The sequence below is a fragment of the Protopterus annectens genome, chromosome 7.part1 (genome assembly GCF_019279795.1).
Source record: "Protopterus annectens isolate FY-2018-M chromosome 7.part1, PAN1.0, whole genome shotgun sequence".
NCBI classification, from domain to species: Eukaryota; Metazoa; Chordata; order Ceratodontiformes; family Protopteridae; genus Protopterus; species Protopterus annectens.
This window is the reverse complement of record NC_056740.1, coordinates 262593172-262737350: the sequence shown is the minus strand read 5'-3', so window position 1 is coordinate 262737350 and position 144179 is coordinate 262593172.

Genomic DNA, 144179 nt, shown 5'->3' with positions numbered 1-144179 from the left:
CACAGGTCCATTTTCAGGGGAGGCCCGGGGAGAAAAGCTCCAAGTTACATTACATAAGTAAAATTAAACAAAATAAAAAATTCATATACAATAAAATAAACAAATTAAAACATAATGAAGGTAACAATAAAAAGTTCAGTACAGTAGAGGCAAAAATCAAACATAATTTTAGGATAACAACATACATTGGCAATTGCTACTGACCACAGATAGTGTTTGTTGATTATCTGATAAATAGGTCCTTGGCCTATATTAAAATAACTACAATGATGACAAATTTTAAGGAATGATCTAAATAGCAGTTTTACCAGAGAGCTGGAATCAGTTACCAGTACTCTCATTTTTATCTTTTTATACATTATGTCTTATCCTGGAGAGTAACAGGAGCATAACCAGTTGTTAGAATAGTGGGTTTTCAAGAGCTTTTTAAACTGTATAGTAGAGTTATTAGAAGTTATCTGGCTAGGTAGCGAATTCCATGCTCTTGCAATAGTGCAACCAAAGAGAGACTTACCGTCATAATTCTTATATTTGATGGCATTTATGAGGTTCTGGTTAGTAGATCTTGGTCTCATTAGACCATAACACATTTTTCCACATGCTTTTGGGAGACTTGATGTATTGCTTTTCAGAATTTAGCAAGGCCTGGATGTTGTTCTGTGTGAGAAAAGGCATCCATCTTCCAACCCTACCCCATAGGCAAGACATATGGAGAATACGGGAGATTGCTGTCATATGTAGTGCACAACCAGTACTTGCCAGAGATTCCTGCAACTCTTTTAATGCTGCTGTAGGTCTCCTGGCAGCCTCGCTGACCAGTTTTGGTCTTGTCTTTTCATCAAACTTGGAGGGATGTCCACTTCTTTGCAATGTCACTGTTGTCCCATATTTTCTCCACTTTTTGATAGCTGTCATCACCATGTTCCATGGTATACGGAATGCCGTGGAAATGTTTTTGTACCTTTCTCCAGGCTGATACCTTTCAACAATTAGATCCCTTTGAAGCTTTGTAAGCTGCCTGTGAACCATGGCTATTGCTGCAGCAGGCAACTGAGTAAATCTCAGGAAAAACTTAGTAGGACAGCTGACCATTATTTGTTTTAATCAAAGAGTCTCTGTAATTGATGGCAGGTGTGTACCCAAGAAGACATAATGCTGTAATTAAATCAAAAGCTGCTTCAACAAAGTATTAGCTTCAGGCTGTGCACACTTATGCATCTAGCTTATTGTATGTTTTTTATTTTTCATACTTGTTCCCCTAACAGATTTGTTTGTTTTTTAATTGGATTGTACAGGTTATAGGTCAAATTAAAGGTGGGAAGAGTTGTGAAACGTTTTATTGTGGTCTCAGTTTTGTATATCACAAATACCTGGCATTTTAACAGGGGTGTGTACACTTTTTATATGCACTGTATAAGAGTACTTTTAACATATGTCCCTAGTTTTGGCCCATTGTCCCCCCATTTTGACAGCCTTTGCCCAGATGTCTTTAAAACACTGGACCCCACCCAGTCTGGGTTCGTGAAGGGCCGATCTTGTCTCCTGAACCTTATTGACTTCTTTGAATCAGTCTCCAGAGCCATGGACGAGGGTAAGGCAGTCCACACAGCCTATCTGGACCTCGCCAAGGCCTTTGACACCATCTCCCCCTCTGGAATCATAGATAAACTTACTAAGCTGGGCAATAATCCCTACATAGCTTGATGGGTTGCCAACTGGCTTACTGACAGAACCCACACTGTAAAAGTAGCTGACTCAAAATCCAGCTCCAGACAAGTGACAAGTGGAGTCCTCAGGGTTCAGTCCTGGGACCTCTCTTGTTTGGCATCTACTTCTCTGAAATACAGGCCAACACTAAGGGACTCTGGCTAACAAAGTTTGCAGATGACTGCAAACTGGGAGCCATTATTGAATCCCCAAATGATGTGGATACTCTACAAAAGGGCCTTACAATAACAGATGCTTGGTGCGAGAGCCATGGACTCAAGCTCAATGCCTAGAAATGTATAGTTATCCCCTTTGGGAAAAAACATGTACCCATGAATTATCATATAGGTGGCAGTACACTAAACACTGAAAGTATGATAAGAAACTTAGGGACACAGGTGGACAGTGGTCTCACCTTCAATAACCACATCACCACAACAGTCAGCAAATCTTTCTATGTGGCACACCTCATCACTAAGGGCTTTTCATCCAGAAAAAAGGAGGTCACTGTCCCACTGTACTCATCCCTCATTAGAGCCATTATACAATACAATGCCCCATTTGGTATGTACCTCTCAAGACATCTGCAACAACTGGAAAGGCCACAGAAATACCTCACTAAAAGAATCACAGGCCTAAAGCAGATGCCCTATGCTGACCACCTTAAAAAACTCTGTCGCATATCATCACCTCTGAGGCGATATCTGCTTAACATACAAGGCCATGTCAAACCCAGAGCTGTTGGACATGCTACACTTAAAAAAATCCCAATCCCTCAGAGCCACATGCTCCAGGGATCTAAATATTGTAATCACAATAAACAAATCATGCTGGAGGGATAGGTTCCTGACCCAGAGACTCCCCTGACTCTGGAATAGACTGCACATATATGTCAAGCAAAGCGCCTCTTTGGCCCTCTTCAAAAGGAACCTTGATGATTGGATGGGAGAAAGGAAATTCACCCCAGGTATCACGTCAGTCGCCCTGCTATACAGGGGTCCAGGGAAGTAAATAGTGTGGGAAGAAATAGCCAGGAACCTATAAGAGGTTGAGAGGTATGGTTCTGAGGTATGACTACACTACATGTTATACATATATACACACACACACACACACACACACACACACACATATATATATATATATATATATGTAGATATATATATATATATATATATATATATATATATATTTTTTTTTTTTCATATATATGTATCTCCATACCTATATATATGTCTGTATATATATATATATATATATATATATATATATATATATATATATATATAAAACACCTGGGTGATTCCACAGAGCTTTTTCCCTACTGTTGATTGACTCTTCTGCATAGTTAGGTTTGTGTAGTTGTAGTCTGTCTTTGTGTAGATGGGTTGAGACCTGTGTTGCATTGGCAGCAGCTAGCCTTTTGTACGTGGTGCTCATGAGCAGGTGATGGCCTGTGCAGCAACCAGTGTCTCCCACTTGCTACTTGCATCCAGAGAAGCTGTGTTGTCTTTCCATTTGCCAATTCCATAGCAGCACAGTGCTATAATTACGGCCTTCATGTGGGCCTTGCCCCTTTTCCTTGCCTGTGTGGAGGACATTATGGAGGTGTGAGGGCTACAGCTTCACAGACGGTAGGTGGGAATATCACTCAAGACAGGACATGTGGAGATAGCCCTACAACATGGGGGACAAAGCTCCAGAATTGGGTACAGATTGTAAGTCAGTAGTGCTGTTATACACATAGAAGGATGCTAGATTAACAGGGTTCATCTGGACATGCATTTTCTGTATGACTTGACGTCTGACAGTGTTATGTTTCTGACATACCTCTCAACTGTCCTGATGTCCCCAGACTGCCCAGAGGTTTGCCTGTTATGTTTGGTCTGTTCCTCAGACAACGTCTGTTTTTGTGGAATCAGTAGGATAATGTCAGGATTGTAGTTAGTAACTATTGACATCCATTGGTGTTTCAGACATCATATCCTTCAGGGATGTTATGTTACAATAAAGCCTGTGACACCAGCAATTGTTTCAGTTTGTAACACCATTATGTGAGATATGTCCCTCTTTCTGGCTCCCTGTCCCCCAAGTATGTCATGCTTTGTCCAGATGTCTTGCAGTAAGAGGGTCAGAGGTATGTGATATCATTATTTAGTGACTGTACTCCAGGTATCATCACATTAACTTAGCAGACTCCTGGAAGTGGTATGTGGCAGTGGCCATGATTATGGTCTCACACCCTGGACATTCTGAGGAAATCTGTACATATGAAAGTTATTTATGTCTGGCCATTGTGTACAGACTGCCAAGATTGTGTAGCAGTGTTGTGTGTAGATGTTTGTTGGGCTGAGTAGGGATAGTAGCAGATGTAACTGTCATAGATCCTTTTTCTATCTGACTATGCATGCTGCTATGGCTGCTGGTGGTCTACCAGGTGTGTATGTTTATAGGGGCAGACTGAGAAATGTCCTGTAACACCTCAGGATTCTCAGTACACTGTGAGTTGGGCCAGTATATGTCGGTGTAGTGTGTGACTGGGAATCAGGATATGTTTGTTCAAACAGTCATTCTACTCTAGAGTTCATTTAGGGTACTGGTATGTTGCTGTGACTGTGGTGCAAATGATTGTGGGTAGACATTTTTGCACAACTATCTGCTTTTTCCTACAGTTCCATCCCTGTAGTTCATGATATATTTGGATATACATGGGTAATTGGCCAGAGCTGATTTGGGGTAGTGTTGTGTTGGTCTTACTGTGGTTCAGAAGGTGCTGGGTGACATGGTTGGCAGCTGTTATGGGTTTTTCCATTCTGTTACATGACTGTGGTCATACCTCACCACTGTCCAGATGTCTAGACACTGTCCAGATGGGTGGCTCATATGTTTTGTCTGTTGCCCATAACAGTTGTGGGTTTCTAAGAAATCACTGGGATGATGTGAGCATTGACATCAGTAAATAATGACTTTCATTTGTGTTTCAGACCCTGAATCTATCTGAAATTATATGTTAAAGCAAGCCATGCCACTCTAGCAGACTTCTATGCGCATCACAGCCATATTTCAAAGATGTCACTATCATTTGCCCTTTATCTCCTCAGTATGTTGGATTTTTTGCAGATGTGTTGCAGTAAGAGGTTGGTTATTTATATATATATATATATATATATATATATATATATATATGTGTGTGTGTATATTGGTATCTATATATACATATGCATGTATATGAGAGTACTATGGATATATAATTTCCCCTTATGTTAAATGACTGTTGTGCATGATATGCTTGTAAAAACATTACAAATTCCTACGGTTCAGATGGTGTAGAGCTATGTTGCTGTGATTGTAGTGCACAGGGTCCTGGGTTCCAGACTTGGAAGTGAAGAATTTTTTTCATTAATGTTAAATGACCAGAATGCATGATATGTTTGTAAAAGCATTGCAGGCTCTCACAGCTCAGATGGTGTAGTGGTATGTTGCTGTGATTGTAGTGCACAGCATCCTGTGTTTGAGACTTGGTAGTGCTGTTTATTCTGTTGCTGGGCAGAACAAGGGCTGATGGAGACAGAGTGATTAAGGCACTTTTAAGCAGTTGTAAGTGGATTTGAGCAGAGCTAAGCTATGCTAACATACGGTTAAGCCCTGTTAGCTTCACTTAGCACCACTTACTCCCACTTACACCCGCACTAATTTTCATTAAAGAAAAGAAAAATGGGTGATAGCAAAGTGGTGAAATGAAGGCAAGCAGGGAGTAAAACAATAGGAAAAGCAGTTAGGGATGTGCAGGATGGGTGTAGGAAAGTACCATAGCTCTACATTTCTTCTGCAGCAACAGCTGTGAATAATGTCTAGAATTTGGAATTTATAGCCTCACATCCCACAGGTAAGGGTGTTGACAACAGACATTTGCAGAATAATCTGTGGGTTGATTAATTAGCTTCACTGTACAGGGGGGTGAAATTTAGAGCTATGTATGGGGCAATGTTTTTTTTGTGGGACAGATGCCACTTTTTTAAGGTGAGAGTGGTATGCTGGGGAAGAGCTGTAGGTATGTTTGGGGAGGTAGGCTGGGTGGGATAGGTTGCATTTGCAGACAGACAAGACAGCAAACAAGGGTGGTATATGACACATGAGGGGGTAAACACCTTGGAGGGGGAGTGGGCTGGGAATCCAAAGCCCATGAATCCCCAAACGGATACAGTAGGACTGAGGTCCCCACCCATGGGCAGTCACCATTGCTCCTTCATGGCCCCATAGGTGGCTGTGCTGAGGGCTGTACAGGAGGGGCATCCTGCCACTTGAGGTGCACTAGGTGGCCCTCAATCTGGTGCAGATGCCACCCAACTCTGCTTGGATGGTGCTGCACACCAAACCCCAGGACTGACTGCAGGCGACAAGCTCCTGTCCACGCCCACTCCTGGGGGGAATGGGTCCCATCTCCTGAAGCGGTTCCGCCCGAAGGTGGTGCAGGACCAACGAATGAGGAAGTCCCGGGTTGGGTTCCAGATGTTCTGGGGCCCAGTGCCATGGCCAGATGAGGCGAGACAGGTGGATCCACCAGGATCTGCTTTCCCAAACTTGCTACGGTTATGAGGTTTTACAAAATATGTTGGTTACTCATGAACAACACATTTCAAGATTAGTTATAACAGCATGCATGGGTTTTCCAATTAACCCCATAAAACATATTTGAAATGGTTGCATAGCAAACAGAACACATGCATAAATGGAACAACAGTATGCATCATAACGGCATGCCAGTAACATTGATGGCAACAGGCCACCAACAATGGTATTTGAACAAGATATGTTAACATGCAACCAATCAAATATATGAACAATAATAGAACACAAGTCCCAACATTAGTTTTGGAGAGCAACATACCTGTAGTATAGGAATAATAATTATTGATGTAGATGAGGGGTGGGAGGTCAGACAAAAAGTCAATTAACAGCTGTTTATGCTTCTATTTTCCACAACAGTACTGCTGAATACTCTATGGGTATGCCCTCACATTACATCTATCTATGGCCCATAGCTTCTGTAGCATAAACATACCTATTAAACTGTCAGCCTGGAATGGTATAGGGCAAACTGTGACAACTCTGGGTACATGGCTAGAGGGTACTCATACATGTCAGGGTTACATATCTAACACAGGAGGGTACCCTGAACTGCTATGTCAGTGTGCTACTGGCATGCTTCAACTGGTTTCCTATCTGTGCCCAGGGTTATTGGCATCAGGGACCACTAGCCGTGACAGCATGACACTTGAGAGATATGTATCAGGAAGTGTGCATGTTGTATGTACCTATCCTGTTGTCATTTGCAGGCATGTGGTGGGACAGTTGAACAGTTGTACACAGTTTATTAGTATACCCTTTATACAGCTGCTACCAACAATTCCTTACCTGAAAAACTTGTGGAGAAATTATCTGTTAACACTACCTGACTGTTTTTACATATAGTCCTGATTTCTTGTGTTTAGATATGCACACATCTTAGTACCAGACCGTAGATTCGAACTGTGTCTGGGTGTGCAAAATAGCAACTAAGCTATTTCTCACCATACTGGGCCTCTGGGGAACTGCTGTTTCTTGTTTCACCTTTTTCTGCCTATTAGTCTCTTGGTTAGACAGTCTGAACTTGTAATCCTGTGATGCATGCATGACAGACAGTTAGTGCACTGTGTATTAATCCTTTGAATTACTATAATCTGGAAAGCAAAGGTTAACACAGGGCATTTATATCGTGTTTTACAGCTCCATTCTAAGTCTACAACAACATTCCAGACTAAACACAACAGCTTCTGTTATAGATGTTTATTTCAGATCAATCTTAGTCGGACAAACTTTATTCAGTTAACACAGTAACAGTATACCTACTAGCTCTACACAATGTACTCCTTCTTAGTTATTTGCACAATATACTGCAAAATAGATTTTTACTCACCAGCCTGTCGGTGCAGCCTCAGCAGTCTGTCGGCATGGGCATCAATGTTACTAGCCTTCTCTGCTGCATATGTAGGGGAGAAAAACAAACATTATGCATAACTTTCTATCACATCCTCAGGCTAGAATTTGGTGCACCTATTTCTGTGATACTTTCAAACTGCTGGAGCATGGTTGTACCTGACAGGTCAGCTGGACCTGCTCACCAGTTCAGGGGATGCCAGTAGCACTGGTGAGATCACGGGTGAGATGGTCCCAGGCCTCTGCTTTATATTGTGAGTCCTGGTACTGGTCCTGCAGCAGTCTCTCATCATGGTTACTTACGAGGAGTCCAGCCATGACCCTGGACTCCATGATGCCCCAGCACTGTGCCCTAAAGCACAAACCCTCACCCACACCAGCCATGGTTCCTGCACAAGTTGAGCTATATAAGATACTGGATGTGTTTCTGCCTGTGCAGTTTAAATAAGACAATATTCCCACCCTTTGCCGTCATTGGTCGATTTTGAAAATGTTGAGCACAGCTTAGCAGTGCGCAAACCCACTAAGCTGATTTTAGCAATGTTTAAAGGGGAAATTGTTGAGCACTGCTTAACAGTTTGCAAATCCGCTTAGCTGAGCTGACTGTTGCTTAGCATTCATGTGTAGGCATTGTTTAACCGGCTAAGCATAGCTAAACACTGCTAACCATTGTTCGCTTTTAATTTTTAGATATATTAGAATAATGACTTAATTCAGTAAGTGTATATGATTTACTTTACATGACTTCCCTCTATATGTTTTCATTACATTACCAAGGGGTGTAACTTTACTGTATGGGACACCTGTGTATACATGGGTGGTTTCACATGTTATATGCTCTCACACTTCCATTTTAGACCAGCTACACTACCCTGGTTGACAAATATCACTTATTACATCATTAAAAAAAATTTTAACACTGCTTTCCTATGTAAAACTAAAGTGCCTGTCTTGGTACTTGAATCGTGAATGCCTGCATACAAAGCCGGGACTCTAACCACTACACTATCCTGGCATTAGGATTTTAGCTGTATATTTTTATTTATCTCCTCTGGTGTGTTTATGCAATGCTGGGCAGAGGGCCATAATGTCCACACCTGCTCAGCTACGCTTAAACATCCTTTAGTATGGAAAAACATTAGTTATGGCTTTGTACAGCTTTGTTACTCTAGGAAATTGAGGGGTATGTGAGGCAGGCATCTGGGCATTTTGTAGACACCTGTACAGTTGAGGGCTTTGGCTATAGGGCACTTTCAGATGACAGACATTTCTGTTTCAGTCTTCATACCATGCAGGAAGTCTGTGCTACTGCAAACCTTTTATTCTGTCAGCTTTCAAGTTTGTCAGTGCAATATTTAATACGTGTCCCTATTTTTGTGGCTTTGTCCCCCCATTACTTATGGCTTTGTACTGCTTTATTGTTCTAGGAAGTTGAGAAGTATGTGAGGCAGGCATCTGGGCATTCTGCAGACACCTGTACAGTTAACAGCTATGGCCGTATGGCGCTTTCAGATGACAGACATTTCTGTTTAAGTCTTCATACCCTGCAGGAAGTCCGTGCTACTACAAACCTTTTATTCTATCAGCTTACAGGTTTGTCAGAGCAATATTTAAAACATGTGCCTATTTTTGAAGCTTTGTATTGCTTTATTGCTCTGGGAGGGTGAGACATATATGAGGCAGGTATCTGGGCACTCTGCAGAGACCTGTACAGTTAATGGCTATGACAATATGACACTTTTACAATTCAGGGTGTGTGTGACAGGTTCTGTTAACACCCCCTGCATTGTTTTTTGCTCCCCTAACTATTTCAGTGTCTGCAAACACTGAAATACTCATTTTAGTTTAATTTCAGTGTCCACAGACACTGAAATACTGTTTGAAAGTGCCGTATGGCACTTTCTGAGTGCAGGGGGCATGTTCAATGTCCGCGCACTACTTAAACATGCCCCCTACACTCGTTCATTGTTCATGTCCATTTAGCCTTAACAGCAGCACGCCTTCATAAATATGCAAAATGCACTGCTGTTAATGCTAATGCTAAATGGACACGAACCACTCCATGCAGGAATAGCACTATTCCTGCATGGAGTTTATTGAATCCCGGGGTTTCTCTAATTTTTAATTTCATAGGCAACATTTTTTTCTGTCTCCAGTCTTTGTGTTACTTTCACTATCCATTCTATGTTCATCCTTTGTTACCTTATGCATCTAAGAAAGCCATTATGTTATTTTGAAGTAACTATGTTTCGTCTTGGCTCTTTGATTTTTTTTTTTGTTTTGACTGCCTGTCCCCATTGCTTCTGCTTTATTTAATTATTTCCACCATATTCTTCCTTTTTGAGTTTCCCTTTACTTTCTAAGTTGTATGAGTTTTCCCCTAGCCATAAATCTCAATTTGAAAACCAATGTTTCCTTTTGTTAAATTTATTTATTAATGTTTTGCACAGGCTGGGTATTTTGATTAGTGTTCTAATATATCTCCTGGTTTGCCCTCCTATTCGCCATGACTGTTTAACATTTCATGAGGTATTACCACACTTTAAGAAAGACTGCCCTACAAAACTCTAGAGCTGAAACTTTGCATTTACTTGTATCTATATTTAAGCTGACAGTGAAACAATGAAACACATTGATCACTTCTTCATAAGTAGCTGTCTATTTTCAGATCCTGCACTTTTTGAAACATGTATCACTGGTAAATCCTTGCCCTCTTCTCATTGAAGAATATGAGGTTAGAGACTGACATTTTAGGGCAGGGTTCAGTACTGTATATCTGAGTCCTGCCTCTTATGGGATATTGGATATGACCATAGCCTTTAGTGTGGTCGCAGTCAACGTGTTTGAATTTATGTCTGGTATGTTAAAATCCATCTCAGCAAACTCTGGCTTTTTTGTCATTTAAAGATAATTTATATCATTTTACAAAATATTTTACATTATAAGGGTTACCAGTACAGTCCCTTTGTTCTCTTTCCTGACATTTTCAATAATCAGTGTGATCCAAGGTGCCTCCTCTCCTCCATGTTTTTTGTATGTTATTCTGTTTTAATCATGCTGTCATAGAAAGGGTGTACTTTCACCTGTTTTTTCTACCATGATAACCTGATAAATACGCACTGCATGAAATAAACCAAGGACATAGAGTAAAGTTCATCAGCAGCTTACATACCCTTAATTCTCAGCATTAAATTGACAAAAAAAAGGCATATAACACAAACAGGCAAGCTAAGAATTCTCACTCAGAATCAACCATTTTTTGAGGTGTAAAAGAGAAACAAATCCAATCATCACCTTCATTTTTCCAATCTTTGCTCAAAAAAATGAATAGTCATAACGGGTGTTTTTATTCCTGGAAAACATTGTATTCTGCTGTGAATGTGTGCCGTTGTTAATGTTCTGCTTTCTAATAGAACCTCTTCTATTCTTGCTTAGGCCTTTTTTGACCACAATGATCCTATACCTATTTCTGTTGCCTGCACTGATATGAGAAAAATAAATGTTTTAAATTCTGATTAGGAATTTAAGCTGCATAAAGCTTTCTATGATTATAAAGTATCAGTATAAGGTTTAACAAAAAAAAATAGATATGCTGTTTCTGCCATGTGAAAATTATACTTCATATAGATGAGTGAGAATAGCTTTATTCAGAGAGTATTTGCAGACTAAGCTATCCATATGTAAAGGGGAACTTATTTTCTAATGAAGCAAACATATACATTGCATTTGTTCTTGCAATCATTACAGTAGTTGTAAATATAGTACATTGGCCCTAATTTTAATTGGACTAGTGTAATTCCTCATGGTTACTGAATGTTAAGCTTGCCTACTGTATAGGTATAGGGATATATTTTATTGCAATATTTCCATTATTGTTTTGAAATTGTGAGACCAACTTGTAAGATTATGCAGTTTTGCTGTGATGTAATCATCATGCAACCTGGCTCTATGCCATATTCACCAACAACAACATTTTCAACACTACTTAAACTCCACCAAATGAGTTTAAAGCAGAATTTTAATCATATTGACATATTGAGGCACCTCAATATACCCCTGATCCAGTGGACTTTTTACCTTGAAAATCCTCGCTAAATATACTCAGCTGTTATTTTGCTGTATCTCATGGAAAAGGGAATGTCTGTTGAAGCAACCTTATTCAAAAAAGATATCATTTTTACATTTGGCAACAGTTACAAAAGCATCCATCATACTTGGCATATACTGCCAAGAAACGTTATGAGATTGCCTTAGAGAATTTTTATTCATTCTAATACATTCTTGTTAGAAGAGCACAGTGCATTGCTTTAGCTCTGGTGCTAGTGAGTACCGTTGTGTGATCCAAGTACAATATCCTTACTGTCACTGTTTAGTTATTTTGTGAAGAAAGTGCAATGAAAGAATGAAAGTTTACCTCAAACCATGTGGGGTTAAACAGTGCCCAATGTGTGAGCTTTGTTAATGAAGTCTAATTTTAACTGGTGTTCTGTTTGAGGTAAGAGCAATCACAGCATAGAACACAATGAGAACTGCATACAAAAAATATCTGTTATAGTATTTAACTCCAAACTCAAAATGTAGTGCTGTTTGTCATTTTCCATGGAATGTTATTCCCATATGGCAGAGTGTTTAATCAATGTCACAGTTTAATTCCTTTTGGAAAATAAAGTAAATTATACTGCACTTAACAAAGACTACATTGCTTTCAAACTTTTTCACTTCAGGACTAAGGTTTCCTTCTCTAGCCCATGCTGGTTTATTTTTCATTTATATCTAAATAAATTTGGCCTTATTAATAACATAGGTTTGCTTACTAAACTTGATAAAATGTTTTCAAATCCTGAAGCAGTGTTTTGGGCAGGCAGATGAGTTTTTTTTGTGCACAGATTTCAGTATGTAATTGATAAGAAGGCCCAAGTTGCTCTGACTACTATCTTGAATGTAATTTCTTGAACAGAGATGCTAGTCACCTGAAGTAAAGGACTTTATAAAATCTACAAGCCATGTAGAGTAAAGCAAAAATATTGTTACAGGCTTGAACTTTAAAGACGTGTAGTTTTTAATAAATAATGGCTGAATCAAGTTTAACCTAGCCTCTTTAATTGCAAACTACATCTATTATTGAAGCCCAAAAGAAGAATACATAATTGTCAGCTGTGATTTCTCTCAAGCAAGTCTCACTGTTATTTGTTTACTGCATAATGCGTGACTGCGAGAGAGACTGCATTTTTATCCAAGAAGAGGAAGATGTCAGTCTTTCTAATGTTGATGATGATCTAAAGTGTGTAACCCAGCTGTAAACCACATCATTTAGTTATTTGTGCAGTAAGTGTTATTTTAACAATGGTTACTCTGTGAACTGTAAAAATGTATTTTCCAATGACGTGCAAATCTGATAAGAAACTGTAGCACACTACTACAAAGATTATGCCTTGTTTCAGGATTCCTTTGCAATTGTCTGAAATGTGGAACTAGACATTCTTTAGTGCTGTCGTTCACTTATAATTGTCCTTATATGATTAAAAAAAAAAGAAAGCACACATAAACACACATATACACACACACGCACACACATATATACACACACACACACACACACACACACACACACACACACACACACACACAAGAAAAAAATATTTCTTTGTTAGCTTTACCAGATTTCAGGGTTCAAATAATAGTTACCATTTTCCATACAGGGATTTTCAGAAAGCATGCATGGTATGTGGTGAAAAATCCAAAAGTGCAGATTGTTTTTATTTTGTAGTGTGCATCCTCAAATAATGAGCACATGGTAATTTTTATTTTGGCTATAGATAAATAGTCACTTTGCGATATACCTGTTCCAGGCTTTCTTTCATAGATTTAAAAAGAAATAGAAGAATAATGAATTTATTGATTGGCAAGTAAGCATTGCACTGCTATCAAATCCACATGTGCCTGATATTCCAAATAAATTAAAAGAACTTGTTTTAGTTTTAGTTTAAAACAAAGAAAACCAATGCATATCTAGTACTTAACTGTATATTAACTCCAGATGGGAATAATTGAAATTTATACTTAAAATCAACCTTTATAATACAAGCATTCATCCTTGTCTAAGCCCCATGAAGCTTCATTTTTCTGATTTTTTTCTTCAGCACTAGCTACTGGATCCCACAGAATGTAAGCACTTACACGAGTAATACAAGAATCATATGGCATCATATGATCTTCCTTAAACAAAAAATAGCCTGGCCATTCCAGCATCTGTATTGAATTTTTACTTATGCATAATTACTGTATACATATGCACTCACACACACAGACACAAACATACACACATGCAACATATATAAATACATATATATATATATATATATATATATATATATATATATATATATATATATATATATATATATATATGGTTCCACTTCATATCATCGAATTACCATTTCATCGAATTGCAAATCATCGAGACCAAATCGTCGAAAACTCATTTCATCGAAAGCGGAAAATAAAGTTGTGTTACGCTATTTCTGGTTTCACTCTGTTGCTGTTGCTGGTTTCGCATTTTAATGGTATCATAGACCCACATCTGCGAAAGTGAAGATGTTGAATTGCGACATTGTCAAAATACGTCTTGACGTCGACTTCGGAATGGGATTTAACATGGGTTGAGATAGGGGCAAGATTTCTACTTCAAAAATGTCAGGTTCGACATTGTCGCTGTTCAGCCTCCAGACTTCATCTAAAGTGGATTTCACCGAGTCCGCTTCGACATTTTCATAGTAAACCTATATATATATATATATATATATATATATATATATATATATATATATATATATATATATGCATCAATTCCCTCTTTTCATATTTTATACATAGGGTTGGATTGTCACATCAAAAATGACCATCACCTGGTGCCACTTTAGTGGCATACATGGATAAAGGTTCATGTCAATCCATCAAAGGAGATTTTAGTAAATGCAAAGAAACTGAAACCAGTTCTCCAAAACCACCTCTGGTGAAAGCAGAGATTGCCTTTTTCTCCACTGTTGTGCAACCTCAGAGTTGCCATTTATAATTTTGGGGGTTGTGAGGTGCATGGGGGCTTGTCCCCTGCAGAAAAAAAAATTTTCTATGTTTGCTGAAGACAGTTTCAATGAACCGGTTTTAGATTATTTGCATTCATCTAAATCACCTTTGATGGATTAACGTGAATTCCATGGATAAAGCCCTGACTATGGCCCTACTGACCCAGGTTCAATTAGTGTCTCAGGTGACTGATGAAGTCACAGGGAGGGATGGGCATTTCCATCCAGAAGGGAGGGAAGTCCAAAGGAAATTCCCATAGCAGTGATCCCTGGTTAAGACTAAGGACGTGGGAGGTGATGTGTAAAGAAGGATTTAGGGTGGGGACTTTGAGCTGTTGTGGAGGCAGAGAGATATGTCAGCACATCGTCATTGCACCCCTCCTCCCACAACAAGACCAAAGGGCCATGGAGAGGAAGAAATAAAGTTAGTGCACAAAAGAAAAATCCTGCCAGCAGATGGTGTGACAATCAAACTCACCAAGATGTCCTTAAGATATTCACTAGCCCAGGTCATACTGAGATGGTGTAAGGGGTACTAAAAGGCATTAGACAGTCCTGGTGATGGACATGGGACACTGTTGTAGGGTGCTGTAGGATGATGTAGGATGGAATAAAAAAAATAAAATAAAACAGTGACCATCAGCTAGAGCCGATGTTCCCATCACCAGGTTGGTAGCCCTATGCTATTATATGGATTTATGACAAATGGGCCAAACTTAAAGACATCAAACAACAACTGATCAAACACAATTTGTCAATCAGCAGCCAATCAAAATAGACAAAATAAATGAACAAATGTTGTTTTGCAGGAGGGCTTGCATCCCCACATTCACTGCTAATTATATATATATATATATATATATATATATATATATATATATATATATATATATATATATATATACATATATATATATATATATATATATATATATATATATATATATATATACAGTATACCAACTCTGAGCTGAGCTACAGTTAGGAAAGCATAAATTCCCCAATCCTCATTCTACCAGTGTCTTGCACAAAACAACAGCCAGCACTTACGATCAGCTGATTTTCAATCAGATGTGCAGGCAGTTTTCTGCCATTTGACAACTTGTTAGGAACATATATATGTATGTATATATATATATATATATATATATATATATATATATATATATATAGTCCAAAGCAAAAAAATTCCAGCACTCCAAGTGACAAAACTGATAAAGCCAATATCGGATAAAGTAATTCAGACCCAAAAGCACTTTAGATGTACAAAAGTACTTTTAGTATGAGACGGAACAAACATTCAGATAGCTCCATCATGCAGCCATTCGGCTCAACTGAAAAAAACAGATCGGTGACTAATTTTTCCCTCTGGCATCGTCAGTGTAAAATTACAAGCAAGCATCACACCAGCCCATCTTTTACAGTGAGAAAATTTCTAGCCTTGATAATTACATACATTGAAAAAATGAAATATATTAAACAGTGGATCAGAAAAAACAAATAAATATGTACATATATATAATTCAAATCACCATGTGTAATATGTTATCCTGCTTCTATTTTAAAGAAAAAAACTCTATTAAATATTAACTAAAATATACATAAATAAATACCAAGAAGTATATATTCTCATTTAACTACATATACACATTCATAGATATGACAAGATAGTTATTAAATATGAAGTAAAAAACTGTTGGGAAAGAGTGAAAACAGTAAAGAAGGAAAAAAGAATCAGTTACCAATGATCGTTAAGGCCAGTTTTATATAAAGCCCCCAGTTTAATCATCCACATTCTTTCTTTTTTATCCAGAATTTCATGTTTGGTTAAGTCAGATAATCTACTACCCCTAATGGCATCAATACCTACAGAGAGAAATAAAGCAGTGTTATGGTCAATGAATGTTTGTATAGAGCACTTCTTGAGCGTTTACAAATGATGTCACTCAAATGTAAAGCAATCCTGCTCTTCAAACTTCTAGAAGTCTGTCCGATGTAAAAAGCACCACATTGGCATACTGCCATATATATCACCCATTCTATGCAACAAGTAATGAGATGTTTAATATAAAAAACTTTAGAAGTATTAACTGAAGTAAAGGATTTGGTTCGTGACATCACCTTACAATATACACAATTACCACAGGCATGTGAACCTGTTGGTAAGTTTCTGAATATACCATCCTTAGGCCAATCAATCTGTTTAAACCATAACAAGGATTCCCCTAAGTTCTTACCCCATCTAAAACTAAAGGAACATCTAGAATCAAGACATTGATCAAAAAAAGGATCCAATTTAAGCACTTCCCAATGGTTATCTATAACAGTACGTATCTTGAAAAAATTTGTTTCATAATTAATCACAAATCTAACATTTTGATTGGACTAGGCTTATGTATGCTAGAGTTATCTGGATCTGAATTGAAATTAATTTGTTTCAAAAACTCATGCCTGGAATAGTTGAGAGCCATCGACTTTTGTATTTGGATGTTACATTTGTCATAACCTCTTCTAATAAATCTATCACTCATATTATTCAATTCCATCTTGCAATCTTCTTGTCCATTACATATACGTCTAAGTCTGCAAAACTGTGACTTTGGTATATTATGAGTGATATGTTTTGGATGTCAACTACTCGCCTCTAGTATAGCATTCTTAGTAAACTGTTTACGAAAAAGGCCAGTATTAATAGTACCATCTGTTGCTTTAGTTACCTGTACATCCAAAAAAATCTATTTTATTCACCTCTATCCTATCAGTAAAATTTAACCCAAAATCATTAGAGTTGAGATATTTTACAAAATCCTTCCAGGTTTCCAAATTTCCAGACCAGACACCCCAGCAATCATCCAAATAGCAAAGCCACATCACCAAGGGCTGGATTCACAAAGGCTTGCACGGAGTCTAAGAGTAGAGTAAGACTCCAGACAGCCAATATGTCTGCCGAGTGATCCAGGAACAGCCGGCAGGGGCGTGCATGAGAGCTCCTAAAACGACTCTTGCACGGACAGTGTTAGGTTATGCAAATTACCTCATTTGCTGTTGAAAGCTATGCAAATGAGGTAAATTTGCAATCCAGGAAACACTAACCTGTCCGAGTAAGAGTTGTGTTATTTGTAGAAATGTAGTCGGTTGGTAACTGAGTACTGTTCTGCAAATAGCAAAACGGAGCAATGACAGCTCCAAATAAAGGATGCATCCAGTTGGCAAAGCATGCCAATGGCCAAATATAAGGCCATTGGCATTTATATGTGTTGCAAAATAATAAAAAATATTTTTTCCCCCGATCTCTGATGTTTAAGCGTAGTGCAGCGCCGCGCAAACATACGGCGCTCTAAAAACCAGAAAAAAATAAAATAAAAGCCAAAAACAGGCATTTTATTAAAAATATCCATCTGCCATGCAAGTGAATGGCAGGCTGAAGACAACATGGCTACTGGGTAGTGGTTGCTAAGGGGGGAAGCTCAGTCTGAGAGATGTAACCAAGCATTAGTAGGCAATCCTATGCAAATGAGTATAAGGATAGTGAATCCCACTTTTCCCTGCCATGTGAACTATGTCCCTAGAGTGTAAGAGTAGGATTAGGGGAGTAACAGAGTTAAGATAGGTGACATCATGAGGGGGTATGTATCAAAGACTGTAAGCTTATTGGAGCAGAGTGGCATGTGTTTGCTGTGAGTTACTCAGGACTGGAAGAGGCGTGTCTACAGTTGTCTGAACTGAAACCCAGAAACTGAAGGTGTACGCCGTGGCTACCACCAAAGTTTCTTGCAAAGATGCTTACACTGTGTGCGTGCGTGTGCACACCTGTAAACCTGTCTAAGCCTGTGTGCGCGTATGTGCACTCGTGTAAGCCTGTGTAGGGCTGTCTAAGCCTGTGTGCGTGGATGTGCACCTGCCTAAGCCTGTGTAAGCCTGTGTAATGCTGTGTGCGTGTGTTTTCGCTTGTTTGCATGGCGCTGCCCCCTGTGGAAACAGAAAGGGAAAAGGAAGGAAAAGTAGTAGTAGGAAGTTAACCAAGGAGAACTAGTAGAGCTGCCAGGTGAAATCAATCAGAATCAGCCAATTACACAGGCAGGACACTAGCCCAGCCCAGCCCAGCACTTAAAACTCTGCAAACAACATTACCCCATGTTTTACTCAGAAACACTGCAACACTGCAGTATACAAAGAGAAGTGAAAACTTAAAAAGCTTAACTGAGACAAAAAAATGTTAGGGGCTGCCATTGCTATTATAAGGCAACATGTGAAAGATGCTGAGGGTGGTTCCATTGCGAATGTTGCTGAGCAACCCACAGTGAGGAGACGGAGAAGAGTGTACAGACCCAGGGTAACCTATCAGGGGCTACATGAGCTGGAGATAGTGGAGCGCTATAGAGTGGACAGAGAGCTCCTGCAGCAAATTGTTGAGCTGTTGCAGGCCACACCTCACACACAGAACCAACTGAGGAAAACCCATCCCAGTGGAAACCAAGGTATGTGTTGGCCTAAGAATACTAGCAACAGGTACCTTCCAGAGACCAACTGGTGATATGATGAGGATTTCACAGGCATCAGCATCCAGGGTACTGCACCAGTTCCTCAATGCCATGTCAGCACATGTCAGTGATCATGTATATTTCCCCAATTCCCATGAGGTATTGGCCAGCAATATGCATCTCTTCCAGCAAATAGCAGAATACCCTGAGGTAGTGGGTGCAATTGACTGCACGCACATACACATCAAAGCACCAGCCAGTGAGTGGGGTAGGGCCTACATCAACCGCAAGGGCTTCCACTCCATCAACTGCCAGGTCATGTGCGATGCCCAGGGCATAATACTGAATGTGTGTGCTGGCTGCCCTGGAAGCTACCACAATTCCCATATCTGGCATCTGACACAGCTGTACCAGACATTTGCCAATGGGGACATCCCTGATGGTCACCTAGTGGGGGATGCTGGATACGCACTGTAGCTGTGGCTGATGACACCCATCAGAAATGCACACACACCTGAACAAGAACTCCATAATGAGGCACACACACAAACATGAAATGTAATCGAGCATGTGTTAGGGATGCTCAAGTCATGGTTCCAGTGCCTGGATACATCTGGTGGAGCCTTGCAGTACTCACCAACTACATGTACCCAAATTGTCATGGTATGTGCCATGCTACACAATATGATCCTGCGAAAACAGCTGCAGCAGGAACAGCATGGGGCAGGGCCAAACAGCCCCCCACCATTGCCAAGGCCTGCACAGGCACAGCGTGACTCAGAGGAAGAACAACCTGAGCATGCCCCTTTAGGCAGAAGGAGGCATGCCCAGTATGCCTTGGCCTTGGCAAAGAGGAAACGCATAGCACATACACTGGCTCAGTAGGAACCCTGGAAATGATACCTCTCTCTGACTCACACATAAAATAAAAGGGATGCCTAACTTGACACTACCTGTTTCCAAATATGTATAGGGAGTGTAGTATGTGCATCCGACATAGGCAGCCCTGCAGCACCACCGGAGGCATGATTGCCATGTTTTAAGAAATTTAAAGCAGTGCTAAGCAGCATTTACCAATATTTAGTATATGTAAACAAAATTGCCCGTGCCAAGTAGCGCAATGTTGGGCAACGTTGAGCAAGGTTGGGCAAAGGCATGCAAAGTTGAGCAAAGACAGGTAAACATGCTCATATTAGCTTTACTGCCCCTTAAGCAGTCTGGTCTGCCCAGCATGAAAATAAAAAGCAGTGACAGGGCTCAAACCCAGGATACTGTGCACTATAGTCAGAGTACTGAACCACTATGCCATTATAGCATTTCAGTAGCACGGACACAGCAGGACAATTGTACAGTAATGCAAACACAAAGAAATGCTGTAACATGCCCCTAAAGATGCATATGGGTAACCTCCCCCACAGGCCTATGCAGACAGAGAACATCAGGCCAGGTGGTGTGATGTGGGTTGTGTAGGCTATGAAGTTGCAATCTAATATATGTGGCATTGGATGCTAAGAAGTGTAGTACAGTAGTATGCCTCAAGCCAGTACGATAGGCAACAGTACAGACTGAAATGGTGCACTGTACATAGCAGTGCAGGCATAGCAAATGTGTATAAGTGTCAGGTGAACCCCTCATCGTATGTACACCCACAGTAACAATCAAGGGTGCCCCTGGGTAGAAATGTACAAAGAATAGCTGTCTCCCCTGTATGTAGAAATGGTGATAAGTCTATGCAAAGTGTCTCATGGAAGCCCTGCAGGCACAGCATGATCCCTGTTGATCTATGACACAAAGGTGAGGCCTGCTGTAAAAATACAACTTGATTTTCCATACACATATAGTATAAATGTCTATACTGGGCGTGCTCACACACTCCAACAAATGTAGTGGATTTCATTCAGCATCACAATAAAAGGTCATACTGGGCATGCTCACACACTTAAAAATGAAGCAAATGTCAGGCAACAACATACTGAAAGGTCATACTGGGCATGCTCACACACTTATGCCAAATACGGAGGTGATAATAAGGGATCTAGGGACAAATGTGGATAGACATCTCTACTTCCAGAAACACATTCACAAAGTTGTCAGAAAATCATGCTATGTGTTCACACAAACTGCCAAGGTCTGTGCATGTAGGTCAAAGGAGGTTCCCAGTACTCATCAGTCATCAGACCCGTCAGAGAGTACCACAACACATTTGCGATGAATCTGACTAGGCACATTCAGCAGCCAGAAAGACCACTGAAGTACCCTAAAAAGAGGATTACTGGCCTCAAACAGTTGCCCCATGCAACAAGACTGAATGTAACCCAATCTGTACTCTGTTGCATACTGTCTACTCTGGAGATCTCTGCCCAACAGACAGGTCCATGTCATGGCTACACTCATATCTGTTCTGAGTTACAGCTCAATGGCACTAAATATACAGACCCAACTGATATTGACAACATCCTGGCAGATAGGATCAGTGTTAACTGTACCCCCCTCTCACCCATGAAAGAGCACATCTCTGTAATGGAAGACTGCAAAGTTGCTGTCATCACGGCTGCACAGGTAAAAAACACTCTCCAAAGCCAGTATCACAGCAGCCATGGGACCAGATAACTTCACAGGCTGTGATCCACACAAACCACAGAATGAACAGGCACCACACTGACGTACCATGTGCAGTCATAGCCTCACCTTATGCTTTGTGCCTGTTGAATGGTGCACAGTGACGGTTATCCCACTACACAAGGGTGGAGACACCACGGACCCCAGGAAGTAGCGCCCCATTAGCCTGACGAGCCCGGTCTTCAAAGCCATGGAATGTATCATCATACAACATATAAAAATTACATTTGTAATCCCCAAACCCTGGACCACAACCATGTTGGGTTTGTAAAATGCAGATCATGTCAGCTAAACCTGATAGATGACATTGAAGCAGTCAACAGAACTGTCGACAAGGGTAAGGTGGTTCGCACAGCCTATGTTGATCCTGCCACGGCTTACAACACCACCCCACACTCTGGAAATATAGATAAACCCACTAAACTAGGTATAAATTGCTATGTCACAAGATGTGCTGCCAACAGGCTTACTGACAGAACACACACTGTGAAAGTAGCAGACTCCAAGTATGACTTTGGACCAGTGATGAGTGCAGTACCACAAGGTCCAGTCCTGTGTCTTGTCCTGTTTAGTATCTACTTCCCTGAAGTAAACTTTAACATGGAAGGTCTGTGGCTACTGAAGTTTCCAGAGGACTGCAAACTAGGAGCCATAATTGTAAAGACTAAAGATGTGGATATCCTACAAAAGGGCCTCACTGAGACAGATGGCTGTTGTCAAAGCCATGGGCTCTAGCTCAATGCCAAAAGGTGCATTGCCATCCCCTTTGTTAAAAACTCTGTAGCCAAGAACTACAACATAGGCGGTAGTATACTTAACACTGAAAGTGTGACAAGAGACCTTGGGTCACAGGTGGGCACTGGACACAACTGTGATAATCACATCCCCACAGTAGTCAGGAAACCCTGCTATGTGGCACACCTCATCACAAAATGTGTCTCATGCAGAATAGAAGAGGACATTGTTCCCCACTACTCATCACTCACTAGAACTATAATAGAGTACAATGCCACTTTTGCTATGTACCTCACAAGACAACTACAACAACTGGAAAGCCTGCAGCAATACCTCACAAAGAGCATTAGTGGCCTGAAATACATGCCATACACAGACCATCTCAAAATGCTCCATCTGTACTCCCTTGTATATCGCCTATTCAGATGTGTTCACTGCCTAACATACAAAGCTCTGTCAAATGCAGAACTGTTGGACATGCTCCACGTAAAACACTCACAATCCCTCTGACCTTCGGACCCAAAACCATGAGTGAAATACAAAAGGAAGGGGTGTACCCATTCACCTTATGGATACCCACACCTTCAGGTTAGTGGCACAGCATGAGGCCTTGGAGACCATGCAAGTGCAACTAACATTGGGCAAAGCTGCTCATCAGATTGTAGCCTGCTACAGATCACCTACCTTGTCACAGGAACCTCACTCAGTATTCCTGAGAACAGTGGAAAATATAAAGGTCCTATCAAACACCATTATATGAGGTGATTACAACTACCCAAACATTGAGTGGGAGAATTACTTGTGTACAGCGCCCTTTGCCCAATGTTTCCTAGAGTTTAAAAGCTCTAACACCCTGGAACAGCTGGTCACCATGTCCACTAGAGGTGACACCATACTGGACATGATCATCACCAACATGGGGTACCAGTGTCCCACAACAGAGATAAAACCCTGGCTGGTAATATCAGATCATAAAGTAATCACACTGGACATCCACATCCCGCCCCCCCCCACCCAGTCAATGAAACCACCATGAAGACATTTTCAAAAGCAAACTGCACACGTCCCAAGACAAAAGTGGAAAGTTCCAAAGACCTCTTGCTATAGGATAATGGTATACAATCTGCCGAATCAATTACAAGTGCATCCTATGAGCATCTACAGGGATGCATGGATTGAGACATCACAAATAAAACCAAGATGCACTCCTCCAAAAATAAGAAAACAATCTGGTGGTCGTTGCCCATAAATAAGCTAGACAACAGAAAGAGGAAACTAACATCTGATAGAGCCAACTTCACTAAAGGAAAGGCATCACTGATCATTATTAGGAAGAAGCAATGATCGCTCATAAAATAATTCAAGGACACTTTCAAAAGACAAATTGCCAAGAACTGTAAGAATAATAACCACAAAGCCTGCAGTAGCTATACCAGACATGTAGGTGTCAACTTCCAAATATGCTGTCAGCTACTGACAAATGGCAAGGAATACACTGAACCAACTTTCATTGCCCACATCCTGGGGGACAAGTTCAGTGTAAACTTCCCCCCATCACCCCCAAAAGGGCCTGTGTCCATCACAGAAGGATGCAGAGCCCCAGACATCATGGACATGCAGGTAAAGACAGCCCTCTCCAAAGCCAAGAACACAGCATCAATGGGACTGGATGGTGTCCCAGGCTGCGTCTTACACTAGGCCCAAAAGGAACTACACCCTCACCTACATTCACTGCCCAGACTCAATCGTACCACAGGGTATGTACCCAAAGAATGGCATACACTAACAGTCATCCAGCTCCACAAAGGGGGTGCCAAAACAGAACCTGAAAACCATTGCCTTATATGTCTACTCAGCCTGGTCTACAAAGCTATTGAGCAAATTCTCATGGAACCCATAAACAGAGACATTGGGGACCTCCAGACGTTGGACTCTACACAACCTCGCCTTGTTAAAGGCAGATCCTGCCTCCTAAACATAGTTGACTTACTTCAAACAGTTACCAAGGACATAGATGGAGGTGAAATTAGTCCACAGAGCCCACCTGGACCTCACTAAGGACTTTTTACACCATTGCCCACTCTGTCATCATGGACACACTTACCAGCCTGAACATCAACAACTATGTCACAGGATGTGTGGCCAAGTGGCTCACAGATCAAAAACACATGTTCAGAGTTGCGGGTGCCACGTCCGACTCTAAGACAGTCACAAATGGCATCCCACAGGTCTTGGTCCTGGGACCCCACCTGTTCAGTAGACACTGCTCAGAGGTACAGGCAAGCACGGGAGGAGTATGGCTGAACAGGTTTTCAGATGACTGCTAACTGTGGTCCATAATCGACTCTATGGCTGACACACACATCCTCCAGAAGGGGCTTACAGAGACAGATACCTGATGTCAAAACAATGCCCCAAGAAGAATGCCAAAGAATGCATAGTCATCCCCTTTGGCTAAAACAAAGTGCAAACAAATTACCACATAGGTGGTACTCCAGTATGTATGGAGAAAGTCATGAAGGCCCTGGTGACACAGATAATAAACTTTCCTTTGATGATCACATGGCCAAAGTGTTTAGACATTCCTTCTATGTAGCCCACCCAATGTCACCTAATGTAACCCACTTTGTCTAGTCTGATGATGTCACCATCCTACAAATATACCTGTGGAAAGTGGAACTCACAGTAATGTGTATAGCGCGTTGTGTAAATGCGTACACCTGTAGTATCATAAATCAGTTAGATAGGGGCTTGAATCTTGCACTTGACAAGTTTGTGTCTGATCTCCTTGGAGAGGAGTAACCTTTTTGGAGAATACTCAAACACCTTAAAAGTGGTAAACTAATCTTTGTCAGGTCTGATGATGTCAACATCCTACAAATATACCTGTGGAAAAAAGAACTCCCAGTAATGCGTATAGCGCGTTGTGTGAATGTGTACTACTTGTAGTATCATAAACCAATTTGGTAGGGGTTTGAATCCTGCACTTGACAAGTGTGTGTCTGTTTGTGTGTGATCTCCTTGGAGAGGAGCGAACCTTTTGGAGAGTACTCACCTTAAAAGTAGTATACTAATCGTTGTCAGGTCTGATGATGTCACCATCCTACAAATATACCTGTGGAAAAGAGAACTCATAGTGATGTGTATAGCACGTTGTGTAAATGCATATTTCTGTAGTGTCATAAACCAGTTAGGTAGGGGTTTGAATCTGGCACTTGACAAGTGTGTGTTTGTGTGTCTGCCATTTCCTTGGAGAGAAGCAAACCTTTTGGAGAGTACTCAAACACCTTAAAAGTGGTATTCTAATCTTTGTCAGGTCTGATGATGTCACCATCCTACAAATATACCTGTGGAAAAGAGAGCTCACAGTAATGTGTATAGTGTGTTGTGTTAATGCATACTCCTCTAGTACCATGAAGTAGTTAGGTATGGGTTTGAATCCTGCACTTGATGAGTGTGTGTGTGCTCTATGTGTGTGACACTGCTGGTCAATGGGTTGTGGGTTTTGCTTTTACTACTGTATGACATATCAGTATGACACCAGTTTGTACATTGCACATGTGAGGTAGCTGTGTGGCAAATACATATACGTACACGTGACCTCAATTATTGCATTTGTGAGAACCCTGCTTTCTCCAAGAACACATCTGTCATCTTTTCAAGAGTGTGCTGCTGCTTTCCAGACCTTAGGTCACATCTGTATGCTTGTGACAAGGCCAGCCACTGCAGTGATGCCTGGCCTAGGTCATCTGTGTCACACACACTCATTACGGTTTCTATGGAATTGTGTGAGTGATGGTTTATGGCCGAGGTATATGTCAGACCTGTTCAAACGCAGCAGGGTCTATCAATGATGGCTATTCATTATAGGTGTACAACAACCTTTGTGGATATGCATGCAGACCCCTTATTGCTTATGTGATCCACCGAGGGATTTAAACATACCTTTGGAAATGTGATTATCAAAGGAGAGATGACGTACTACTTAGTTGCATGTGCACATCGGTACCTGTTCTTCATGTTGGTGGCTACTACCTATGTGGTACTGTGGGGATACTATATTCCGTAAAGGTGGATGACTATGCTTTGGTTGGCTTATAGCTTTAAAGCATGGGTTTGACAACAGGGATATGTCTGTGTGATACCCTTGTGGAGGATGTGTGTGTCATCTGGAGAATGCATTATAGGCCACAGTATGCATTACCACATGTGGACGGACATATCCCTACTGTGATTGCTTGTACCTAAGAGAGCTATATGCCAAACAGGAGTGGTCTCAGTAATGGGTGCAGGTGAATACCACTGGTTACTGGCATAGTATAGTACCTGAAGGATCCAAATGTTACTGTGTGTCCTACATCTATGTGTTAGTTGTCAAGACATCATCTAATGATTGGTTATGGTCAGGCTATTGAAGTTATGTATACTACCAGAATGCAAAACAATGACAGATAGTAACAGTATCACCCACAGCACAGTGTCAAACCATGTCATACACACATGTGTAGTCAAGTTCCGAAATGTGTACAGTACAATGCATACTGGCCACCAATCGAGACTATGGAGTGTTACTGTGTAATACAGGGCATGTCACCCTGCCCATGTGTCCACTAAGCACATACATGCAGACAGTGCACCTCCATCATGTTCACAAATGTACACCTGCAAATCTGTGCCACACACATCCCACACATACTGTCCACTGTCTAACACATGCTGCCAATACTACACACATTAGTCAAATGGCACGTGGGCAGACAATACACTATTGGAACTAACCCTGGTGTAAACATTACTACATTGACAATCATAGCTTACATGCATCATGCCTGCTCAGCTACATCTTCAAGCATATGATTACACTCTACTGCTGACAACATGCTAACATTGCTACACTGCTATAAAGTCACCCTGTGCATCAGCACCATGGTAGCCTGTTCCTGCATCGATGTTACAGATGACAGGAGGTGGCACAGGTTTCATCATATGCACAGGGTGTGTTGTTGGTTTGCCAGAGGCCTACAGTGAGCCATACAATTGACATGCATGTGTGTGTGTGTGTGTGTGTGTGTGTGTGTGTGTGTGTGTGTGTGTGTGTGTGTGTGTGTGTGTGTGTGTGTGTGTGTGTGTGTGTGAGGGCCAAGAGTACTACTATGGGCCAATGTTGATGTAATGTGTGTGTGTATGTGGTAGCCCTAGGTGTCTTGTTTATGTGTGTGAGTGTGTCTGCATGCACACAGTTCCACCATGTGGCTGTCATATATGGGTATTTGTGGGACAGCCACAGACTGTACCTGCCAGGCTTTACAGATCACCATCTCTGGCCATGCATATGGTACCTGTGCCTGGCAGGGGTGCTACTGACACTATCAGGTACTAAGCCTGACTGGGTACTATCCCCAGAGGTAGATGAATGTACACTGGACCCAGGTCCCTGCTGGGACTGTCCAGAGCCACGTGCACATGGTCTTCTAGGACGGTCTATGGACAGCCCACCCCCAACAATTCTGGGGCTGGTACTGGCACTACGGGAGCGGCTGTGACTTGAGGGACGTCCGTGGCGACTGTCAGCTGCTGATGTCACTGGCATACATCAACGTCGATGACTCAACCATCCCGCACTGTCCTGACACATGGACATGACATTGCAGAGGACATCTAATGTCTCACCCAAACGTCTATCAGTGACCTTAGTGTAATGACGGATGGCACCTGCTAGGTCACGGATAGTGTCAATTACGGCAGTGTTATGTCCTCTGTGCCCTTAGTTCCTGTCTGGTGTACCGTTCCATATGTGCCTGTGCCTCCATGACAGCCTGGAACATGCTTGAGGTTGTAAGACCTGTGGCACATCTGCCAGTGGCATGATGAGCAGCAGTGCTCTGATGAGAACCCCTGGACATCTGCCTATGTGGTACCATTCCAGACATCTGGGTATGGCTGCTGTGTTGGGATGCATGTGCCATAGATACCACACTGTCCTGGCCAACGTCAACTGTATGCTGTCCCTCAGCTAAGGGCATTGGTGATGGATGTATTGGCAGTATGACTGTGTGCATGGATGGGGTGGACACTTGTGTACTGTCGATTGTTGGCCCAACGACAGACCCTGGCAAACATGCCTGTGCCTCATCACACCTATCATCATTATCACTATCATGCTCAGTGACATCAGTTTCCCTGCTGCAGTGAACCAGCCCAAAATCAGCACCTGTGAGAGGGAGACAGGAAACACACTTTACGACCTGTACATGATGTCTGCACACATGCATACACTCACACATGCACACATGAACACATGCACACATGCACACATGAACACATGCACACATGAACACATGAACACATGAACACATGCACACATGCACACATGAACACATGCACACGTGAACACATGCACACATGCACACATGAACACATGCACACATGAACACATGCACACAAATACACTCCTCACTAAAACAGACACACACACACACACACACACACACACACACACACACACACACACACATACACACACCACCAGCAATCCAGAACATACTCAATAGCGTGTGATGGTGGGGTACAGTATCACAAGCCAAACATTTATATCAAACGTGACAGCATGCAGGATGTGTGTTGCTCAACAGCCTGCAGTGTGAGTGTAGACAGCCCTTGCTAATAACAGTATACATGGCTTTGATGCATGTGTGTTTTGTTCAGTGATTAGCCTCACCCTGGAACACAATGTGTACATGGACACAACATTGCTGTGCAAGTATTAAAAGCTCTGCAATGTCCTGTGCACCATCACTCACAGGTATACATACCATGGCTGGATGTGTATCAGTGTGTCACATAGATATCCATTTCTGATTAGAGCATCTGTGTCTTTAGCAGATAATTGTGGACACAGGTTTAGCACATGCATGCTATGTATACACACAGGATGAGTGGTGCATGTATACCTGATGGAATATCATTGCTCAACATAGCCATTGTACAGTGGTTATGGTGAGTGTAGGACATATTGTGGACATGTCATGACATGGCATGCTACCACACAACTGCAACATTAAACAACACACATACACAATGTGTGTCATGTGACCTATGCACTCAGTAGCATTACAAGACATGTGTGTCACTTTGTACAAATGGTGATTGCTATGCATATTGTGTATAGTTGCATATGTTTTCACACACACAACATTGAGGTGCATAGCAATTAATGATATGTGTAGTACTGTGGCCATTGTAACTGGATGGGGTGTAGTACTATGAGACATCATCATGCAGCATCATGTGGTCATTCAAGGCTGCTAATGTGTGCCAGACCGGCACATAGCATGCTATATCTGAACTGCAGTACCATGGCTACATTCACCATTTCACGGCCAGTTGTTACATGGGTTCATAAGGTGCCCAATAGGGGGCATTGCCTAATATGAATGTGTTATGTGTTGAAGAGTGTTGCTCAGCCACATGAGAGGCCTCTACCCCTCAGGTATATTATGTGTGCTGTTTGGATGACATTTGGGATACTGAAGTGTGACCTTACAGCAGGTGTCTGAATATGCCATGTGTAGCATGTTAACGTGTACTGCGTATGACACAGTTGTGTGTATTGTGTGCATGTGTATCGACTCTGCCTATCCAACATCCACTACAGTGTTGCCACAATTGTGTGGGATGCTCTGTATATTGCATGTGTTTGAGGCAGCTACTCACATTACTGAGATGTGCATAGTCTCACAGCAAACATGCACAGCATGCATTATGCGCTGTTGTGTGACGTGTACATGGCCTACACCTCACCTATGACATGCACATTTAATTAGCAATATTAAATGTAGAACACACTCACCAGCATGGGTCTGCTGCCTTGCTGTCACACCAGAGGCACCTACAAGGATATGAGACAGTTTGTCTGTGGCATTGCTACTGTGTGTTTGCAATCTTACAGTAGTATGACTGTTGACAGTCACATGCCTGCATATTATATTTCAAATTATTATTATTGCACAACACTAGTCACCACATCTTGTAACTACACAGTACACATCTCGCATAAGCATGATCTACCAATAGAGGTAACAGTAGTGTACAGCTATGCCATGTTACCTGCACGCTCCATGTCAACTTGCTGGGTGGCTCCAGCCTCCATGATGATGCATGTTAGTTGTTGTTGTTGTTGGCCAGGAGCCACCTGGCTCAGGAGCAGCTCCTCCACTCTGGTGAGGGGGGGTGGATGGCTACCTCACCACCTGTGGCAAGCTGTTGTCTACAGATATCAGACGCACACTGCAGGACATGACTAATTAAATCACTGCAGTGATGGCGTACCTGCTCATATGTCTGGTTATGCATGCCTATGTCATTTACCCTACGGACAAGATCTTGCCACAGTGCAGTCCGCTCATGCTGGTCCTGGCTGGTTCATGAGAACAGCAGGGCATAGTGCTAAACCATTATGGCCGTAATCACTTCTTCCTCTGCTGGGCTGTATGAGGGATTATGATGGTGGGCCATGACCCTGAAAGACAATGAAACAATATGTGTGAGCAAGTCAAGTGGCACACTTAACATTCTAAAGTACAGATATCATTTAACTGCCATATATATCAACCTATTGGCTGTCAAAGGATACACACTTTCAATACCACATATCAGTGCTCAACCCACAACTGCCTGACAGTGTCTGGCACACTCTATATATCAAACCATGTTTTGCACAGCAACAAAGATAAACCAGTATGTAAGACTATACAACAGTACATGACACACTGTATGCGACACAATGCACCACCTAGCCACAGGGGGTATATATCAAGCTAATGCATAATGTAACATGTAATCCATTGCAATGATTGTAAAGTCCAGTTACAGTATTACCAGTATACCACAGTAGTCATTGATGGCAAACCCCTGCCTAACATATGTGCTCATTCATCAATATAGGTGGCATACTGCTGTACTAAACTATACATGTTGCTAGATACGCACCTACATCCTGTAACACACATATGACCGAGGCCATGGTACAGGCATACACAGACACACATCAGACATACATACCAGACACAAAGGTAGGGCAACCTACATGACCTTTACCTGTGTACCATACAGTACTGTGTGTCAGTAGTTACAAGACCTTATGCCTGAGGTATGTCATCTGTGAGGACTATGGGGAACAAACAAAACAGTGGTTCCAAGACATGTGGACATACACCATACTGTGCTGTTTAGGCATACAGCTTCTGGTAGTACTACAGTTCATTCAGGGGTTGGATTCACCAGCAGTAACACTCAATAAGCATACATGTACTGCTGTAGCCTACAATGGGACACCCCAGTCGACACCAACAGACTACGTCTGACCATCTGGCATACTGCTTTTTCTGCCTAACAATAGCATACACATCTTTTGTTGGGATCACAGCTAGGACACATAATACCATGACAGAAACAGTTTCCCACTTAGCTATCACACATATACATAACTCTGACACATTCACCAACACATTCACCATCACACTCAGCCAACCTCACATAGCAATTATTGCAACAAGTACATGTGGATGTGTATCGGTTCATAGGAAGGTTATAGGCTATTGGCCCTAGGACCTATAGATGTCTAGCCATATGCTACCATGGCCTTTGACACACAGGTAATTTCATTTCATGTGGCCCTGTCAAGCAGAGCCACAGAGGTGATTCCCGGGGTGTATTTCCTATCTCCCATACAATCATCAGGTTTATTTATGATGACTGCTAATTAGGAGCTTTGTTTGCTATTGATAGGTGGTTTGGTTCCAGAGTATGGGATGCCTCTAAAATAAGGATCTATCCCTCCAGCATGTGCTGTTTATTGAGGTGACAAGGTTTAGGTCCCTAGACCATGTAGCTCATAGGGATTGTTATCTGTTTACATGGAGCATGTCCAACAGCTCTGGGTTTCACATAGCTTTGCATGTTAGGCAGAGGTCACCTCTGGGTAGACGGTATGCAACACAGTCTAGCTGTGGTTTTGTGAGACGGTCTGCATAGGGCATCTGTTTGAGGCAGGTATTACTCTTTGTGAGGTATGTCTGTGTCCTTTCCAGTTACTGTAGATGTCTTGTGAGGTACATACCACATGGAGCATTGTACTCTATCATGGGTTTTATGTGTGTGGCGTAGAGGAGAACACTGACCTATATTTCCCTGGATGACACACCTTTTGTGATGACGTGTGCCACGTAGACAGATTATATGACTAGTGTGGCACTGTGACTATCAAAGGGGAGACTACTGTCCACCTGTGTCCCATAGTCTCTTATCACACCTTCGGTGTTAAGTAGACTACCACCTATGTGGTACTTCATGGGTACTGAGTTTTTGCAAGGAGGGATGCCAATGCAGTGCCAACATTGAGCTTGAGTCCATGGCTTTGTCACCAGGCATCTGTTGCAGTAAATATGAACATGTCTCTCTCTCTCTCTCTCTCTCTTTATATATATATATATATATATATATATATATATATATATATACACACACACACACACACACACACACACACACACACACACACACACACACACACACACACACACACACACACATACATATAAACATCCATTGGTGTACATATAAATATACATACAGGCACATATACAGTCCACCTTTCATGGTGGGAATATCAAGTATGGGAAGGTTGTGAGGTATACAGTTATGTCATATTATTGCACAGTGTTGTGCGGAATGTATTGAAGGTGTTCTTAGCCCATGTAGCTTTAGCAGGCCTCAATGGCTGCAACACTGCAAACCTGACGAATCATACCCACAGCATTCAACCACCACATGTCATATACCAGCACTGTATGCTGTCTGGTTTGCCACACATACAACCTACATAGAAATATGCACATAACAACCTTCAACAACATATATATATCCACCTTTCACAAACAGTTGCAGTATGTCCCTTGCTCTATGCACATGTACAGATGCTAATATATCTGACACAGACAGATCTCACCGTATGTGTGTGCCATGCACACACAAGGACCACACTGTTGTAAGTCCATGTACCTCACGGCTGACCTGTTGGGCCTTGCTGCAACATCAACAGGTGTCACATGTGAGCACACAGTAATATTAGAGGATGTATATATAGCTGCAAATGCTAAATTACCAAACTAGCCTGGTACAGCTGTTGCCAATGCTAAGCTACACATTAATATGACTATCATACATTTGTTACTCTGTCACATCCATGTTTACATAACTGTATGCACTACTCCCCCAAACAGACATTGTACACACTACTGTACAGAACACAGATAACATGGATCAGATATTTGACATTTAATGCTGAACTACATATGTCACAGTCATATCCCACTGCACACAGCTACACACTGATTTCTCCATGGCAGTAGTTATGCAGGGCATTTGTGCACAGATACGTACTGCTGCCACATATGGATGATTCAAACTATGTAGAGTACTCTTCAAAAACATCTACTACATGCCAGTAAATACATATCTGTTACATACCTTCCTTTGTATGTGTTTGTAGTAGTCAGTTCTGTGTGTTTTGTACTTTGTTTTGTTTATATCTTATTTTTTTTCAATATATTTTTCTTTTCAGTATATTATATTTTTCAATATATTATATTTTTTCTATATATTTTTTTTCAATTAATATGTTTTCAATATATTTTTTTAATATATATTTTTTCAATATATTTTCTTTTTTTCAATATTTTTTTTATTTCAATATAGTTTCTTTTTTTCAATATATTTTTGTTTTCAATATATATTTTTTTCAATTTTTTTAATATATTTTTTCAATATATTTTTTTTCATATATATTTTCTTTTATATCTTTTTTGTTTCCTGTTGCTGTTGCTGTGGTCTGTGTCTCTCTGTGTCTCTCTGTGTCGCTCTATAATGCTCTCTCTCTCTCTCCCTCTCTCTCCGTTCTTGCAATGAAATGATTGCATGTGTGGACAGCTAGTACAGCCTGCTTTTATAGGTATCTGCACATGTGCATGTCATGGCATCTGTACCAATTGTTGGCCACCATTTGGAAATTGCATGCAGCCTGCTGTGTGGTACTTGCAGTACTCACTGTCATAGCAATCAAATGCTATGAATTGCTAGGTCAGGTAGGCGTAGCCCTTTCAGCTTTCCAAAGTGGGGACCATGCTTGTTTGCTGTGGACACCGTTGTGTAAGTCAGAAAGTTGGTGTACTTCTTGTATCTAATGCTAGGGGTGTAGCCAGTGATTTGAATGTTGTACTCAGACCTGAATGTTGCCACTTCCAGTACACAGTTGTCAGTGTAGAATTATACTCACCCCTACAAATGCTAACACAAGATACATGGGAGTATGTAGTTTCCTTTCTACTTATGCAATTAGCTGCCATACATACGTAGTTATTGAGATGTTTTCATTTGGTACATGAACTGTTTGTGAACTGCTATACTGTGGATATTAATGTACTCACTTCTGCACAGTTTGTGTTTTTTTTTTTGTTGACATTAGCACAGGATGCTCATGAAAACTGGACAATTCCAGTACTGAGTATGCCTACCTACATCCTTGCTGGACCTTGAACTCACAGGTATTTTGTACATTTGGGTGGGGATTGTCCTTCTATGATACTGTGTGGGGGTTGTAAAGTGCTGCTGTAACATTATTTACTGCTAAAATGGCTGGTTCTGTTATCACAGTCATGTAATGCTATTCCACAACAACTGCTGGTAAAGTTCCACAGAACAGGTTTTGTTTTATGGCATTCCTATGTTACCTTTACAGTCACTCATTCTGATACATGATATATATATTTCAGCAACAACCTGATGTATATCTACTGTGGCTTAGTGGTACTTCATGCAGTCTAGTGTGTCCCAGGTCTGGGGATCGAGACTGACAGTGGTGTTTTATTTTGCTGCTGAGCAGAACAAGGGCCCTCACATGCAGGGTGACTAAGGCACTTTTAAGCAGTTGTAAGCGGGTTTGCACGAGTTTGCGTGATGCTTAGCAATACTTAGCTAAGCACACACAAGCGCACACTCACGCAAACCCGCTAACTACTGCTTAATAGTGCTTACTCCCGCTACCCCCCACGCTCATTTCTTTGAAAAAAAAGAAAATGGGGAGATAGGAAAGTGGTGAAAAAGGGGTGCAAAGAGGGAAAGACAGTAGGGAAAACAGCTCGGGATGTGCAGGATGGGTGTAGGGAAGGTCCATAGCTGCCCATTTGTTTAACAGCAACAGCTGTGCATATACTAGTAATTTGGAGGGAAATTTGAAACTTTCCACCCCTGAGAGAGGGGTGAGGACAACAAAGTATGTTGTACTGCCAATTAAATTTCAGTTTATGTGTCCAGCGGACATGTGTGCAAAATGGGCAGCTATTTATGGGGCGTAATTTTTTTGTGGAAGCAGATTGCCCATTTTTTTTCTGGTGAGAGTGGAATGTAGGGTAGGGGAAGTAGGTATATTTTGGGAGGTAGGTTGGGGAGGTAAACAGACAAGACAAACAAGATGCATACAGGGGCGGAATATGACACATGAGGTGGGTGAACACCATTGACAGGGAAGGATGTTTGGAAATCGCAAGCCCATGAGCCCACAGATGGCAAAAGTGGAACTGAGATCCCCACCCATGGGCAGTCACCACTGCACCTTCACAGCCTGGAGGGTGGCTGTGCTGGGGGCTGCATAGGAGGGGCAGGCTCACCCGTGAGTCGCGCCACTCTTGCCTCGAGCTGGAGTAGAGGATCAGCGACTGAACGCTCAATCTCTCTATGCACCACAGCCCGGACCGTTCGGAGGGTGATAGGTGACCCTCCTCCGGCCACGCTTGCATGGGGGGATGAGCCCCATCCCCTGCAGTGCTTTCACCTGAAGGTGGCACAGGACCAATGGAGGAGGAGGTCCCGGGCTGGGCTCCGGACCTGCTGGTGCCAGGTGCCATCGCCAGCTGAGGTGGGACAGGTGGGTCCGCTGGGACCGGCCTTCCCATACGTTCTATGTTTTGGAGGCTTTAATGACAATATGGGTTAGTAATAGCCAACAGCATTCCAATTTAGTTGTAACAGCATACAGTAGTATTCCCATTAACCTAACACACCAGAGTTCCAACAGTTGAACAGCAAGCATAACACATGCATATATAGAACAACAGTGGACATTCCAACAGCATGCAGGATTGATTGGTGGCAGCAGGCCACCAAGACTGTGGTATGTAAACAGGGCACATGCATCAAAGTAAATGCAGATATTTATAAACCAATAGGACATGTGTCCCAACAAATGTTATGAGATTAGACATACCCATTGAGGTGTGGAATTGCATTGTTTATGCACATACAGTAGGGTGTAGAAAGGTACCTCCATTAACAACTTATATATACTTATAGTTTACACTACATTCCTATTGACTGCAGTTATATATCCCCTCCATGTATTATTACACTAGGCAATGTCCGTTAAATTGTGAAATGGGTTTTGCTAGTTCTTGACATAACTGATCTGTATCTGACATACAAACTGCCCTGGATGCAGATGTTACTGCTACATATTTATATATTTCATTTATATTTATATATCTACATATCTGGATGTGCTCAGGTGACATTATCAGGTATATGTTAACAGCCCCCTACATTTCTAGCAGCACACTGACATTTCTGGGGAACACAATAACAAGCTACTCATGTGCCAGATTAACCTGTACATGCCGGCCATGAACCGACAGTTGAGGACTGTATATATGCTTAACAGCTACTGGCACTCCCTTCATCCACTTTATATGGGCCTACCCATGTGTGGGTTGACTGCACTTAATACAACAGTACTATTTCTATAATGCAAGGGTACAACAACATATCGAAGAAAGTGACACGGACACACTCCAAGAATTATACCTTTATTAATTACATTACACACTTTTCTAGTGGCTGTCTCATTTATTTGATATATCAGTGCATGCAGAGGTCTTTTATTCAAGACATATTATACCTTTATTAATGGGTTACAACACCTTTTCACACTGTCTCACTTATTTTATATAACAGTACATGCAGAGAAGTTATTCAACACTTATTATACCTTTATTAATGGGTTACAATACTCTTTTTCAGGCTCTCTCACTTCTTTTATATGACAACACATGCAGAATAATTACTAACCTGCCTGGTGGCGCAGCCTTAGCAGCCTATCTGCATAGGCTTGCTGATTCGCAGCACAGACACCTGCAGCTGGGAAGTAAATGAAGGGATATTGAGACATACCTATCCATAATATAGACTACAGTAGCAATTCTTACATACTTCATTCCATGGCTACATACTCAGTAGTGGGGCATTTTCCATTTCACGGGCCTCCTGTATCCACTGGTTCAGTCGATCCTCCTTGCGTCTCTTCAGGTCTGAGTAGTGGTGTCTGACCTGCTCACCAGACCAAGGGATGCCTGTGGCACTGGTGAGATCATGTGCTAGATGGTTCCAGGCTTCCGCTTTGTACTCAGTGCCCTGAAACTAGCCCTGCAGGAGTCTTGCATCATGATGATGGATGAGGAGCCAAACCCTTACTTTTGACTCCTCAATGCCCCACCGTTGTGCTCAAAAATGAGAGCCCTCTCCAACACCAGCCATACTGTCTGCAGATGGGAGCTACAACCAGTTATGGCACTTATTCCCACTTATGGAGCTTAAATATGCCTCATTTCCCGCACTTATTTGTGATTGGCTGGTTTTGAAAAATCTCAGTTAAAAGCAAACCTGCTTAGCAATGGATAAACTTCCATTGATATATATGAGTGTGTTGGAAATGCATCCATATTTAAAGCTGTCATGGCTTAGTGGTTTAGTACTGTGATTATGGTGCACAGTATCCCAGGTTCGAGGCCTGTCATTGTTTTTTATTTTACTACTGGCCAGACCGGCTAGGAGGTGTGGCTGTGTTTAGCTGACTTTGCTCAACTTTGCCCAACGTTGCTCGTCATTGATCTACGTTGCTCTATGCTTCCCAATGTTGCCCAACGTTGCGCTAGTTGGCGCAATGCGCAGTTCTGCGCAAAACTATTGCGCTAGTTAAAGCAGTGTTAAGCTATGAGCAATTATACTTAACTGTGCTTAATACTAGTAAACTTTGCTTAGCAGTGCTTCACATTGCTTAAGATACGTTACTTATGCATTTATCAGTATGCATGACCATTCCACCTTCTTTTATATATATATATATATATATATATATATATATATATATATATATATATATATATAATATCGTTCACTACCACATAGGCCATTTCAATGCATTTTACTGTAATTTAAAAGGTAAATGTCAGGAATTCTTTTTATGCACACATTTCCTACAGAAAATGGGAAGGGGAGCGGTGGGACTCGAACAGGGAATGCCTCCTCTTTGTGCGAGGGCTCTACCACTACGCTATTGCTATTTGGCTTAATTTGCATATAAGTCATCTATTATCCTCTTCGATGTCTACACTGCTAACTGTAGCTAAGCAATGGGAAAACCGACACATACACGCCCAAATATGGGCAGCTATATCGGGAATAATAAAAAAAAATAGGAAAGTTTTACATTTTAAACTTGTACAGGGATTTAAAATGTGGGGGAGTGTAGTGTTGGGTATGTAGACATTTGAGCGGACTCGCTCATTTCAGTTGACATGTGCAGTGTAGGCACTTGCAGGGGTGTGGATATTTGGACTGCTCTGCAGTCTGACACGCCCCCTGCACTTGTGCATGCTCCGTGTTAGCCTTAGAGTTGAGTCAGCGCACCCTCATGAATGTGCATGATGTGCTGACATCATACTCTTAGGCTGCAGTTTCCATGTAAGACTTAGTTAGTCTTACACGGAGGATTAGTGAATCCCGGCCCAAATCTTTCTTAAAGATATTTTTATCTGGGTATATTAGTTGCCACTCAAGATACCCCATATAAAGGTCTGCATAGATGGGTGCGAATGTAGTACCCATGGCAGTTCTTCTCATTTGCAGGTAGCAATCACCACAAAAGTAGAAAACATTATATTCTAATACTATCTTAACCAAAGCAAACAAGAATTTAATGTGGCTATGGGTATATTTCCCATAAAAGGTAAGCCAATGTCTGAGAGCTAATATGCCACCATGATGCAGAATGTTTGCATATAATGATTGCACATCAAGTGTGCAAAGGAAACAATCAGGGTCAACTTGTAAATCATCCATGAGACACAAAAAGTCACTAAAGTCTTTAAGCCTGGCTCTAACAAGTCCTAACAAAGGTTTTAGTTGTTGTTCCAAATAAACAGACAAAGGTTCCATCAAAGACCCATGTCCTGAGATAATGGGTCTTCCGGGAGGGTTGTTTATGGTTTTGTGAATTTTGGGGAGAATGTAGAACCTCTGGGGTTTTGGATTGTCCACTGTCAGTTGTCAATGCAGGGAATCTGATATATCCCCATTTATTACTGCAGTATGCAAAAATTCATCAATCTTTTTCTTGAAACCCATGGTAGGATCCAAAGGTAACTTATAGTACAATCTAACATCACTCAACTGTTTATGAGCTTCAGTTAGATAATCTGTTCTAGCGCAGATAAGTACCGCTCCCCCTTTATCAGCTTTCACTATTATGTAAAATTGCCATAGCTCGCTCTCACCTTCTTTCAACCCTCCTGTATACATCCCCTCTACTCTCAAATTTAAACAAGACTGTCCTTAACAAACTCTCAATTTGTTACAACCACATTGCCAGGTTTGCCACTGGGCTGCCATTTAGGACACATCATTGCATCAGTCTAAATCAGCTTGGGTGGCTTGAACTACCCAGCCTAATCCAGTATAACCAACTGATTATGGCCTATAAAATCCTCTATAATCCGAACAATACTCCTGCACTTAAAAATATTATCACCCCCTATAACAATCCTAGACCGCTTCGATCCTCTAACAAACTAATAATTCAGACTAGCAAAATTAATAACACAGCCGGTGACTCTCTCTTTGCAAACTCTGTAAGTAGATCCTGGAACTCTCTTCCAGCTGATATTACCTTACTTTCCACCTTAGGTCAATTTAAAACTAGACTCAAACAACATTTGTCACTTAACTGGCTATGTCACTGTATCAAGCCTGGCTAACTCTCTCTAGAATGTGTAAAAATCTGTTAACCAGTTTACTGTGTAATTTAATTTAATCCTGACTTACACTCGGGATTAACTCTAACCTGTGGAACTTGTTTAACTTGCTTACTTATGTAATCTCTGTAAACAGTCTGTTTGTATTATGTAATTCTGGTATTATGTAATGCTGTATCTGCTTACCCTTGGAGCTTTTCTCCCCGGGCCTCCGCTGAAAATGGACATGCATCCAGTCGGACTATCCCAGTCAACAAATGTAAAATAAAAAATAAAAAATAAAATGTAATGATTGTTTTTGAGACGTGCTAGTGCCTGTCTTCCTTGTTTGGTTAGATTATCACCAAACACCCTAAATATAGATTAATAAGGTTGTGCAAGAACAAACAACTGATAAAATATAATCAGATCCTGCAGATAGACTAGTGGTGGACCGTAGCTGGGATAGCTACTAAAGTTCAAAAAAATGACACGGATATATGAAACTTGAATTATGTCACTGATAAAACAGAACGAAAAAAAGATGAAAAAACACTCCTTTTAAATCCACAGAAACCTCACTGCTTCGCCGAATTGGCAAGATGTTGAACTAAAGTGTAACAAAAGACTGTTACACACTGATGTTTAGCAGTTCAAAAGTAAAGTAGGACTAAATCTGTTTATATCCCAGGCATATACATTCCTATAACTCTTCCAAATGATGCAAAGTAACTTGAACACAACTCACAACAGTCTGTGTGGGGAGACCACAACAAGCATAAAAAGTACCTTAGAATGTTTGTAAAAGCTGATGAAATGTTGTAGAGCAAATGCCTGGTTGCTCAGGAAGTCCTGACTATCCGTATAGCTTATGGTAGAGAAAACCCAATCCAATACTTTGTAGTTAGAAAAACACAAGAAGCTTCTCTTTGCAAACTCAATAGTTCCAGACTTGCAGGAAGCAAATGAAGCACTAGCACAATTGCTATGTAAACAAACTCAGAAGTTCCAAACTCATACACTGTTATACACTGATGTTTAGAAGTTCAAAAGTAAAGTAGGACTAAATCTGTTTATATCCCAGGCATATACATTCCTGTAACTCTTCCAAATGATGCAAAGTAACTTGAACACAACTCACAACAGTCTGTGTGGGGAGACCACAACAACCATAAAAAAGTACCTTAGAATGTATGTAAAAGCTGATGAAATGTTGTAGAGCAAATGCCTGGTTGCTCAGGAAGTCCTGACTATCCGTTTAGCTTATGGTAGAGAAAACCCAATCCAATACTTTGTAGTTAGAAAAACACAAGAAGCTTCCCTTGGCAAACTCAATAGTTCCAGACTTGCAGGAAGCATATGAAGCACTAGCACAATTGCTATGTAAACAAACTCAGAAGTTCCAAACTCATAGGAAGCAAAAAAGGCGCTGTAGACTGAAAATAAATCCTTTATTACAACGATAGCATTCCTTAAGCACTAGTTGAGCGCTTTCATCTGCACCATCGCAGACTTCATCAGAACTAGTGCAAAACATTTAATTAACTCATTTAAAAACAGTTTTTGGCGCCAAAACTTTGTTACTCAATTTAAAGAAACAGTACTCCATTTGTAACATAACTAATATTGGACCTATATAAAAAACATATAGATCTTAGTGATTTATGTATATACATACCAAAAGTAAATACAAATGTATATATAATTATAAATATTGATTTTAAAAGTCACTAAAAATAATTATTCATATGATATTGTGATTGAAATACTAAAACATGAATTAAATTCACTATGTGTACTTACATTTCATCAAATATTGCAACCATAAAAATATTATATATCAAGAATTAAAAATGGTTTTATACTTATAAAATCGTTAATACCTGGATTCCTGGTGGAATCAGTTAAAATCTGCCACTTGCTTTCTTTACAGGCCAGTCTTGTTTTCCAATCCTCCAAAAGGAATTTCCTTCACCTCATCTATTATCATAAAGGAGAATGTGTGTCCCTCACCATATTCCTTGATGTGTCTGTATAGGCATTTTACTATCCATTTTCCTAATTTTATAATAATGCTCATAAATACGTTTCTTTAACTCTCTTTCTGTTTTGCCTATATAATAGGCTGGACATTTTTTGCACAGAGCTAAATATACTATGTGCTTGGTGCTGCAATTTCCACCTATACTCCTAATTTTACTGTGATTAATGTCATTCAAAACAATATCACTGTTGGTGTTTATATGTGTACATTGTTTGCATCTTCCGCACTTTCTGGTGAAAACCTTGTCTTTATTATTGTTTCTGCCTTTCCCTAACTTGGAATGTTCCAGTAATCTTTTTATGTTGGGACCAGTTTTGTATACTATCTTAGGTTCCTCACCCAGTATATTTTTGTTGACATCTGATACTGTGATAATGTCCCAATATTTCTTTATAATGTCCTTAATCTTGGTGCTGTGAGGGGTATAGGTCAGAACACACACTCTACCCATATTTGCTTTCTGCAAGTTAGCGTTAATCTCTTTATCAAGACCTAGCAGTGGTTTGTATTTTATTCCCCATTGGGATTTGACAAATTCAATGGTGTCACTAATCATGTTGCTGGGATATCCTCTCCTTTCAAATAAATCTGCTAACAGAACCATTTCTCCTTCCATGAATTCTCTAGTTGATGACATTCTAGCACATCTAATGCACTGTCCCTTCATAATATTTTTGAAAATGTGTGGTGGATGTTCACTTCCAAAAAATAGATAATCATTAGAGAATGTGCTTTTTCTATGTATCTTGGATGTAAAACCTTCCTCATTGGAACCTATGAATACATCCAAATATGAAATACCTGAGTTATTTGTTTCATAGGTAAATTTCAAAAAATTGGTAGTTTTGTTGATGTATTCAATAAATTGTGGTATTGTCTCGTTGGGTCCCTTCCACAGAATGAATATATCGTCCAGAAATCTTACATAGAAGGTGATATAGCTGGAGAATGCACAGTTGGTAATGAAGTCATTCTCCCAATCAGACATAACCAAGTTTGCAAATATGGGGGCACAAGATGCGCCCATAGCAACTCCCTTGCTTTGTCTGAAAAATTCACCCTCGAAAGTAAGATAATTGTGATCCAACACTAGGCCCATCATATCCATGATTAGATTTATTTTATCCCAGGTCAATGTAGAAAACTTTCTAAGACTCCTGGCAAATCTCTCTAGTCCCTCGTCCTTAGGAATACATGAAAATAAGTCACATACATCAATGGTGATGAATGTACATTGTTCTGTCCATTTGTCAGTTTGTTTACATAGCAATTGTGCTAGTGCTTCATATGCTTCCTGCAAGTCTGGAACTATTGAGTTTGCCAAGGGAAGTTTCTTGTGTTTTTCTAACTACAAAGTATTGGATTGGGTTTTCTCTACCATAAGCTAAACGGATAGTCAGGACTTCCTGAGCAACCAGGCATTTGCTCTACAACATTTCATCAGCTTTTACATACATTCTAAGGTACTTTTTTATGGTTGTTGTGGTCTCCCCACACAGACTGTTGTGAGTTGTGTTCAAGTTACTTTGCATCATTTGGAAGAGTTACAGGAATGTATATGCCTGGGATATAAACAGATTTAGTCCTATTTTACTTTTGAACTTCTAAACATCAGTGTATAACAGTGTATGAGTTTGGAACTTCTGAGTTTGTTTACATAGCAATTGTGCTAGTGCTTCATTTGCTTCCTGCAAGTCTGGAACTATTGAGTTTGCAAAGGGAAGCTTCTTGTGTTTTTCTAACTACAAAGTATTGGATTGGGTTTTCTCTACCACAAGCTATATGGATAGTCAGGACTTCCTGAGCAACCAGGCATTTGCTCTACAACATTTCATCAGCTTTTACAAACATTCTAAGGTACTTTTTTATGCTTGTTGTGGTCTCCCTACACAGACTGTTGTGAGTTGTGTTCAAGTTACTTTGCATCATTTGGAAGAGTTATAGGAATGTATATGCCTGGGATATAAACAGATTTAGTCCTACTTTACTTTTGAACTGCTAAACATCAGTGTGTAACAGACTTTTTGTTACACTTTAGTTCAACATCTTGCCAATTCGGCGAAGCAGTGAGGTTTCTGTGGATTTAAAAGGAGTGTTTTTTCATCTTTTTTTCGTTCTGTTTTATCAGTGACATAATTCAAGTTTCATATATCCGTGTCATTTTTTTGAACTTTAGTAGCTATCCCAGCTACGGTCCACCACTAGTCTATCTGCAGGATCTGATTATATTTTATCAGTTGTTTGTTCTTGCACAACCTTATTAGTTGCCTTACAGTGATGGCGGAAGCAGTGGTTGGGGCATCGGCTGTATTGGATGGTGAAGAAATTCTACTTTTAAGGGCTGAAGTAGCCAGATTACATCAAGATGTCAGCAAGCTCATGGAATTAGTCACTTCGATTGTTAAATCTACACATATTAACGGTAAACATGAACAAACATCTTCCCACAAGGACATACCCAGGATTCAGGATAACAGCGAGAATGACTTGATATTGACAGTGGATACCAATGTTGAAATACCCAATGGACAGGGGTGTTTAAATCAAACAGGGTCATCACACAGAACGGGCAATATAGATATGAACCCAAGGGGCGTTGATGACCTATCGATACCTGAAAAGGACTTTACCTTCGATTTCAGCTTTTTTCACAGTAGAGCTGAAATGGACTATAGAGGGGCCAAGCCGAAACATGCACCCCCCAAAAAAAACTATTCTGCTATGGCATGTATGCCAAATACTAAAACTCAATGTACTATACCTAGTAATTCTAACTTGTTACACAATGAAAATACTGTGAGAAACAAGAGAGTTACACAAGGAAAACATGTTGATAATTATTATTCCACGTTTAATAAGTTTCTCAAAAATGATTATGCTTTTGATCCATCACACTCTAATGAAATGTTTCAACATCATGATAATGTTATTAACAAAAAATATGGGAATGATGATCAAAATGAATCCATCAAAAGTAGTATATACAAAATGGGAAACATTTTAATACAAATACAGAATATTAAAGTTGATAAAGCTTATTTGAAGCAATGCATTAATTGAAGGTAGTTCCCAAAGGGATTAGGTTTTCAAACTACCTATGGGCCTAGAATACAATGAGAGTACAATTTCAGCTTTCAACAGTTTGTTTGATGATTTTGGCATTTGTTATATGAATTTGTTATTGAAGTGTTACGAGGATAAGTTAAATGTACTCATTGATGAAGTAGAGCATGTTAATGAATTTATTTTGCGTAACCCTGCATTTGAACAGTGGTATGATTTATACCACAAACAATTCCAAATGGCAGAAACCACAGCGGAAAATATTTTCCAAGGAAAACAAAAATTAGAGCGTGATATGGAGCTATATAGAACTTGTAAGGTATATGTTTGGCCACAAGATAGGAAAGAAAGATTAGATGAAGGATATACACATGTAAGAGGTAGAAGACAGGTGGACAGACAGGAAAATTTTCAGGGAGGAAGACACCATCAAAATTATGGAAAAACAAATTACCAGAGCAGCAGAAAATACAAGTAAAATCCAGAGTTTGTCAGTTTAAAACGACAGTTAGAGGTTTTACTGTCTCTCCTCCTGCCATTTTAGTTCCATCTAGAGAGATTGACGTGGTCCCATCTCCCTTCAACATCAACAATGAAAATTCAAATAATGGACATGATGAAACTGTGAAAATAGACATACAGGAGGTAGATACATCAGAATTAGAAAAATAAAAACCTAATATCACGCACTATAAATGCTTCAACGTGTACAACTACACAGATGTCCCCATTCATGAAGAATTATGTTCCCTTTTATGCAAAGGAACCAAATTCATCCCTACACAGAAATTCAATCTAGTAGATCATATCAAAGAAATCAAATTATATAGTCGCAGACTTAACCTGGCTCTACTATTTGAAAAAGGAAAGGATGATGAGGCCACATACATACCCACTGAATTAAAAAGAAAAAGTACATTTATACCTCAGTACAATTCACAAGTGAATGTATTTGAACAAATGATATGTAAAGAACTGTATCTACTCAACCATGAAATCACAAGAGAATATCGGAAAAACAGGAATTAACAAAGATAACATCTCCAAAGAAGAAAGAGCGGTACTGAATGAATATATGTATAAAAAAGACGTAAGAATAATGAAACCCGACAAGGGGGGAGGGGCAGTTATTTATCCCCAAAAGATTATATCACTGAGATACACCATATTTTATACCATTCTGGGAATTACCAACAGGTTTCAATCAATCAAATTAACCAAGGTTTTAGAAGAATTGACATAGCTTTGGAAGAATACTTTATTGATAACCGCATCACAGAAGAAGTATATAGGTTTCTAAAAGTGGATCATCCAGTGATGGCTTGCATAATAGGAATACCGAAAATTCATAAGTCTCTGACCAAACCACCCTTCAGACCCATCATCTCAGGTTCAAAGTCAAAACATATAACATAGGAGTAACGATCGATAGATGGATAAACATATTTATACACATGTACCATTCATCATCAAAGACTCATGGGATTTCTTGAGTAAACTCAGTCCTGACAAATGGACAGAACAATGTACATTCATCACCATTGATGTATGTGACTTATTTTCATGTATTCCTAAGGACGAGGGACTAGAGAGATTTGCCAGGAGTCTTAGAAAGTTTTCTACATTGACCTGGGATAAAATAAATCTAATCATGGATATGATGGGCCTAGTGTTGGATCACAATTATCTTACTTTCGAGGGTGAATTTTTCAGACAAAGCAAGGGAGTTGCTATGGGCGCATCTTGTGCCCCCATATTTGCAAACTTGGTTATGTCTGATTGGGAGAATGAATTCATTACCAACTGTGCATTCTCCAGCTATATCACCTTCTATGTAAGATTTCTGGACGATATATTCATTCTGTGGAAGGGACCCAACGAGACAATACCACAATTTATTGAATACATCAACGAAACTACCAATTTTTTGAAATTTACCTATGAAACAAATAACTCAGGCATTTCATATTTGGATGTATTCATAGGTTCCAATGAGGAAGGTTTTACATCCAAGATACATAGAAAAAGCACATTCTCTAATGATTATCTATTTTTTGGAAGTGAACATCCACCACACATTTTCAAAAATATTATGAAGGGACAGTGCATTAGATGTGCTAGAATGTCATCAACTAGAGAATTCATGGAAGGAGAAATGGTTCTGTTAGCAGATTTATTTGAAAGGAGAGGATATCCCAGCAACATGATTAGTGACACCATTGAATTTGTCAAATCCCAATGGGGAATAAAATACAAACCACTGCTAGGTCTTGATAAAGAGATTAACGCTAACTTGCAGAAAGCAAATATGGGTAGAGTGTGTGTTCTGACCTATACCCCTCACAGCACCAAGATTAAGGACATTATAAAGAAATATTGGGACATTATCACAGTATCAGATGTCAACAAAAATATACTGGGTGAGGAACCTAAGATAGTATACAAAACTGGTCCCAACATAAAAGATTACTGGAACATTCCAAGTTAGGAAAGGCAGAAACAATAATAAAGACAAGGTTTTCACCAGAAAGTGCGGAAGATGCAAACAATGTACACATATAAACACCAACAGTGATATTGTTTTGAATGACATTAATCACAGTAAAATTAGGAGTATAGGTGGAAATTGCAGCACCAAGCACATAGTATATTTAGCTCTGTGCAAAAAATGTCCAGCCTATTATATAGGCAAAACAGAAAGAGAGTTAAAGAAACGTATTTATGAGCATTATTATAAAATTAGGAAAATGGATAGTAAAAATGCCCTATACAGACACATCAAGGAATATGGTGAGGGACACACATTCTCCTTTATGATAATAGATGAGGTGAAGGAAATTCCTTTTGGAGGGGATTGGAAAACAAGACTGGCCTGTAAAGAAAGCAAGTGGCAGATTTTAACTGATTCCACCAGGAATCCAGGTATTAACGATTTTATAAGTATAAAACCATTTTTAATTCTTGATATATAATATTTTTATGGTTGCAATATTTGATGAAATGTAAGTACACATAGTGAATTTAATTCATGTTTTAGTATTTCAATCACAATATCATATGAATAATTATTTTTAGTGACTTTTAAAATCAATATTTATAATTATATATACATTTGTATTTACTTTTGGTATGTATATACATAAATCACTAAGATCTATATGTTTTTTATATAGGTCCAATATTAGTTATGTTACAAATGGAGTACTGTTTCTTTAAATTGAGTAACAAAGTTTTGGCGCCAAAACTGTATTTAAATGAGTTAATTAAATGTTTTGCACTAGTTCTGATGAAGTCTGCGATGGTGCAGATGAAAGCGCTCAACTAGTGCTTAAGGAATGCTATCGTTGTAATAAAGGATTTATTTTCAGTCTACAGCCTTTTTGCTTCCTATGAGTTTGGAACTTCTGAGTTTGTTTACATAGCAATTGTGCTAGTGCTTCATATGCTTCCTGCAAGTCTGGAACTATTGAGTTTGCCAAGGGAAGCTTCTTGTGTTTTTCTAACTACAAAGTATTGGATTGGGTTTTCTCTACCATAAGCTAAACGGATAGTCAGGACTTCCTGAGCAACCAGGCATTTGCTCTACAACATTTCATCAGCTTTTACATACATTCTAAGGTACTTTTTTATGGTTGTTGTGGTCTCCCCACACAGACTGTTGTGAGTTGTGTTTAAGTTACTTTGCATCATTTGGAAGAGTTACAGGAATGTATATGCCTGGGATATAAACAGATTTAGTCCTATTTTACTTTTGAACTTCTAAACATCAGTGTATAACAGTGTATGAGTTTGGAACTTCTGAGTTTGTTTACATAGCAATTGTGCTAGTGCTTCATTTGCTTCCTGCAAGTCTGGAACTATTGAGTTTGCAAAGGGAAGCTTCTTGTGTTTTTCTAACTACAAAGTATTGGATTGGGTTTTCTCTACCACAAGCTATATGGATAGTCAGGACTTCCTGAGCAACCAGGCATTTGCTCTACAACATTTCATCAGCTTTTACAAACATTCTAAGGTACTTTTTATGCTTGTTGTGGTCTCCCCACACAGACTGTTGTGAGTTGTGTTCAAGTTACTTTGCATCATTTGGAAGAGTTATAGGAATGTATATGCCTGGGATATAAACAGATTTAGTCCTACTTTACTTTTGAACTGCTAAACATCAGTGTGTAACAGTCTTTTTGTTACACTTTAGTTCAACATCTTGCCAATTCGGCGAAGCAGTGAGGTTTCTGTGGATTTAAAAGGAGTGTTTTTTCATCTTTTTTCGTTCTGTTTTATCAGTGACATAATTCAAGTTTCATATATCCGTGTCATTTTTTTGAACTTTAGTAGCTATCCCAGCTACGGTCCACCCTAAATATAGAGTTTTGTCCCATATGTAACTCATGTAAAACTAAATCTTCAAATAGCTTAACACGAGGATGGTATGGTGGTTGAAAAATAGATTTTCTGAAATGAAAAGGGTCAAGAAAATTAGCAGTGTTAGTAACATTTTCAGTATCAAATTTATTACTGAAAAAATATTTAAGATTTAAATTCCTGCAAAATTGTTTTAAATCAAGACATGCATCATATTCAGAAACAAAACAAGGAGGTACATAGCTAGATCCTTTATTAAGCACACTTTTTACAAAAGGTGTCAACACATATTCAGTTTAATTGACTATGAGATCATCCATGTCTACATGAACATTAAATTCTACATTTTGTTAAGGTCCCTGAATATTTGTTCCATGTTGCCCATTCTGCCCCTCGATCTCTTATGTAAAGGTGAAATTTGTTCCTCCAAACCTTCTGTCTCAGTATCAGTACTTGGGGTATTCGAAGAAACATCAGAAGTCAGTGGCAGCTGGTGACCTCAAATCAAAGGGGGGCTGCAGGAGACAGCTGAATGGGTGGGGTCAATGGGAAGGGGTGTGGCCAACTAGAAAGGGGAGGAGATATGCTCAAAACCACAAAAACTAACTTTAATTAAATACGCTACCCTGAGTGCCAAACCGTCATTATGAGAGTCCAATCAAGACAAAATGAAGTGTAGAAGAATAAAAATATTTCAATGCATTGGCTGCATGACAGCTTACTTAATATCTAGATGGAAACAAAAAGGTTGTGAGGCATGAAAAAATAAATTACTTTTTAAATACATTACTGGAATGCCAGTCAAAATCAAGTATAAGAAAAACAAGTAGCACTCAACTCAAATCACTTCTCCTTACACTGCAGTTCTAATTATAATTTATATTCATCTTTATTAAAGTGCCAAGTAACACGCTGAAAGTAGAAATCTCTGTGATACCCCCACTTGTAAAAATGTTTCTTATCCAAAAAAAGACCTGCTGCCTGACAACTATCTACTTGTTTCATGGGGAAAACATGATCAGAGTAAAAAATGAAAAGCAAACAAGAAACAAGCTCAAGATACATTGCTTAAATGTTTACTGTACAGGTTATGGACCACACATGATTGGCATTCTGTTTGGTTTACGGGTAAAGCCTGCAGAGATGACGGGAAGTCTCCAAAAAGTGTAATGAGCTTCTTAAAATAATGTAATCCTGTCCTTTATTACAAATACTGTCATATGCATTTCAATACCCAAGGCTTATACATTATCTAGTTAAGTATTCTCTGCATGGCAACAACAGAAAGGCTTTCAATGTTGGCAATTCTTTAACAGTATGCTTATTAAAGCTTACTTGCATCTTACGATCTCAGACAAGCTTACCTGATGGTCATTAAAGCATTGCTACTTAAACACAGAGCAACAGGCACTTTGAGTAATAAGCATAAATCAACAGTACAAAAATATGACAAACCAGACCATTCTGCAAAATCAAGGACAGATGAAAAGCTACTGTAATACTTGTGTCTACCTTGGATGGAGGGATACTCTGCACATTTACACTGCATAACTACTCCTTGCCTTGTTTGGACACATCCAGAGTCACTACCTGGGGGAGTGGGGTGCAACAAGTATGTCACAATTTGAAATGTCTCTGGCTGACTGTGATGGCCCTGACACATTTGTCATACCTCTCAACCTCAGAGCAAGAAATCCGGACAAAGCCATACATAGAAGTGGGACAAAGGCCCAAAAATAAGGACAATTTTTAAATATTGCTCTTATAAACTTAGAAATATAATAGAATAGGTCTTGCATTAGTATGAATTTTCTGAAGGGTATGAAATCTGAAACTCAAATGTCTGTCATTATTTTCTAACTTCAGTCTTTAATGATTTGTCACTAATTTGCCAAAAAAAAACACAATTTTATAAAAATGGACCAAAAATGTGATGCAAAAATATAAAATAGCCACATAATACAGCTGGGAACCTGTCAAAGAAGGGACACTTTAATATTAGTACTTCTAACTTGAGCAGCTGACAAAATAAAATAATCTACACACATTTCTGAAATAAAAGTAATCAATAACTCTGATTATTACAGTTATTTCTTAATTGTAAACCCTCCATGTTTTCTTCCAAAATTGCTATTTTGCGGAGGGATTATTAGGGGAAAGAGCAACATTTTGAGCCAAAATCGGGGACAGTTGAGAGGTTTGGCTATGTCTAATTCTATAAAGCAATTTATTTGCATGTACCTATCAACCTGTTAATGCAATAAATCTGGACAAGACCAAATATGTTGGGGGAACATATAAACAGTACTAAAAATTGCTCTTGTATAAAATGAGACAGTTGATAGAATAACAGGTCTTACTTTAGCATGCATTTTTCTGAAGGTTATGAAGTCTGAAACTCAGTGTGTCATTATCTAGTGACTTAATTCCTATTTGCATGTACCTCTCAACTTGTTAATGCAATAAATCTGGACAAGGCCAAATATATTGGGGGAACATATAAACAGTACTAAAAATTGCTCTTGTATAAACTGAGACAGTTGATAGAATAACAGGTCTTACTTTAGCATGCATTTTTCTGAAGGTTATGAAGTCTGAAACTCAGTGTGTCATTATTTAGTGACTTAATTCCTATTTGCATGTACCTCTCAACCTGTTAATGCAATAAATCTGGACAAGGTCAAATATATTGGGGGAACATATAAACAGTACTAAAAATCGCTCTTGTATAAACTGAGACAGTTGATAGAATAACAGGTCTTACTTTAGCATGCATTTTTCTGAAGGTTATGAAGTCTGAAACTCAGTATGTCATTATTTAGTGACGTAATTCCTAAATGATTTGCCAGAAAACCACAAATATTATGAGGATCAAACCAAAAATAAGAAGCAAAAATCTATTCATTCTTTGAAAATCTGGACAGTTGGGAGGTATAGTTCAGCTGGGGCTGTCTGAGTTTGCCGCCCTTCCCCCTCACAAAATCATGGTCGAATGGAGCCTCCCCCCTGCAGCCATTCCAATGATCCATTACTTGGCTATTTCACTCCATTTACCATAAACACTAATCTGCATACTGCTTTACTTCTATGATGATTTGGGCTTCATTTGAAAGTTTTATTTTGCATTTTACAGCACAAACACTAAGGCATCTGCTAAACAAAGCAATGCAGCCTCACAATGAAAACAGACTAGCATTAAAACTTCTCTGCCCTTGAAACTCACATTCAAAGAAAATACATTTTGCCAGTGGCAGATAAAGATTAATTCTGGGCTGTTTTCAAATCATAGACCCCTTGCATATGAAACATACATGTGCTCTTTGATACACCTTCCTGATTGTACCAAATTATATTCCTTGTACAATATAGTACAGTTGTTAGAGGGCGTTTTAAATTTATTAAACAATGAAACAAAATGCATGCACCAATAATGACAAAACTGCCCAATTCAGAACATTTTTCCAGTAAACAATGAAACAAAATGCATGCACCCATAATGACAAAACTGCCCAGTTCAGAACATTTCCATCATAAAAGTCTACTCAAACTTCTACAGTCCAGCATTATCAGTAAATATGCACAATTCTACAGTCCACCATTATCAGTAAATATGCACAATCTCTGAAGTAGTAAAAGTCATCTAAATAATTCCACATTAAAGAAATCTGTAACTAATGAAGAGATTGCTGCTAGCAAACAACTTTATATTTCATGGTTTCATCAAAAAATAAAGTGTCTGTTGCCCCTGAGGAATAAATTGCCTATATTACATTAAAAAAGGATAAGCTAGTAATATTGCAATAGGAAATGGATGGCAAACTGATAACAGGCTCATAATTAGTATCTTCCCCAAGGAAGACATTCTCAGTACGGCAGCATCCACCCCTTGTGGGAATAGAACCCACAGCCTTCTGCATCAAAAGCAAGTACACAGCCTGTTGTGCTATTAACAATGCAAGCAGACCTAGTATAAGCAGCACTAAACTTCTCTTCCCCTGCAGCTCTCAGCTCCTTGTAAAATCTACTCAATACTCAACTGCATCTCAACTTCGCAGCACAAGAAATCTGTAAAAAGCCAAAATTTATTGAGGGGTTCAAAAGCCCAAAAACCAGGGACACATTAAATATTGCTTGTATAATCTTGGAAAGTTGCTAGAATAAAATACTGTGTTACCACCATACATTTTACTGCCAAGGTCCCTGTGCAAAACAGTCAGAGCAACATACCACTATGCCAAATCAGCTGCTTTGTGAAAGAAAAATACTGTTACCACCATACATTTTATTGCCAAGTTCCCTGCACAAAACAGTCAGAGCAACATACCACTAAGCCAAATCAGCTGCTTTGTGAAAGAGAGGAAGACTGAAACTTAAATGGCTATCATTTAGTGAATTCAGTTATTACCATAGCTGTCAACCTCTTAGCACAAAACACCCAGACAAACCCAGCAATGAGGGAATACTGCCCTCACACATATTCAGTGAATTCAGTTCTTGCTATAGCTGTCAACCTTAACACAAAAAAAACCTGGACAAAGCCAATAATCGGGGAATACAGTCCCAAAACTAGGGACAAATTTCAAATATTCATCTTATAAACTTAGAAAATTGCTAGAATAAAAGGTTGTGTTACTATGTACTTTCTGAAGAATATGAAGTCTGAAATTGAAATGCCTGTCAATTTTACTTCTGATGGAACAAAAACAATTTCCAGCAGATGCCCAGGGAGAAATATTGCAGACATGTCTTTGTAAAATGGCAGGATACCAGAGCAAATCCACACAAATACAGGGGATGAGATGCAGACTCCACAGAGAAAGCACCCCAGCCAAGAATCAAACCAGAAAAACCTATAGCTATAAGGCAACAATACTACCAATGCACCATCAAATATGTAAGGGATCAAACATTCAGAAACCTGGAGTCTGAAATTCAAATGCCTGTCAATTTTATTTAACATTTTTTAACCAGGACAGTCTGACTTGCAACAAAAAAAAATTTCAGCAGAGGCCCAGGAAGAAATAATGCAGACATGTCTTTGTAACATGGGAGGACACAAAAGCAAACCCACATAAACACAGATGGAAGATGCAAACCCCACACAGAAGGCACCCCAACCAAGAATCAAATCTGAAAATCTGCAACTGTGAGGCAACAATGCGACCACTGCACCATCAAATATCAAGCATCTAAGCGTTTAGAAACCACAGATATTATGAGGAATAGAACAGATCAAATATGAGGCAAAAATCTGCAATTTTTTTTACAAATGGTAGTGGGTAGGGAATTCAGGCCCTTAACACCTGCATACAAGGTACAGGGTTCAAGCTTGAGGTATTCCCTACACACCACCATGAGTTTGCTCTAGCCACCAGTATATAGCAACTGGGGCATTACACACACACACCTGTTTAAATGTGTCCAGACCTAAGCAGCAGTACAATTCAAGTCCAAAATCCAAGCCACACACCTACCTGTTTAAATGTATCCATGTCCAGACCTGAATCCCTCCATGAAGCAGTAGCCCACTCGAAATCAAAGTCTTACGCCCGCGATGAATGTAATCCCCCGCAAGAGCTTAAAACTCACCTCACATCTCTCCTGATCGGTCCTGTCTGCTGATGAAGCAGTCCGGGGCTCCTCTGTTCTGTGCGGTCGTCTCCGCACAGATTCCTGGGCATCTGCGGGGCAGAAATGCGTTCCCTGTATCCGGACTGCTGACTCAGGCAGTCTGAGTTCGCACAGATTCCTGGGCATCTGCGGGGCAGTCTGAGTGCGAGTTCCGGGACTCGTGAAAAATAAATTTTTTTTTTCTTAATTTTATGTTTCACGGTTTGTTTTCCTTTTGTTTCTAGGTGGGAGGGCTGCAGTCCTGCAGTCCTATAGCATGAGCCGCCCCTGTCAGAAGTACTAGAATCACTGGTCAAATCAATGGCTCTGATAGGTTTAAGTATAGATCTATTTCTTTTACGCTTTTGTTTAAAATGTTTATTAGCAGGTTCAGAGAACCTGACAGATCTCTTCACTGATTTCCAAGAGTAAACGGTATTATTTTTAACATCACCCATGTCCCGATTAAATTTCTAAAGCTTTTTATTCTTTATTTCTTTCTCAAAGCCATTTACCTCAGTCAAATAAGTCTCGTACAATTTGTCATAGTCAGTTTGATTATCATGCTGTCGTATTGTATCAAGACAATCATCAAGTTTCCCCTTCATTCCCACAAGTACACATTCATAGCATTCAATAAGTAATTCAATAAACAGTTTAGATGCTGTATTTTGTATAGAATGCCATTTGTTCATAAAATCAGAATCATCCTTCCCAACACCTGGTTCCAAGTAAACACGTAAACCACACGGAGCTATCTCAGCCCCTTTATATGCTTTTAATAGTTTAATATGCCAAGTACCCCTTTATATGCTTTTAATAGTTAATATGCCAAGTAGTTGAACGATGCTTCTTGGTATGTAGTGTTAATTCTTTAAACAAATGCGACATACTAAAAGTCTCACTCACCCCTGAAAAATTATCATTGCTCGTGATGCCATTCTGACCCTCAAAGAAAGCCAAATCATCTGTATCTTGCAAAAAAGACATGCTTCTGGAGCGTTTCTCCCCGGGCCTCCGCTGAAAACAGGATCTGTAGAACCTAGTCGGACTTTCCCGGTCAACAAATGTTAAATAAATAAATAAATAAATAAAATAAAATTAAAAAAATAAGTTCATTACAAAAGCACGAAGGTTGCCTCCATTAGCCATGAATGTACAAAGTCTTATATATATATATATATATTTATATATATATATATATATATGGGTCTACTTCATTTGCCTGACAACTCAAATGACTGACACTCATTTGCCCGACAGCTCATTTGCTCGACAAAAAGTAATCAAGGCAAAAACCTGGGATTTGCCCCCCTCCCCACTGTTGTGCGACCGTGGAGTTGTTATATATAGTTGAAGGTGTGGGGCACAGCCCCACATCAGGGGTGGGGCGAAGGCCCCACCTAGAAAGTTTGTCGAGCAAATGAGCTGTCGGGCAAATGAGTGTCAGTCATTTGAGTTGTCAGGCAAATGAAGTAGACCCATATATATATATATATATATATATATATATATATATATATATATATAGATATACATATATATATATATATATATACATATATATATATATATATATATATATATATATATATATATATATATATTTGTATGTACCTGTATATATATATATATATATATATATATATATATATATATATATATATAGATAGACACATATATATATATATATATATATATATATATATGTGTGTGTGTGTGTGTATACAGTACATACAAGTATATATATATATATATATATATATATATATATATATATATATTTACATATATATGTTCCTAACAAGTTGTCAAATGACAGAAAACTGCCTGCACATCTGATTGAAAATCAGCTGATCGTAAGTGCTGGCTGTTGTTTTGTGCAAGACACTGGCAGAATGAGGATTGGGGAATTCATGCTTTCCTGACTGTAGTTCGACTCAGTATTGGTATACTGTATATATATATATATATATATATATATATATATATATATATATATATATAAATTAGCAGTGGATGTGGGGGTGCAGGCCCTCCTGCAAAACATTTGTTCTTTTATTTTGTCTATTTTGATTGGCTGCTGGTTGACAAATTGTGTTTGATCAGTTGCCGTATGATGTCTTTAAGTTTGGACCATTTGTCATAAATCCATATATAGCATAGGGCTACCAACCTGATGATGGGAACATCGGCTCTAGGTGATGGCCACTGTTTTATTTTATTTTTTTATTCCATCCTTCATCATCCTACAGCACCGTACCACAGTGTCCCATGTCCGTCAAATGCATATATATATATATATATATATATATATATATATATATATATATATATATATATATTCACTGCTTCCTATAATTTAGCCCTAGTTTAACACCTTTAGAGTAATGCCCTTTTCAACAAATATTCACACATTTGTGATTACCCTCCCTTTACAGGCTAAGCTTGCATTAATTTTCCATTCTGCAATATCCACATTGTTTTAGTATTCATTACTACAGGCAGCAGAGCTATCTTTATATTGTACCTTATTTTTTCAGTGCTATATTAACAATCAATCTTTAATTATTTCAAATATAGATATGTTAATAAATTATTTATAATTGATGATCGAGTACACTTTATCTGAGAGATCCCATTACAGTATGAAATTAGAGGCAAGCATCTCACATAAGAACAAATTGAATGTCAAACAGGTTGTCAGCACACACATCACTTCCCACACTAAATAAGGACATGACACATAAACCCACATATGCAGAGGTACTCACTAACAACCTACCAAAAGATCAGATGCATCCAAATGGAAACGACATACACACAACAATGCAAAAAAACAACCATAACACATAATAGCACATACACCAGTGTCTCAACAAACAAGCCCATAAGGCATAACACCACAAAACCTAATGTACTGGTCATAGGAGAGTCCATAGTGAGACACATGGATGTTCCCCTCACCAAGCTGGATAAGGAGTGGGTTACAGTTAGCTGCCTGTCGGGTGCCAGGATCCATCAGGTCACTCAAGCACTCAGGTCACTCAACCACAAGTACCAGTATGACTCCATCATAATCCATGTGGGGGTGAATAATTTGACACGTACCTCTCTAGACTATATGAAGAGAGACATGAATGAGCTCTTAGACTATGTGTCACAGGCAAGTGTAAGCCTAGCCAAAAGCAGCATTTTACATTGTCCAAGGATGATGGTACAATACAAATAAAAAATGATTGACTTTAACAATTGGCTTAGCTTCTGCTACACGTCTAAGGGAATCCAATACCTGTCAGCTTGGGAAGACATAGTCAACAGGCCACACTGTTTTGCCAGAGATGGCCTGCACCTGTCTCCTCTAAGCTAACGGTATTAGCCACCCTTATTGTGCCTTTTGCAAGCAGTGTCAAAATAACCAGCCTCCCAGCATAACAAAATCATCTTTACAAAAACTTGAGGTTTTGCTGCTTAATGCTAGGACTCTAAACATGAAACTGCACTCCCTGGAAGCAGTCTCACCTTGGAAGATACTGATGTCTGTGCAGTCACCAAGAGTACCCCAGCTGCACAGGGCTACAAAGCCTTCCATACATTCAGACCAAAACTGAGCAGGAAAAAAACAAAGGAAGAGGTGTATCCATCTTCACTAAGGATAAGTACACCTCAAGATTGATCAAACAGTACAACTATCTTAAGCTACTCCATGTCCAGTTAACTACTGACAAAATCCCCCTACCTCATAATTGTTAGCTATAGGTCCCCCACCATGACCCATGAAAAGCATACCACATACCCAGAGTTACTGGAGTCCCTTGACATACAGCAGAACACCTTACTTATTGGTGATTTTAATTATCCTACCATTGATTGGGAAACATAAATGACCACAAACATGCTGGATTAGAGGTTCGTGGACTTAGTCTATACAAATGGTCTGGAACAGCTAGTCAGCCCACCTACAAGGGACTCAAATACCTTAGACATTGTACTCACTAACATGGTAGAGCACTGCACCCCCCCCCCCCCCAACGTGTGCTGTCCTCCCTGGTAAGATCGGACCATAAATCTGTCTCATTTGATGTAACTATAAGGCCAGATACCCCATCAAGCTCAAAAATGCTTAAGAAATTTTCCAGGACAAATTACCTCTTACTAAGTGATGGTATACGAAGTTTTAAACCCCTCAAACACAGATAACATGGACTCCTATGCAGAGGTGTACATCAACACCCTGTATAACCACTTAAATAGTTGTACAGAATTGGCTATACCTGACCAGATTAAAACTAGGTCTTTCCAAAAAAAAAAACTTGTCACCCTGGTGGACTAGTAGTATAAACAGGCTATACAACAACAGAAATAAACTAATGTCCAAGACTAAGAGGGAACTGGTTCAGCAGAGGAAGACATCTGGCTCAGCAGAGGAAGAAATCCCTCTCTAGCTTAAATAAACAAATTAGAGATCTTGTCAAGTACTCCAAAGCTAATTACAAAGCAAAAATAGCCTCCCTAGCTAAGGATAATCACAAGGCATGCTTTAACAATGTCTGAAATCTAAAAGGGAATACCCAGCTATGTGCTGAAATGGTTGTGGATGGCACCATCCATACTCAACTGGAGATTATAGCAAACCTACTAGCTGACAGATTTGGAGCAAACTTCACCCTCCTGTTCCTACCTGTCATCACCCTAAGTATACCTGCCACCATTCCTCAGCCTATTATCTCGCGAGAACAGGTCATCTCTGTGTTCTCCAAGGCCAAAAACACAGCATCAATGGGACCAGACAACATTCCAGGTTGCCTTTTAAACAACATAAAATATGACCTAGCAGACCCCATGGATCGTTCTTTAACAACAGGCTGCGAACTGGCTATGTTCCAGCAGAATGGAGGACAGCAACAGTAATCCCTCTGCACAAAGGGGGACCATCAACTGACCCTAGGAATTATAGACCCATAACCTTGACTCCTTGACTAGCTTCATCTGCAAAGCCATGGAAAGAATCATATGGACCTTATCAACAAGGACATAGGTAATTTCCAAACTCTGGACCAAACCCAGTTTGGATTCGCTAATGGTAGATCATGTCTGTTAAACCTGGTTGACTTCTTTGAGAAAGTCATCAAGGCCCTGGACAAGGGAAAGACAGTGCATACCACCTACTTTGACTTAGCTAAGGCAATTGACACAACCCCCACTCAGGTATTATACAGAAACTCTCCCAATTGGGAATTAACCCCTATGTCACTGAATGGGCAGCCAGTAGGCTCACTGACAGAATACATACTGTCAAAGTGGGCAATTTCACTTCTAGCAAAAGGCCAGTCACTAGTGGTGTACCAAAGGGTTCTGTGCTGGGCTCATTACTGTTCAGGATTTATTTCTCAGAAGTCCAGGCAACGATGTTACTATACTGCAGAAAGAGTTAATGTAGACAAATGATTGGTACCAAAGTCACAGATTAAAGCTAAATGCAAGAACTGTATTATCATTCCCTTTGGGAAAGCTGACATGCCTACTAATTACATTATAGATAGCACCCCACCCAGGTGTAAACCTAGTGGTATGTGATCTGGGTACTCAGGTTGATAGAAATCTGAACTTTGACCACCACTCTCCTCTCTAGAATTAACTGGAATTTCCTTACTCAGCTCCCACTCAACAAAGCAGTAAATGCCTTCAACTCAACTTTCCTAAATATTTTAAATTCTCTAGCTCCACTGGGAAAAGTTTGATTAAAGGCAAACATTTCACCCTGGCTAACTAAAACCACCCATACCCTTATGAAATCCAGAGAGAGGACATGAAAAACATCGGTACAATATCTACAATATTTAATCTTCCCATTACTACCAATGTTATATTCAATATTTTCACTAACTTTCTACAAAGTACAACTATGCCACTATGCCAGAGCATAGTTCTTTTCCTGTGTTCCATATTGTATCTCCTCCCCAAAGTTTTTTGTTTGTAATCTTTCTTACTGTGTCAAAAATTTTACATTGTTTAATATTATTACAGCAACATCACTGTACTGCCCACAATCGCAGATGTCCCCTTTGTTTAGGATGCATATTCTTGTACTTATATTTTTAATACTATTTACATTTACTGAAATAACTCTACAATTGTCATTATCTCTATGTTGCAACTTACCAGAAGTTATGTAAATTTGAAGCATTTATCTCATTCGTATTAGCCATTTCCTTTATTTACTTTTTTTACATTTAGCCCTTTAAAATTAAAATTTTCTGTCTCTTACTCTTTTGCCTATAGAATTCTTTTTATCTTTCATTTTTTTCCAGTTTATATCTTCCTCATCACTTATCTTAGAACCTTCTTCAATATTATCTTCTCCTTCATTTTTCTCTTTATCCTTATCTTTACTGTTACCTCGATCTTGGTTCCCCACTTCCTCTTTATCATTTATTGGGACTGTTTCTTCTCTCTGCATATTGTCTTCACTTTTGTTTTCTTCTTCATCTTTTTTCTCAATATTACAAACTATCCATAAATGCCCAATTATTTTAAATTTAGAGCATTTCAATTCACATTTTTACAGCATGACCTGCTTACTCACAAATATACATTTCCTGCTATCACAGTTGCATATAAAATGATCATCTTTTCCAAAGAAAAAAAACATGTTTTAGGTTGTTCCCAATATTTTACAATACCCCTGTTAAATCTATCATGCTAAGGATAGGAACATTTTTCTTTTTCCATTGTCCCTACAGTTTCATTAACAGTCTCAGCATATTTCTTTTTCTGGCAATCTTTTTTTAAAATGGCTTCCAATTCTTCCAATTGGATTTTGCCCACAAATTCAGCCCATGAAACTTCATTTCCACTCTCTGGCTCAATCTGCAACAATAATTCACCAAAAATATCATCCAACAACCCTTACAACTGGAGGGTTGCAATAGCACATCCATCATTGTTTTGAATGTTTGCTTCTGATAAAACAAACACATTTTGTTGAAACATCTCTTCAGAATCTTGTAGAACCTCAAGCACTGCACTGGCATTTTCCTCTGTACTATCCACCATCTTGGGTCTCTTGAGTTCTATTCTCCCAGCGACCACTGTTCTAGGATCAGAACAAGCATTCTCTTAACAAGTAGGGGAAGTTCTCTGATGCCCTTGCCAAATTTCCCCTAGTAGTATTAACACTAACTCAGGTCTCTCCTGAAAATAAACTACTAACCTGATCAGCAAAGGATAAATAAATACAATTTCTTCCAGAATAAAAAAAATTACTTTCTTGAAGATGTTGTTTAAAAAAAAAACTGGACCATATTGAGAAAATGGATTGTAGTATTGTAGTATTACTTCATTAAAATACATTGTTGAAAGCATAGATGGAAGACTAATGAAAAAACAAAGAAAGTAAAGGACAAATAATTTACTACTATCTTATATACATTCAATTTTCTCTCATTGATCTACTGGAAGGATGTTACCAAATTAAAATTTACTTCATAGGTTCACAGGTTCAAAGGTACTTACTAGGCTACAGACCTGTGAGGATATTTGCATGTTCCCTTATCCATGAGCGACAAGGATGGTAAACAGGGGATGAATTTGTAGTTACCCATCAAGTTTATCTAAACTGCATTTGAATTTAGTAAGGGGGGTGCTTTCCTTATGTAGAATGGAAGACAATCCCATAGAAGTGAAATTCTATGTGATACAAACTTATCCTTCCTACATGTTCTGATTATTTTACAAAAGAGATTGAGTTTCCTTGAACAAGTGTTTATGATACCATTGGATTTGCAAACATGTAATAGGTCTGACAGAATAGGGTCTGTTGAAGCTTTATATGCAAGGCAGAGATCTCCTCTTAGTAACCCGTATTACACTGAGAAGAGGGACAAGGCTTTGAAACAGTCTGCATAATTTTTACGATTCAGGCCTGTGACACCCATGCACTAGCCCAGTAATCAAGGAGCCTCAATCCTCACCCCTAACACCAGTGAGGGACATCCACATTGGGAAGGATAACAAATACACACACAGTAAAGTACAATTTCCCTTAAGAGCACACAGAGATCACAGTCAGTCTGGGGCTGCTTTCTCCTATCTCTCCAGATTCCCAGTAAGGCTCCCCACTGGCACAGCTAAAGGGTAGAAATCTCAGCCAAGTAGTCAAGACAAAACCTCCAGTGCCCTCCCTGTCCAACCAGTGCTTCGTGTCCCTGCCCAAGTGGCTGACACATACACACTTTGAGATTTGGTTTATATACAAACACACAGACACTTCTGGGGAAGGCTGGCACAGGTTCTCCAGCTATGCTCCCTACTGCCAGGCTATAAGGTAGTAATCACTGCCACCAACTACTCTTATCAGCTACTAAAAAGGCCCTTACCAAAGGGTGTCCAATTATTACTCTGCAATATTATTATCCAATTAGTAAGTGTGACAAACAGCAAAGCTTATTTGGAGTGGCTTTGTACGGTATCACTATATACATGCAATGTACTCTAGAGCTTAAATTATCTCTACACAAAACAGCCACAGTTGAAAGGTTTAAAAATATTTAATAATAAATAATAAAAACACAAGACAAATCTTCTCAATTCAACACAGTGCTAGTCAAGAGTTCAGAAATCACAGGAAAATGCTTAAAATAATACTGTAGAATAGTCTGACATAAATATAGAAAACAGTCTAAACTTACTATTTTCTGTTTCTTAAGAGAAACACTAAAGTCTAAGATCCTACTTACATACAGACAGAGCAGAGCAAGTGCTGGTGAGTGGTCAGTTCTGAAGACAAATGCAAAATGCTTTGATTCTCTCTCTTTGAGAAAGTCTTAAAAATAATACATCACCGCTGACTCATTTTAGATTACATCATTCTTCTCTGGTTCCCAGGCTAACAGAAACTCAGAGTTTTAGCATTTCTTTGATCTTGCACCTGGCCAGGAAACTACAGCAATAAAAGACATTATATATGTAAAATCTTTACAAGCAGTGGTGGTACGGCGGTAGCGTTGTTACCTCACAGCAAGAGGTTCTCCCGTTCGATGCTTTCTTGGGAGTGCCTTCTGTGTGGAGTCTGCATGTCCTCCCCGCGGTTGGGTAGCGTTCAAAAGACATGCATGTGTAAATGGGTGTGCCTTCATTGAAGGCTGGGCGTCGAGCTGGCACCTCGGCATTTCATAAAAATCTACTGCCAATCATTAGCGGACCAGAGTTCCGCTGTGGTGACCCCTTACCGGGAAAAAGCCGAAAGACAAACAGACAAACAATATATGTAAAATCTAGCAATTAACTCCGGTCTCAAAACAATAGAAGGAATTCCTCAGTCCAGACATTATGTCTCCGAGCTTTGAGATCAAACAGTCATACAATGCTTGACTTATCAGCTTTCTTCCAGCAGAGTGCACTGTGGTTACATTTTTGAAGTTCAGCATTTAACACAGTTTTCTTACATTTAAGAGGACAAGCCTGTGGATTATATTCATATTTACAATGGCATATAATTATCTACAAAATTCTATCTAGCTAGGCTGGCAGCCTTCACATATTTTCACAAGGCCCTTGACTTTTTTTTCAGTAAGTAAGCATTTTCAGTTGTAGGTTCCAGTTGTTGCAGTTGTTTCGACAGGTACATACCAAAAGGGGTATTATACTCAGTGATCAGCCTAATGACTGCCAAGTACAGTGAAACAATGATATCCCTGGATCTGGACACAATGCATTTAGATATAAGCTGTGCAATGAAACAGAACTTCCTTACAACCATAGCCGACTTTAGGCACCAGCAAACCCTGTGGTTGCTGGAGGCCCCCTGTTCCTGGGGAGCGCCCAACCACAGCAAGTTGCCTCACCCTGATATTTTGAAACAGGTCTGTCAAACCAACAAAAGCTAGTACAACAATCTTGTGTGCTTAATAAACCAGATGGGTAATAACTCGTATTTATATCTCCTTTAAAATTCAAAGATTTCTCTGGTTATAGTAACAGAGTTATATTAAGCAACAAGCTTCACAATTTCATTAAATATTTTACCACTGACATACTACCCCTGATTTAGTTAAACTCTGCTAGTGGACATTCAGCCCACTAAAGCTAAAAGCATAGCCATCTTTACGTACTTGCAATACCAGTGGCTGCCAGGGGGGCCCTTAGTCATCCTTGACTGTGTGCGGGGACCCCACAAAAGCTGCTGCTGGTTGGAGAAAAATGAGCCGAAAATATATATAAATAAATAAATAAATATATTAATTTCCTGATTATGCTCTTTAACCTGAACAGGTCTGTGATATGATCCAATTAGTATAAAGCTGATAATTATCATAAGCAAAGTAAACACTAGAGAGATCAGCAGCCCAGAGTGACTGTTCTTAGTGCAAACCTTCAATTTTAAGAAAAGCTGATGATTCTGATCTTCAGGAGTAGTTTTCTTTTTCAGGGAGTTTTATAAACACTGGCAGAACACCAGCTACTGCAACATTCAACTTATTTGCAGAATAATTCATTGCCATACCTATAATAGAAGAATAAAGGCTCAAAATCATGAACATGTTCCAAATATTACTCTATTTCAATTAAAACGTTTGTAATATAACACCTTTTTCATCAGCTGTCATTTTTGGACAAATAAGTATAAAGCTCTAATGTCTGGATTTATTGACTGTCTGTAATCCTGAATGATTTACAAGCAAATCAAACTTTTTACAAAGGATAGAGCAAAATTGTGAGAAGAATCAGGGAAGGTAAATAAAAGGGACTTACCCCTGCTGCTGTTTGATGACTGCTAAACGGCAGCCACTGATCTGGTGTAACAATACCAGTGTTGCACAGTGTATTGCTATTTGCTGAAATAAGTACAAAACTAGTATTGCTATGGCTTATGCTTGGTGTGTGTGTGTGTGTGTGTGTGTGTGTGTGTGTGTGTGTGTGTGTGTGTGTGTGTGTGTGTGTGTGTGTGTGTGTGTGTGTGTGTGTGTGTGTGTGTGTGTGTGTGTGTGTGTGTGTGTGTAAAAAATATCAGTGATTTTTATCTGTGCACACAATCAGTAATGCCAGGACACAGACATTATTCTTCTGAATATCAGTTAAAAATGTAGCTAACAAGTAATTATATTCCAAAAGTAATGAGTAAAATATATCACAGAACATTCAGACAATTAGATCTTCTAAAACTGGAGCCCCCCACTCCCCAGACTGTATAAATGGAAACATGGTGCTCCTTTAATCATCCATTGACTGTGTGGGGGCCCCACAAAAGCTGTTGGTAGTTGCGGAAAATGAGGAGGAAAAATTTATTAATTTTCTAATTATGCTCTTTAACCTGAACAGGGGTTTGATATGACCCTGTTAGGATAAATCTGATAATGTCCTCTGCTCTCAACTGGACCCATTCTAAAACTACCTCTGCCTAGATGTGTGTGTACAGAAAACTGCTGTAGGTTGTGTGTGTGTGTGGGGGGGGGGGGGGGGATTGTGCGGTTATCACTTCTTTAATCCTCATCACAGTCAAACCTTAGAGATGTGCACATGAGGTTATTATAGCTTGTGTTTGGGCTGAGGACAGTATATTTATTCTTTTACTTTTCTGACAGACCTCAAATGTGTATAAAGAAGGTTACTATAGTTTGTGCAGAGACAATGTACTGTCTAGGAGCAACAACAATGTTATTATTTTCATTTTCCTCACAATCACACTTCGGGTATGTATGCAGGTAGCTGCCTTTAACAGTTTGGGTTGAGGAATGAGGAAGAATGCTATGTATTTGTATGTCAGCATTCCTCTGAAAAACATGCATTATATATAGATATATATATATATATATATATATATATATATATATATATATATATATATATATATATTTATATATATATATCTTCTGGCTCAGTATAGGTGGCTCCATTACAATAAACTCTGCACACAACTGTGTATTACCTCTGAGGTTGCAGACATAGCTAAAGAATGCCTTTTGTTTGTCCTTGGCTTGAGGGGCTAAATTTACCTCAAGGTTTTCTTTAGTAGACTTTATTTGTCCTCTGAGTTGTTTGTTTAGTTTGATGAGAATGCATTTATCCTTCTGGGTGCTACACCTCCTAATTTTGCCATAATATTCTTCCTTCTGTTATACAGCTTCTTGATGCTGTGATTCCACCATGGTGGCTTGATTTTTGAGTTAGTTCTCTACTTCTTCCTGATGTGTGCAGCTACCTGTATGCAGCTATTTATATGCATATACAGGGTTTCTTTGAACACTTCCTTGAAGGCAGCAGTTTTCACATGGTTTATGGGGATTGAAATGTTGCCAGGTTATCACTTAATAGTAGGAAATTAGCCTTAGAGTAGATTGTGAACATTCCAAGGTTAGTTGGGATTCTGGGTTTTATTTTACTTCAAAGGTGACTGTTTTGTGGTCTGACCTTACCAGAGAAGACATTACACTTGGGGTGTGCAGCACTCTGCCACAGTAGTGAAGACCAGATCCGGTATGTTTGCTCCTCTGGTCGGCATGTAAACAGTCTGGTCCAGGAAGTTTATGTTTACAAAATCCAGAAATCTCTGTGCCTGCACATTTGGTGTCCTGTATGTTTCTCATGTGTCATCATCATCATCATCAACCCTTCTTTGCATTTTTCTACATGGAGTCAGGGTGTCATGTCAACTACCACCAACTCTCTCAATTCAATGCTACACTCCTGCCTTCTTGGATACTCATGCCTGACTATTACAGATGTTCTCTCACACAGTCCATCCACCTCTTTGCTGGATGCCCTCATTTCCTCTTACCTTCTTCCTATCTGTCCCAAATCCTCTTCACCAGATTGTCTTCTGCTTTTCTGCACATGTGCCTGAACCACCATAATCTGTTCTCTTTGATCTTTTCTGCAATTGGAGCTACTTTGCCTTCTGCTCTTATGTCCTCATTTCTTCGTCTGTCCTACAGTGTGCATCCTACCACAGGCACTTTATTTCCATCACCTCTAGCTTACTCATCTACTCTGCCTTTACAGCCCAGGTTTCTGTACCATATAGTAGTACTGGTCACACCAATGTTTTGCACATCTTACTTTTCAGTTTATTTGGCATTCTTCTGCCATACACTACACATGACAGTCTATGCCAGTTGGCTGCACCCTCTCTAATTTTAGCATTGAACTCTTCATTCAGACTTCCCTTCTCCTCAACCACTCCTCTCAGATACTTGAAGCTGTTCACCTGTTACACTGTCTTCCCTTCTATCTCAGTTCTCTGCTTCCTCTGATTTCCCTAATTTGCATTTATTACCACTGTCTTATCTGTACTTAGTTTCATTCCATGTGCCTTCAATTTTGCATTCCATTCCCCTTTTCTTTGCTAAAGTTCTTGCTCAGAGTCTGCCTGTAATGCCACATCATCTGCGTACAGTAACTTTGCTGATCTGTCCCCTCTGACCTGTTTGTAGTCCATTACCAGTATGAATAGCAGACGGCTCAAAGCTGGACCATGATGTACACCTACTTCCACTGGGAACCCCTGTGTGAGACTGAACACTGTTTATACTTGAATCATTGGGTCTTTGTACATAGCCTGCACTAATTCTACCAGTTTTTCTGGGACTTCAAATCACCACAGTACTGTCCAGATCAGCTTTCTTGGGACCTTGTCCTATGCTTTCTTCAAGTCTGGGAATGCTCAGTTGGACTCTTTCCTCATCTCCAGCTTCTTCTCAACTATCTGTTTCACTGCAAACATCCGATCAGTTGTGCTGTCCCTGATCTGAATCCAACCATCTCCCATCTTACTTTCTACTACTCTGCATATCCATTTATCAAACATTCATGCAACATGACAGGAGTTTGATACCTCTGTACTGCCCACAATTGCAGATGTCCCCTTTGTTCTTGTACACTGGCATGAGTATGATTATTCTCCAGTTATCTGGGATATATATTTTTCTCTACACTGCTATGAGTACCCTCAGGAGCCATTTCTCCCCTATCTCACCCAGCATCTTTATCATATCTGCTGTGACCTCATCTGAGCCTGCTGCTTTCCCTGACTTTATTTTCCTTAGTGCTATTTGTATTTCTTCTAGGATGGGCTCCACTTCTTCTCTCATTGTAGGCTGTGCCTGGGGAAGTACAGCTTTTGTGGAGTTTTCTTCATTTAGAAGCTGCTGGAAGTACTCCTTCCATCTGCCTTTGATGTCCTTTGGGCTGGTGAGCAGGTTGTTGCTGGCATCACTTATGAAGGATGATTGACTACCTTTTTTTATCTTTCTGTCTTTCCCTTGCAATCTAATATATTTTCTTTGTGCCATCTACTGAGTCACTTTCCGGAAGATGGTAGAATGCCTCCGATGCCCTGTTCTTTGCTATTGCAACTCCTTTCTTAGCTTCTTTGTTAGCCAACCAGTATTCATTCTCAGACTCGTCTGTCTTTTCTATGTCCCAATTTATCTATGTCCCATGTTTTCCTGCACTCCTTCTTTCATTTGATGACTTCCTGGAGTTCGGCATTCCACTGCCAGCTTTCCTTATGTACCTTATTTCTATACCTGGCTCAACCACATGTCTGTTCTGTAGCTCTTACACATGCTGCTTTGAGGGGCTGCCATTCTTCTTCAATTCCACATATTTCCTCTTCTTCTTGAGGTGCTAGAGTCTGAATAATTCATTGAACTGTCATGCTTTCTCTTCACTCCACTTCCAGGTCTGATTCAGAAGTTGATCCAGGTCAGGTTCAGAGGCCTGACCTCTGTTGACCTTAGAGTCTTCGCTGAACACTGTTTGCAGCTGATTGTGACAACCATTGGTTTATGCTGTGTGTTGACTGTTTCACTGGGAATGACTTTGCAATCACTGATTCTACCCCAGTTCTCTTTCCTTACTAGGAGGATGTCTACCTTAGTTGCATGTTGGCCACTCTTGTATGTGATCTGGTTACTGTCTCCTTTTCTGAACCATGTGTTGGCTACTATCAAGCTTGACCTAGGCAGTCCTCATATCCTGTTCTGTCTGTTCTGATATGTATATTCAAGTCACCCATTATCAACACAAATTCATGTTGTCCTGCTTTATCTAGTAGGTCCTGCAACTGCTGTATGAATGTACTCTTTTACTCACTATCACAACCCTGCTGTGGGGCAAAGGCTGAGATTATGAAAACCCCTTATCCTTACACTGGAGTCTGATTGCTCAGAATCTGTCTCTAATTCTGATGACACCCTCACTGCCTTCTTAAGCCTGTCTCTCACCACAATTCTGACACCATCTCTAGTAGCAGACACTGGATTCCAAGCCAAATGGCTTTGCTGCACTGCCCTTCCATCTTGTCTCTTGGATACATAAGATGTCCAGCCTCCCCCATACCATTATGTCATCCACTTCCAAGCTCCATCCTGTCAATGAACCTACATTGAGTGCAGCAGTTCTTAGTTCATGTTTGGCAGGTTGATTGGTTTTATGCCTAGCTTTTGCTCAACAGAGCTATCCCAGGTAACCCAGGCAGGGCTGCTGGCCTTTATGTTGGGCACATACATGCCAGTAATGATACATACATGCCTCCCACTATTAGCATGGGTCTCTGGCATTGGTTGGAGTAAGCTGTGTCCTCAACCCCTTTATCACCTATAACCACCTATGTCCATTTTGGTGAAATTAGTCAACATAACAGGATCACCTAGAGCCATATTTACATCATTGAGTGGCTAGCCCTGCCACAAGTGTTCAGTCTATGATCCTTGTTCTCCTATCTTGAAGATACCGAGCACCACAATAGATGCCCAAAGTGGTTGGTCTATACAAGTCTTCCCCTATATTGCACCAGTCTGTGCTGCTGCCCACAGCTCCATTCATTTGTGAGTTTGAGATGGAAAAACTCAGAATGTTTTTCAGAGGCGGAAGAAGCCCACAGAAACAAAGGGAGAACATGCAAACTCCAGTCACTGGCCATAGGTCAGGCTCAAGTCATGTACTTTGTGCATGGGAGGCAAATACTTTAACCATTATGCTAACTGGTCTGTGTTTCCCAGGTAATGGTGGGGTAATTGGTGTGATATTGGGTTGGATGGTGAGTGTTTCCAATAAGCTTAAATACATGTTATGGGTTTCCAGGGTCATAGAGAGTCACCTAAAGCTTGCAAGTAAGTGGTAGGGAATTTTGCCTATGGTGATTTAAATGTAGAGAAGCTCAAATGCATCATCCTGTTTGACTAGCATTGAGACATATTAGTTTTTGATGTAAATTGATACACCTCCAACTTTAGTGCATGTTTGTGAGGACTGGCATAATGGTTAGGGTTTTTACCTTACTGACACAAAGTGCAGGCTTTGATTCTCACATGGAGTAATTGGCTAGGCTTATAATGGCTCACAAGGGCAGGTGGCTTAGTACTACTCTATTAACCTGTGCAGCAGCTGGTTTAAATGGTGGGGAAGCCATTATAGCCTTGCACTGCTGGTGTGCTCTCCACAGATTTAAAATATCCCCGGGACTCAGTAACCTAAAATCCCGTGTCCAAATAGTGTCACGGCCCAAACATGGAGTTCGGAGCCTATGCGACTCAGTAAACCAGGCTGGGGGCATGCACGAGCCTGGCTGCACTATTCTGGCATGGACACCACTGAATAATGCTAATTACCTCATTTGCTAGTGAAAACCATGCAAATAAGATAAATTAGTGATTCAGTAAACAGGCAGGCATCCGTGCCAGAATAGTGTCTGCTGCAGAAATGTATTCGGCTACTAACCGAATACATTTCTGCCTGCAAAAATCAAAATGGGGGCATGACAGCTCAAAGTAAAGCATATATTATAATCATTAGGCATCCCAATGGTCAGAAATATGGCCATTTGCATGGAATATAGTTTCAAAATGATAAAAATAAAAGGTTTTTTTTTGGCCTATTTGGGCCATTTAAGCACAGAGCATTGGCGCACAAATGAGAGTGTGCAGAAAATAAAAAAAAATGTGAAAAGACAATTATAAGTGAAATCTGCATTTTACCATTATAGTGGGTAGCTTGCAGAACCAAATCAATAACAGGGAACAGTGGTTGCTAAGGAGAAAGGCTCCAGTGTAGTGGTGTAACAAGGGACTAAGGCAGTGGAGTATGCAAATGTGCAAAATTTTCTGAATCGCAAAGTGGGAGACCATGTCCAAATGCACCTAAGCGTGTAGGAGCTATAATTCTGCAGTGTAAGCAGGAGAAGCAGCTGACATGAAAAGGGGGTGTGTCATGCTTGGTGTAAACACGTTGGAGCTCCACGGCTACCTTTTCAGCTTATCTAAGCACAGCTAAGCAAGGGTGTGTGTCTGAGGCTGTATTTACTTATTCCATGAAATGAGGAGCATGTTAGTGTCCAGGGGGGGGCAATTTCTGCTTAAAAGTGCTGACTTTAGCTAAACGAGTTTGCAAGGTGTGCACCAGGTCTTAAAAAACAAGAAAAAATGAAAACAGCAGAACTGTTTACATTTGGACAGCGGGTTTGCGGCGGCGCACCATGGGGGTTAGAAGGGGTGGAAATGGGGAGGGAAATAGCAGAATAAAAGCAATCAAGTACAAATAGAGCTGGCATGTGGAATGTATCATAGTCAGCCAATCACACAGGCAGCATCTGCAGCACAATAGTATAAACTATGCAAACACCTTTCAGTCTGTTGTTTCCCACAAACTCTGCACCATTGGTGTACACATGCGGGGAAATTTTAACCGACAAAATTTTAGGGGCTGCCATTGCTTTGATACATCAGTATGTGCTAGTGGCTGAGGGCAGCGAGGAGGATAATGCTGACAACTGTCCCAGACTGAGAAGGAGGAGAAGAGTGTTCAGACCCAGGGTAACCTACCAGGGACTACATGATCTGGAAATAGTAGAGTGCTACAGGGTGAACAGAGACATACTTCAGCAAATCATTGAGCTGCGCTGCCCTCACCTCAGACCCAGAGCCAACAGAGGGGAACGCATTCCAGTGGATACCAAGGTATGTGTAGCCTTAAGAATACTAGCTACAGGAACTTTCCAAACACCTACTGGGGACATCATGGGGGTCTCACAGGCATCTGTATCCAGGGTTCTCCACCAGTTCCTGGATGCCATGCTACCACATGCCACTGAGCACATTTATTTTCCCAGCACACATGAGGAGTTGACCAGCAATATGCAGCTCTTTCACCATGTAGCAGACTACTCTGAGGTACTGGGTGCCATAGACTGCATGCAAATCCACATCTAAGCACCACCCAGTGAGCAGGGTAGGGTCTACATAAACAGCAAGATGTTCCCCTCCATCAACTGCCAGGTCATGTGCAATGCCCAGGGGATTATCATGAATGTGTGTGCTGGCAGCCCTGGAAGCTATCATGACTCCCACATCTGGCATTCCTCACAGCTGTATCAGGGATTTGTCAGGGGGGACATCCCATATGGCCATCTGGTGGGGGATGCTGGCTATGCAATGGAGCTGTGGATGATGACACCTATCAGAAATGCACATACGCCACTCAAGAATGCCATAATGAGGCACACGGACAAACCAGGATCATTATCTAGCATGTATTCATGATGCTCAAGTTGCGGTTCCACTGCCTTGACATATCTGATGGAGCCTTGCAGTACTCTCCAGCCACATGTGCACACATGTTCGTAGTATGTGCCATATCATCCTACAGAAACAGCTGCAGCAGGAACAGCACAGGGAAGGGCCACACAGCCCCCCACCACTGCCAAGGTCCCCCCCACAGTCACAGAGGGACTCAGAGGAGGAACCCCTGAACCAGCTCCTGTAGGCAGACAGAGGTGTGCCCAGTATGGCCTGGCCTTGGCAAAGAGGCAAAACATAGCACACACACTGACACTGTAGGCACCCAGGGACTGACATCTCTCTCTGACTCGCACACATAGTAAAATGGATGACATACACATCACACTACCTGTAACTTACCATGTATAGGCAGTGTACTGCGTGCATCCAACATAGGCAGCCCTCAAGCACTGTCCACACAACTGCCCTAGGCACAAGGTAAGTCAGTCTTCTTAACAATAAATGAATGTATTAGTATGTTCTGGTAGCATATCTATGGTATTGCTGCATGCATGAATGCAAGGGAATGGGGTGGCCTACTGGGAGAGTAGCAGACAACTGACAACTATGTGGAACACCAGGAAATGTTTTACCAATACTGGCCTCCCCACACTATGTAATAGTACCCAAGGTGACAAATCCCACTGCAGTATATGTGGAGGGGGGAAACTAACTGGGGATCATAAGTCACAGGCATGGACGTCAGTGTGGGGGTTCCATACTCACCACTCAGCCTCGCCCAGCAAGTCAGCTGTAGAAAACCATAAAGAAATGTCTGGCAAAGGCCCACAAATGGTGACAATGATGAAATACCCCCCCCTACAGACTTACACAGTGATAGCACAGCAGGTCTTGCATTTGCAGTAAGGCTCTGAAGGGTAAGAAGTCTGAAACTCAAATGTATGCCATTACATTCTGGCCTAGGATCTTTAGTGATATGCCTCTAGTCCCCAAGACGGGGCACAATAGTATGCTAAATGGAACCAAAATGTAAAGCAAATAACAGCATAGTCTGTGCAAATATGTACAGATGACAGGTGTGCCCACCCCCATATTCCCATAGAAATGCAGAAACATGTATGTTTGCAGGGAAATAGCAGCAGAGCACACATTGCCAGGGCTGTCCCAATACACATGATAACTTGTTGCATGTCCACAATATGCAGAGGTCAATGAGTTATGTATATGTGTAGTTAATACTGTCAGGATTTGGCCAGCACCTACTCCCGGCTGTAGTGTTGTAGTGGCCTAGGTACAGTGCCATCTTTGACAGGGCCATGTTCAGAAAACTGCAGTGCGAACTATTATGCATGTCAGCCACACCTACGGTAGGAGATGTACAGACTATCCAGATGTCAATATCTGTTAATGCAGGAAAGTTTTACAGGTCATGAACAGGGGGCCACACATATGGACAGGACACAGCTTAGAGTAACCTGCACAGTGCCTACCATACCTCCCAACTGTACAGACCTATTGCACAATGTCCAGAGGTTTGCATCATAATTGTGGTCTGTATAACATGAAATAGCGGTTGCCTGGCAATTCATTGGCAAATCACGCAAGACTTAGGTCAGAAAATAATGACAGATTGTAGTGTCAGACTGCATACTCATAGAAACATACATGCTAATGCAAAACCTGCTATTGAATCACCTTTTTAGGTTTGTAATGCCAATACAAAAATGGTCCCTACATTTAAGCCTCCATCCCCCAATCACTTATGGCTATGTCCAGATCTCTGGCTCTCAGAAGCTGAGGTACCTGAAGGTCAGTGTACTGCCAGTGTATAAAAAGCTGCCACCTTTCTGTGTCAGCACTAACAACATGTCAGTGGCTAACATCCATACCCTTGGAATGACACAAGTTGTCACAGAAGGAGCACAAGTATGCCTTGTATATCTGTTCTGCTTGTCCTAACATTGCATTTGCCTGCCAACTATTTGCCAAACAAGAAAGGGTCATGTCAAAACAGCAATGGCAGACAGTGGGGAAGCAGACATCAAACCCATAAGAGCAAACAAACAATTACCAAACCAGTCTCCCAACTGTCTATGTTTTGCAGAACACAAACAACACCCCATCCCTATGTGTGGGCCTTTGTCTGACTGTCATATTTTGGCCTGTACAGGTGTCAGTCTGTGATGGTATGACAGCTAGGCCCACATGTAGCATCATAATAACATATAGCAACACAAACCATCTAAAGACCACAGCAAATGGAGTGGTGCAATGATGGACAACCTGCTAAACAGGTACACTCAGAGGTGTGAAGTCCACAGCCCTGTGTGAGATATAACGGCATGCACCCCACCCACATCAGAATTACAAATGCATAACAGCAGCCACTGTGGTCAAAGCCTGTGATGGTCTAAAGAAGGACAAAGAGACACACATAAGGGGAACAACTGGCCAGACAAATGGAGAATGTGCACACCAGAACAGATTGTGCAGTAACATAGGTGCCATGCAGTGTAAGGGGTCAGTAAACATCACCTGCAAATACACAACACACACCCATGTAAGTGGAGGTCTGCAACCAAACAAAACCCAAACAATGGACACATCAGAGGCAAAATCACATGGGAACCCCACAAACCTACACACCACAGACCATGTAGACTCCACACACAAGGGTCTTGCAAACACTGAGACCTTACCCCAATCCCCAAACACTTACCCTACACAGATAGGCTAACAGCACTGTCCCTCTACCCCGTTCCATACAGATTATGCTGAGGTGACCCCTGTCTGGCATACAAAGCAATCCAGACCCTGCCTTGATGGGACTGTAGCACATCTGGAACTTAAGGCCTACTCCATCAACCTGTAGATGCAGCATCAACCTGGACTGTGATATCAGTATGGCTTGTTGCTGTGACAGATACATGTACCACACAATCCCCCATCTGTGAAATTCACACCCTGTCAACAGCAAGCCAAGTACCTCAGTACCCCTAGTGATGTGCTCCCTGTATAAGTGCACAGGAAACACAGAAGACAGTCCTGTAATCCTACCTGTGTCCCTGCTGTACAGGGGCTCTGTGTGCTGACATGTCTTAACATGGGCTACACTCTCATCTGCATGGGTCATAAGGGCTTCAGGGCCAATACCCTATTAATGTCATAGCAAACCACCAACCTATACACAATTGTCTGTCAGTGGTTCACCACATTACTCTGTACTGCTCTGGCACTGACATACCTGGAAGTCACAGTGCTATGTGAAATATACTACACATATAATGGACATGTCTGCACAGTAGAATCCACTATGTACCCACACCCATACCTTCCAACCTCTGACAGCAAGACATCTGGACAAGGTCATAAATAAAAGTGGGGCAAAGGTACAATGATAAGCATGTGTTGTAAATATTGCCCTTATATACTGAGAAAGTTGGTAGGATGAGGGATTTTGCATTAGCGGGAATTGTCTGAAGGTTATGTAGTCTGAAATAGTAATGTCTGTCATTATTTTGTAACATCAGTCTTCAATTATATGCAACTAACTTGCCATAAAAACACAATTTTATGTAGACTGGATGAAACTTCTAGGAAAACTCCTGGACAATTTTCCAAAACATGCACAGTTAAGAGGCATGGCCACTCCAGGATATGACTTCTCAGGTAAGAAAGATACCACACAAGCAGGAGATCCCCAGCCAGTATATCACCAAGTTGTTGGACTGTTTTTACAGCGTCATCAGTCAACCGGCTGTAGCCACTCCTCCCAACTGGCCTTGATGGGCAAGAATGTATATAGCCGGGCTCATAATATTGGTCTGTGCGTCATACATCTTGTATTCCTCTGGTAAAGCACTGGCATAATCTGAGGATGTCTGTCACTAGGTAATAACACAATACATTGCAGTGTCAGACTACAGATATGTCAGAAAATGTCTCCTAAACAGACCCAGTACCCCTAGAAAAGTCTTGTATACTTTTAAGAGGTATGGCTGTAGCACACAATGCCCCGGACTGGAGTACACCTATCTCTGGAATGGAGTTCTGCTCTCACTATAGAAGGTCACATCGGGCATGCTCCTACACTAACAGAATCACAGGCCATGTTGGAACCCACATCAGACTATATGAGTGTATTGTGTATATATGTCTTTGCATATAGACAGCTATGTACGCCTTAACTGTCCCTACACACACCCATCAGAAAGAATTACTCTCAGATAGCTGTAGGTGGCTCATATGTGATATATCTGCATTTGTCGCATGTGATACACAGACATATATATGGGCAACAGATAACAATATGTCAAGCATACACACACATAGATGTGGGGAAGTGAGAGACAGACAGTGATAGAGAGAGAGAGAGAGAGAGAGAGACACAGGGGGACACACGCAGAGTGAGTCACACACCTGGATATCCTGAATGGCATAGAGTGATGTCCTGCTGTGGACAGTGGCATACCAGTCATAGCCAGTCACACATGCCAGCATGAAGGTGAGCTCCACTGAGTAATGGTACTGAGGCGGTGGTTATAATATCACATCACCTGCCTGTGTGTGTGTGTGTGTGTGTGTGTGTGTGTGTGTGTGTGTGTGTGTGTGTGTGTGTGTGTGTGTGTGTGTGTGTGTGTGTGTGTGTGTGTGTGTAGGTATTAGGTGGCTGTTCCCACTTAGTACACTTCCCATTGACCTACTTCACAAGATCTGCTGCTGCCATTCACCTTAGAAGTACCATTGGACATCTATCAGCCCTGTAAGCTCTGTAGCGCATGTGATAATTTTGTAACACTATAGTACAAATAACTAGATAGGAATAGGTTCTAATCTCAGTCCTAGCAAATGTGAGTGTGTGTGTTTGTTTATTTGTAGGTGAAACAGTTTTAGGCCATTCCCACCCACAACAGTTCCCAGTACCCCACTTTAGTAGTCCTGCTGATGTCATTTGCCTTAGAAGTACCTTTGCACAGCCACAGGCCTATAAGCTCCATGGTGTGTGCAATAACTATGTGACAGTAGGGTCTATATTACATAGTCAAAGTTCCGTAACTTCGACTGACATATGCATGAACACATATGTCCGAAGTTACAGAACTTCGACTATGCATAAAAAAAATTAAAAAAAAGAAAAAATCAAATAAAAGGTTATATGGAGGGTGGGAAGCCCCCCTGCACCCCCACACCCCCCACTCTTTAAATATAACAATCCGAGGTCATGCTACAGTACAGTAAATGGAAAATTTCCTTTACTGCACTGTAGCGTGACCTCAGAGTTGGTATATTTAAAGAGCGGTTTGGTGTGAAGGGCAGAGCTCCCACTTAGGTTCATAGGTTAATAGGTTCATACTAGGCTATCTGCCCTGGGGCAATTATAAGCCTAGCCCGATTCTGTATGGCTTACGCCACCCCTTGATTTGAGTATACTGTGCCCTTTTTAAGGTTTAGTTTACTGTGCCTCTGTCTAATAGTGACACGGGAGTAATCCCTGGGACAAACCTACGATCCCCCATCCACTTATTGAGATTCTTCTTGAAGAGATTCAGTGAGGTGCTCTGCCTCACATGAACTGGAATTCTATTCCAGAGTGAAGGGAGCCTCTGGGTTATGAACCTGTCCCTCCAGCAAGTTCTATTTATTTCTGTGCTGAGGTTCAAGTCCCTCGAGCGTGTGGCTCTAAGGGATTTAGATTTACTGAGGTGGAGCATGTCCATTAATTCTGGATTTGACATAGCTTTGTTTGTCAGGCATAGATCGCCTCAAAGTAGGCGGTATGCAACTGAGTAGAGCTGGAGTTTTTTTAACCGAGCAGCATATGGCATCTGTTTGAGACCCTTGATCCTCTTGGTGAGATACTTTTGGGGTCTTTCTAATTGCTGCAGGTGTCGGGTAAGGTACATCCCAAAAGGGGCATTGTATTCTATGATGGGCCTGATGAGGGATGAATAAAGGCACGATTACCTCTCTTGATCTAGATGTGAAACCCTTCGTGATGAGGTGGGCTATGTAGAAGGTCTTTCTAACCACTTTGGCAATGTGGTTTTCAAAGGAGAGATTGCTATCAACTTGGGTCCCCAGGTCCCTAATAACTTTCTCTGTACTTAATGGGTTTCTGCCTATGTGGTAATTTGTGGGCACATTGTTTTTGCCAAAGGGTATGACTATACATTTTTTGGCATTTAGCTTTAAACCATGGTGCTGGCACCAGTTATCTGTCTCTGTGAGACCTTTTTGAAGGATGTTTGTGTCAGCTGGAGAGTTGGTTATGGCACCCAGTTTGCAGTTGTCTGCGAACTTGGTGAGCCATAGTCCTCCCACATTTGCCTGTACCTCGGAAAAGTATATACCGAACAAGAGTGGTCCCAGGACAGAACCCTGTGGGACACCACTTGTGACCGGTTTCGAGTCTGACATGGCTCCAGCAACTCTCACTCTGTGGGTTCTGTCTTTGAGCCAGTTTGCGACCCAGCTTGTCACATAGGGGTTTATATTTAAGCTGGATAGCTTATCTATGAGTGGGGTATTGTGTCAAATGCCTTTGCAAGGTCCAGATAGGCTGTGTGGACTACCTTCCCTTCATCTATGGCTTTGGTGACTGTTTCAAAGACGTCAACCAGGTTCAAAAGGCAGGATCTGCCCTTGACAAAGCCGAAATGGGTAGGATCTAGTGTCTGTAGGTCCCCAATGTCTTTGTTTATGAGCTCCATGATGATCCTCTCCATAGCCTTGCAGACTAAGCTAGTCAGGCTTATGGGGCGATAGTTTCCAGGGTCCGTAGAGGCTCCACCTTTGTGGAGTGGGACCACTGTTGCTGTACGCCATTCTGTGGGCACATATCCTGTAGTGAGGCTGAGATTGTATAGCTGTTTTATTTGAGGGATTAGTTCCTCTTGTAGTTCATGTAGGACGCAACCTGGGATGCCATCTGGTTGCATGGAAGCAGTGTTTTTTGCTTTGGAGAGGGCAGCCTTCACCTGAGCATCTGAGATGTTTGGGAGGCAGCCCTCTGCCGATAGATACTTGCTCTTTTGGGGGAGGGGTGGAGAAGTTTGCACTGAACCTGTCTGCCAGGATATTGGCGATGTCTGTGGGTTCAGTGTATTTTTTGTCATTTAGAATCAACTCAGAACAAGTCTGGGAGTTGCATCCCAGGTTTCTAACATAACTGAAAAAAGCCTTATGATTCTCTTTGGTGTCCTGTGCAATTTTTCTCTCGAAGCTGGCCTTGGAGGATTTTATGAGGGATCGCAATTTTTTGCTAGTACTGATCAGAGATGCCTTCCCTATTAGGGATTTTGCTCTATCATGTAATAGCTTCCTTCTTCTGTTGTACAGTTTATTTATGGCAGGGGTCCACCAGACTGGACGCCTGCCTTTGGATGATTGGGTCTTGGTTTTGTTTGGGATAGCATGATCCATGCATTCCTGGAGATGTCCGTAGAATGCATTTATATAGGATTCTGCAGTTTGGGCTGTAGTTTCCACTGGCCCTGGGGCCTTGAAGGATTCCACTTCGGTTTTGAGAAGTGAGAAGTTCGCTTTTGAGAAGTTTTTCACTGTGGTTTTCTGGCTGGGGTCGGGATGTGGACATCCAGTGAAATTAATTTATGGTCTGATCTTACCAATGAGGGATATACTTCTGGTGTGGAGCATAGAGTCCCCATGTTGGTAATGATCAGGTCTAGTATGTTGTCCCCTCTTGTGGGAGTGGTGACTAGTTGTTCCATAGCATTTGAGTTTATAATTTCCAGGAATCTTTGGGCTATGGTGCTGGGGCTTGAGTAGTGCTCCCAGTCAATGTTTGGGTAGTTGAAGTCGCCCAATATAATGGTGTTCGGAGAGATCTTCATGTTCTCCAATGTTTTCAGGAAAGCCGAATGGGATTCCTGACTGAGAGGGTGGTCTGTAGGATGCTATAAACTGAAAAGCAGTCTTGCCCACTGTTAGTTGCACATGGATCGTCTCCGATACTTCGTGCAATGCCACTAACCTGGAGGTGTGGATATCCTTGATAAATATGGAAACTCCCCCTCCTTTTGTGGTTCGGTCCGGGTTTTGGGGCCGAAAAGCATGATACGAGGTATAGCCTGGTAGTGCTGGGGTGCTCTCTGGAGACTTGAACCAGGTTTCTGTCACTGCACAGATATCGATGTTCTCCATACTGAGGAGAGCTTTGAGTGCATGCATCTTGAGGTTAAGACTTCTGGCGTTTATCAGCATTACCCTTAGTTTCTTGTTCCTTGTGCTGTCTACGGGGGTGGGTTTGACTTTTGAGCCTTGCCTAAAAAAGGCACTATGGGGGTGGCAAGAGCCTTTGCCAATATCCGAAAGCCCAGTGGTGACAGGTGCAAGCCGTCCCTGGCGAAGCAACGTGGCTTGTCGAGCATGTCATCCCAGGCTGACAGACACTGGATCCCCTTTGAATGACACCAAATTTTTAGCCAATTGTTAAAATCGATCATTTTGTCTTTGTACTGTGGCATCATTCTAGGTGAGGGTAAGATACTGCTCAAGGTCAGGGTCATACCAGCCTGGGCTACATGTTCAGAGAGCTCCTCTATGTCTCTTTTCATGTAGTCCAGGGAGGTACATCTCAGGTCATTCACACCAGCATGTACAATGATTGAGTCATATTTGTATTTGCTTTGGAGTGACCTGAGTGCTTGCGTTATGTGTCGGATCCTAGCACCCGACAGGCAGCTCACCATGACCTTCTCTTTATTCAGCCTGGTGAGCGGGACATCAGTGTGTCTGACAATAGAGTCACCTATAACAAGAGTATCAGGTGTGTTATTCAGCCTTAAGGGCTGCGGCTGCTTGGCACACTGACTTTGTGGGTTATGTGTTGTGTGTGTTTTGTTTTGAGGTAGCGTTTGCTTGGATGTCTGCTTTGGAGGTCTCTGTTGCTTAGGTAAATTTTTTTTAGAGCCTCAGTATGTTTTTGTGTATTTATGTGTTTGGTTCGCTGATGTGGTAGGACTATGTGATACTGGAATTGTGTTGTGTGAGGTTACCTTCTCCTCCTGACTGGTTACACCAGTTTTGAGATGAGAGAGCTCAGCCTCCAGTTTGGCTAAATAGTTGCATCTCTCACATATATTTGAACCTGTTTGGAGGAGGAGAGGGTTGTCCGTGTACATGAGACAGTTGTAACATTGCCTCAAAATTCCCAGATTCACCAGCTGGACTGGAGAGGAAACCATTGGCTGACCTTTGGACATGCTAGAGTAACAGGGAAACTGAATTTAAGACGGACCAATAGAGGACAGGGTAATCGTAGAGAGTATAAGAGTAAGTAGTGCTTATGGTTTAATAGTGCTAACTTGGGGGCTGCAGGGGGCTTGCACCCCTGCTTACAACCCTCAGGTATGTTCTTTTTTGTTTTATTTTTTCTCAATCGAAGTATGATAACTTTGAACTTATGGTTTCGACCATATCACGTTTGAAGTTGTCATACTTCGACTATGTAATATAGACCCACAACAGTATAGTACAAATAACTAGATAGGCAGGGGTTCCACTCCCAGTTCTGGCAGGTGAGTGTGTACAAGTATGTATGTTTAGAGGATGACATATTTTGAGGACCTTCCCACCCACAACACTTTCCAGTGCCCTACTTTAGCAGTCCTGCTGATGTCATTCCCCTTAGAAGTACCTTTGCACAGCCCCACTCCTGTAAGCTCCATGGCATGTGCAATAACTATGTAACAGTATAGTACAAATAAGTAAATAGGCAGGGGTTCTGTTCCCAGTTCTGCCAAATGTGTGTATGTTTGTCGGATGAAGTATTTTGAAGACTTTCCCACCCAGTACACATTCCAATGCCCAACATTAGCAGTCCTGCTGATCTCATTCACCTTAGAAGCACCTTTGGGCACTTATCAGTCCTATAAGCTCTGTAGCATGTGCCATAACTGTGTAACACTATAGTACAAATAACTAGATTGGCAGGGGTTCTACTTTCAATTCTGGCAAGTGTGTGTGTGTGTGTGTGTGTGTGTGTGTGTGTGTGTGTGTGTGTGTGTGTATATACATAAGTGTATGTGCAAGAGTTTGTTAGTGTGTATGTTTGTAGGATGAAGCATTTTGAGGACTTTCCCACCCACTGCCCTACTTTAGCAGTCCTGCTGATGTCAATCACCTTAGAAGTACCTTTGGGTACTTGTCAGCCCTATAAGCTATGTAGCACACGTGACAACTGTGTAACACTATAGTACAAATAACTATATAGGCAGGAGTTCTACTATCAGATCCAGCAAATGTGTGTATAAGTGTATGTGCAATAGTTTGTATGTTTGTAAGATGAAGTATTTTGAGGACTTTCCCACCCACTGCCCTACTTTAGCAGTTCTGCTGATGCCATTAACCTTAGAAGTACCTTTGGACACTTGTCAGCTCTGTAAGCTATGTAGCACATGTGATAACTGTAACACTGTAATACAAATAACTAAGTAGACAGGGGTTCTACTATCAGGTCCTGCAAATACGTGTGTGTGTGTGTGTGTGTGTGTGTGTGTGTGTGTGTGTGTGTGTGTGTATATAAGTGTATGTGCAAGAGTGTGTATGTCTGTAAGATGAAGTATTTTGAGGACTTTCCCACCCAGTGTCCTACTTTAGCATTCCTGCTGATGTCATTCACCTTAGAAGTACCTTTGGGCACTTAGGGTGTGTGTGTGTGTGTGTGTGTGTGTGTGTGTGTGTGTGTGTGTGTGTGTGTGTGTGTGTGTGTGTGTGTATACAAGAGTTTGTAAGTGTGTATGTTTGTAGGATGAAGTATTTTGAGGACTTTCCCACCCACAACACATCCCAGTGCCTTACTTTAGCAGTCCTGCCAATGTCATTGTCCTTAAAAGTACCATTGGACAGCACTCAGCCCTATAAGCTCTGTGGAGTGTGTAATAATTAAGTAACAGTGTAGTACAGATAGATAGGCAGGGATTCTACCCTCAGTTGTGGCAAATGTGTGTGTGTGTGAAGGTGTTTGTAGGGTAATATATTTTGATGCCCTTCCCACTCAGTACATTTGCCATTGACATACATTACAAGGCCTCTTGATGTAATCACCTTAGACATACCTTGCCACACTGTGAAATCCCACAAGCTCCATGGCACATGTGATAACTGCATAACACTGTCATATACATAACTAGATAGCTAGGGGTTCTAATCTCAATACTGGCTACTGTGTGTGTGTGTGTATATGTGTGTGTGTGTGTGTGTGTGTGTGTGTGTGTGTGTGTGTGTGTGTGTGTGTGTGTGTGTGTGTGTGTGTTTGTGTGTGTGTGTGTGTGTGTGCGTGTGTGTGTGTGTGTGTGTGTGTGTGTGTGTGTGTGTGTGTGTGTGTCTCACATCAGTGTTTGGATGAGAGTCATATCCTCTGGGGTATGGGTTATACCATTTTGAGGCATGTACCACCCAGTACAAGTCCCATTGGTCTACTTTACAAGGCCTGCTGATGTCATTCACCCTAGATGTACCAGTATACACTGGTCAGCCATCTAAGCTCTGTGTGGTGTGCAATAACTGTGTAATACTGTTGTGTAAATGGGCAAGGGCTCTAATCTCAATACTGTCATATATAGTAATGGATGAAGCTTAACCCCTGTGGCTGTTGTGTGTGTAGGTTTTGCCATTTTAAGGCCTGTTGACCCCCTACTCATGACATTACTTTAAAGACCCTGTTACTGGCATCTGCCTCACATGCACCATGTAACACTATACAGCCCATACCAGTCATCTGTACAGATGTACATGGAATATAAACATCTTTGCAACCTATATGTGGTCTGTGTCCCCTGACAATCAGCATTCCTGTGATGTCATTGCCAAATATGTCACAGTTACCATACTGACACGCATGCCAGCATCAGACATCATACCTGACTGACACATCATGCTGATACAAAGTCTGTTACACTATCACTTGTGCAGGTATGCAGGAGCAGTAGACAAGACCAATCGCTATGTCTGGCGAATTATCCCACCATCCATGAAGGCATTTGCAAGAGTACCTGTTGTAAGAGGTTGTGTGTTATGTCCAGGCATATAATGTATGTGGAACATGGCATGTGTACGCAGCACTATAGAACATACAACTGGATACTTAGGGTAACTAATATGTTTATTAGTAACTGTGTATGTGTTTCTGTATGCACAGCCCCTGTGGCTGTCTACCATCTGTGTGTGTATGTGATGGCTATACCATTTTGTATGCCTCTTCCACCCTGTGAACTCCCCCATTGCCAACCTAGTTTTGGCCCATACAGATATCATCCACTGTGCAAGCACAGTTACACAGTTTCTAACACCAAGCCACTGTGGTGCAATGGTCATATCACAGTGTATTGTACATTAATAGATGGGTAGGTCATCTACTCTGATATGTGTCACCTGCATGTGCATGTGTGTTTCAATGCATGTCCCCATGCAGCAGTGTGCATGTCTGTGTGTGTGTGTGTGTGTGTGTGTGTGTGTGTGTGTGTGTGTGTGTGTGTGTGTGTGTGTGTGTGTGTGTGTGTGTGTGTGTGAGAGAGATGGCTCTAACACATTAATTGCCTCTGAACTCACCATTGCTAATCCTAACAGCCCCTGAAATTGTCAACCACTTCGATAGTAGTGGTAGACACAGCCACACTACAGTACCTTTGTGCTATCCGTGTTATGTATCTAGCACTATCATTCATAAGACTGTGCAGGTAGGGGCTGTGCTCAACCTTTCATCAGCTGCCCCATGTACAGGATCATGACTCTGTGTGCACTGCCAGCACAAAAGGCCAGACATGCATATGAGATAGCAGACACGCATGCTAGTGATTGTCAGGTTAGACTAACACAGGCTGACCTGTATCAGGAATACATACCGCAAACCTGTCATACACAGTACCAGGCAAACCCTCATCAACAGCATGTAGGTTGAGTGGATGTGACAGAAATGTCAGGGGCAATAGGTGCTGATAGCTGAATCAGTTGCAGTGAATGTAATGGCTAAGCTGGTGAGGCACCTAGTACCAGTACCAAGTAACCTCCTTTGTATGTGTGAGCCTGCAGTCCTTCAGAACACCCAGGTGACATGTATACAGGCTAAGTGGCTATGTCAAGGGTATGTATGCAAGATCACACTGTTTTCCACAATTGTCCCTCACACAGTGTTGCATGTAAACACACCTAGTAAACATCTACATGTACAGCTGTACCTTGGCTATGAAAAGGTCACTGTGCTTCCATTCCACTTTACTCATCATTGCTACTGTCAGCAGGCCCACAGCCTGCAGACACACCTGGAACACAACCAGAATACAATACGTAACACTACAGTCAATCAGCAGTACTAGCAGCAATAGTGCATTATGGCTAACAAGGTACATACACCTCAATGTGTACCCATAACTGCTGCCAGCAGACAGCACCTTACACAGCATGACATTGCTACACAGTACCATAGTCACCCTGTGCATCAGACTCATATGAGCATGTCCATGCATCGATGGTATGGATAACAGGGATGTGGCACACATGTCATCACATGCACAAGGTGTGGTGTTGGATTGCCAGTGGCCTAAGCTGGGCCATATGGCTGACATCATGTGTGTGTGTGTGTGCATGTGTGTGCATGTGTGTGTGTGTGTGTGTGTGTGTGTGTGTGTGTGTGTGTGTGTGTGTGTGTGTGTGTGGAGGGGTGATATTCAACTGGGTCGTGCAGCAGAGCTGTGCATGTCTGGTGCTCACTGGCCTGGGATAGTGATGTGTGAGTGTTTGTCTGCACACCAGCAAGCAATGTGGATGCCTGACACAGGGCTATGTTAGACAGCTGTTGACTGTACATGGCAGGATGTACAGTTCACTGTCTCCTGGCAGCCTGGCAGGGATGCGGTAACTGACTCTACACAGATGCAGTACTACTCCCTGATGGTGACTGCTGTCTACTGGACCCATGTCCCTGATGGGACTGGCCAGGACAACGTGGTTATGGCCTGATTCGATGTGGTATGGACAGCACCCTCCCTTCAGTGGTGCTCTTGGTACTGCCACTATGAGACTATGAATGTGCAAGGCCATGTGGGCTCACAGCTGATCATGTCACTGACCTAAATCCACCTGGCCAATGCCCTACTCCCACCACATGCTCAAGCACATGCATTGCACGGTTGAGCAGTGACAATGTCTCACCCCACTGTCTATCCACAACACTGGCAAGATGATGTATGGCATCATAACTGCTGTGGAAGTCATCACGCATGGCAGGGAGCTCTGCATTCATGACCCTGAGCATCTGTCTAGTGTAGCAGTCAGTACATGTCTCTGCCTCCATGACGGACCATAACATGTCTGGTGACACCTGCCATGGCACTTGTGGCAAGGGCTAGATGGGCAGTAGTCCTCTGTTGAGCACCCTTGTCCATCTGCCTGTGTGTGACCTCTCCTGCTCTCTGCCTATGGCTGGTGTCTACATTCACACTCGCCATACTCAACACACTAGCCTGTTGCATGCCACCACCCTTAACCTGTCCATTATCTGTGGCTGTTGGGGACTGGGCATAGGTGGGCATACTGACTGTGTGCGGGGACATGGTGGGTGAAAGTGGGATAACAAACAATGGCACAGATCTGGGCACCAGCAACCCCACCTGTGCCTCACTATGACCACCATTGTCATGGGAATCTACTAAGACACTGATATCAGGTTGTGAGGGGGAGGGACACCAACCCCTGTATTCACCTGCAAGGGGAACACAGCATATGTAAATTAATACCCTGAAGTATTATGTTTGTTGATACACACATACACACTCCTGGTACAGTCTGGTACAGCTGTGACACCTATAGACACTTCACGGCAGACCTTATGGTAGTTCTGCCTGCTGCAATCCATCTCTTTTACTGCTACTGTCAGGCCCACAACAAAGGGTGACAAATCCTACTGTATGATGCGCCTAGTAGTAGAATGATAATTCTGGCCAAGACCAAGGTTATTTGAGTGAGCTATACAGTGTCACCAAGTGCATATGCACGTACAGTAAGAGCTGACTTACTGCTATACAGACCACACACAATGACACGGTGTAGCAATATGTGATGATAACTGATGAGGGGACAAGACTATATGCTATTACTGCAGTACATATGCAGTTCAGACTCACAGGGATTCATTTCAGACAACATTGCCGGACAGTCTGCAATACATACAGGATACATGTAAAGTACTAGATGCATAGCCTCATAATATGATACCAGGCTATTGGCCCTGATGCTCTCATAATTCTGGCCCAGACTTTCAGCCATGCCCCTTCCTAGCCAGCACCTGTTTCCCCTGTCCAGCTGGGACACACGTGAAATCCCAGGGGTGTCTCATCAATTTCCCATGTAGTTATCCAGCTTCTTCTTCAAGAGGGCTATACATGTACTCTGCTAGATATGGGGAGGGAGTGTATTTTAGAGACAGTGTATTGTGTGGGACACTACACTATCCCACCAAGTACTATACATGTCGCAGACCAGGTGAGGGCCTTGCGTGCATGATTTTTGAGTGCAATCTGTCTTACAGATATGCAGAAATGCCATCAAGGCTGGTTTGGACATGGCTTTGTATGCCAGACACAGGTCACCTATGATCAGTCTATATGAGACTGAGCACAGAGACAGGGCTTTCAGTCTACCTGTATAGGATAGGTGTTGCAGACCCTGGAATTCCCTGGTCAGGAACCTCAGTGGTCTCTGCAATTGCTGCATTTGCTTGGCAAGGTACATGCCAAAGGAGCCATTGTACTTGGTAATGCATTTGATAAGGGTGGAGTACAGGGATGTTGTGGCCTCCTGGTTCCTGGATGACATACCCGTATTTGTGAGGTGGGCCATGTAGACAGCCTTCTGTACAATGGTGCCCACATGGTGGGAAACTATCAGGTTGCTACAACCTTGGTGCACAAATTGCCTCACACTTGATTGCATGCTCAGTACGTTATTACTGTCATAATTAGTGTGGATGACATCTGCCACAGCAGGGAGAGTGATGCCTCTCCTGGCATTCAGTTTGCGGAAATGCTTCTTGCACCAGTCATTAATTGAGTGAGGGCCTCTTGGAGGATGCTCACATTAGTAGGAAAATGTAAGACAGTGGCCAGCTTGCAAGCATCTGTACACCTGGTCAGCCACAGGCCACTGCCTTTGTCCTGTACCTCAGATATGTATATCTGAAACAGTAGAGGCCCCCAGACTGATCCTTTGGGTACATCACTTTGGAATACTCTACTAGTAGAGGTGGGTTCCACTACTTTGACCGAGTGGGTACTATCATTGGGCCAGTTAGCTACCCATCTGGTAACATACAGGTTGGTGCCTAGCTGTGTAGGCGTATGTATCCTGGCTGCCTGGGGATTATTGTGAGAGAATTGTGCTAAATGAAGATAGGCATTGTTCACCATCTTCCCCTCATCCTCGTGTTTGTTGACCACTTCAGAGAGGTTGACAAGGTTTAACAGGCCTGATCTCCCTTTGACAATACCATGCTATGTGGGCTCAGCCATTTCGATTTTGTCGATGTCCATGTTCATAATGTCCTTGATATTGCCTTCCATGCCCTTGCAGACCAGGCTAGTTAGGCTGATCTACATATGATTGGCTGGGTCTGTGGATTGCACCACCTTTGTGTATAGGGATGACAGTGGCTGTCCTCTGTATAGATGGGATGACACCAGTGCTCAGGCTGTGGTTGACTACAGTACAGAATGGATCTGAGAGCCCATGCCTGTGTTCATGTAGGATGAAGCCAGGGATGGTATCAGGCCTATGGAGACTTCTGTGTGTTGCCTTTGAGAGGTCATTATGGACCTGCTTCCTGATGATGAGAGGAGGTGGGCAGGTGTTATGCATGAACATGTATACCAATGGGGGGATGGGTGGATGATGTTTGCACTTCACCTGCCTGATGCCGGTTGCCTATATCTATGCCGTATGTGTATGCGGTGTTATTGACCACCACTACAGAGCAGATTTGTCTGTTGCCTCTGGGATTGCAGACATATAGGTGGAAGGCCTAGTGATTGGCCTTGGTGGATGTATCCAATTTGAACTCAAAGACAGCCTTAGGGTTATTCACCTGTGACCTTATTTGCTTGTGCAGACCAAGGTGACATTGCTTCCAATAAGGTATCTGTTCCATCTTGGCCCTGTCCAGCAAGTATTTCCATCGATTATGGTATTTGTGTATTGCTGCTGTCCACCACAGATGTTTACCCTACCTTGAGGGAGATGATGTTGTCCTGTCAGGTACTGCTGAGTCCATACAGCTATGTAGGTGCCCACATAGTATTATGGTGCAGGCCTGGACACTACTGCTAGTTCCAACTGATGTAACATTGGCTGTAAAGCTACTTCTATCTGCTCTGAGGAAATTTATAGTCATTTGTGTAAAGTCAGTTTTGTCTGACCCTGATAAGGGGGGGGGGCAGGGGAGAGGGTGACCTGAACAGTGATGGCTATGTGGTCAGATCTAACCAAGGGCAATGATACTGTAGGAGTGCTACAGTGGCTACTCATGTTGGTTAGGACCATGTACAGGTTATTTCCACCTGTCATAGCAGTGTTGACTGGCTGATCCACTGCATTCCCTTTGACAAAGCCAAGGAATCTCTGTGCATTCATGTTCAGGTGGCATAGGTCATGCACACTATGGTTGGGTAATTGGGGTCTATATCAGTTCATCGAAATGGCTGAAGTTCGAACACCATATGTTCGAACTTCTAACCACGAAGTACAAAAACATCGAAGTCTTAGACCAGTGATTTTTTTTCCCAGAAAAAAAAAATCACTGTTCCAAGAAACACACACACAACACAAGCACACCAAAAAAACAGCAATCCACACACAAACATTTAAAATCCTACATCTAACCCTACACTAAACTGTACATGCACTACTATCTATCCACTTACCTTAACTCAAACCCTAACCCTAAGGTCCGTCACTATCACACACTCACCTGACCCGCGCCCTAACCCTAACTCACCTATCCCGCCCTAACCCTAAAGTCTGTCACTATCACACACCCACCTCACCCGCACCCTAACCCTAACTCACCTAACCCGTGACCTAACCCTAATGTCCACAAAATCACACACTTACCTGAACCCGACCCGTAACTTCCCACCACAGTCCTGATAATCGCGAAGCTACAGAAATGGCCCACCGAATTCTTTCACTGGGAAAAAAATTCGGTGTTCCGTTGCTTCATGATAATCAGTGTTCAAACTTCACAGTTCGAACATCTGGTGGTCGATCGTCAGCCATTTCAATGGACTGATATAGACCCAGGTAGTTGAAGTCACCCAGAAGCAGGGTAGACGACTGAATCCTGACAGATTTCAGCAAGTCCCAATAGTCATGGTTGGAGGCCAGAAGTTAGCTATGATTTGAGTAGGTGTTTTGTCAACTGTTAACTGCACTTGGGATGTCACCCATGCATCACACTGTTTGGTCAGCCTGGAGGTGTGTATGTGTATGCTAATGTTCAACACTCCACCTCCTGTGACTTTGCAGCCCTTCATTTGGGGTCTAAATGTATGATGGGATGAGTAACTTGGCAAAGTTAGTGTGCGCTCCACAGCTACAAAGCAGGTGTCAGTAACTGCACAAATGTCGGCATCCTACAGGACAAGATACACCTGCATTGGGTTTCATGCTAAGACACCTAGCTCCTGTTAGAGCAAGACATCTGCACAAGGGCACACATCACTGGTGGGCAAAGGCCAGAAAAGAGTGTCACTTTATGAATCCAGCTGAAACACACGTAGTTGCCAGCAAAGACGGTGTTGCATTCATAAGTCTACTCCACAGGATATGACTTCTGACAATCAAATGTAAGCTATTATGTTATGACTTCAGTCTTTAATGGGCTGGCAGTGATGTGCCAGACAATACACAACTGTATGAGGCATTGGCTACAAATGTAAGGCAGACACGTGGTCAGTCTGCAAAACTCTGGACAGTTGTCAGGTATGGGCTCAGTATGTAACATACAGTTCAACACACACTTCTGTGCCTGTTGTTTACTATGCACATACCCTATATAAGTCTCCTACATTTCTAGGACAAGCATATGTATTCATAGTAGCATTCACAGGTGACATATGAATATGTACAGCATCCCAGGTAGCTAGCCTAGCAATGTCGCACTCAGTGTTGCACAACAGACACTCCAGTAATAGTCATACATGAGCTGACCTTTGCTGGGGTGACTCAGGGTGCCAGAGATGTAATCCATGTCAATGCAGACAGGGCAAGCAGGAATGGCCATATGTGCCGAACAGCAGCATGTGAGTCCAACAGGTCTTGTTGTGACCTAGTGTTTAATCTCCTATTTGACATTATTGGATCCCCCCTTCTGCATTCCATTACAAGCTTACATGATTGACATACCTGTTATAGTGCTGAAGAATTTCCTCAGAATACTGCAAATGGTTAGGTTTGTGTAGTCGCATTCTGTCTTTGTGTAGATGGGTTCAGACCTGTGTTGCATAGGCAGCAGCTTGCCTTTTGTAGGTAATGCTCATGAGCAGGTGATGGCCTGTGCACCAATCATTGTTTCCCACTTGCTACTTGCATCCATAGCAGCTAAGTTGTCTTTCTATTAGCCAATGCCATAGCAACACAGTGCTATAATGAAGTCCTTCATGTGGGCCTTGCACCTTTTCCTTGCCTGTGTAGAGAACATAATGGAGGTGTGGGGGGCTACAGCTTCATAGACAGTAGGTGGTAATATCTCTCAGAACAAGACATGTGGAGATGGCCCAACAACATGGGGGACAAAGCTCCAGAATTGGGTGCAGATTGTAAGTAAGTATTGCTGTTATACACATAGAGGATTTCTAGATTAACAGGGTTAGTCTGGACATGCATTTTCTGTGTGACTTGACGTCTGACAGTTATATGTCTCTGACATACCTCTCAATTGTCCAGATCTCCACAGACTGCCCATAGGTTTGCCTGTTATGTTTGGTCTTTTCCTCAAACAACTTCTGTTTAAGTGAAATCAGTAGGATAACATGAGGATTGTAGTCAGTAAATGTTGACATCCATTAGTGTTTCAGACATCATACTCTTCCAGGATGTTATGTTACAACAAACCCTGTAACACCAGCAACTGTTTCAGTTTGTAATAACATTATGTGAGATATGTCCTTCTTTCCAGCCTCCTGTCCCCCAAGTATGTCATGCTTTGTCCAGATGTTTTGCAGTAAGAGGTACAGAGGTATGGTATATCATTATTTAGTGACTGCACTCCTGGTATCATTCCAGTGACTTAGAAGACTCCTGGAAGTGGTATGCAGCAGTGGCCATAAATATAGTCCCACACCCTGGACATTCTGTGGAGATCTGTACAGTTGAGAATTATGTATGTCTGTCCATTAACAGACTGCCAAGATTGTGTAGCAGTGTTGTGTTTAACTTTTTGTTGGGCTGAGTAGGGAGAGTAGAAGATGTGAGTGTCATAGCTCCTTTTCTATATGACTGTGCATGCTGCTACAGTTGCTGGTGGTCTATCAGGTGTATATGTTTGTAGGTACAAACTGGGGAATGTCCTGTAACACCTCAGGATTCCCAGTAGACTGCGAGTTGGGCCAGTATATGTTGGTGTAGTGTGCGACTGGCAATCAGGATATGTTTGTTCAAGCAGTCATTCTACTCTAGAGTTCATTTGGGGTACTGGCATGTTGCTGTGACTGTGGTGCAAATGGTTGTGGATGGTCATTTTCGCACCAATATCAGCTTTTCCATTCAGTTCCATCCCTGTAGTGCATGCTATATTTGGAAATGCATGGGTAATTCCCCAGAGATTATTTGAGGTAGTGTTGTGTTGGTCTTACTGTGGTTCAGAGGGTGCTGGGTGAAAAGGTTGGCAGCTCCCACTGTATTTTCTCTTCTGTTACATGACTGCAGTCATACCTCTCCACTGTCCAGATGTCTAGACACTGTCCAGATGCGTGGCTCATATGTTTGGTCTGTTCCCAACTACAGTTGTAGGTTTCTGAGAAATCACTAGGATGATACGAGCATTGACATCATTAAATAATGACATTCATTTGTGATTCAGACCTGGAATCTATCAGGAATTATATGTTAAATCAAACCACGCTACTATAGCAGACTACTATGTGTATAACAGCCATATTTCAAAGATGACACTATTGTTTGCCCTTTATCCCCCCCACTTTGTCAGGCTTTTTGCAGATGTCTTGCAGTAAGAGGTTGGCTATCTATATATATATATATATATATATATATATATATGTGTGTGTGTGTGTGTGTGTGTGTGTGTGTGTGTGTGTGTGTGTGTGTGTGTGTGTGTGTGTGTGTGTATATATATATATATATATATATATATATATATATATATATATATATATATATATATATGGGTCTACTTCACATAATTGAACATCCAAATGCTCGACTTTCATATGGTCTAGACAATATGATTGAGCATTTTTAAAATGCTGAGCACAGCTTAGCAATGCACAAACCCGCTAAGCTGGGTTGAACAGTGCTTAAAGGGGTAATTACTGAGCATTGTTTAACAGTGCACAAATCCATTTAGCTGAGCTGACTGCTGCTTAGCCTTCACATTTAATGCTTACACCGAATAGGCATAGCTGAGCACTGCAGCCATTGTCCACTTTTCATTTTAAAAAAATATCAGGATAATGACTTAATTAATTATTACTGATATATTAGTAAGTGTATATGATTTACTTTACATGACATCCGACTATGTGCTTTCATTACATTACCATGGCGTGTGACTATACTGTAAGGGACACTTGTGTTTACATGGATAATTTCACATGTTATATGCACTCACAATTACATTTTAGACCAGCTATACTACTTTGGTTGACAAATATCAATTGCTACATAATTTAAAATTAAAATATTTTTAACACTGCTTTCCCATGTAAACATAAAGTGCCTGTCTTGGTACTCGAACCATGAATGCCTGTATGCAAAGCCAGGACTCTAACCACTACGCTATCTTAGTATAAGAATTTCAGCTGTATATTTTCATTTATCTCCCCTGGGATGTTTAAGCAATGCTGAGCAGAGGGCCATAACACACACACCCACTCTGCTATGCTTAAACATACCTTAGAATGGAAAAAATAAATAACTAAATTCATAAACCAACTTTATTTACATGTATCTGTACAGGGACCCATAGGGACAGATTGTAATTATTGCTCTTACAAACTTAGGAAGTGTGACTGTGGTTTTCTAGCAAATCATTGGCGTATCACTTGGGGTTAAGTCAGAACATACTGACAGACATTTGAGTTTCAGACTTCATACCCTTCAGGAAATCCGTGCTAATGCAAACCTTTTATTCTATCAGTCTTCCAGGTTTGTCAGTGCAATATTTAAAATGTATCTCTATTTTTCTGCCTTTGTCCCCCCAATTATTTATGGCTTTGTACAGCTTTCTTGCTCTAGGAGGTTGAGAAGTATGTGAGGCAGGAATCTGGGATTCTGCAGAAATCTGTACAGTTGATGGCTATGGCCGTACTGCACTTTCAGATGGCAGATATTTGTGTTTCAGTCTTCATACCCTGCAGGAAGTCCATGCTACTGAAAACTATTTATTCTATCAGCTTTCTGGGTTTGTCAGTGCAATATTTAAAGAGTGTCCCGATTTTTCTGCCTTTGTCCCCCCATTATTTATGGCTTTGTACAGCTTTCTTGCTCTAAGAGGTTGAGAAGTATGTAAGGCCGACATCTGGGCATTCTGCAGAAACCTGTACAGTTGACGGCTATGGCCATACAGCACTTTCAGATGGCAGACATTTGTGTTTCAGTCTTCATACCTTGCAGGAAGTCCATGCTACTGCAAACCTTTTATTCTATCAGCTTTCTGGATTTGTCAGTGCAATATTTAAAAAGTGTCCCTATTTTTCTGCATTCGTCCCCCCATTATTTCTGGCTTTGTACAGCTTTTTTGCTCTAGGAGATTGAGACGTATGTGTGGCAGGCATCTGGGCATTCTGTGGAAACCTGTACAGTTGACGACTATGGCTGTATGGCACTTTTACAATGCAGGGGGTGTGTGACAGAACCTGTCACACACACACACCCTGCATTGTTTCTTGCTCTCCTATCTATTTCAGTGTCTGTGGACACTGAAATATTCAATTTATTTCATTTCAGTGTCCGTAGACACTGAAATGCTTTTTCAAAAGTGCTGTATGGCACTTTCTGAGTGCAAGGAGTGCGTTAGATGTGCTTTCACTGTCTAAACATGCCCCCTGCACTCAGTGGTGTTCGTGTCCACATAGCCGTAACAATAGAGTGTCTTCATGAATATGCAAGGTGCGCTACTGCTGCGCTAGCATGGACACAGTCCACTCCGTGTCAGAATAATGCTATTCTGATACACAGTTTACTGAATCTCGGGGTATGTCTTGGTGAGTGCACAGACATCAGCATTCTCTAGGGTGAGGAGAGCTTATACGTACTGGAGTTTCTTAGTTATACTCCTAGCACTGAGCAGTAACACCTTTCAATTTTCTTGGTTTTGATTTGCTATGTTTGAAGTACTTTCAGTTTTGGTGTTGTCTAAAAAATGCACTGTGGGGGAGACAGCATTATAGCTAATATTTAGAAGTCTGGAGTGAAGAAATGCAGACCACCCTGGAAAAGCAGCATGGTCTGTTGAACATCTCCTTCCAAATATTATACCACTTTAGAATGAAATGAGGAACAAAGCCAATTATTAAAGTCAGTCATCTTCTGTTTGTATTGAGGCATCATCCCTGGAGAAGGTAAAATGTTCCTCACTGCTGGGCTCATACCAGCCTGGGGCACATATTCCAACAGCTTCATGATGTCTCTCTTCATATAGTCTAATGATCCTTTCCATAGCCTTACAGATGATTCTTATCCCTCCAGCATGTTTTATTTATCTTGCAAAAGAGATTGAGATCCCTTGAACATACCCACACATGCACTCTCACTCAAATATCTCAAAATCAGGTTTTCAAGGTGCTAAGGCCAAGAACACTATGTCCATGGGGCAAGATATATGCTTCTGTAAGGGATGGTCTTGGCCTTAGATAGCACCCTGTGAACTTGTTTTTTGGAAGATCTGAGTGGGGGTGTATGATGTGTGGGTATGTGATCTGAGAATATTGGAGGGGGGTGAGGTTTGAACTAAAATTGTCTGCTAGTAAATTACCTATTTGCCCTGGGTCTGAGTATGAAATATCATTTATTGTTAGCTCCTCAGATTGCTGGGCATTGTTTCTGGTATTTCTGACATAATTAAAGAATACTGCATGGTTATCTTTTACCTGGGGGTTATTTTTACCTGATATCTGGTTTTGGTTAATTTTATTAGGGTCCAGAGTTTCTTATTTAGTTTAGCAAGAGTGATTTTGACATCTTGAGAATCAGATGTATTTTTGTGCGCCTGCATTTTTTTATTATTTCTATTATTATAGGAGGGCTTGATACAGTGGGGTTAGGAAATTAACTTTTTCCCACTGTAGTGCAATCTTGGAGTTGGTATATTTAATTTACAGGGGTTGTGGGGGGCGCAGGGGGGCTTGCCCCCCTGCAGAAACATAGCAAAAAGTGTGTTTGGTAGTTTGGTGTCATTATATGTGGAGGGGGTGTTATTTTCTTGTGATTTGTAGTGTTAGATGTTATGAAATTCAATGTTATGGGTTTTAGATGTTTTGGGTTTTAGATGTTCTGATCTCAGTGTTATGAAATTAGATGTTATAGGTTTTACATGTTTCAAAGTAGACCCGTATATATACATAGCTATTTCATTAGTATATGCATATATGCATAGCTATTTAGCTTAGATCATTAGCCATTTAATTTGATTATTAATTTTGTGTAATATGTTGATTAATTAATATCCTCTGTCACTAAAGTATACTTAGCTGGGGGTATTAGGAGAACAGTAAAAGCAGTGGATGAGCTGATCTGTCCTTTGGTGGGTGTGCACATTTTAAATGCTTACAACATTGAATATATTCAGTATATTAAACATGTTGTGTAGGTTGGCAGTATTCTCTTTGTTTTTATAAGCATTTATCAGCTTCACTCAGCGAATCAAGGAAATGTAAAGATTATTTGCAGTACAGGAAAGTAGCTTTGTAAGGCAGAGGTAAAAGATGGACTTGATATGTATAATTTAATGCTGTATCTGCCTTTTTCTCAGATGCATTTTTAAGGCCCTTCACAGTTGCATCTGTTGTGTTCCTTTCAATGGCTGCTTAAAGTCATGAGCAGAAGTGAATTTGTTTACCTGCACTTTCCCACTGATACCTCGAGCTGTTGATGTTCTCATTATTGTAAAGTTTCAGTTAACATGGATTTGAGGAGTCATCTTATACACTCAGCACTCCTTTGAGAAAGAAAGCAAGAACTCAGGGAGTAATTACACAACACAGGGGACAGAATGCTATGATCTTTCTATATCCTTCATTTAATATTTTGACTATATATTTTTTTCTCCTTAGTTGATCATAACAACTTTGCTGTTTTAGTAAAATGAAAAACTCCATTCAAGCTTGAAAATGACCAATTCAAAGAACATGCTTTTTGCCAAGGATAAGCCATTCATATGAATTATAATTACTTATCTCATATTCTTAGATCAGTCATAATTAAAATATCCTTTTAACACTACATCAGTTAACAGCTACCTAATGACATAGTTATGTATTTTTATTTTGCTTGAACTGAATGAGATAGTTATATATATATAAGTATATAACTACATGTATACAGTTATAGCTTTATCTATGATTTACTTTTCTTAAGAATTAAGAATGATTATTTTATGTTACCCTTATTTTTATGGTAGTGATCTTTTCTATTGGGGAATGTGAAGTGTTTTCGTTAATATTATACGATTGTTTAATTTAATATTCAGTAAAACATGGGTGAAGATATCAATAATATATATAATCTTATCTTTTCCATTTGTATATGATTATAAATCATTTCATGATAATATTAATGAAAATGTTTATAATGACACGAGTGTTGCAAATTAATCTAATAGAGTTGGTAAACAATTCATTTATTAGAATGTTTTTAACATAGTTACTTATCCTGATCTTATTTTATGGTGGAAGCTTGTTCCTAAGGTGAGAGATACATTAGAATATGAAGTTATTATGCCAAAATGTCTTATTTGTCTGCTGATGAATGTTTATTTCCCTTAATTGGGTATTTGAGGTACCATTTGTTCTGTGAAGGAAAAGGAGGCCAAAGTGGGATGGATCTTTCTTGGCTTGAAAAGCTAGGCACAGATTTCCACTGAGGATTCTATAAGAAACTGAGCACAGAGAGAGGGCAGCCAGACTGTCCTGCTATTTAAGATTTTTGAGACCACGGACGCTTTGGTTATAAATCTCCTGAGGTCTGTCATGTTGAGTGATACGTTCAGAGAAGTACATGCCAAAAGGTAGATAATATTCAATAATGGATATGGTGAGATATGAGTAAAGGGGAATTAAGACTTCTTTGGATCAAGTGCAGATACATTTGGAAATTAGATGAGCCAAATAGAAGGTTTATATCATATGAAAAGTTTTGACTACTTGCAGTTGTGTTTTCAGTTCGTCATCTGATGAAAGTTGTCATTTGGTCTTGATAAATGTGCAAAAGCAACCTTTAAACCAGGAAAGCTGTAGCACCAAGAAAACATCAGTTTGGGACAAGAATGTGATATAAAAGAACTTTAGCAAGAGGGAGTGTATAAATATTTGGGAACTGATGAAGGATCAACAATAAAACATGAACAAATGTGAATAACACTCAGTAAGGAATAGTTTAGAAGACTTAAATTAATCCTGAAAACAGAGTTGGCATCTAGAAACAAAGTTCAAGCTATAAACCAATTTGCTCTTCCTGTCCAAACTTACAGTTTTGGAGTGATTGACTGTCCCAAAAGGTGTTAGATTAGACAGGAAAACATAAAGGATGCTTCATGCTAATCAAATGATTTATAAAAATCAGTGAATACCAAGATTATATATTCTCCATTCCGAAGGAGGTATGGGTCTCCCTGAAACTGATTACATGTATAGATCTGCAATCACATACACATCTGCTAACCTCAATAGACCCAAACATTGAAACATGAGGAAAATAAATCTAAGATGGCTTCCCTGCTTAGTCTAACAGAAGCATATCAGCATCAAGTGGGAATGGAAATCAAACCAGAAGTAGATAAAAATCAGACAGCAATTGAATGTGCCAAAAAACAAAAGAAGGAATATAAGGTGAAGGGTCAGATGGGAAGGCAAGAAATGTGAAAATGCATAAATATAGTTGAAAGTATAGAAAACTCATGGAACAACCTCATGTTAAGCAGAGGCAAATTCAAACAAAAAGATAAAAGGTTAATATTGGCAACCCAAGATAGTGGACTACGTACACGGTTTACAAAGTTTATTGAACATGTGGGAGAAACAGACAAATGTAGGTTTTGTAAAACAGAACTGGAAACAGTTGCACACCTTGTTGCTGGTTGTGACATACTAATGGCAGAAGGACTGCATACTGTAAGGCATAATAATGTGGCATCACTGTTGCACTGGGGATTGTGCAAGCATTATAATATTAAAGTATTTGAAAAGCACTGGAAACATGAGCCAAAAAGCATCATAGAAAATTATGAAGTCTGCATCATATGAGATGACCCATTACCAACAGTTCAAAAAACAGATGCAAGGAAACCAGATATAGTAGTCCATGAAAAGAAGACAAAAGTAGCATTGATTATTGAAATTGCTACACCCAGTGACTACAGTGTCTCATGCAAAGAGAGACACAAAGTCATCAAATACCAGGATTTGGAGGCAGAAATGACAGCAATGTGGAAGAAAGATACCCAAACAGTTCCAGTAGTAGTAAGAGCAATGGGTCTCATAAAAAAGAATTTACAATCGTATATAGATATGTTACCAATACACATAACTCCATATGAATTGCAGGAGTCATTACTGTGCACATTGTGGGTCCTGGGAAAAGCACTTCTGGCTAATGTCAAAGATTGAAACAATACTAATTTCATGAACTTTAATCATACTTTGACTTAGGAATGGGGTCCATTCCCGTCTTTGTATTATAAAAACAAAAGACTTGGTGAAATTTAAAAAAAGACTTTCTAAACTACTGTGGAGATACAATGGTCAAACAATAAGAAATTATCAACAAGAGTGCCTAAATCCTTACAGCAATGTGTGATTGGATGGCTGTGGCACATATATGGCATGTAAAATGGTTTTTGCACATTTAATATGAGGCCATTGCCAGTTGTTAACATTGCTAACCCATGTTAGAGCAATTGTGACTCAGGAGAAGACTGAATAACAACATCCAATTTACAGTTATATGCAAATTTAGATAATCATAGGCTAGGAGTGCAGACTGAAAATTCTGAGAAATAGATGCCAGATAGAAGAGGGTCCAACAATGATCCCTCTGGTCCACAACTGGTAACTTTTCTGCTTTCAGAAGTGGCTGGAGAAATAGGCCTCAGCACTTCAAGCTGTGGAGGTTGAGTCAGACACAGAGGCATTGAAGAGACCAGCACCAGCAGCAGCAGATTCTCATGCCAGACAGATGTGGGTGCAGTATGCCATGACACTGGAAAAGAGGCAGCAGCTTGTCATGGCACTGGCAAAGAGGCAGCAGCTTGTCATGTCACTGGCAAAGAGGCAGCACCTTGTCATGACACTGGCAAAGAGGCAGCAGTTTGTCATGGCACTGGCAAAGAGGCAGCAGTTTGTCATGACACTGGCAAAGAGGCAGCAGCTTGTCATGACACTGGCAAAGAGGCAATAGCTTGTCATGGCACTGGCAAAGAGGCAACAGCTTGTCATGGCACTGGCAAAGAGGCAGTAGCTTGTCATGGCACTGGCAAAGAAGCAGCTTGTACACATCTTCAGAACATAGCAGACAAGGGTAAAGAAGATAGACCATGCACATAAAGTGAATACCAGGCTATGATTATCCATGCATAGACTGGCCACATGACAGAGGCATACAAGTAACAATATACAAAGAGCAGGGCATAGTTATCATTTTCACAGGTGAGAAAGGGAGCACATGTGTGAGTGTGTGAGTGAGTGTGTGTGTGTGTGTGTGTGTGTGTGTGTGTGTGTGTGTGTGTGTGTGTGTGTGTGTGTGTGTGTGTGTGTGTGTGTGTGTGTGTGTGTGTGTGTGTGTGTGTGTGTGTGTGTGTGTGTGTGTGTGTGCGTGTGTGTGTGTTGTATTTCCCAGGGAAATATGTGAGTGCTGAGGATTATTAAACTAAAACATACTGTTGTGTGTATGGCCTTTCAGTGTGCATGTGGGGAGGGGGGCAGCTTAACATAAGAGGCTTTGTGAAGGGACAGTGTCAGTAGAAGTCTGTATGTGTGAAGTCCTTGGGGCAGTTGTGCTGTAAGTGTGTGTTTGCTGGGACACAACCTTAGCAGTACTTACTGGACTGTGGATCAATATACTGGACAAGTCAAGGGCATGCACTGTAGAGGTTTGAGCATGTTGTGCATGCATCTGCCAACAAGACCACACTCCACCAGGAGTTGTACTAGCTGTACCATGATTCTGACTAGATGATGACATTCTGAATGAGCATGAGCAGTGTCTACTATGAGACGTGCCACTGCTGAAACTACCACGACCTTGGGGATGTCCTCTCCTGGGCTTAGAGATCCCACAACAGATGTAGCTGTGAAAGTGTTAGCACTACAGAACTGTGATCGGTGTCATCCATGTGCCCCCCCCCAAACACAACCTTCTGTGGAGGTAGCAGTGGATTGATTTTGTTCATGGCACCTCACCCCTGGTAGGTAAGCTTGAGAGGACATGGCACATTCCACTATGTGAATTAATCTAGCAAAACTATTCCACACACAGGACATGCACTCCCATAGGTCATCTCACACACCCTGCACTAACTCCATTATAACTCCTAGCCTGTACCTCCATGATGGCCTGGTACATATGCTGGCTCGTAGTCACTGGTACACACCAACCTCAGGGGAAGGGCAGAAACATGTCTCCAGTAAGCACAGTTAACTAACCCTTCCTCCCTGTGTGTGTACCTCTCCACCTATGAGCACTAGGGCTAGATTTTGACGTGTCTACTAGGGGGTACCACACTTCCCTGACTGTTAGTATCCCCAGTACCCTGTCATCTCTCTATGTTATGAGTCTCCTGGGTGTCCACAGGCATAGAGGCTGTGTCCATAGTCTGTGTAGGAGATGCAGTGGTCACATTCCCTGTGTCCAACACAATCAAACTGTACTCCTTGGCTGTGCCAGCTTTTCCCTACCATCATCAACAAAGGTTGCCAATCCTCCAGCATCAGGTGGTTACAGTTACAAAGTCATTGTGCTGGATAAAGACTCACATGTGAATGTACCAAAGGACAATATACTGCATAAGTATGACCCAGTGCAAGAAGTATACATGGAACTGAGGTATATAAAAATTAATATTAAAAAATAAGTATTTTAATTACATACCTTGTCCAGATGGCCATGCTTGGGAGTCCCTGATGTTCATGTATTTAGACAGTTTTAATAAGCTAGATAGTGACTTAGGTGTTAAGAGACCTTGCAGGTAGTCTTACACAGAAAGAGGTCTACATACCTGAAACATCATTTGTAAATAATCTTATTTACAGCTCAAGTTCTGCTTGAACACCCAGCACCACATTCTGGGTCCATGTCAAGGTGAAACTGCCTCTATTAGAGGATGAAAATGCCTCCATCTCTTTGAAAGTGGTTTACCTGATGACCCAACACCTGTTTACCTACCTACCCATGCCAGGTGGGCAGCTGTCAGTTCAGCATCACATGGTATATCAGTTGCCTTGTAGCACAACAATTCATAACTATGGTGTTGGCTAACAACTGCATTAGTGTCCACCATCAGATCTTGCCAGGCATGGTCCCACTAGGCTTGATCATCAGCATCCAGGCCAAAGAGCTGTCAGCCATAGAGATAGAGGCCTAAAAGTGGCACTTCATGTCTCTGCATCAGAGAACTTTGTTTTCCATGTTGTGTTTTCAGCAGAATCTGCAGTGTGTTTTTGCATTGCTCTGAAGGTATGGAAAACAGTGGTACTAACATCTTGTTCATGAGTGATCATGAAAAATCCTTACACCACCAGTCTCCACCTTGGCATACACTCTTTAAAAACATCAGGTTCATAAGTTTACTGAGCAAATGTCCCCCAAGAGTACAGCACCTATAAGTTTACAATTGATCAAGATGACATGACTGTTTTCTCTCAACTTAAAAAGATTTTTGTACCTGACATATATTTGTAACCTATGCACCAGGCAAGGATTTTTATTGAAACTGGTATGAAAAGGCTGGTCAGACTGTGTTGAATTGTGCTCTGAGTATGTGCTGATAGATGTGCCTCCCAGTAAGTATGTGCTAATAGATGTGCCTCCCAGTAAGTATGTGCTGATCGATGTGCCTCCCAGTAAGTACGTGCTGATATATGTGCCTCCCAGTATGCTTAACAATCCCTGAGCCCAACAATTACCTTTCTCTTGCAGTCCTCCTCTTAATTCACCTTCCCAAAGCACTTTAAAGTATTGAGTAATGTATTTCATATTTTGTCAATATCTACAATAGCAAAAAAAAAAAAAAAAAAAAAAAAAATATATATATATATATATATATATATATATATATATATATGTCTACAATAGCAGTCAAAAGCAGTCATACATGACAAGAAGAACTTGCAAAAATGTAGCATTTAACTTGTAGAAGCAGAGCTTTACTTTAGCTAAACAATTGCTCTCAGGTTTATTGGGTGCAGGTTTGCAAGTTGCTGCTCTTCAGCTTCTTCAATAGCACAATTATTATCTCTGCTTTCCTTCACATTCACACCACACAGATTCAGCTGGCTAGGTGCAATGATTATGCTAATGAAGCCTCATCTCATTATTGTTTCTGAATCGCTCAACAGGCACATCCAGTTGACCTGTTAAACATTGCAGTCAATTTTATAAATTCTGTGCACACTCCTGAATCTCTGCTGGCAGAACTGCACATGAGCAATCCAGCCATGCCTCTAGTAAAATCTGTAATTTCTCAAATAACCATATGGAAATGGCCTGCATTATTAAAATGACAAAAAGAGATACAGGACTGCCATGTTTCGCACCTTAAAGTGCCATTGTGAATCATTATAACACAGTACCTATATTAACCTAGCCCACAGTCTGACACACAAATATGTTGCCCATTAATGCCCATCATTGTGAGCAGATGGAACATGTGAGAACCATTTTGAGTGCACATTTTCTGCCATGTTTGTTCTGTAATTCTTCATGGTGAGTCATCATTGCTGGAAAAGCAGATGATAGTGCTCCTTTTAGTGCACAAAGGTAGTGTGTGGTGGAGACAAAGATCTTCCTCCATTTCCTCCATGAGGATTATAGCCAGAAGCTCCTGTACATGTGAGGTAAATGTATGTTTGAGAATCATTTTTTATATGTATATATCTATTTGTCTCGGACATCACAAGACTGTGAGTTGGAGTACAGCCCCTCCCCCAACAATGAGCTGTCCAAGTAGCTTGACACATCAGACATCATTAATGCTTTGCTTTTCAGAATGCAGGTAACGGTGGCTGTTGGTTCAAGTACCACTTTAAGAAAATTCAGAAGTGTATGTTTGTTGTTCATTTAAGTATATTATATGTAACTTTATCATCATAAAAATACACACACGCATACACACACACACACACACACACACACACACACACACACACATATATATATATATATATATATATATATATATATATATATATATATATATATATCAGCTTCAATTTTTCATTTATTTTGTTTATTATATTTATTATTTTGTAGCTCTCAATTTATTTTAATATTATATGCAGTGCTGGCAACACACACAAGGACACACAATGGCTGCATTCTAATTGGGAAGATGTGTACTCTTCCTGGTTTAAATGTCAGTTTTTGAGAAAATGTAGTTCTTTCTCCCTAGCATAACTAGTAGGATGCGAATGCTTAAATAGAGCACTTTGAAGCACGGTTATTGGGGCACTTCAAAACTGTTTGTTGAGTTCTTTTTTTCTTTTCTGGCCGTCTTGCCTGTATAACTTAGCAGAAAGCATTTAGAACATGAGGGGTCTTGGTCTTAGAGGAGGAAGATGGAAGCAGGTACATCAGAGTGCAAGACAGTAGCATTTTATTAAGAACAGCATAGAAACCATCATAACATTGGTGCAAATGGTGCTGCAGATTACACACCAAATTCAAAGCACGAACATGCAGCATGATCACATGATCAGAAGCTAACAACAGAGAATAAGCTGCAGGAACAGAATGCCGAACTGAATGCTGTGACGCATAGTGGCAACCAATTTGACAGAAATTCAGGAGATTGATTTACAAACATACAAAATGGAAGCAAAAATGTATGATATGGAGAACAGGGCATGCTGGAACAATTTATACTCAATTGGATTATTTGGAGGAATAGAAGGAGATGATCCAGTTTCATATATTATAAAGGAACTATTACATTTTTTTAATGTTGGGCATAACTTTGTGATAGAAAACATATAATACATCCTGAAGTCTGTATTCCAAATGTTACCAGGCAGTTTATCTTATGCTTGTTGGAATATAATGGCAGAGAATACCCGTAGAGGAAATGTAGGTGTAAAATGGTTCTCTTTGTATTGCTACCAAGGTTCATGTTACTCCTGATTACAGTACTGCTTTGTATTTCAAGCTGAAAGCATTTACACCATTTCTTAGGAAATGTAGGGAACTGGAGATAAAGGTCCAGTTGAAGTTCCCAGCAACTTTAGTATTTCAATATCAAGGACAATTATATGCCTTCTTCCACCCATTGGAGGCAGAAGCCATGCTGAATAATTGGGCAGGGTCATCTCAGACAACAGCTTCTTAGCAGGTGCTGCATGAAGTTACTACCAAAGATGCTGTGCTCAACGATGGGAAGAAATGAGAAAGGACCCCAGTGTCATTGCCTGTGAAGTTTTCGTTAAGCAAGAAGTGTTGAGGGTCACCTAGTAAAGTTCATAAAGTCTTTTTTGCCTCACCTCCTTGTGAGGACTCTGTATTAAAGTTCCAAAACCATTTAAGCTATTAGAGGAGACAATGAGAATGTTCAGTCCCAGACCCTACCATTGTGGACATCTCACAGATGCAGAGGGAGAATCTTGCTGTCTAATTGGATAATTATAATGTCACTTATAATGAACCCCTTTGCTCTGTGTGTGTGTGTGTGTGTGTGTGTGTGTGTGTGTGTGTGTGTGTGTGTGTGTGTGTGTGTGTGTGTGTGTGTGTGTGTGTGTGTGTATGTGTGTGTGGAGGGACATGTAATCCCAAGGTAAGGGTGGGAGGACAGAGAGCTCATTGTTACTTCTGCCTGACATTCTTGCTCCAGGTGGTGAGATAAAATTATTGATTATCTTATTGATTGTTTTGTCAGTATATTTTTGCAGATCATCTTTTGTGCATTTAACTGGTGTTTATATTTTTACCCTGGGATTTATGAAGCTTGTGCCAGGTGCAGGCGTAGCGTAGGCGGTATAATGCCAAACATGGCCGCCGAGCAATTCAGGTACGATCCAATTCCACGTGCACTACCGGCGTACACCAGATCTGCGCAGCCCTCAGATTAGGTATGCTAATCACCCCATGGGCAGTGCCGCACCATGCAAATGAAGGTACATAGCGATTCATGAAGTGGTGCAGGCATAGTGTAAGCCCACAGAAATGTAAACCAAAAAACACGGTTTACATTTTTCCAAACAGAACATCGGAGCTATGAAAGCAGACCAGACTCATGTATTACAAAGTTAACATATGCCAATGGCTAAATATACAGCCAATGGCATAGGAAAAGATGCACAACACCTAAAAAACATTTAATATCATGTCCACAGTAGCGCAAAGTACAACCACAGGGCATGTGTGCGCAAACAGGAACACAAAGAAAATATATACAAATGTCATAAAATCGCAATGTAATACAAATCATGATTTCACCATAATACTCAATGGTATGCATGGTACAACACAACACAAGCTGCAAGGGTTGCTAAGGGTTTGTGACAGTGTCCGGCACGGTAACTAGGAATTAGTAGTCAATGCCATGCAAATGAGGCAGGTAATAGTGAATCGCAAACATCCTGCCAGACTAAAGATGTACCATAAGGTGCAGAGCTGCAACACTGAGGAGTGGCTTAGAGGTATACATGACATCAGCAGTGGGGTGTGCCACCATAGCTGTAAGCACATTGGAGTAATGCAAATCCAGCTTGGCTGTTACTAAGCAAAGCCGCAGGACAGGGGTGGGGAGGTAGGTATAGCATTGTTTAGCTGATAGCACATATGGTGCCCAAAAGCGCATGTGTACGGGGAGGAAAACGTGCCCGAAACCCGGTAAGCAGACACATGCGCCACGCACCATAGCTCAAACAGGAAGGTCAGGGGAAGAAAACAAGGAAATGCCGCAGTAGGGTAATTGGAGTACAACTGAGCAATTAACACCTATTAACTCACAGCGCGCAATCGACGGCAGCTGACAAGTCTGCTCGCAGAAACCTGCAAAACAGGATAGGGGAGGTGTCGGATTGCAAAGAAAAGATAACTGTCATAGCAAAGCAAAGCAAACCTGCAGTAGACCAGCCATAGAACACATTACGCAAGATAAGCCAGGTGTAGGAAAGTACAAATGAAAGCAGGCTGCTGGATGCATGCCAGAAAATGGGAGGTGAAACGTTAAGAAATGTAAAGGGAAGGGCAAGAGGTAATCCACGGCAGCCAAATGTAATTCAACACCAAAGGCACCACAATAGTAGTTCCTGTCGTAAAACACATAAGATTCCCTGTAGCTATGATCGTACATACACACCCTATGACATAATCGGTGTTCACAGCACAATAGTATAAAGCGTGAAAGCCCCCCACACACACCTGTGTATTCCCAAACACTGCACAAGAGGTGTAAACATACAGAGAACTTTTACAATGTACATGTTGGGAGCTGCCATAGCTGTGATTCATCACCATGTGTTAGAGACTGATGGTGTTGTGGAGGATGATGCTGACAACCACCGCATGCCCCGGAGGAGGAGAAGAGTGTTCAGACCAAGGGTAACCTACCAGGGGCTACATGATCTGGAGATAGTAGAGCACTACAGGGTGGACAGGGACATCTTACAGCAAATAGTTGAGCTGTGCCGGCCATGCCTGAGATCCAGAAACAACAGAGGGGAACCCATCCCAGTGAACACGAAGGTATGTGTAAGCTTGCGAATACTAGCCACAGGTACCTTTCAAAGGCCAACTGGAGATATAATGGGGATCTCACAGGCATTAGCATCCAGGGTACTACACCAGTTCCTGGATGCCATGTTACCACATGCCAATGAGCATATATACTTCCCCTGAACTCAGGAGGAGTTGGCCAGCAATATGCATCTCTTCCACCATGTGGCACACTACCCGGAGGTACTGGGTGCGATAGACTGCACGCACATACATATCAAGTCACCACCCAGTGAGCATGGTAGGCACTACATAAACTGCAAGGGATACCACTCCATCAACTGCCAGGTTGTGTGCAATGCCCAGGGCATTATCATGGATGTGTGTGCTGGCAGCCCTGGAAGCTACCATGACTCCCACATCTGGCATGCCTCACAGCTGTATCAGGTATTTTTCATGGGGGACATCCCACATGGCCACCTTCTGGGGGATGCTGGCTATGCACTGGAGCCGTGGATGATGACTCCCATCAGAAATGCACACACACCCATGCAAGAATGCCATAATGAGGCACACGCACAAACCAGAATCATCATAGAGCGTGTGTTCGGGATGCTGAAATCACGGTTCCGTTGCTTGGACATATCTGGTGGAGCCTTGCAGTACTCTCCAGGCACGTGTCCCCACATCCTCATAGTATGTGCCATGCTACATAATATGATCCTGCGGAAACAGCTGCAGCAGGGACAAAATGGTGAAGGCCCTCACAGCCCACCGCAATTGCCAAGGCCATCACAGGCACAGAGGGATTCAGACCATGAACACCCTGTGCCAGCCCCAGTAGGCAGACAGAGGTGTGCCCAATATGCCTATGCCTTGGCAAAGAGGGAACATATAGCACATACTCTGACAGTGTAGGCCCCTACAGACTGACACACCTCTCCACCTGCACACACAGTAAAATGGATGGCACACACACACAACCACCTGTAAATTGTAATGTATAGGTGGCCTACTGTGTGAATCCTACATAGACAGCCCTCAACCATTGTACACACAACAGCTATTGGAACAAGGAATGTCAACACCTGAACAGTACACGCACCTATCAGCATATGTTGGTACTGTGTGTACAGGTTCCTAGGTACATCGGTAGGTACACGCCCGATTGTCAGAGGCCATTCATCAATCGAGGCAAACAGTGTCTGCTGTTGTCACCACATTGAGTAACCAACTGTCGCTCAGTGGAGCAGAGCCAATTGCAGGATCCATGTGTGTAATCACTGTTCCCCACACACTCTGCATGGATTCTCTGGTGCATTAATGAGGGGCTCCATATAATGTAATCATGGATGTAGTGGCGAAGCATGGGGTGTACCCATGACAGGTATCTGTCACCCCAGCATGCTCCACCTATGGTTGTGTGAAGGTGTAGCACATTATAGTGTGTGGTTCACTGTGGCATACATACCCAATGCTGGAGCACACACATTAAACATCACTTGGACATACTATTAATAGGTCTCATCCATATGTAAACTAACTGAGTTACCCATTTGATCACAGTATGGAGTAACAGCCATAGTATAGTCCACATGCAAAATGCCATAACATGTGTACAAATCCCAGATGCCCAAGTGGTAAATGCAGTGATTGTCGTGCATGTTCCTGGTCCCACGTCCTGCAAGGGATGTAACGTAATCCTGAAGGCATGAATAATGCATGTTGGATGCAGGTCATCAGATCATGTTTAGCACATGTTAGTGGGAATATGCATTGCCCAGTGCTGGTAAGCATCGTTTAAATATGACTATACAGATATGCATGAAACAGGGCTAAGCTTCTCTGAATATTGCGCAGATCACGGTCAGTGATGTCCAGAACAGGTGAAACCAGCATTATTCACCCCTGTACTAATAGTGCCTGCTCTGAAGGGTAAAATGACCACTGCCAGGAGTAGAACACGCAATCATGTACACAATCACCTAACACTAAGCTACCCAAGATGTACCAACGGCAGGTGTGTAATGTGACAGGTTCAAACACAAACGTGCGGAGTCCAGGTAACAGTATACACCGACATGTACACAATGAACGGTGTAGTCTGCCTGTCACTCTCTCTGTCAAATATATATATATATATATATATATATATATATATATATATACACATATACATAATAGAGATAGAAATGGTGATAGAGAGATATATGTTGATATATACGGATTCACCTATATCTGCAAATATGTAGATAGGTCAACGACATGTACACAACCATGGAGGTACAAATAAATAGGATACTGCCAACTATGGAATGTGTCACATACCGACACGTGTAATCACGAGGCTGAAAGACTGAAAGAACACAGTACCGGAACACTAGAACCGTGTGTAATATTATCACGATATTAAGGGACATTTAGTTATCGCTGCCGGTGTTGCGGTCCATGTAGGTACTGTGTTCAACTGTGTTTGTGATTGCCGTAGTCTGTGTATGTGTGTGTTGAGGGTGCCATGTGCATTTCCGTGGGACTGTAATGTGTGTGTGTGTGTTTGCATCATGTGTCTGTTAGTGCTAACTCGGAGGTAGATTATTACGGTAGGTGTGGTTATAGCTGGCCGTAGGCATACGGTTACCACCTGTCCCACTTTAAGAGGGAGAGCCCCTCCCTGGGCAGTTGTGTCCTGACAAAAAATATTAAAAAGGGCAAATGTCCGAGATTGTAGGACATAATTATGTCCCATATATTATGTAATAGTTGCATTAAATAGTTATGCCTGTATCTAAAAACCGTGAATGTTACATGAAACATGATAAGTAGCTAAAGGCTACAAGAATAAATATGTATTCAGGATAAAAGTATGTACTATCCTGTGTACTGACCATGGGTATGTGTCGGCCTGTAAACACAGATGTGTGTCCTGCAACTGTCCCACTATGGCCATTTGAAAAGGTGGCAACCCATGCCAAAGAGGTTCAGTCACCAACACAACTGCAATGAGTGCAAATATCTGTGACAGAAATACACGGGACAGCTGTCATTTAGTAACATTCCTTTACATATCGCTGCATTTCCGGAGGTATGGAAGTATCAACCTCACCTGCATACTATATAGAAACCAATTAACAACGGCCCAATGTATAAGCCCGTAACAACCATAGTTTCAGTCTACTAACTGATAGGTATTCAATTAGGGAAGGAACCCACACACATATACGGAATAAGTAGAAATGCAGTCCCCACAAACCTGTATATGCTATGTACACCCACCTACATCTCCCACACATGAAACAATAGCAATACAGACTGTAATAACATCACAAACATCCACTCACTCAATTACATCTGCAGAAGCGTTAACATACCTTGTGAGAGACACATTTGTAAAGGCACCATGCGAAATTGTAGCTGTTGTATAATGGAACAGACGGCGATGTTACAGGTTTTCTTTGCAATAGTCCCTTATCAGATGGTTGAGATGACAGGTACACTCACATGTTGAACCACATACTCTAGCCATCACACACAATCCACGGGGGACATGAATCCAAAATATCCATGTCTCTACAAATAGCAGTTGCAATTCCACACAACAAAACACATACAGGCCATCTCCCCGAAGGTAGGCTAAAAGGGCAACGCCCAAGTGGAGAATTCAATTATACCCCACTGTTGCCACATAATTGGCGAATGGAGTAGCTGCACAGCTGATGTGCATGTAATAATTTACTCAGGAACACCAATTGGTGGCAGGAAACCACATGTTACAGGTATCGGCGTATATAAGGATGACTTGCCAGACATTCAAACCGTATGCTCATACCATAGAACCGTTTAAACAGTAAAGGTGTAAGAGAGATATTTATAAAAGTTCGGAACGCTAACAAGGTATGTAGAACACTCAATATGTTAGTGTATGTATAGCCTGTTTTGTATGAATTAAAAGTGTCTGCAATGCATAAAGTGGGAAAAGGTATTATGTAGTGATGTCTTGCTGAGCATAGTAACGCTTGTAGAAATTGTGTGTCCTGCTGTGGACCACAAGGTAAACATCACAGACACCACAAGGGATGCTACATTAGGGCTTTAAACAGAACAATTCCACACCACCCGCCGTCAGTGGTAGGGTATGTCCAACAAGTACATGCCATAGCAGAGGATAGTATATGTTGATATACTGTCACAGTAGGCATGTGTATGGGCATATAACGACAATGACATGTCTAAGGTGGTCCTGCTGTGCAAGTATGCTTTGCATTATGGGATAATATGTAAAATATGTGTAATGTACAGTATTGTAGGTAGATATGTCAGATATTCTACACAGCAAAACAGTTATATCATGCAAACAAAAGGTATCGTCTATTGGCATGTACAATACACAATAACAGGATACATATGGCTTGTAGTCACGGGACACTGTAACAGCATGATAGCTAATCGAAATGGAAGAGCTACCCAATTAACCATGCACAAAGGACATGTAATAGCTTCACAGGTTCATAGTGAGGTACTATGCTGTCTGGCAAGTCTATGTGTAAGCCCAACTACAGTGTTTACACTGGCGGCACCTCTCTAGGGTAGTGTCCTGTCTGTGAACAGCAGAGCCATGTGCTACCTGCACCGCTGCACAGTACAGCCACTGCAGTGATCCCTGGCGTACATGTGTGTCTCCATCCACCAAGTGAGGTATCTCATAAACAGTGCTACTGAGTGTCCCTGCATGATGTACATAGGAATCATGTTCCAAAGCATGGTGAGTGTCTGGTTTGGGAATGTAATCCTCAAGAACATCCCACTCATCGTTGCGTTTGTGCACATATCAATGAGCCATGTTGCTCTCAGTGGCTTTTGCTTATGTCGCTTATGTGGAGTATATCCATGAATATTGTTGTGGACATGGGCCCTGTATGTTCAGCAGAGGTCACCCCTGAGTATGCAGTATGCAAATGTGTACAGTCGTGGTGCCCGTAGCACTGTCGCATACATCAACCTTCGGAGCTCAATAATCCTCATGGTGTGTTAATGTCGTGGTATGTAAAGCCGTTGCTGTTCTGTAAGGTACACCCTAAACGGGGTGTTGCACCCTTGAATGTGTGTATACGTCAGGAGTTTAGAGGTACAATGGGTGCTTTTGTTCCAGCTACAAACCCAGTACAGATAAGGGTGGCCACGTAGAAGGATATCCACGCCGCATTGGCAATATGGTTATCAAAGGAGTGGGTGCTACATACGTGTGTACTAAGATCCCATATAATGTCACATGTATGTGGGGGACTACCACCTATGTGATAGTCAGTGGGTGATTGGTGTAATCCAAAGGGGATGTTCATGCACCATGTGTCATGCAGCTTGAGGCCATGTTATCGACATCAGGTATCCATCACAGTGACACCCTTATGGAGGGAGTCTGTATCAGCTGGTGGATCAGTCATGGTGCCTTGTATGCAGTTGTCTGGAAACCTAGTCAGGGAAAGTCCCTCTGTGCTCGCCTGTACCTCAGGGAAGCATATACCGAACATGAGGGGCCCTATGACTGAGGACTGTGGTATGCCAAGTGTAACTGAAATGCAGTAGGTACTATGGTATCCTAATCTCATTGTGTGGGTCCTGTCCGTGAGCCCCTTTGCATAACATCCTGAGACGTAGGGGTCGATGTGCAGGTGGATGTGTATGTTATCAATACCAGAATGGAGAACAGTGCTGAAAGCCAATGAGAGAACAATGTAGGCTGTGTGGACCCCCTTACCGTCATCAACTACCCTGGTAACTGTATCAAAGGAGTCCACCAGGTGCAGGAGCTATGGTCTGGCCCTAACAAGTCCAACCTGGGTGGCATCAAAGGTCTGGAGCCCACCAATGTCTTTGTGAATGACTTCCATGATGATGTGCCCCATAGCCTTGCAGAACAGTCCAGTCAGGCGTATAGGGCAATAGTCCCTCTGGTTCATTGTGGTGCCACCTGTGTGGAGTGTGATAACTGTTGCTGTGTGCCATTCAGGGGCCACAATGTCTGATACAAGGCTATTAGTGAATCTGGTGGCCAAGTGGGAGACATGTCGTTCTGAGGTTTGTGTAAATCACAGCCTGGGATGTTGGATGGTCACATGGAGTCTGTGTTCCAGGCCTTAGAGAGTGCAGGTTGGAACTGTGTAGTTGTGACGGCAGGGACCCCGCAATGTTCCTGCATGGATTATGGCCCTGTAGGGAGTGAGAGGGTGTAAAGTTAGCATTGAACCCATCCACCAGGATGTTGCCAACATCACTCGGTTCTGTAATGTTCCTGAGTAACCGTCGTATGTCAGAGCAGATGTGGGTATTGCCATTGACTACTGACATACCTCCATAATGCTTTGTGGTACACCCTGGAATGTGTCGCAGTAATGTTTACGTAGCTAGGTTTGGAGGATGTGATAAGGGATCCCAGAGCCCTACTGAGGCTGACCAGTGAGCTACAACCACCCATGGGATTGTACTCCACTTTGCAACAGCCTCCACCTTTTGTTGTACATTATGTCCATGGAACTGGACACCCAGAGTGGCGTCCATTATCTGGTGGGTACCATCATGGCTCTGTTTGGAATAGCATGATCCATGCAGTCGTGTAAGTGCTAATGAAGTGCACTGGGGTATGTTTCAACATTTCTATGTGCATTGTCCATCTGCACAGGTGTCATGACATTTACTACTGCTGTCATAAGACGTCTGTAGTAGGCGTTGTACTAATCTTGTACTGTGTATGCCATGAAGGGTGTGGTGCTGGGATGTGCATAACAAGGGTGATTAGCATATGTTCGGAAACTACCAACGAGGGGATAACCACTGGTGTGGAACACTAGTGACATGTTGGTAATGTCCATGTCTAGGATATTGCTGGTCTTGGTGGTGGTGTGTATGGGTTGAGCCAGCCGAGTGGAGGTTATGAATCCTGGCAGCGTTGGCCTAATGTGTCGGTACATGAGTAGCTATCCCAGTTAAGTGTGGGGTAGTGTCAGTCGCACATCAGTAGTACCTGTCTGAACCCTACTGTCCAGTACACCAAGAAATGAGGGTCGTTAACCGTGGGGTATGTTGTTGAATCCGTAGCATGTTACAATGTGTATAGCAGTTCTGGCCACAGTAAGTTGCACGTGGATCGCCTCTCATGCATTGTGCTAAGTAACCAGCCAGGAGGTGTGTACAACATAGTGAAATATGGACACACCTCATCCGTGGGTGTTCCAGTCCAGGTTACATGACTGAAAGGTGTGGTATGCGTATAACCTGTCAGTGCAGGTGTGCTCTGCGGAGCCTAGAGGCAGGTCCCAGTCACTGCAGAGATATTGTAGTGGTCCATTACAAGGAGTGCCGTGCCTGCATGCGTCAGAGATGATGTCAAGCATTGAGTCACATGACCCCATGTTTGCTTGCCTGTTCCCGTTCTGGTGGTGAATGTTATTGGAGACTGTGCAAGACAGGCAGTACAGGAGCAGCAAGAGCCTTACATGTTATCTGTACTCCCAGGGCTGACAGGTGCAGGTAATCTGTGCCAAAGCATCGTGTTTTGTAGACCATGTCATTCAAAGCGGACAGATACCGGATGCTCGTGGAATGACAGCAGAAACATAGGCAACTGTTGAAGTGAAACAGTCAGTTGTTGTACAGTGGTATCTAGTCTGGATGAATGCAGAATGCTCCCCAGGGCTTGGCCGACACCTTCTGGGCTACAAGACGGGAGAGCTATTGCATGTCCCTGCACATGTAGTCTGGGAAGTTACATCTCAGGGCAGTCACACTAACATGGAGAATGACAGTCAAATTGTACCTGGTGAGGTGTGGCATGGGTGCATAGGTTATGTTGCAGAACCAGTTACCCGACAGCTAGATGTAAGCGACTATCCCCTTGTGTAGCCTGCTGAGTGGAACATCAGTGTGACCGCCTACAGAGTCACCTATGACTGGTGTGTTGGGTATGTTATAACACCCTATTTGGCTGTAGCTGATGGGCACACATGAGTCTGTGGGCTATAAGTAATTATTGTTGTGTTTGGTGATGGGGGCTGCCTCTGGTGCCTACACAGAGTATGGAGAGGTTCTGCAAATGTCGTACTGATACTATGTGTGGCCTGTGGTGGTGGAGATCTTGTGAGACTATGTGATGAGTGGGGTGTGTTGCAAATGTTACACATCCCCACATGAATGTCAGGTACAGTCTGGGTTGGTGAGAGCATTACCCCCAGCATGGCTACATATGTGCATCTTCCACAGGCTGTAGTGTCGTATGTTGGGAGGTGAGCATTGACTGTGTACATGAGACAATTGCTCTATTGCCACATGTTCACCATATTCATCATATAGACAGGCAATAGCACTGGTACGTGACAGTTGGACATGCCTGTATATTCAACCTTGTCTCACGAGATATGTGAGTTATGTGTGTACAACAGCTGTTGTATTGTAAGCAAGCTGGAAATGTAAGGACAGACAGTGTACTTGTAAGAAATGAGTTGGAATGAGTGTTATAGTAATTAGTAGCTCATGAAGTGCTCACAAGTTCTGAACAAGTGCTGAGCATGAATATGCAATACAGATAGGGTGTTGGATAATATCAACCCACTGCAACCCACAAGTGGAGACGACAGTCATAATTGGAGGCACTGCACTATTACCCTGCTGAGTATGGTCTGCAAGTCTATGAACCTTTATCAACGTAGATGTTAGCAGTACAGAAGTAGATGACAGTATGGATGATTTCACACTGCATAGCATACCTGTGACAGGTCATAGGACATCATCACCCATACCGTGTTCCAGCTACACTGAGTACACTAGATGTACCTCCGTATGTCACAGGAGTGTTCTACCAGTGGCCTGTTGACAGAATCAACACTACAAAAGGTGTCACAGTGACATGTGCATATCACACCAGTGGCAGCTACAGTAAAACAGGGTTAATGTTTTGTACTCCCCCTCATTGTAGCCCATACCACACAGACAAATGGGAGGCATCTGTGTATGTAAGGATGTGAATGGCCATGACCTAGGAGCAATAGCTGTCTCAGTGTTGTGGACAACATACAGAATGGGCTTTGTGGGTGAGGTGTGTGACATATGTGCACAATCTGACAGCTGATAATAGCATTGTCACCGCTAGGTGAATAACCCTGTACCCATTAACTACCACCTAGGCAGCGGTCAACATTATGGACACTGTAAGGGATGGTGCTATGCAGTTCACCTCCCTGAGTTGGTGACGTCTCCAGGCCTATTAGGTAGTCATAAGAGGCACCCATGTCATGACAGGGTGCCATCCATGAGCATGGAGATCATTGGACAGGCATACTCAGCACTCAGGTGACCAATATTGGATCACATATCACCTTTAAGGGGTATTGGCCATGCGTGGATGGGCGATACAAGTCTTCACAATCCTCACCTCCACTATGCAGCATGCTCGCTACCTTGCATAAAGACATATGCTACACTGTGATGTTGGACATGCTACACGTACATATCCTGATCTGAAAGACATACGTCATGGACAGCCACTGTCCTACTACAAGGATCACCACATGCTGGACAGATCCCTCTGCCATACATGTTACATACTCCTGCCATACCATGCAACCCTGTCCATCAAAGCTGCACATGTCATCTCTGTCATACATGGTGTGATGACCGCATGGTAGATGTATTATTAACTGTCTGGATCAGTAATGTGGCACTGATGCACCTCGTGGTGGCAAAATGGCTGTCGGATACAGCTAGGAAACCTTGCCCGTACATGCTATAGTTGATAACCATCCCTGCGAATGATGTCCGACTAGCCATTGTCCCATGTCTATCACATGTGCAACACAGGGGCTCCATGGCAGGATGTTGAACTGCTGTACAGTGCCGTGTAGATGTATATGGCAAAACACATGCATGTAAAGGTTCCGTGCATATGTGTGCATTGTCACTGCTCATGTCCATTAAGGCAGTGTATGTGTTGATATGTGACATATACACAGCATCAAGGTCAACAGCATCACTGTGGACACATCCAGGCATGTGCTGATAGGTAAGAACACCAGTACAGGCAAACAGACATGCCCACATCAAGAAAGCATTCACATGGAGTATGAACAATGTAATGAGGTGACACACATATATAGTGATGCTATCCAATGCATAACGGGTGTTACATGTGTGACACAAACATGTCAGTCATGTCAGTGTTATGATGATTTGCAAAGATAACTGTGCAGATGTACTAGATTTAATACAAATGTATGTGCAGCTGTATCTCTGTACATCCCTGTGATACTGTGACCTGTCATCATCATTATGTCTTCCAGATAATGCCTCGTTCATGCCTGCCAGCATACAGCCACCAGGAGGATGATGTCCTCATCCTGTACCTCCATGAGAACTATGAGGTGTTGTTCAGTCATGTGCCACAGCATGCCCAGCAGCATGACAACCTGTGGCAGGACCTTCGCAGGAGGGTTAATGATGTGGGTGGCCATACTGCACCTACCAGCAGGTGCGCAGACACTGCATGGATTTGATATGACATGCGAAACAGCGTGCCACTGCAATCACCAGGGAACAAAGTGGAACAGGTGGTGGGCCACCAACCCTGCCCCCATTCACACACACTGAGGAGCTACTGGCCAGCCTGGGGACACCCTCAGAACAGCATCCACAAACACTAGCTGCCATCGTGGAGGAGGGTGTCTCCCAGCCAATGAGCCTGGAGTTGCCTGGTAAGTCACTACTGCACATATGACTATTATATCCCATTTAGTTGCATGTGTCACTGTACAATATGTAATGTAACATCATATGCAAGGTATGTTTATACACATGCTGCATACTACAGTATGCTACCCTGTGTATGCACACATGTGCATACTATATGCTATTGTACAGGCAAATGTGTTAACATGCACAGTGCACCCTGTGGCTGTCATACAGTCATGGATAATGTTCAAACTGCTGTGTCACCCCTATACAGGTACCTCTGGCGTGCCGCACAGACATCAGTCCATTGCAGGTGAGACTGTCATTAGTATCAGGCATGTTAATGCATATATCTATTCGCCATGTGGCCAGTTAACACATGTACACATGATGTACGGTCCAGTCACGATATACAGGTCGTATCTCCCATCATTCACACTGGCTACCCATGTGCAATATATACAAACTAAATGAAACACCGACATGAAACCACAGTATCTGTCATTGCTATATGTGTGGACAGCTGTGCATACAACGGTGGAGGTGTTGTTCAATGTAGGCATATGTACTATACACTGGAACAACACATGTGTGATACGCAAACAGTACCACACAGTGAGCTGGGATATGGGCAGCCCACAGGAGTCACCATTGTGTTATATGCCCCTGCAATGGGTGCACACATTGCGATGTGCCATCTGACATGTCCCAGACATGTAGTGTTCTGGCTGCAATATTGTCACACTATCCCATAATACATACCCCACATACCAAACATACAACCTGTTGTCTGCATAGCCCTGTGGACGGTGACTTATCTGACATCTATGGGTGTATGTCATATGGGACTACACAGACATGTGAGATAGATGGCCATCACAAACATTTGGCCAACACATGTTCACACATGGCCATGGAGGATGGCCAGAGACATGTAGCCACACAGTAGATGTGATGTGTATACACCCTGTTGCACATTGTCCACACATGGTCCAACTATAGCCTTAGTTAACTGATTATACAGTTGATGTGGTACACTGGACATCCTAAAAGCCTGTGCACAGCTAGTGGAGTTGTCACGTAAGTCAACCATATAAGATGTGTTGAACATCATGACTGTGTCATAGCATGACAGTAGTCACCTGTACAGCTTCCACAGACATCAGGCCACAGATACTGTACATTTCCCTTGCTGCTGTAGGACATCACCATCAGCCGTGCACCTCATGTGTGTGGTACATCAATGTGATGTGGGACATGGTGTATAGACTCTGTAGTAGTTGTGCAGGGGTGTCATCCTTAGGTCTTCCAGTGACCTGTCACATGACACAGCATGGTTTGGTGTGTATACACCTCAGCAATGTGGGTCACAATCCACAGTTATGTTATGTGTATGCACGCAGTTATGGCTATGCAATGTGTGCATATTACACACTGTATAGCAATATAGACACCTCATGATGCCATGCAATGGCACAATGTCTGTACTTCACACTGTATAGCAATGTAGATGCCTCACACTATCCTTCCATGCTCATGCACATTTGCTAAACGTGCATTCTATCTGTAGGGCATACAGACAACACTGCAATGTGATACCCATTAAAATGCTGCACATGTGTCAGGACACCATTGTGTCCAACATGTATGCATGTCAATACACACATCAGCAGATTGCATGTCAAGGTCACTTCAGCCATGTGTACTGTTAACCTGTGCTGGTCCACATGGTGTATCACAGGGATGCATGCTTACTACCATGATTGTGTGAACTGCATGGCTACTGATATGACACCTGCTTGCTGTTGTGTGCAACCCAGGGAAGTATGCTAACTACCACTATTAATGTCTGAGCTGCGTGCCGTCTGCTGTATCATATGCATGCTGCATGCCGTCTGTCAATTCACATGCATAGTGTGTCTGTGTGTCTGTCTGTGTGTGTGTGTCTGTGTGTGTGTGTCTGTGTGTGTGTGTGTGTGTGTGTGTGTGTGTGTATGTGTGTGTGTGTGTGTGTGTGTGTGTATTGTGATGTAGTGTCTTTCTTTGCATTCACAGGTGATGTAGGTGCGTTACCCTCCTGCAGTCTGTCTGATGTTAGTGTATCCATAGATACTAGCAATGATGAACATATGCATGAGGTACAGGCAGGGTTGTCAGGGGCTGAATCTGTGCCAATGGTTGCCATCCCAGCTATGTCCCCGTCTTCCCCGCACACAGTTCTCATGCCAACACATACCCCATCACCAGTGGCCATAGAGGAAGGACAGACAGCGTGTGTTAGCTTGGAACAGAAACATGTGGTGGCTACAGAAGGTGTGTCTCCACACCATGGTGTCAGTGTAATGACTGTAGATGTGCCACACAGGCATGTGGCCAGTGTTGCTCGTAGGAGGACCTCTGGCAGACATGCACCTGCAGGACAGAGCGCAGCAGCTGATGTCACCAGACGCATGTTCCAGACTGTAATGGCAGCACAGGCATGTGCTGAATGGCAGAACAGAGAAGGGCAGAGGCTTCAGAGGGCTGCTATCCGTACTCTAAATGACAACATCCAGGGATTGGCAAATGCTCAACAGCAGATTGCTGATGTTCTGGACAGGAGATTGGGTGACATGGTCGGAATTCTTGACCGTGGCATGGCAATCCACGAGCGTGAGCTGTCTGTGCTGGAACATCTGGTAGGAGTGAGGCGTAGGCCATGTGGACGTAGGCCAGCTACACCACCTAGTGCAGGTCACCGTGAATGTGCCACCTCACATGCCCGCTCCCATAGTGCCGGTAGCAGTAGCAGTGCAGCTGGTGCTGCGCTGTCCACAAAAGGACACAACAGGCCATGTGGACGTGGCTCTGGATGTTCCCAGCGGGGACACGGTTCCAGTGGACATGTGTCATCGGACAATAGCCAATCTGTACCTCCGCCTGGTAATGCCCGTGCAATCCCTGGCAGGCACAGGTCACGTGGCCATGGCCGGACACAGTGAACTGTACATCCTGGTCTGTACAATCTGGAGCTGTCAATAATACCCCTGTGTAGGCCTGGAAAAAGGCAGAACTGTGTGCAATCATACACGCACACAGCAAAAACATCTGTAGGGCACCGCAACACTCACATGCATAATGACCACACATGTCCAATCAGATCACCGGCCCTTACCCACACACAGGATGTCATCCACTGGTGCAGCCTATGCCCCTGGCAAGCATTATCACCCTGTGCATATGATGATGCCTGTGCCGCATCCCTATCATCCACACCATCGGTGCAGGGACATGCTCAAATGGTCTGATGCACAGGGTGAACAGAATAGTGAGAGAAGTGTATATTACATTAGTTGCGTACTGTTGACATGCACCAGACATACCATGTAGTACAGGTTTATAATGCATTGTTATATGTTCACAGTATGTGTCTTGGTAACAACAGTAACAGCATGTTGGTAATGATGCCCTGGTTCCCTCCTTATAGTCTACTTGCATGTGCCAACAAGTAGCAGTGTTTGCAGTTTCCCATGTGTAAATGTGGAGTACTCACAGGCATGTATGGCAATACCAGCATGCTATGCGTAGCCTCAACCTGACTGTTAGAAAGGCTACCATACCACAGATGTCCACACATCTACTGATCCAGAAGCATGTGGGCTGTTTAATAGGCTACAGTGGCTAGAACGTGACAGCCATACCAGGTCACATCACAGGTATGTTGACATGGTGCGGGGGGTTACACAGTGGTCTGACCGATGGTAATGTTAGAGGCCACTTGATAGCATGAGGCCTCACTGTGTAGCAGTAATACCCTGTCACATTACAGGATGAGAACACACACAGACATACACAGAAACACACAGTAACATGCCCACACTCACAGGGTCAACAACACTATAATGCCCACTCGATAGTGTTGAGGTGAGGACCCCTGCCTATGTGGTAATCACCCTCACAGTACTGTGCACCCACACGATGCAACACAGAGAATGAGCATGTACAGGTAGCCAGTAAGGCTGAGACCGATGGCATCAACAGGGTAGTAGACTGCATCACCATGAGGGGTTAGGGATCCTGTCTGTTCTGTATGGTAGCATACACCATCACTCCATGCACCAGACAGCCATACATACACACACACACACTGTGGAGTCCACAAATGTCATTCACATATGGATAGCTGACATGTGTGTGATACACACACCACCCCTGCCTACGTCATGCTTTCCACACTGCAGTATGTACAGATCTCTACAACAGTGTCAGGGGTGTGCAACAATTGGGATGTATTCCCCACCATATGTGGCATATATGGTCACACAAGCAAACACACATGGCAGTACTGTGAATGATACACCTGCTATATGATGATACATCTGACAGACATGCAGCAGTATTGGCTGCATTATGTGTACCAACGCTGCCTTTCAGCAATTGTACTGCTATATGCACACGGGAGGATGTAAGTGTTACAGGTGTCACATGACTTACAGTCAGTAAACACCCGAACGCTGTGTAGGTTTTATGTCTTCAGCATCAAGTAACAGTAACATAGCGTACTGTTTGCACATGTAATGGTAGGATGGCTTGTGACACACCTTTGAGCCATCCCTGGCAAACTTCCATCTGCAAAGGTGGATCACCACTTTATGTATACACATCCATCCATACCTGATGTACATCCTACCGTACTGTCAGTATTTCACCATATACAGGTGTCAATGATGGGGCTGCATTGCAACTGCATGTTGTAGTTAGGCACAGATGAATTACATACATCAGCTACTGCACATGCATGGTAGCTGCATGCACACCACTACATGTACATGTGTGTTGGCCCTACATGCCTGTCATGTAGCCATGTTTGTATGCATTGCAATTGGTGGACATGTGTGATGACATACATAACACATGGACTGTTGTATGATATGATGGGTGTCATGGGTAACTAGTACAGATGGAATATTTCCTCGGTCAACATTGCTACCTCATGTACTGTTAGCATTCAACAGCCATGGACCTACCTTCCATGTGCATGCATGTGATTGCTGTAGCCACTTGTCCACACGGAGGACAGCAAAAGCTAAGCTATGTACATATGTGTTGTGCGTGTGTGTGTGTGTGTGTGTGTGTGTGTGTGTGTGTGTGTGTGGTCCATGCACATATCCACTGTGATTACATGTATGTCATATCCAAACATGTGTGTTATTTGGTGTACAGCGACAGTCATCTGTCACAGCTGTGTAAGACCCAGGGCCCATGTTATGTGTAGAGCCAACCTGGTTATGTACAGTGGTATCATTGCATTGCATAACACATGATGGAACCCTGTCAGTACATGTGTAGTCTGCACAGTTGCTTTAGACCTATGTACAGTCCACTGGTCATGAGTCACACAGTGTTGTGGTAATGTATGGATGTGTGTTGCTGGTCCAAGAACATGGAGATGTCTGAGGGCTACATAGTAGAATGCAGCGTTTACCTCTGTGATCTGTACCTGAGACATCTGTGATGGCTCTTGAGTGTGTACTGGTCAGTACATGTGAGTGGCCTTCATGTACGTGGGGACAGTAACACCATACTGTGCCCTTCCGTGTTTAGAATCCGTGTGCATGCAAGACAGCCGTTCATGTACGTGGGGACAGTAACACCATACTGTGCCCTTCCGTGTTTAGAATCCGTGTGCATGCAAGACAGCCCTTTGCTACTGCTAAGTGTGTGAGCATGCCCAGTACGCCATTGTGTAGATGGACACACAGTACATTCCAAACTGTGCCCTTCCGTGTTTAGAATCCATCTGCATGCAAGACAGCCCTTTGCAACTGCTAAGTGCGTGAGCATGCCCAGTACGCCATTGTGCAGATGGACACACAGTACATTCCAAACTGTGCCCTTCCGTGTTTAGAATCTGTGTGCATGTAAGATAGCCCTTCACTTCTACTAAGTGTGTGAGCATGCCCAGTACGCCATTGTGTAGATGGATACACAGTACATTCCAAACGGACGTGTGATACTAAGTGTGTGAGCATGCCCAGTAACACCTTGTGTCAGTGATGTGCCTCTGTGTATGGGCATGGCCATTGACATCCTGTATAGCGATGGTGGTCATCCAGGCAACAGATGTCCATACCTCACGTCAGGATGGATGCCTACATTGAACACACTGGCTGACTGTCTTGAAGGGTGTACTGTCTGTGGCGTGTCTCATATCTATGTAGTGTTGTAATAGTGCTCTCTAGATAGGCAGTTGTCCCGCTCACACCACTGCCACGTGTTTGTCTACGTCTACCTTGGGACAGTAATATGCTTTTAGACTGCTCACTCTCTATACATTCCCTATCGGCATCTTGGTAGTGCATTCTGTAACTGCGTAATGCTGTAGTGTGATAAGGTAGTTAGGTGTATGTTCGACTCCCAGCCCTGCCAAGTGTGTGCCTGTGTGTGTGTGTGTGTGTGTGTGTGTGTGTGTGTGTGTGTGTGTGTGTGTGTGTGTGTGTGTGTGTGTGTGTGTTTCCAGCTGCCTGGGGACAGAGTAATGCTTTTAGATGGCTCACTCCACATACATTTCCTATCTGCATCTTTGCCTTTGCAGATGATGTCATCCACCTAGAAGTATGCCTCTGGGAGTGCTGTGTTCCAGTAATCTCAGTAGCATGTTCTGTAACTGCATAATGCTGTAGTGTGATAAAGTAGTTAGGTGTATGTTCGACTCCCAGCCCTGCCAAGTGTGTGTGTGTTTTCGGCTGCCTGAGGACAGAGTACTGCTTTTAGACATCTCACTCCACATACATTCCCTATCGGCATCTTTGCCTTTGCGGATGATGTCATCCACCTAGAAATATGCCTCTGGGAGTGCTGGGTACCAGTAATCTCCATAGTGTGTTCTGTAACTGCGTAATGCTGTAGTGTGATAAGGTAGTTAGGTGTATGTTCAACTCCCAGCCCTGCCAAGTGTGTGCGTGTGTGTGTGTGTTTCCAGCTGCCTGGGGACAGAGTAATGCTTTTAGACGGCTCACTCCACATACATTCCCTATCGGCGTATTTGCCTTTGCGGATGATGTCATCCACCTAGAAGTATGCCTCTGGGAGTGCTGTGTTCCAGTAATCTCGATAGTACATTCTGTAACTGCATAATGCTGTAGTGTGATAAGGTAGTTAGGTGTATGTTTGACTCCCAGCCCTGCCAAGTGTGTGTGTGTGTGTTTCCAGCTGCCTGGGGACAGAGTAATGATTTAGACAGCTCACTCCACATACATTCCCTATCAGCGTCTTTGCCTTTGCGGATGATGTCATCCACCTAGATGTATGCCTGTGGGAGTGCGGTGATGCTGGAACTCGGTAGCGCATTCTGTTACTGCATAATGCTGTAGTGTGGTAGACTAGACAGGTAAGTGCTCGATTCCAAGGCATGGCAGGTGTGTGAGTCTGGCAGTTATACCGTATGTGTTGGTATCTGTGGGTGGCTAGCTGCGGGATGTGTTCAGTGTGTTTTGTTGCTGACCTATATAGTGTCCACAGCCCACATATTCTGCCAAGACACTGGGTTGTCAACACATACATTCACCAGTAGGTCTGGTGAGTAACTGTCAGCAGCCCTACTCTTACCCTTGATACAGTCTGACCCATGTGACACAACATAACACATGTGCCTTGATAGTAACAACACTACATGATGCAGGTGGCACATGTAGTTTCCTTTTCATTCCTGTCTAATGCATTGCTGTCATGTGGTCCGCTGTTGTGATATAAATGCCATATCTACATATGTGTGTACATGTATATGTGTGTATGTATATATTATATATATATATATATATATATATATATATATATATATATATATATATATATATATATATATATTTATATGTCCATGTATATATGTATACAAATAATACATATGATATATGTAGATGTAGAGGTGGACATAGATGTGAACATATATGTCTGAGGACATCAGCACTGTTGAATGTTTGTGCTGGATGATCTGTACGTGATAAACTGGGATCTATGTATATCTGCCATGGCGTGGTGGTAATGCACATCATCTGTAGTGTGCAGGGCCATGGGTTGTAGTCATGTAGACACCGGTTATTTTGTTGCTGGGAAGACCATGGGACATCGAATATGGTGATAGTAAGGCACCTGTTGCCAGTTGTGTATAGATCTGAGCGACACTGAGCAGTGGTTATTAATTTGTAGGTTCTGTATGGGTCATATAACTATTCATTAGAAGACTATACTGTGCAGATGAGGTTGACTATAGTGAATCACATTTATCACCAGGGTGTGCTGCTGGTCCCTGGAGTGTATGTGTGTAGTCAGCCAGGTGCAGGTCTCGAATATAGTTGACAGCATGGGAGGGGGGTCAGGCATACTGTATGTACATTGCAGTACTGTGCCTCGGGAGTGCTCCTGCCTTAGCACACCTAAGCTAGGGGTGTGTCTATACCTGCCTGGTGACATTGCGAGGGATGACAGCAGTGGTGGGGTAGTCAGGGTGTACAGGCTGCACAAACAGGTGTTGATCAGCACAATCAGCAAATGACATGGCCAGCCCACACATGAACAGTACATTAATGTGAGCAAGCAGCATACACACAGGTTTCGTTTTCGCACTCTACACCACCGGTGTATACCTGCAGGGACATTTCACGACACAGTCCAACCAAATGACATGGACTGCAGCAGGCAACATATACCAACATGTGCAGGAGGCTGGGGCAGTGAGGATGTGTATGCTGCCGAACAACCCTTACTGGGGTGACATAAGACTTTATAGACCGAAAGTGACTTACCAGGGGCTACATGGGCTGGGGATGCTGGAGCACTATGGGGTGGGCAGACACCTCCTACAGCAGCTTGTTGACCTGTGCCTGCCACACCTGACACATCAAACAGGCCAAGGGAAACACAACACAGTGGATACCATGGTATGTGTTGGCCTAGGTGTACTAGCCACAGGTACCTCACACAGCACAACTGGGGATATCATGGGTATCTCACAGGCATCTGCATCCAGAGTATTGCACCAGTTCACAGCCACCATGTCAACACATGCTAGTGAGCACGTACATGTCCTCAACACACGTGATTAGTAGACCAGCAATATGCATCTGTTCAACCACATGGATGACTACCCTGGGGTACTGGATGCTATAGCCTACACACACATACACATCGTAGCACCACCCGGTGAGCGAGGTAGGGCCTACAGTCACTGCAAGGGAATACCCTCCAACAGCTAAGCTATATGCGATGGCCAGGGCATGAGATTGAATGTGTGTGCTGTCTGCCCTGGAAGCTATGATGTGTCCGATATATGGCTTCTGACACAGCTGTAGCACACCAATGCCAATATGGACATCCCCTACAGTCTCCTAGTGGGGGATGCTGGGTAAACACTAGTGTCATGGCTGATGACACCCATCAGCAATGCACACACACCTGAACACTCACACCATACTGAGGCGGATGCTCAGGCAAGACATATACTTGTGCATGTGTTTGGGATGCTCAGTTCACAGTTCTGGTATCCGGACACATCCGTTGGAGCTCTGCAGTATTCACAAGCTACATGCATACAAGTTGTTATGGTATTTGCTATGCTACACAATCTTATCCTGCAGTAACAGTTGCAGCAGGAACAGCATGGGGCAGGGCCACACAGCCCAACACCACTGCCAAGGCCTGTACAGACACAGTGTGACTTGGTGAAGGAACTACCTGAGCAGGGCACAGTCAGCGAAAGCCCATGCACAGTATGACCTGCCCTTGGCAAAGAGGCAACACAAGGCATATGCACTGACACAGTAGGTGCCCACAGATTTCCCCTCTCTGACTCGCACACAATACAATGGATGCCAAACATGACAGTACTTGTGCTCGGCCATGAATAGGAGGTGCACTGTGTGCATCCGACATAGGCAGCACTCCAGCACTGTCCTCAAGTCCGGAACACACCCAGGGTATGTCTATTGACCTAACAAGTGGCAGTTGTATTAGAATGTGTAGTTACCCATTGCTATGGTATGTATGTGCGCATACAAGTGACTGTGGTGGCCAAATGTTAGGGCAGCAGACAGTACACATCCATAGTGGCACCATGACCTCTGTAGCACATACGGGGGTCACAATGGTAGCCTGTAGTACACAGGATGTCCTAACCCACTGCAGATTATGGGCTGACCACCATGTGTGTCCCTACAGCCCACACACGTTCCATGCAGCTGGACAGATGTGGACCAATACAGACAAATGATATACGATGGCCTATGGATATACCCAGTGAATTATCCCAACCCCCTAAGACACACACAGATGACAGCAGGCCAGGCAGTTTAATGTAGGTTGTGTAAGCTAGGACGTCCAACACCATTGTGCTGGTAATTAAAGCTGGGAACTGGCGTACCCTGGTATCCCTCCAACCAGCAATTTAGGTAGGTCCACACACTGACATGGAGTACCCGGCATACCAGTACAGTAGCGGCAGATGTGTACAACTGTTGGCTGTGCCCCCCGTCAAACCTACACAGGTGAGAGTCATGTGCACCACCCATGGTGCTGTGTAGGACTGTGGTTGTGGTTGAATGTCCCCCCACACTATGCAGACATGTAGCAACTGTCAATGCCACATGACCATTAGCTACCCTGCAGACATAGCATGACACCTGTCTGTGTAGAACGGAGGGGTCAGCAACACAGTACTATCTGGACATGTGACACATGCAATACAGTTGGCCATACTTGGCATGCTCACACACATGACGGTATGACGGTAATGTCGGTCGACAACATGCGTAACAGTAATACTGGGCATGCTCACACAATGAAACACAGGACGGCCAGGCATGCATACACCAGTGTTCCAGACATATCTGCCAGTACATTGTTATACTGTTGGAAGTCTGCACTGTATGGTGTGTGTGTGTTCTACTGTCTGTACATATGCCATGATCTATTGTTAATTCACATGAGCTATGTGCGCAGGGTACTTCTACCATCACGTATATAGGGCGGTTCTTTGTTTGCGGACAGGCCGACGCCTTTGGATACAGACTGGGTAAGGCACATTCCAGCAGGTGGGAGCAGTTGTGTGTGGGTGTGCACAGTGTTAAGCACTGCTGACCTCTGGTCACAGCACCTTATACATGTTTAGACTCCACATTTCTTTGACAGTGCACTTCTGGCATACTGGTAGACAAACACGCTTACAGCCGCTCACTCATCGACATTTCCACTTACATTTGTCACTCACGCTGGGTGTGTGTGATCCCTTGTGATGTGTATTACATTGGACTACATGACTACAGTATCGGGTATGTGTAACCATTTTGCAACGGCAGGCGTTCGACTGTACGGACTTGGCGGCCTGTCCAGTGACGTAATCATATTATATGCGTGTTCCTCATATGCTCTGCTCCCATCTGTCTGATACATGGGAACCGATACTCTGCAATGCTGACATGTGACTTGAGTTTGTTAACGCAGCTGTCCGCCGAGTCATGCTACCGCATACCTACTGCACGTTGTCCACTTTTCAGATTGCACGACGGGAGTCTGTAGGAGTGACACCTTTCCCATTTTGCATGGGACAGTCCCTCATCATGCATATCTCATGTGACAATACCAGAACTCTCCACCAATCGGGGACACATTTCTACAGAATCAGGGACAGGTAAAGAAAAATCAGGGACACTTTTACAAAAGTAGTGCTATTAACTTGAAACATTGACAGAATCAGAGCATATGACTTAATACACATATTCTGAGGTAACAGTTGTTTATAACTCTTACTTATTGTCATTAGTCAGTAAGTAATTCACCACCTTTCCTTCAACAGCCACTAATTTTAGGAGGGATTAAGAGGGATAGAGTTAAACTTTCAGTCAAACTCAGGGACGTACCTGACATTCAGGGACAGTTGAGTGGTATGGACAATACTCTACCCATTGTAAGTGCCTGATTAGGGGACATTCTCATGTTGTACATGTCTGTACTGGTTATTTGTTACAGGTCTTGTATACCTGACATGCCAATATGTCATATGTAGTAGCATGAGCAACTTTACTGCTGCTAGACTACGCTTTGATTTGTTCCGATATGTATATTTCTGTACTATGCATGGCTGTAGGTATGTTCTGCCCTGGTACATCTGACATTTCTACAGAGCAGGTTCCACTTTGGCCATTCAGAATGGTGGCGGCCCTATAGACCCTATATGTAGAGCTATCACGTGTCAAGGCAACACATACCCACAGCCAGTAGTAAACAGACGACTTCCATGGTTTGCATACGTTAAGGTTATTCATGTAGCATTATAATTGATAATACTGTTTCCTATTACATGTAGCTGTTACTGATACAACAAATTGATGTCTGACACCACTACACACATTATATAGCCTCCATTCCTGAACTCACAGGCCATGTGCCATAACTGTCATTTTTCAGGACACAACTGCCCAGACGGGTGTGTCCCTCGCAGGTGTATGGGTGTTGAACCTCTTCTATTATGCTATCATCTACCTAAGGTGGTCAGCAAATTATGCACTTTCCATCAGTAGCAGAACTCACATACCAATGGATGTGAATGAACACTGTATCAGGGACAATGCATAACACCCTGTGGGACACATTTAGATGATTGGTTCTATTAACCAGACACATTCACAGTCACAGAGCATATGTATTCATTCACGTTTGTCAAGGTACATGCTGTTTATGACTCATACATGTTGTCATCTGTCATTACCTGTATTCCGCCACCTGTTTGCCTAATATCACTAGTTCTGGAAGTGTTTAGTTGGACTTTGTTACATTCTGATACATAACTATGGACGTCCATGCTAATCGGGTACACGGCATTGATTTGGTCTCTATGTATTCCCCCGATGGTTTACAGACTATCCGGTAGATGTGCTCTTCAGGTTTGGGAGGTGTATGCTATGCCCACATAGGAATATTAATGACTTCCACTGGGCGGGCCTACTACATCTCTGCCAGCCAGCACCTGCACACTTAAGCTCATTAATGCATACCCATGGTTCACCTACCTGGCACCCCTCTACAGCAGTCATGACAAATACTTACTGCAAGCGCAGCAGGGGTATGAGCACACCCCTACACATTGTCCACTCTCCCCGTGTTGGGACACATGTCGTACATTTTGTCAACCCATGTATTACCACACTTGCACAACCTACTGTTCCATGTACACCTACATCCCGCTTGTATTAATGTCAGCAGATTCACACGTACCCTGAATTTTTGGGGTCCCGCAAGGGACACCATTATCCATGTTTAAAGTGCAGACCTCGCAGAACTCTCCCACTGGTACTTTCCTACCGGTGTTTTGGACAGCGGCAGTGTATTGATCTGTATTTCCTGTCTGTATGTCTGTCCAGCCTAGCTGGGCGATGTGGGGGGTACAACGTTTATTTATTGGACCTCCCAGTCACATATGCCCGGGCTGTACATATGTTACCCCTAATTGATGTGAAGTAACCTATTTATGTACATGTGTATATCTACACTGACATATATATTTTGTTTTTTGTGTATGTGTATATATCAGTACCTGTTGTTTGTGTATATATATCTATCTATATATATCCGTAGTATATCCTTGTGTGTGTGTGTATATATATATATATATATATATATATATATATATATATATATATATATATATACGTATGAATATATATGTGTATGTAAATTAATATAGATATATGTATAAATACGTTTTTATCTATATATACATCTGTGTGTCCGTTAACCTATACATTTCCCGGACATGGACCCTTACACATACATATTGGGTTTTATCTCTGCTTTAACAGCATACTATTGCCTTAGTCATTATGACACTGACACTTCACTCCAGTGAACTTGTGCTCAGTATATTGCACGTTATACAGCGGACAGATGTCGCACGTTTTTCATGTCTGGGGTGCCGCTGCTAACTGGGATGTGATACAGTGTCATTCGACCTATTACTCGTATGCGCAGCCTATTATTCCTGCTACTGTGTTTGTTTCTGTGCACATTCATATTATTTATTTTTATTTTATTTATTTATTTTACATTTGTTGACCGGGCTAGTCCAACTGGATATATTTCCATTTTCAGTAGAGGCCCGGGGAGAAAAGCTCCAGCATAGCTCAAAATGAAATGAAATATCAAATTATAAAACACATTAGAAAATAATAAAACACATAAAATAGTAAGTATTTAGAATAAAGAAGAAAGGTTTTTAAAAAGTACAATAATAAAAAGGTGAGTATAAAGTCATGTCAGTCACATTATTACTGTTGATAGGATGTATGTTTGTGTTACTGTGACTGTACGTCAACATATTGTTGTCTTCATGTAGTTGTGTCTTTCTGCTTTTCCCGGTTTGGGGTTGTCATAGCAGAACTCCGTCCCGCTCATGGGTGGCGTATAGTTTTTACATGCTGGGCTGCCAGCCCTGACACACAACGTCCGGCAACGAAACGCCCATTCACGCATGTCTCCATGCAAAAGACGCTCTATCTGGGAATCGCACCTACGTACTAGCTGACCTCCACGGGCCGTTCCATTGCACCCAGCGCAACATACCCTAGCACTCCTGTGTCCATAATCGCATATCCATAGTTTCTCCTGCACACCCGTGTTGAGTTTCCATGTATAACAGCCATTATACACCTGATATCGCAGCCATGACACACCTTTACACACTGCCCTCTCATGAACGTTGGGGCCCTACACACATTTTGTACTGCCTCGTGTATTCACAGGCTCACCATCCATTCATATTTGCACATACTTTCCTGGTGTTATGGATTACGAATGATTTGCGGGTTACAAGTGTAGGTGGTCACAACATGTACTACATTCTGTCTGTTTACAATGTTGATGTAGCACTTCAACGACGTTATGGCCACTGGTATAACCCTGCCTCTGGTGTGAAGAGCGGTGCTCTACTCACAATTGTGCAGCTTTATGTGGCATATGCTGCGAGCACTTCATAATTCCTTACTTGCTCTGGATTCCCTTCAAAACCCTTATGCTTGCTTTCATCTTTCGGCGTTCCTTATATATATATATATATATATATATATATATATATATATATATATATATATATATATATATATATATATACAGATATATTTATATATATGTGTATATACAGATAAATATGTAGATATATAATTGCATATTTCTGTTATGTCTGTGGATATTTATCTATACACACATCTATATATCTATATATATAAAAGTTACAGCTGTACAAGACAACATACATTTACTATGCTAATAGCTGCGTACACCCACACAGGCACACTTGCATCTACTTATTCTGAGTTACATATGTTTACAGGCACTTCTTTGTGATTACATGTGCCTTATTCCTTATGAAAGTACCACTTTGATGGAATCCGGTTAACAGACCCATGCGAACGCGGTCACATTTACATATATAAATGTTGGTTTTACAGCACAGAGGCATTCATTACACAATTAATATGTGCTATAGTCGTACTTGAACCGGGAATGCCTTTACGTTGGGCTGATGCTGTAACCACTACACTATCGGTGTTCTGGCTCATTTATATGTATACCCATGGTTCATAGCTACTCTGACATATGCCTCACCACTTCCCTTACACAGCAGGCATCCATTCTCCTGCTGGGAAAACTGCAGTACTACAATTAGGACATTCCCTGTTTCCTACTGCTCTGGACCCGTGCTGCAAGTCTACTCACTCCAAGGGTATTCAGAACTCCTACACTTATAGTTCTCACACATATGCGTGTTTGATTGTCAGGGTGTTTATGTGCTGGTCTGGGTTTAGGCTCGGCTGACTGGTGACTCGAACTGCCCAGGCACTGTTCAAAGATCAGACATAGCACATGGACAGAGTTAGTCCAGATTTTAACATTCTACCTGTGTTTACAGACGCAGATGTTTGGGCACCTCTGACCACATTATTGGGTCGGTGCTACATAATTTAGGGTGAGGAGTGGTTCCACTACATAATGCAGGTTGGGGGGGGGGTTCCACGTGTTTCCCTTCCCATCTGACTATTTCATTCATTTATAGATAAAATGAATATTATTCTGGACATCTGCTATAGATTCACTACAGGTATGCAATAGTCCTGTCAACAGATGTGTACAGTTGGTTGGTGTACTTATGTGTACGGACCTCTGTGATACTTGGGGACTTGTTTCTACAGTGACAGGGACAAGGCTATGACAACTCAGGGACAATCACGGACACTTCTAGCATATTAGTACTATTAACTTGGAACGTGTTGACAGATTTGTAATACTACTAATTTTCTGCAGTTAAATGCGTCTATTACTCTTCATTGTTGTAAGTAGTCATTCTCATTCAACACCTTTCCCCCAAAGGTCACTGGCTTTGTGAGTGGTTAAGAGGCTGGCCAGTTATTGCGTGAATGCTCTGACCATTGGTAGCGTTGACATTGTCATATGTACAGGTTGGGATGTATTCTGGGGACTAGGGTTGCCACCTTTTCAAATGGCCAAGATAGGACATTTTCAGAACACACATCAGATTTTACAAGCCGACACATACCCACGGTCAGTACAAAGGATAGAACTTTACTTATTTGCCTACATAAAAGCCTATTGCTGTAGCGGTTTAGTTGGTTATTCTGTTTCTTGTAACATTTAGGTATTTTAGATACTGAAATAATTATTTTCTGCAACTATTACATAATATATGGGACATAATTATGTCCTACAATCCCAGGACATTTGCCATTTGTAATGTATTTTGTCAGAACACAACTGTCCAAAGAAGGACTGTCCCTCGCAAAGCGGGGCATATGGTAACCCTACTGCGGACACCAGATTGTTTGGGCCAACACAGCCATGGTCAATGCAGGTTTAGAACATTCATTTGTTTCCTAGCTGTGAGCCTTATACCTTTGGCACTTTTGTTGTTTGCCTGTTTCTTCTACGAATACATTTATTCTATCCTGACTTGACCGCTTTAGGCAACTGTTACAAGCAGTATGGTATACAGTTATTTCCTACAATCACAGGACATTTGGCATTGTATCATTATTGCTCAGGTCACGTCTACACACACATTAATTGTCCCTCACACAGCGGATCAGGGGGTATCCTGTTTATGTCAGTGCCTTCATCACCCTTATACCATGTGCCACTATGCCAATGTGTGCAATATATTCTCTTGCTTATTTGTGTCGGGACATGTGCATCACAGGCAGGTGTTTGATCCTGGGTAGTAGGTTCTGCATGACCATCTAAGGCTGGACAGTCTCGTGCACCACTACTGCACATTCCAACTTGTGTCCAGATATCTACAGGACTGGACTTTGTGTCTTCATACCCATTCTAATGGGTTACTTATCCCTTGAGGGATATCCCAAAAATTGAACAAGACCAAAACAAGACAAATACCGAACATTCTTCTGGCATTACGAAAATGTGCTGGGGGGTTTACATGCAAGGGATACATAGTTTGCAATCCTGAAACTGCCTAGGGTGACACTACCTACTACATATGCGTAGTGGTCACTATGTTTAGATGCGGCTGCACCAAACCAGTAGGCCAAGTATGGCTGGATTTGGTGGACGTTCAGTTATGGGAGTGGGTTGTGTGCTGTTGAGGGGATGCTGGGTAGTCCATTATGCATCCAGGTGTGTTGCATTTGATATGGCCAGTTCCATTAGGACCAATCTGTGGGTATGTGCCGGTGACATGTCTATACATTTGTATCGCACATTTTAATATTCATATGTTTGTGGGATTGTGTTCTACAGTATGGCCTGTCTGGTTGTATTGCAGATATGTATACATGTTTTTGTGTTTCTTTCTGCTTCACCCGGTGCTCCCTCATACACCTCCGGTTCACCTATTCTGTATATGACACAGTGTCGCCTTGGAGGATTATACCATTACCCATCCCCCCCTAACACACATATTCCTGACACTCCATCATCACTGCTTTGGTTGATGGCCCATGACACGGTCAAGGTAACACATTGCATACCCTACATATGTCAGGTACCTGTATGGTTGTGTGGACTACCCTGCCATGTTTGACTTTCCACATGCTATACCTCACGCACATAGGTACACGCCCATACTTAACTTTCATGACATGGTTGGTATACCCGGGTAATACCCGTTCAACTGTGACACATCCTGACAAGTTCGGCTTGGACCACTGATGTGCGGATTTTGGCCGACTGTTCTAATCATTGGTAGGATGCCACCTTTTCCTATGTCCAGGATGGGATATATTCCGGACACATATCCGAATGTACTGGACAACACGTACCCACAGTCAACGGTACAGATAATACTGTTCCTTTCAGCCTACATGTTGCCTTATTGTTGTAGCAATTTATATGTTCCTTCTGTTTCGTTTACTTGCTTATTCTATTTCCTGTTACATTTGGTATGTGAAATACGGACATAACTATTGTATGTGACTATTACATGCGTTGTGGGATATAATTCGGTCATACGGTCGCTAGATATGTACATTTATCGTGTGTTTTGTTATGGACACATCTGCCCAGCTGTGTACCCTCCCTCACAATATGGTTCAGCTGGTGACCCTGACCATTGGGCTGGACGTACCTATTGGCGGCGCGCTAACATATGATGTGTTTCATTTCCACTTGGTATAACTATCTGCACTGTGTTGGACTACGGGCACATGGTTTTCAATGTCATTTGTTCGTGGAATAGGGACCCGTTATTCCCTACTATGCATTTGTGTTTGCTTCTTCATTTTGTATTCTCAGGAACTGTCTTGCATGCTTTGCATACGTTTCAGTATCCACGGACACTGACAGATGTGATTACTATTGCTTGCAAATTGTTATATGCAAGCATTTTAGGTTGCACATCGACAGCTGACATTTCCACGCCTCCGTGCGGCACTTCAACACGCCCTATGCACTCACGCTCCTTTCCTATGCATGTGGCTGTGGTGGCAGCGCGCCTTCATAAATATGCATTTGGCGCTACTGCACCATCTTCACGCCGCACGGTTGGTGCAAGCCTAACGCCGGCCTTGCGCTGAGCTTCATGAATCCTGGGGTTAGTCTTTAATCTGTTTTTCTAATCATAATATGTTGTCTAGCTGAAAATTTCCTTGGTTGCTGTTCTTCTCCCATATTTCCACATCTACAGATTCCTGAGGGAGACAATGAACTTAGTTGTATTTAACCTTTCATGTGTCATCTCTAAGCAACCCAATGGGATGTTTATTTTCACAAATAAGGTTAGTGATTATAGTATTGTTTGTCTATTTTCACAAATAAGGTTAGTGATTGTAGTATCATTTGTCTATCCTGGAATATGAGAGGCCTGTCACTGTGTATAAGAGAAACTCTGTGCTGGAGAGTTTGAACAAGTTTCAGCCAGACACTGTTTTTTGGCAGGAAAGTATGCTAAAGTTTGCTAACTTGGAATTATTTATTAAAAGTTAGCCATGTTGGAGAAGGGCCAATGGGGGTAAAGCCTCTAAGAGAGGAGTATTCATTTTAGTTCATAAACAGCTAGGCTGCTCATTTGCGTCTGAAATGAGGGACACCCAAGGCAGGAGGATTGTTGTTAAGGAGGAATCTTCAGAGGCATCTATTGTTATGTGATGTGATGTTTTTAAGGCCCTAATGAAGACTTATATTATATTTTATTAGATTGTTATAAAGCCCTTTTACAGGTTAGGGACCCTAAAGCCTTAGATTGTTATCTATGGAGATTTTAATTTTTGTCTCTATCCCTGGTTGGATTGCGTTCCAGCTGTGCAGGTTATTTGACATGAACTTGGTGGATGTTTGGAAAACACTTCATCCTACTGTTATGGATTTTACATGTACTGCAGAAAAAGGGAAAACTGTCTGATTGATTATTGGTTTATTGAGTATTCTCTTATGGTTAATGTTGTTCATGTAGAACAAAGTAGAGGTCTTTTGTCAATCCACAGGCTAATTCTTGTGGAATTGCAAGGATTCAAGGAAAGGAAATGTAAAGCTCCATGGAAGCTAGACCCTTTTTTCTTTAAAATGATAAGTAGAAAATGGCAGAGTTGCAGAAATGGATTTGTGACTTTTGGAGTAGACCTGGTGATCAGAGTTGTTTGATAACTGAAGATTGGGAAATATTTAAAGGCCAGATTAAAAGGTTGCTTATAAATATAGGAATAAAAGAAAATATAGCAAATGGCAGTAGGTTAACAGAACTAGAAAATAAGATTCACCAAGAAGAAATCTTCTAAAAAGGTTTATTAGAATTAGGCAGCTTCATGTACAAAATCTTAAATTTTTAAAACAAATATATAAAGCTGTTCAGTATGCATGGATGCAAGCAAAATGGGATAGGATTAAATCGTTTTATTGGGTTAGGGGATCTCTTCTATGAAATTGTTGGCTAGGAAGCTAAAAGAGCAGTATAAGAAATCCCTCATTAATGCCATTGAGATTGGGGGGGGGGGTACTTTCCTGCATGATCTGAAGCTATTAATAATATAATGGTACATTTATAGAGTCTTTTATCATTCTACATTGGATGGAGAGGTGAGTGATATTGATGTTTTTATTTCTCAATGTACTCTCCCTCAGCTTTCAGAGGATGATAATGAGTTTTTTAAGACCATTTACAGAATCTAATATTCAGATGGCAATTAGTTCTCTTTCTTTTTGGGAAGCATACCAGGACCAGATGGGTTAACTGCTGAGGTTTACAAAATGTATAAGAACTAGGTACGTCCTGTTTTATTAGGCCTCTATCAAGGAACTGAAAATTGTTGATAATTTCCTTTTTCCATCAATAAAGCCAATATTGTGATGCTTCTTAAACCTGGAAAAATCATTTTCAACTACCTGTTATAAGGCTGACATCTCCTCTGCCTTTGGATTGTAAAATCTATGCTAAGTTGTTAGTGCTTAGTTTGGAGAAGGTCACTGATAAATTAATAAATTGCTAAAAGACAGACAGCAAGGCTTTCTTAAGCGGTAATTTGAAGGTTCAGATTTAGTCAGATTTGTTTAAATATTCAGCAAGCTAGTATGTTTATTGAAGAACAAGGAAACACTTTATTACTGGATTTTAGTAAGGTGTCTGACTCCACAGAGTAGGAATTTATGTGGCATGTACTTGCAAAATATAACTTCCCTCACAATTTATTGCAAGGATTCAGTAATTATAAAAAGAGCCTTTAGCTTCTGTTTCCACAAATGGTTATCGATCTCCTTTTTTCAAATTGCCCAGAGGTACCCAGCAGAGTTGCCCTCTTTTCCTCCATTATTTGCTTTGATGTCAAAAGTGTTAGCCTCTTATTTGGAGAAAGAAGCAAAATAATGTATTTATTTATTATTTATTTATTTAATATTTATTTACATTTGATAACCGGATAGTGTCCGACTGGGCCAGGAGCCCATTTATAGTGGAGACCCATGGAGAAAAGCTCCAAGGAAGACTACATAATTATACATTGTGCATATGACAATTACAATAGGGTTCAAACGCAAGTTCCTTGACATTGTATCTAAAAGTATATAACAATGGTAGTACAATAAGCTTATACTATTCATACAGACAAAACAAATATATATATATATATATATATATATATATATATATATATATATATATATATATATATATATATATACACATTTTTTTTTTTTTCAGGATAAAAATATCACAAACTGAAGGCTCATTTGCCAAGAAATCTTGGCAATGGATGGTGGAGAGAAGGAAGTTAGACGGTAAAGGGTTAAATTAGTTAGCCACATATATCCATTTTCAGGAAATTATTTTGTCTTCTTGGTTTGCAGATGATGAGGTAATCTGGACTTGAAACACTAGCAAGGTCAACCTCCGTCTTTTAAAACTATTGAAGAGTTGTAGGTAGTGTCTGGCTTAAAGCTGAATTTGGCTAAGACAGATTCATTTCCCTTAAATAAGACTGGATTTGACTTGCTTGAAACTGTTTCTTTGGTGAATGATATTGATTATGTAGTTAATTGTAAATATCTAGGTATTAATATGAGTTACCCTCTTAAGGATATGTTGGCTCAGAATGCTAGAATATGTCATAATTCTGTCAAGACAAGTCTTTTGGTTGGAAGATATTATGTTTACATTTTTGGCATAAGGTGCAAGCAATTAAAATGGGATTGCTGCCTAATACACTGTTTTACTTTAGGCATATTTCCGCACTTGGTTAAAACTGTTTGGCCCCAGACATTCAGAAACTCTTGATGTGTTTTTATGGGGTAAGTGACCATCCAGAATACATCACAGAACATTGGTGTCATCTAAGGTAAATGACAATCCCCATTCTGAATGTCTATGGGAATGCTGCTATTGCTGCTACTGCTGCTGTGGGCTGGAAATGTTTAAGATCCAGGCTGGATAATCGACTGTTCTAGTTTTTGCAATATATCTTCAGTACTTTTGTAACCCACAGGTGGATACCAAGAAGGTTTGGGACCCTGGGAAACAGAGAATTGGTAGGTTACCCATAATTATAAAGTGTTAATATGGACAAGGATTTGGTTTAATAAAGATTTTTAAATCAGCTATACCCCATTTTTTTGGCAGAACTGGATCAGTGACCATCTGATCTTTGTGAATCAAGTCCGGAAAAAAGATTTCTCATCCCTTACAGGTTTGGGTATGTTGTTTTTGTGACACTATTTACAAGCTCACAGCATTATGTTTTTTTTTTTTTTTTAATGATTCAACTAGTCCAAGACAACTGAGCAACAGGGAGGGGTAGACTCATTGGATATATAGGTATTTTCAGACAGAGGATTGGCCCACCGTTGTTTGGGGTAGTATGGACCCA